Source organism: Peromyscus leucopus, chromosome 19 (assembly GCF_004664715.2).
Source record: "Peromyscus leucopus breed LL Stock chromosome 19, UCI_PerLeu_2.1, whole genome shotgun sequence".
Taxonomy (NCBI): Eukaryota; Metazoa; Chordata; class Mammalia; order Rodentia; family Cricetidae; genus Peromyscus; species Peromyscus leucopus.
The window spans coordinates 71,133,358-71,277,536 of NC_051079.1; the positions used below are offsets into that span (position 1 = coordinate 71,133,358).

General features: G+C 43.0%; 1 protein-coding gene across 1 annotated transcript; it reads right to left on the minus strand.

Moving 5' to 3' along the window:
• Nucleotides 1–17,689: 17,689 nt before the first annotated feature.
• LOC114696251 (S-antigen protein-like) lies at nucleotides 17,690–118,961 on the minus strand. The gene is made up of 4 exons (XM_037196925.1): nucleotides 118,947–118,961; nucleotides 115,946–116,078; nucleotides 22,655–23,551; nucleotides 17,690–17,883 (listed from the first exon to the last, which is right to left on the minus strand). The coding sequence occupies exons 1-4, from the start codon at nucleotides 118,959–118,961 to the stop codon at nucleotides 17,690–17,692; spliced, it is 1,239 nt and encodes a 412-aa protein (XP_037052820.1).
• Nucleotides 118,962–144,179: the final 25,218 nt, after the last annotated feature.

Genomic DNA, 144,179 nt, shown 5'->3' on the forward strand with positions numbered 1-144,179 from the left:
TTTCGTTATTTCAGGTGAGAAGATAAATCCAGTCTCTGTAACTTCATTGTAGCCTAAAGTGGAGTTGATATCAAGGAGCACATGCTGGCTGAGAGCTAAATGGCAGGAGGAGGGTGTAACAGTCCGTGGTGGTCAAGGGGAAGGCTTCCGGAAGGCTTGACCTCCCAAAGGAGCCTTGAGCTGCGATTCAGAAGCAGACCCAGGGACTCCAGGTCTGCGATCCTAGAGGGGAGGTTAGAGGAGTTGGGGGGAGGTGCTTAGGGTAAGAGAGCACACATTTCCTGATTGTTGTGTTAAAGAGCTGGAACTCGCTGAGATCTTAGATGGGGTGTACCCATCAGTGTACACCCCATCGTTAACACATTCATGGTGGCAGGTCGGCTGCTGGTCTGCTGGCCCCCACGTGAAGTGCAAGGGGCACGACTCCTGCTCTCTAGCCAGACTTGACCCTGACCTTGTTCCTGGTGCCGCAGGCCCAATGGCTCCATCTAGGCCCTTTGATGTACTTCCTAGATGCTTAGGCTCCCTCACCCTGCCTCTGTGTACTGCTCCTCCTTCCCAGATAACAAAAGCTTCTCTAGTACACAGGCATTACCGAACACAGAGAGTCCAGGCTATAACAGACCATAGGCCATGCTCACCCCCACACACCCAGATACACACTCTACACAGTGATGGAGTGGGCACACACATACACACCAGTAGAGTCCAGGCTATAACAAAACATCCTCCACACACATACTGGACACACACTATACACAGTGATGGGGTAGACACACAGATTCACACAAATACACTCTGGTGGGGACAATTTAACCTTAGAGAGGGTAGACTAAAGGCCAAACTAATCTAGGGAATCTTTGTTTATCCTCTCCAGAGGAACACTTCAATGGAGAAGCATAAATGCTGTGGTGATTGGAAGGTCCTAATGTGGACAGGTCTGCTTTCCTTCCAAGGACTTTCTATAGCTCCACTAGACGAAAAGGGGCATTTGGAAATTTAGAAAGGACTGAAAATATTTATAACCATAGGAATTATTATTATTGTTATTCTAATGCTTGCTTTCTATTACCTCTCCTGGGGAGAAAATTGGTAGGTACTTGGTATGTGGAGCAGAAAGGAACGTACCCTGACAAGGTGTTTTTGTGAGTTTGTTTTCTTTGGTGTGCAATCATGAGGACTGCTCCTTAATGGTCTCCTGATGGGTGACGAGATCTCCAGGCTGTAATTGTGCCGTTACTGCCTGGGAGATTTTACCCTTGTCGATTTTGCCCCTTTCGTTATATTTTACTAATAAAAATGTCGATACACGACACTCACTGTTGTCTTTCTTTTCTGTCCCAAGCTTGCGTCTCATCATTGTTCACAACAGTCTGCTGGAGCTTTGAGACTTGTAGGCCAAGCTCTGTTTCCTGTCTTCAGGTTGGAATAGTCACCAGTAAGGCAGGTCCTGCTGATTCACAATTTCCCAGGACCGACTGCAAGTCCAAGACAATAGAGATTCCATATTTTCCCTACAACGTAAAAACCACATCTAAATGCCTATCAATCTAGACATCATGAAGTACACAGTCCATCGTAAACTCAAGAACTCCTAAGTGCAACGTCACCTGCATTGGAAGTGTCCTGATAAAGACCATCAAGTGTACAACCTCCTCTTTCCAAGCACCGCATCCGCCCTGCTGCCGAGATTGGATGTACGATCCAGGGTCGCACAGACAGAAGCAGAGGATGTGGCTTGCGTGGCATGTCTGCTTCCACGAAACAGCTGTAAGAGGGGCAACGACAAGACACAAGAGGAGACAAGAAATGGAGAGAGGGGAAGGAAGGAAGGGGGAGCGACAGTGAGAGCAGAAAGTCATGTCAGCACCATGGAGTCCAGTGGCCTGTGTGCACCGAGAGCCTCCACTCTTGTCCCTCTGGCCGGGGGACGCTCTCTTCCACCTTGGAAAACAGGCTTCTCTCCATTCAATTTACCCAGGCTTGTCCCCGAGAATAACTAAGTTTATAAGGATCCTCCTGCCTCCCGGGCTCTTAATCACAGTAACTGGAATCACCACCCTCCCCTCCCTCCTCACCGCTATGGAATCCCATTTCTCTCTACCCCCCAGCAAAGAAGCAGTTTTACATGGCCATCTGTTATAATCCCGTCAATTTCCCTTGGCTGAGCTGAGGCCACTGGCTGTCCATCCTCAGAGGGGTTGATGGGCAAGATTTACTCCTGCGGAGCCTGAGATCCATGTCCACCTGTAACCCAGGCTGTGAGCCCTGTGGCCACCTGTTCACTGCTCTGCTCAGCTGCGTTCATTGACAACTTTGGCAGTGGGTGGGTGGTCCTTCTGTGTCCTTTATTTTGTCTCTGTCAATTTCCCGTCCTAACTCGTTTGAGTCTGAGAAACTAACGCAATTAACAATCAAAATACTCACAGGTCAACATGTCTGATGGAATCTTGGTCATCCCAATCATGCCACTACTGTGACCACTTAACTGAGAAGACAGCAGTTGCCTACAATGCACTTTGCTCGAGAGCCTTCTACATCTGGACATTTCTAGTCTTTCCTTCCTCAGGGACCACAAGAAGTCGTGGGCAATCATACAGCCACGAGTTAATTTGTTCATGTGGACCAAGTCTACATGAGGCCAGTAGGCACCTCTCATGTTGAGGAACAGATGTTAATCTTGCAGGGGTCAAGGCCATTCATGGAGTTGTTTAAGCATCTTCTAACAGGAGACTCTCTGGGGCCCCACCTGGCCTTGTCAGTCATGAAGCCCTGAACCTTCCTGCCCCCACCCCATACACTGATTCATCTATGAAGACTTCCTTCAGGCTGAGCAGACACACCCTATCATCTTCCTACTGGATGTCTGGAACTCAGCGCTTCGTGTGACATGGACCCATGTTCTCAGTATTGCCTGCCCACATCTCTTCACACCATTAGAACTATGCAAACTATGTCTGGCCAGGCTTTTCCTGGCAGTGCCTGCCATTTGTTCTCTTGGCTGTCATTCTGAAGTCATTTTATGGTACAATATGCTGGTCCATGTCCCCTACCCACCCAGTGACCAAATGCATTACTTTACTTGCACAAAGGGGACTCTGTAGATGTGCCAAGGACCACAAGATGGGGTGATTACTCTGGATTGTTTAAAGTGGCACCATCCAATCCATACGTGAGGCCCGTAGGACACAGGTCAGCTCAAAGGCCAGGTTCAAGTGAGTATGTAACAACGTAAATGGAGAAAGAAGGCACTGTGACAGCAGACAGGGAAGGAAGGGAGAAGGGAGAGAGAGGTGAGGATGTGGAGCTGCTGCTCTTGAAGATAAAGGTTTCCAAGCACCCCTGCTGACAGCCAGAGCTTTGGCCCGGGACTCCTGCTCCTCAGAACTCCCTTGCAATGCAACTGTGCATTTTTGTTCATGGTAATATTTACATTGGTCATAGGACACAAGTTCAAACTTCAAATGCTCTCGTCTTTCATCCTAAGGAAAACTCCCTAGTCTCCCTAGACCATGTATGTCAATTACAGCCTGGAGTGACTGACTTCTTGGAAGCAGGTATGTCAGGTACTGACTGCTTCTGAATGGTTAATTGAGAACTAAACCTGCCCCTTCTCTTCACCTGTCCCTGAGTATTCCTTAAACCAAGATCCACTCAACTTTTCCAACAAGCTCTGTGGTCTTCACCTGACTGTACCTCTGGGGATGAGAGGCCACAGGTACCTGTTCATTCTGTGAGGAAGACTACAGCAGACCCGGAGTACCAAGTCCTCATCTGTGTCCTCAGTCACATCCTTCTCACCCCCTCCCCAGACATGACATGAGGTAAGTCCCTTTGTCCCTTTACACGGTGGGAATACAGCTTGGCACTGAGGCTTTCTCTCTAAGACAGCTAAGCCAATGAGCGAGTGGGATTCCTCCTGCTTGGCACAGCATCCTCTGTGCACAGCATCAGCAGCAGGATCTTGAGGAGCCTGGTTCTGAGTGCAAGTTTCTTGGCCCTCATTTCGGTGACTAATATTAATAAATCCTTAGTTTCCTTCCTGAGATATCTTTAGCCCTTTATTTGAAAGAGAAAGGACATATTGTACTTGGAAGTCCAAAGTATCCAACTTTCCAAACTCTCTTCTTCATTAGAGCGATGTCAAAGTGAGAGAGGATGGAGAAAAATAGGCAAATACAATAAAATTGCCCTAATACCTCAAGCAGAATCAAAGAGCAAGAATCAAAGTCCTGTCTGGGTGCCCGTGAAAGTAGTAAGGGCTGTGTAGTTTAACTGACACGGGTGTTGAGTGGTGAACTTCCCACAGAAAGACCACAAAACCAGAACCACAGTTAGCCTAAAATAATTCAATTAAGTGAAACTCACTCTATAAATAAACATATTGGAATGTCCAATGGCACACCAGAGCTGTGATGAATTGAGTGTTTCCATATCAAAATTAACCCAGTTTTAACATGTGCATTATTACAGTATAGACATGTCTGGGGTTCATGCTGCTCATTTTTTTTAAAGCATATTAAATATATGTTCCATTAAACAAACTACTATGCATATGCATAGTCTCTGTAGTAATATAATTTATATAGGGGAGAGCATAAAAACATATGCCCTTTTTAGAGTATGTTGATTTAAAAAATGTGTATCACCGTCTCTACACTGAATACATTCATTTATGGACATATAAATTTTCTTTGCTGTTATGGATTTTGCAGGCTCTACAATCTGCACAGAGTTTTCTGGAAACGAAGGGGAAGGGTTTTTGTTTTGTTTTGCTTTAATTCTTTCTTTGGGGATGGAGGTGGGCAGCAATGTAGTTTAGACTCCTGTCTTTGACAAGTTGCCTCTCTTACTCTGCTGCAGCCCAGGCATCTCTTTTCTATCTTTCATGCCTTTTCTGAGGCTCCTCTCTGGCCTTCAATAAGGACACTGTGTGTTGCGGAGCAGCTGTGCAAGGCTTCACAAATGCTGGCTGACGAGAAGTGACAGCCCTGTATATCTCTCACTGGCATTGACAGCTGACAGATGGATACCACTCACACACAGAAGAAAAGCCCCCGGGACGATTCGCCAGCATTACTCTCTGTTCATAGGGCCACATGTGATTGAGTGCTGCTCGGAATAATAAACCCGGTGGATGGCTGCAGCGCGGGGCTCTCATACAATACACAGGGACTTCTCCCCGTCTAAAACACGAACAAATATATACACTGAAGCTCTGTCTTGTGGGTTATTTTCTGTCTGCTTTTGTTTAGAAAAGAAAACAAAAAGCAACGAGAGAGGCAGAAGAAAGGGCAGCGATGCCAGCATTTGTGGGGAGACTGTCCAGAAGAGGGACGTAATCCACATGGAGCCGCCCAAAGCCCCGTGTGGGCTTTGCTTGATATCGCCATCACCCCCTCCAATCTGCTTGTTATTATCTTTGCGTTGTTTTTATATCTTTCCATAAATCGGCCCATCTTCAAAAGTATGGCTGTTTGGTTTGCTGGAAGATGGCATCATAAAACCGGGTGGAGGCATGTGGATAGGACACACGGAGGAGGTGGGGAGAAGCGAGAGGCAGGGGGTGAGAAGCCGAAAGAAGGGTCCATCTCAGCAGAAAGGGGACGAGGGCCAAGGGAAGAGGGAAGGACAGTCTGGGCACGGAGCGGCAGACCTCAGAAGATATCGCCGTGACTTTCCTGGGTTTGGAGTGGGCGGTCGCTCAGTGTTGGCCATGGCTGTCTGCTGTCTGACCCGTAATGCCTCCACTCTGGAGCGTGGCTGTGCTGCGGGGCCATTTCTCCTGGGTGAGAGCTGTCCCTCCCGACTGCCAGAACAGATTGCCACCAGAAGAATGAGGAATCGGAGCAAAGCCCCAGGCACACAGCATCTGACCCACCTCTTGTCTGAGTGACTCTTAGCATGTCCCAGTGAGGAGGGTGCATTCGCACTTCGCTTCTTAGGTAAAGTGGGCAGAAGCCCCGAAGAGCATTCAAGTGGTTCACTCCCATGTACAACCTCATGTGGTAACCCATGGATTCCACGGAGGTTCGGAAATCATCCTAGCTCCCAGGGTCCTTGGCCGGCTTGACAGTGAGGTTGTGAGGCTCTCACAACCCTGTCTCCCCGCATGTTGTCCTTGGAGATTATACAGCTGCTCCGTCTGTATCATATGCGTTGGTAACCTGAAGGTTCTGATAGGGAATCAGTAGGGGTGCTGAAGATGACTTACAATCGAGCCTTCTGTGGTTGCCATGGAAACCTCAGGTTAGGCTCCTCATGACTCTGTCTTGCCCTAGTTCCTAGTTCCTGGGGATGAGGAAAAAGGATGAGAAACTGTCGGCGAGTAGAAAGAGGGAGGCTCGCACCATGCACCCGTGGGCTCCCAGCCACCAGTCTGGTCAGGGGTAACTGAACATGGCAGGCAGACTAGGGAGAGATGGCTGCTCAGGTCGGGGGAGGTGAGCAATCCCCACCCAGATGGGATTTCCATCTGCCTCTCCAGAGATAATCTCCCTGAAAGAGTAAGCGTGCAGAGGCGTGGCCCAGCAGGGCTGGCGCAAACCAAGGACAGAAGATCAGTGTCAGAAGGCAGGTCCTTAGTTGATACACTGGTTAGGGTGACCAAATTTGCAAAAAAAAAAAAAAAAAAAAAAAATGTTCATATTTTCAACCTTGAAAATCAGTTCAGCATATTCTATTTGTGCCTAACAGAAAGTCTCTGAAGTAATAAGTCTGATTGTGCATGTTATACACTGGGAGCACAATTTTCTCCCATAAAATACCGTTCCCTCTCCACTCTTACATCATGGAGTCTGGTGTCCCCATACAGGGTAGACCAGAGTGTAACCTGAGTGTGCATGTCTGCTCCCAGCTGCACGGTCCTCACCAGACTGCCTGTTCTAGAACGACCTCTTGATTAAGGATCTGCAAGTGTTTCACCAAACCCCTCCTAGGGAAGGTTCGCAGGGCTCACGAGTCGCAGCATTTATTACTTAAGGTCTGCGCTGTGCTCTTCAAAGCAGCAAATACAACATTCGCTTATTCAAATCACCTCATTTGTCTCTCAACTTCATAAACCGTTCCTGGAACGGAAATTTCCCAAGTGGGTCTTGGCCAGAGGAAGTTTCCAGCAGGGGTAAGCAAGGCAGACAAAGAAGGGGAGGCATACTCTCACTTTACGGCTTCTTTTCCTTTTAATTAAATAAAAGCAATGGCCTGTGCAGAGCTGGAGTTTTTCCATATTAATCAACCTGAGGAAAGAGTGACACAGAGCGGCAGCAATCTAAAAACAGGAAGGGTGGATCATTTAGAAGTGGGGACTGTTTCCTCCTACAGAGTGTATTTCCTTTCTATAATTCTTCTGAATCGAACTATGAAACCCACTCAGCCTTTGGGATGTGGACTCACACTGTAAATTCCTTCACGGGAGCTTGGCTGAGCTGGGCCCATTCAGCTAGCACTAACGCTTGCTCAGCGTTCTGTGTAGTGCCTCCAGAAGATTTTACCTACACAAATCCATGCCCAGGCTGAAGCGCAGTCATGACACTCTAGGACGATCGTGAAGACTCTGAGTCACTCTTCGGTCCCACAAAGCAATGGCTCCTGTGGTCCTCCAGCTTGGAAATGGAGAAACTGAAGCACAGAGAACCCACTTTCCCAGGATTAGTGGGAAATGGCGAAGCATAATATACAGTATTTGTTTCTGTATTAGGCCGGGTTCTTAGAGGAACTGAATCAACAAAAATGTTATTGGTAAGAAAGGATTTACTATAATGACTTACAACCTATAGGGATTGGGCCATCCCAAAATACTTGTAGGAGTATATGGATTTTCTGGAGTATAGGAAAGGGTAATAGAGTCTTAGGAGAAGATAGAACACAGAGTGGACAGGGCAGAAGAGTCAGTGGGGTCCCACTAGACAGAAGAGATGGAGTCAACTCCACAAGCCTGTTCTTCATACAGAGAAAGCTTTGAAGTAGAACAAGATGGCAATGAGGTGGAAATAAGCCCCTTATTGGAGGCAGGCTTGGGGAAAACCACAGCATCCTCTGGGGAGAGTGGCTCCTGGTCTCAGATGAGGCTCCAAGCTTGCCCCACGGCACTGGCTCCTCTTGTCTAATAGGGTGTCAGTAGCCATCTCTACTCACTCTGGAGGAGTCCTGGGTCTTCTGAAAATTGGTGTCACTGGGATACATCTTGGGAGAAGCAGAGGAAAGCCTTGTAGGTAAAACTTTCTGCATTAGTCAAGGACACCCTTGGGAAGAGTAGGTGTGGTCCTGGGGAGGGAGAGACCAAGACATCCCCTAACTCACGCCTTGCGGCATCTCACCACCTTCCTACTGCAACAGTTCTCATCTTCCCTGACAAACCCAGCAATGGACAGGCATCTCAGGCCCAGGGAAAGTGGGAATAATGCAAACTTCTTCGGGGAGGCAGCTGAGTTGAGAGGAGAACATATTGCTATGCATTGGGGACATCTAATTAAACAAATGGTTGCAGGGGACTGTCAGGCCTTCATCGTGTTTGCATGCCAGTCTCTGGGTACAAGAGAAAGCGCAGCTTCATGTTTATAAGAAACAAAGGGAGGGGATGCCAAGAAGGAGGGGAGTAGGAATCGCTTATGTTCATCAGAAACTGTTTTCCACCTAGTTCACCTTATATCCAATACTAGCAAAAATATTTTAAAAAATCATAGATCTTTTAAATGGTTGTATGCCCATTTTGCAGTTGGGATTAATCGATCTCAGAGAGAAAGATGGAAGCAATCAGCAAATCTGGGACTTCACCTGCTTTCCCCGAACGTGAGGACTGTGTTTCCCCCTCATGCACTGTGCAGTGCAACCAGGAGTGCTCTTTCCTCTAAGGATCCCAGTAGCCAGCTCTCCTTGACTTCCTCCAGTTGCCTTCTCCAGGAAAGACTTCTATGTCACCCAGTCAGAAGCACATGAGCAAACTTATTCTCTGTGGTACCTGCTATAGCAGACCGAGGGGTGAGATGCCAGCCTCTGAAATCCGTGGGAGCAAGGGGTCACCCGCTCTCCATCTGAAGCATGCTGAACCTACGGCTCTGAGCAGTGTGAGTGAGCAAGGACAGCTATCAAGGTGTTTCTGAAGGCAGGGTCTCAGAAGCCAAGATGCAACTTTTGAGTTTTATAGACTAAGGGCAGGAGAATGAAGTTGTGAGTGCCAAATGGGGACTGGTGTCTTGGTTTATTTTCCTTTTACTATGGTAAAAATACTGTGACAAAGGCAACCTGAAGGAGAAAGGCCTGCTCTGGCCCACAGCTCATGAGCACCATCCACGGTGGTGGGGAAGTAAAGGCGTCAGGAGCCTGAAGCCACTAGTCATGTGACATCCACAATCAGAAGCAGGGAGTGATGCATGCTGGTGCTCAGCTCCCTTTCTCCATTTACTAGTCCAGGTCCCAGCTAGGGAATGGTGCCGCCCACAGTGGGCATATCTTCTCAAGCCAATGCAATCAAGGCAATCCCTCACAGAAGCCCACATGATTCTAAGATTCTATCAGGTTGACAACTCTTGCTACCATAGTAAGTGGCCATAATACGTAGCTTATAAACCTACATTCTGTGAAATATTTTCCATTTTAAACTGAATGGCATGAAAGACTGAAATAAACTGGAATTTCGCATACATTTGTTCCTACTTAATGTGGATTGAAATGCTCAAAGCGGCTTCCAAAGTTAAAGATGCACTTGAGAAGGGCGACAGAATAGAGATACCCCGAGTCTCACACTGTGTGTGGCAGAGTGTGGCATTCCATCCAAACTAAGGACCACCCAGCTCTGCTGTTTCTTACTTCCTCATATTTCTTTCAAGGCCTCTGCTAGCAGGCAGGGGTGGCTTGAGAATTCTCCAAAAGTTGGCATGAAAATTTCAGTGATGAATTATGTGTTCAACTTCCTCTTTGAATGAAGCAGTGTCATTCATGAGAGGAGAGAGAGCAGAATCCTCAAGTTCTAACCTTCCATGTCTGTGGTGAGATTAAGTGAACTAAAATTAGTCTGTGTGTGGGAAAGTTCTTTGGAAATGGGAAGACTATGCAAATGCCATTATAAATGATATTCAGTGTATTTCTTAAAAAGAATGCTCCAGAAGGAAGGGCCCGTATTCTTTTCTTCGAGTTCCCTAAAGGCCAGGAGAGTGTTTGTAGATAATCATAGATTAATTGTAAACATAAAGAAAGATGTTTAAAAAATATATCAAAGCTGTTGCTTCAGGGCAAACTCAATGCCACCAAAGCTGCCATGTTTTCTTTTATCCGAGATCCTTTCCCGGCACCTGAATTATTTCTTTCATGTCTGAGACAGAAGAGTGAAGTGGCGGGGCTCCCTGGAGAGGAGCGGTTGCTGCTGTGGTCTTACAGCATATTGGCAGCCAACGTGGCGTCAGGATACACCTGTCACTCACACGCTGCTACCTGCAGATGCGATCGATCTTCCAGCGCAGGCTCCTTCTGCCCTGCCCACCTGGCTCGGGATTCATCCCTCCCTCCACCCCCAAAGAGCCACACCTGCTGGGAGGCGTCCCAGTTTACTACGTGGGCAAGGCAAGACGCAGATGGCGGCTTGGGAGAGAGGTAGCTGGTGTGTGCCTTTCCCATGGAACACTGCACTTCTGGCTGCATGCACATCCTTCTAGGCACAAGATGGAAGAACAGACCTCCATATTTGGGGAACACTTCCTTAGATCTAGTGCATGCTTACATCAAAGTTACCAGAGAGATTGAGAAACCCCCAAGGCTTTTTGTTACTACAAAAAGGCATGTCCAATGTATGTCAGTGACTGGATATCAGGAATAGAGTTCTCTGAGCAGCAGAGGGTGGACGCAGCAGGGAGCACTCAAGGAGGGTCTGATCCTTCACTAGCATGTGCTCCAGGGACTTCAGAGTCTGAAATGGATTTGAGTGTATAATGTTCCATTTTTTTAAAAGCATCATCATCGTCATGTAGTGTCAAGGATGGTAGTCAGGCTGTGCTAGGCAAGAGCTCTAGCACTGAGCTGTATACTCAGCCTTCCCTTATTATTGTTATGAAGTTATCCAAAATCAATTTTCAAGTTAACAAAATCACTCCACTCTGATACTTCTAAGATTTTTTTCCCACCCATATCCTCCCCATTATTCTACTTGAAATGTAGGTCTGAGTCCTAGTTAAAACATGCTCAAAGCTTAGAATCAGACCACACCTCTCCCTTACCCTTTCCCCAGGCCCCAGGGGCTGGAGGTTTATGTCCTCTATATGCCTGTGGAAAAATCCAGAAAGGCAGAATGAAAGCTACCTATGTTTACTATTTGTTCTGAGAACAAGGAACCCCTCCACTGTCTTCCTGGAGACTGAAACTTCAGGGACACCCAAAACACTGGTCTCTTCACTTATTTTGGACCCATAAAGAAGGATTTTCAGCGTGTAGTGAGTGCCATCCACAAACCTGGTGTGTGTGTGTGTGTGTGTGTGTGTGTGTGTGTGTGTGTGTGTGTGTTGGGAAAAATCCTGTGTAGATTCGAACAGTAGAGATAAAGATGAGGGGTAGAAGGAGAGAGAGATGGAGGAAGGATGGAAAAGACAGAAGAAGGAAGATAGGGAGGGAGGGGAGAAAGCACCTTCTAAAATAAATTTTTAATTACATCACTTTCCACCTCACCTTTCATCTCTCCAGCCCCTCCCAAGTTCCTCCCCTCCAACTCTTCGCATGCCTCCCCTCACTCTTAAATTGATAGCCTTCTTTGACTTGAACGTCATTGTTCCATTCATGTATGGCTATAAACATACAAATAGATAAACACAGCGTGCTGAGTGAAGTCTATTTTCTTTGTTTGTGTATGTATGGTTTTAGGGCTGACCACTGAGACTGCCTTTCTACATGACTAGCTGTATCAGCCGTTCGGTTTTCTTGTTGCTCACTTAAGCTCCATGCTGACCTTGGAAAGTGAGGCGTTATGACTCCCAATTCATAGAAGAAAAAAGTTAGTCATACCTCCAGTAAATAATAGAGTTAGTCTGGCAAAACGACGACCTCTAGCCACAAACTGAGATCCATTTGTACTGTCGCTGTTTAATGCAAGTCCAGCCCATCTGGCGAGAATACACTTTGAAAGCAGCACACATTTGCTACCCTGCTGGTTTGGGCTATGCACGAGAGTGACTCATAGGTACCTTTCTTCCGTGTCTCTTCCATCACCTTTGAACAATTGGTCTTTCAAAGACTGTGAGTCCCACACCATCACTTCTGCCAGGTTGTTAGGTTGGACAGATACTATTGATGTCTCTTCCCTCACTCCGATGAGCTCCTAGAACAGCAGGGCCTAGAGACCATGGCTTTGGGTGACCAGGATCCAGCTGGGAACTGTGTACCCAGATCCGAGCCAGGGATGTCTACTCCATCTCTTTCCACTGCACCAGAACTGTAGCTTTAGGCAGGTCAGACTTAGTGGGAAACAGAAAAGAATTGTGTGTTCTCTGACAAAACACCATGACCAAGGCAACGTAGAAAAGAAAGAATTTAATTGAGCTTCTAGTTTCAGAAGTTTAGAGTCCATGATGGCATGGCTGTAGGAACATCTTAAAACTAGGATCTTGATCTACAGGCAGGAGGCAGAGAGAGAGCCCACTGGGGATGGTGTGAATCTTTTTGGAAACCTTGAAGCCTGTCCCCAGTGACACATCTCCTTCAATATGGCCACACCTCCTAATCCTTCCCAAACAGTTCCACCTACTGGGGACTAGGTATTCAAACATACGAGCCTATGGGGGCCATTTTCATTCAAACCACCACAGAGGTGATCCCCCAATGACCTCAAAGAGATAGCTTTACCAACTCTAGTGCTTGCCTGGTGAATTTCACAGCAGACCCCCTTTTCCGCCTTTATAATCATGGTGATTGTGACTATACACAGGGTTCACCCTACATGGATGCGCATAATTTCCAAGGGACTGAAAAGATACTCATCATGTTTTGTATGATAGATACAGAACACGAACAAAAAAAAACAAACTAGAAGAACCCTGAGACCAGAGTAACTGTTGTCTCTGTCTGTCCCTGGTAGATAGGACATCACAGTGAACCTCAGTCTCCTCTGCAGGAGCCAAAGCCTAGAGCAGGTTTGCATGTGTAAAGTAGATCTGTGTCCACAGTTGTCCATGCAAGAAGGTTGAAGGTTGAGGTTCAGTCACTGAAAGATACCAATCAAATCCAGCATCCCTGGGCTAGAAAACATGAGGGATTTTAGAAAGCCAGGCATAAAGTTGAATTCCCGGGCTGATCTCAAAACAGTATTTTTTTATTAACAGTGTCTTACTTCATCTTTCAGTGTGCAAACGTATCGCTTTACTGAAGCATGTGTCCATTTTTATAAGCTGATTTATGGTGACTGTAATGGGATTCACCCTGTCACCCTGTAAATAAAGGTACCACTTCATTAAACAAGGTAATCAAGTTTAAGCAGCACCACTTCCCTATTAATAACAGGGACTTCCATGCCTATTGCTCCAGAGATCCACCTACTGTAATGAATAGGGATTCTGAGAGGGAAGTGGCCCACTACTGCAGAGGGCAAGGCGGAGGGAGGGGTGCTTGCTGCTTATGCACGCAATCAACATCAGCATTAATAACAAGCGGCCATTTGCTGTAATGAAGTGTTGTAATGTATGGACTTCTTTCTAAGGTGGGAGGAGAGTCCCTCAGCCCATCGGATTGGGGGTGCTGGGGCACCTTGGAGTATCAGTAACCAGGCTAACAGAACACTTCCAAAGGGTGCTTTCAAGAGGATTTTTTTTTTCATGTTGCTTTTTAATTTCCCATCTGGAGTGACACCACACACTGGCAGACACAAGATGACCATGAGATGGGTATTTCCATTATGTCGTGTTAGTTATGGGTTCATCTGGGAATGTGTGCCTTGGAACACCAGGCAGGTAGCTGTGATTATCCAAGCAATGACCTTCTGAGCTAGTTCAAACAATTGTTGACCTGTTGGAGTCAGTCGGCTTGAAGGTGGACCAAAGAAGTACCTCAGAGTAATGCCTGAAGGAGGTCTGTGCAGTGCACAGGCTGTGTCCAGGATTGAAGTGATGGAGGACTCTTCAGTGAACTAGGGCAGGTTCGGTGACAGGTTTTGATCTGAGGACTTGAGATCACATTTCCAGGGCCTCCTTCCTCCTCGCCACACAACCCGTGAGCACCTTCATGACTAAAACTCCAGGAGATCCAACACTCCCTCTGGCTCCTGGTTTATTGCAGGTAGCCTAGTGTATTTGACATGGCCTGCATGGTCTGTTGTACAGGGTCTAGTGTATTGGGTAGCCTACGTGTGGCCTGTTGCATATGACCTAGTGTATGTAATTATGGTTGTACAGATTCCTGAACATGAGCTCATATCTATCATTTGGTGTGTGTGCCTTATTGTACAGGGTAGCATCCTGGTGTTTCCTATGATACCTTCATAGACCTCTTGTCAAGCTCGTATGTCACCCACTCTGCTAGGCAGCTGTTCTGTCTAGGTGCTGTAACATTCAGTTTCTCCAAGAACATCTTCTCTAAGTCCCAGGCTCATACACATGGGGTGGGTTACTTTTAGCACTAAAAACCTCCCTTTCTGGAATCTGCATATTTAGAGTGATTAAGATGTCGTTTTAGGGAGTCTCTTCCCACATTAAGCAGATATTGGGAATATATTACGGTTCAGCACTACTCAGTCCAGATCCTTTAAAATGTGTCAGGGAAGACGTCAAACCAAACCAGAACAGGAAAATGCTGTCTCTACAGAGCTCGCTTTCTGTGGTGAGGGAAAGCAATACATTATACGCTAATGGTAAACAATAAGACATAGAGGACACAAGCATTTGAAGCTGGAGAGGTTTTTTTTTTTGTTGTTGTTTTTCTTTTTTAGAAAAGAGGCACAATAGGGATTGCATGCATCCAGGGGGCAGGGAGCAATTCAAGGGCTTTGAACATACAAATTTTGGGGAGGTATTATAATCTGGGGAGTCAGCAATGCAAAGGTCCTGAAAGCATGTGGGCAAACTCAGCAAAAACATGGAGCCAGAGTGAAGATGTATGGGACAGACACAGAATGAGAGGTGCAAACTGTTGTGGAATGTTATTTTAACTAGGCAAAGATGTGTTACCTTTGTTTATGCTGTAGGATGTTGCTTTAATTGTGTAAGGGTGTGTTACTTTTGTTTATGCTGTATTTGTTTCATTATGTAAAAGATGTGTTGCATTTGCTGTGCCTTGTCCGCCTAAGGCACCTGATTGGTCTAATAAAGAGTTGAATGGCTGATAGCTAGGCAGAGGGAGGATAGACAGGGGCTGGCAGGCAGAGAGAATAAATAGGAAGAGAAATCTAGGCTCGGGGAAAGAAAGGGAAGAACAAGAGAAGGAGGAGGAGAGAATGAGGGAGACACTTGGGGCCAGAAGCCAGGCAGCCCTCAGCCAGCCAGACATAGGGGCAGTGAGAAAGTAAGAAAAGTCAAAAGGCCCCAAGCAAAAGGTAGATAAACAGAAACGGGTTAATATCAGTTAAAGGAGCTAGTTGGAAATGGGCCTAAGCTTGGCCGAACACTCAAAACTAATAATAAGTCTCTGTGTCATGATTTGGGAGCTGGTCGGTGACCTAAGAGAAAAAGCCTGATACATCCAATCATGAGGACTATAGGGGCCATGACAAAGACCGATGCACATGTGTCGGGAGTCTCATAAAATGGAAGTGAAGAGAGAGGGGGACTCATGGTGGACACTGGTTCATTTCTAGCTGCAGGTTGAATTTGGAGGAGTGGTTTGCTGATGATTTGTCTGAGGAATCTTGGAGGAGGAGGAAAGGACTGGAGTGCCCAAGACAGAATGACTGCCTTTGTTGCTTGCTCCGAGGGAAAGTGGAGGACCCTGGCCTCTGGCTCATTACTTGTGAGACACTGTTTGGACATGCAAGCTATTTACGCTAGCATTCCCAGTTAATTGAGGCATTCGGGAGAAAGATGTGACAGGAGACATGTTGGGAACTCGGACATGCAGGCTGTGTTGGAAGCTCTACCATGCTGCAAGTTTAGAAAGAGAAAAGAATCAAGAACCGAGTCCTGGGGGCTGGAAAGGTGACTCCGTGGTAAAGAGGAATTGCTGTTCTTTCAGAGGATGGAGGCTAGGATCCCAGCACCCACATCAGGAGGCTCACAGCCACCTGTAACTAAGAATTGAGGAGAGTGGACACTCTCTTCTGGCTTCTGTGGGCACCTGTGCTCACTGTTCTCCTGCTGCGAAGAGACACCACCGCCACGGCAGCTCTTATAAATAAAAACATTCACTTGGGGACCGAGTTAGAGTTCCAGAGGTTTAGTCTATTAGGGTCACGGTGGAGAGCATGGAAGCATGCTGGAGAAGTTGCTGAGATCCATGCATTCTGATCTGCAGGCAGAAGAGAAAGACAGACAGATAGACAGAGAGAGGGGGGTGTGGGGCAGGCTAGGCCTGGCCTGGTGTAGGCTTCTGAAACCACAAAGTGCACACCACAAAGTGACACGTTTCCCCAACAAGGCCACATCTTCTAATCCTTGTAATCCTTTCAAACAGTTCCACTCTCTGGTGACCAAGAATTCGAATATATGAGCCTGTGGGGCCATTCTCATTCAAACCGCCACACCCATATGGATACATACATGCATAAACAAAAATAAAGTAATTTGTTCTTTTAAACATGAGACTTGAGCTCCATGGTTTTCCTTTAGAGAGTGGGTAAATGGGAAGAGATTAGCAAGGAAAAGATGCCTGTTCATGATTTTTTTCCTTAACAGTACATTGTACAGAAGTCCTCAACATATAACCGTAGAAATTATTACTTTTTGAACCCTTTCCATGGAGTCCCTGAGATACCAGTTGGGAATTTTCCCTTTGGGCCAGAAAGTGGCCCATTGAGGATAGGGAAGACTATATCTGGAAGTGACTAGATGTGTTGCTTGAAACTGATTGTGTTTGTGTGTGCTTGTATGTGTGTATGTGTGTGTATGCATAAGTGTGTTTGTGGGGGGCACATGTTTTTACGTGTTTTAATGTGCACATGTATGTGTGTGAGCATATGTGTGTTCGTGTGTGTGTGTGTGTGTGTGTGTGTGTGTGTGTGTGTATGTGTGTCTATGTGTGTCTGGGTGTTTTCCTTCAAGAAATCCTGGTTTGAGAGAGTGGAAGAACGTAGGAATCAAAATGATTTGTGGGTGAGAAAATATTAGCAAGCCATGCAAAGGAAGCCTGTCTTTCCCACACGGAGCCCCCAAACCTCGGTGATATCACATAGCGGCTTCTCAGAAGCGTTTCCACTGTTGAGAGTTCTCCACATGTGCTGCGGGTAAAGAATCTCAGCCATGTGGTGTGTCACTGTGTCTAAGAATTTGTCACAAGCCACCTTAGCATCTGAAGCTTCCATTCCTTCTTCGCTTTCATGTGGCTGCCACATGGCACTTCTTCCCGTCCCTTCCTGGACCAAGGGACGGATAACGCAAGGAGGCGTGCGGGCGGTTCAAGGACCACGGCAGACGCCGCGTTTAGGGCAACATTTCTACTACATCACGGCAGCCTCAGACGGGGAAGGAGCACAGCGGAGTGCTTCAGACCAGGCAGTTGCCAGGGAAGACACACTTGTCTTTCACACCCCTTCCCCTAGGAGTGTGGGCCTAGTAAGCACTGCACACAAAAGAACTCAGGGCACAGGGACCAGCTCAGTGGATACAATGATGGCTGCGCAAGCGTGAGGACCTGGGTTTAGATGTCCAGAACCCTCGGAAAGCTGGGCACAGCAGCACATGTCTGTAACCTCAGCAATGGCAGAGGTACAGATCAGCTGGCCCCAGGGCCTCACCAGGAGCCAGCCTGGTGCAAACGGTGTCAGCCAGTCTGATGGAAACAGTGAGGCTCGGGGGTTAGGGAGGGTCTCTGTCTCAAGTGAGGCTCAGGGTTAGGGAAGGTCTCTGTCTCAAATGAGGCTCAGGGTTTGAGAGGGTCTCTGTTGCAAGTGAGGCTCAGGGTTAGGGATGGTCTCTGTCTCAAATGAGGCTCAGGGTTTGAGAGGGTCTCTGTTGCAAGTGAGGCTCAGGGTTAGGGAGGGTCTCTGTCTCAAAGGACAGCAACAAAAAAGAAATGATCAAAAAGAGGAATGCCGACTTCAGCCTTTGCCTCTGTGACTGAGCATCCGCTCAACACACATATGTGAGCATTCACTCATCCACACTCCCCTCCACAAAGATTATATATATGTGTGTGTGTGTGTGTGTGTGTGTGTGTGTGTGTGTGTGTGTGTGTATAAGAGAGAGGGAAGGAGGGAAGGAGGGAGGGAGAGAGAATGGAGGTGTTTGGAATGCACATGAAATCCCTAATTAAAATAATTCCCTGCCACATGGCTTGGGGTGAGGAAGAAGCCCTAGATGGTAAACCAGGATTATTAATGACCCAGTGGTAGTGATGAGGTATGATGTGCATAAGGGAGTGGAACCCATTGCTACTTTTGGGAATTTGAGAAGTTATCACAGGGTACACAAGTTCTAACCTCAAATCTTCCTTCCATGATTACAGAGATGGTCACTTCATGAACAGATAAGTACATCAGGATTTTAACAAGCTTTTTTTTATTATAAATTTCATACATCATTTAGAATATTATACTAAAATGTGCTTTAAAAGAAGGAAAATAACTCCTGGGTCTGTCATCATGAGATATGCAGTTCCAGTTGTTTGGAGTTTTTCTTCTCCTTTTTTCTAGTGCACGTAGTATACATTAATACATTGTGTATAGCTACACACAATGCTTAACTTTATTATTGTCTTGATCCATGTTTTCTATGATTTTTATATTCAGGAGGATTTGAGTATAAAATATTTCTTTTAGTCAGGTTTTACCACCATTTTTTTTTCACATTTATCCCACTTCTGAAACATATTGCATGGGTAGACTTCTTGGACAACATCTTTCCCAATGGAGATCAAAGTTAGAATTTATCATCCACGTGCCTCTACAAGCTTTGACCTTTCCCCTTTACATTGGAAAAACAATAGGAACTAATTTTACTCACAGATACAAAGACATAAATGTTGGATATATTTTCAAACCATCAGCTCAGCATCCTCCCACACTAGACCAGAATACATCCCTGGACAGGTGATACAGTATCACGGTTAGCAATGAATGCAACAGACACTATTGGACATTTTTTTCTTTTTTAAATAAGATTTTCAACAGTTGCAATATCAACATGCCTATAATACAGTTAACTGATTCTCTCTGGCTGAACCTTTAATCTCATTAAGGAACACACTTTTGACATTTCCCAAGTAGACACTGCCACAGGGGGATTTCTGGTTTTGCCCAGAGCAAAAGAGGTTGATGTGTCACAACATAAGTAAAGAACATCACCCTCTCCCCAAAATCAATCCAGACTTGATGCTGAATGCGAACCATTGTGTCACATCCCTTCTTGAGCCCTTTTGATTAAGACCCCTCTTTGCTTATCCTTCCTGCTCCATCTTAGATAGATGGGGTAGGTAGCAGTCTAGTATGCCCAAAATAAGATAAAAAGAAATTGCCATTGTATGTAACAATGAAGCTTCTAATTTCCCCCTGGGTAAATTAATACAATGGATGGGGGCCCGTGATTCCGGCTGCACACACACACTCATACTCCTGGTGGTTGGATACTCTTCCCGTTTCACTAATTTGAGATGCTATTTTTATCACACCTCACTCTCCCTGTACCGTCGAGTGTAGAATTACTTGCATGGTTTCATCTACAGCCAGCTCTTAGAGCTGCTCTGAGTGCACAGTGACGCCCACATGGGAACACAAGAAGGTGGGGAACCCGACTTCCTGAAAGCTACTTACTATAAATGCCACTGATGGAAAGGTTCTCTAGAAAGCAGCAGAAGCCTTTTCTTGGCCATGGCAGCCATCTTCTAGTGATTTTTCAAAATGACAAGCACGAAGTAAAAGAGAAGCCCCTGGTACACATTCTCTAGGCCTCTCAGGAAACATGGAGTTGTTCCTTTGGTCACACACACAGATCTACAAGAAGGGTTCAATTGTAGACATTCAGGAAAAGACTCATCAAAAACGGGAAGAGGATGCAAGGTCGCTCAGCATGGGCATCATTGTAAACAAGCAAGTTAAGGGTAGGATCCTTGCCAAGAGTGTTAGTGTGCTGTGCTGGCTAGTTTTATGTCAACTTGACACAAACTGTGGTCATCTCTGGGAAGAGGGAAACTCAATTGAGAAAATGCATCTACAAGATTGGTCTGTGGGCAAGGCTGTGGTGCATTTTCTTAATTAGTAATTGATTAGAAAGGGCCAGCCCATTGTGGGTGGGGCCACCCCTGTCCTTGTGATCCTGGGTTCTATAAGAAAGCAAACTGAGCAAGCCACAAGGAGTGAGCCAGAAGCAGCACCCCTCCATGGGCCTCTGCATCAGCTCCTGCCTCCAGGTTCCTGCTGTTTGAGTTCCTGTCCTGATTTCCTTTGATGATGGACTGTGGTGTGAAACTGTAAGCAGAAATAAGCCCATCCCTTCCCAAGATGTTTATAGCCATGGTGTCTTTATCACTGTACTAGAAATGCTAAGATACACATGTTGAGCATTGTGAGCGCTCTGAGAGCCAAGATGGCTTCCTAAAACAGGTAAAGGAAAGGATGCCAAAGAGAAGGCACCTGGGTTCAACTGCAGCCCCTGATGCACCTAGAGAAGCATACTTCATTCTAGCCTGTGCTACTGGAGCACATTCACTATAAACTTATAGCCCATTGGAAAAAAATAGTAGTAAAAGATATAGACTGGACCTAAATAAACAAACAAACAAACAAACAAACAAATAATAGCCACACGAATCTTCATTTGGAGGAACCATAAATGCTAAACTCGAAACAAAAGGGGAATGTGATGTCATTTTTTCTCATCACTGAGACAAATACCTGACCAGGGAAACACAAGGAGGGAGCATTTATTTTATCTTACAGTTTGAGAATGTGGTCCATTGTGGTGAGGGATCTTGGGGTAGATGTCTCTTTGCAGCTGCAGTCAGGAGACAGAAAGAGATGAATGCTGGTACTCAACTCATACTTCTGTTCAGCCTGGGACCCCAGCCCCCAGCCCCTGGGACCCCAGCCCCCGGGACCCCAGCCACCAGGACCACAGCCCCTAGAATGGTGACTCCCACTTCAATTAACCAATCGAGAAATTTCCTCAAACACAGGCTCTGAGCTTTGTCACCTAGGTAATTCTAGACCCTGTCGAGCTGACAATCGGCATTAACCATCACAGAGAACTGATAGAGGATGCTGTCTGGGAAAGAGTAGGTCTGTCTGTCCAGCCGCCCAGCACAACTTGCTTCATATGATAATCTCTGAAGTTCAAGGACATCAGCAGCTGCCCCAACTCACCTACATGATGCTGATTTATCGCAAATCTGGTTTTTAAGTTTCCGCTTATTTCCATCGGTTGGGCGCCTTGACCAGAGCTTGAGAAACAGTGTCAGTTTGAGCCTTTAGGAATTTTAACTCATCTACTTGATTTCCCCATGTTGTTTGAACAAACCCTGCTTGGTGATGAGTCTTGGGGGGCTGAGTAGATGGCTCAGTTGGTAGGCTACTTGCCACACAGCATGAGGACCTGTGTTTGATCACAAAACCTATGTATGAAAGTTAGGCATGGAGGTGTGTGGCTGTAATCCCAGGCCTGTGCATAAAAGACAGGGGGTCAGTGGGACTTGTTGGTGGTCTAGCCCCACCAATCAGTGAGTTCCAGGGTCAGTGAGAGACTCTGGCTCAAAAACAAAAGTGAAGTAGCTACTGAGGATGATTGGCACCCACATACATTTACACACATATGCATGTACATGTGGGTACCCACATAAACATTACACACAGGCACATGCAAGAATGATTCTTATAAGTATTATTTATTTCATTTTTAAAGGCTTAAGTGAGACCTTCAGTCTATATTTACAAATGATTATGAAATTATTTCTTTCTGAGTTTTAGTTTTCAACTGAGTGATACAAATAACATTCTATATTTAGGAAAGAAATTGAGCATCTATCCTGTTTACTGCGGATTTATAGGTAAACATGCCTGGTTATTCATTTATTAATGGTGTAGAAGGCCTTACTGTTAGGCCTTTTACTTAAGGCTTGAGTTTGCTCAGCTGTTTTAGTTCATGTGTTTAAAAGTTTAAAAAAAATCCTTTTAAGATTATGATTCATTGAAATGACCGTGTTTCCTGAGTACACTGCTGGACTTGGGGGACGCTGGATGATTTTATCAGCACTTTTCTTGTTTGTCCTCACACTTGGTTAGTAGTCTAGTAGGTTTAGAGTCCTAGGTGGGAAGTAATTTGCTCCAGTAATATTTGCTCATTACTTTTGGTGGCACCAGATCCTGTGGCATGCCCAATGGTAATCCCGCTCTTAGCTTTTGTGTGACTTGCATTGTGATTTTCTGTGGTTGTGTGAAGTTTTCCCATTGTGCCCATTTCTCTGAAAGCTGCCATGCCATGTCTTGTAACACTATTTCCACTCATTGCGGTAGGACATGACATTCGATCACTGAACTTATTTTCCTTCTGGGTGTTTAAGTTCTTATTTTCTGGACCTCCATTGCATAACTCAGGAGGATTTCCTGGGGTACCAGTGCTTCTGGGGTACTGTGCTCCTGGGGTACCAGTGCTCCTGGAGTACTGGTGCTCCCGGGGTACTGATGCTCCCGGGGTACCAGTGCTCCTGGGGTACTGTGGCTCCTGGGGTACTGGGGCTCCTGGGGTACTGGTGCTCCTGGGGTACTGGTGCTCCTGGGGTACTGATGATCCTGGGGTACTGATGCTCCTGGGGTACCAGTGCTCCTGGGGTACTGATGATCCTGGGGTACTGGGGCTCATGGGGCACTGGGGCTCCTGGGGTACTATGGCTCTGGGGTACTGGATCTCCTGGGGTACTGGTGCTCCTGGGGTACTGTGCTCCTGGGGTACTGATGCTCCTGGGGTACCAGTGCTCCTGGGGTACCGGTGCTCCTGGGGTACCAGTGCTCCTGGGGTACCAGTGCTCCTGGGGTACCAGTGCTCCTGGGGTACCAGTGCTCCTGGGGTACCAGTGCTCCTGGGGTACCAGTGCTCCTGGGGTACCAGTGCTCCTGGGGTACCAGTGCTCCTGGGGTACCAGTGCTCCTGGGGTACTGTGGCTCTGGGGACTGTGCTCCTGGGGTACTGGAGCTCCTGGGGTACTGGAGCTCCTAGGGTACTGATGCTCCTGGGGTACTGATGCTCCTGGGGTACTGGGGCTCTGGGGTACTGGGGCTCATGGGGTCCTGGAGCTCCTGGGGTACTGATGCTCCTGGGGTACTGTGCTCCTGGGGTACTGTGCTCCTGGGGTACTGTGGCTCTGGGGTACCAGTGCTCCTGGGGTACCAGAGCTCCTGGGGTACTGATGCTCCTGGGGTACTGGGGCTCCTGGGGTACTGTGCTCCTGGGGTACTGATGCTCCCGGGGTACCAGTGCTCCTGGGGTACTGATGCTCCTGGGGTACTGTGGCCCTGGGGTACTGGAGCTCCTGGAACTGCCCTCTCATTCCCACTTCCTTAATTCTGGGACTGTGTGTTTGCTCTGCTCCTTTCAGAATTCTGCGGATACTGTTTCAATCTGGTGATAATTTCTGAATTATCACGGCCGTATTTTAGGTTTTCAGTGGGTGTTTCTGACCTCTTCACACCCTATCTTTACAGAGTCTGATTGAAGATACAGCATCTGACTCCACCTCCATGGCTATCAGTGGACATTTAAACTTCCTTCAAACTTAATCTGTTTTTTTCAAGATGACTTTAGCCTTTTGTTCATCTTGGATTTTGTCCTTCATACTGAATGATTTTTTTTTTTGAGTTTCTGCTAATTATTAGCTCAAATTGAAGAGTGGAGACCTGGTACCACCATGCTATTCTCAGCCCACAGGACCTCTCTGCTCAGCACAGTTTTCCCGGGGGTATCATTACTGGGTCTCCCCTCCTACTTATTTTATTTTGTTTTGTTCTTTTTTTTTTTTTATAAATAATTCTTTTCTGGTTCAGCTAGACATCTTATCACGTCTGAGAATTTTCCATTTCTTGATTCTCCCTTATGAATTCCCCTCTTGATCAGTGCCTCAAATCATTTCTGGCTGATGTCAACTCTGGCCTTTCCCATGCACTGTATAATTGTCATCCTTGCATTGTGGTTGGGATGCACAAGACACCAAAGCCCCTTACACTCATTTGTTTTCCTGGTGAAATAGACCTTAGCATCTGCTGTTTCTCTTCTAGTCATGCTATCCTCGTTCTCTTCTCCTGCAGGCAAGGGCACCCCACCCCACACACTTCCTCACCCACTTTTCACAAATGATCTCAATCTACATGCCCTATTTGTACCTGTGACCACTTGGGTGTGTGTCCTTGTCCTTAGCGCCACAGTGGGTCCCTGCAGAGTGACTTGAGATTCTATCAATTAAGTTTACCCATCAATGTGTCCTTTAACTGTTTCAATTCTAGTGCAGCCAACAAAATGTTACCCCAAAGCTTTTGTGTGCACTGTAGAGTCTTTGCTCTTGGGAAGAGTTTCAGTGTGCATGCTTTCCCCTTCTCCACAGGCATTTACTGGGAGTACAGGGCTGCTATGCCAGGACGTTTTAACAGATGCCATTCGCAAGGGAAGCTGAACAGGCCTTTCCCTGCCCCAAATCTGCTTCTCAATTTCCCAAAGTCCACTGTTTTGTAAAGTCTGCCACAGTGCATAGCAATTCTCAATTTCTTAAGAAAATAATGTGTGTGTATGTTTGCCCTTTCCACCGATTAAGCAAATTCACATACAACTTCTGCACTTGGCTTTTGTGCTCAGCAATCCAGTGATTGGCTCTGTTCCATGTCTCACTGACGATGAGAAATGTGGACCTAGGCTGACTGAATGTGCACGCTGCTGAGAGCCGCATGGCGGCATTGATATTGCCATTATTTATTATTTACATATTTAACAACCTTATTGATATTATGTGCTGTTAGCACTACTAATTATAACACAATAAACATAATTTATAAACACAGTGCACGGTGATATACATAATCAAGCATGAGCGACTCTACCTGGAGCAGCTGCACCCTCCCCGCCGGGGAGGCTATCCTGTGAGAGCAAGCTATCAGCCCACAGAGCCTTTAAAGTAAAATAAAAATATTTTAATGAATTAGAAACAGATTGTGGGTAACATGTGTGATGCTGCCTCAAAATAAATCCAAATGATCGTTTTATGAGAGTGGCGTGCTTTCCTGTCCTTGGAACGTCACAAGACATTCATAGAGATTCTCCAATCTAACTTCACAGTGAGATTTATTGTGCAGGTCACCTTAGGAGCATAGAGGATCCCAGGAAGATGGCATGGTCCCAAGGAAGAGAAGATGGTGTAACTGGGACCCCACTTGTCCTTGAAGCCTGGAAAATGTGGTACTAAGGCATGAGGACACTAGAGACAGAGAATTCAGAAGTAGGTGTACGAGAAAACACATAACCAGGCAAAGCACATTTCAGGTCATCCATCCAAAGGAGTAAAAAGAGTACTTTGACCTGCTCCTCCACAATCACTAGGAATTCAGAGGCGTGACAGAATTTGGCAACAGAAAGATGTCCTAACTCTCTTCATTACAGATGCTCATGATGTGTGAAACATATTCATAACTCACTAATATCACCAAGGTGTTGATGATGTCTATAAAATGCTATTCATGTTTTCATACTGGCAGGTTTTTAAATAATGTTGATTTCCAATTGCTAATCAAGACTTTAATATAACTCATATTATTTTGCATATTATAGATATCTTCTAGAATGATGTCTAGTGTTCAGTCAGTCACTCCATCTAATTAGACCTCTTAATGGTTTCACTTCAGGGCACCTGTGCATCAAGAAGACAAACAGCTATGCCCACTTTTCTCCAGCTATTGTGCTGGGAAATCATCATTGTCAGCTTGACTGGGTTTAGATCTCCCAGGAAATACTCTGAGTGTGTCTTCCAGGGTGCTTCCCGGTAGAACTAATACACTTCCCTGAGTGTGGGCGGCATCAGAGTCCTGGACTGAATGGAAAGGGAAAAAGGAGAAAGCCTTGAACACTAGCGTGCTCCTTTCTCTGGTTCCTGACACAGCGAGATGTGAGCAAGTGCCTGCTGCCACAGCCACAGCTGCTGCTGCTGCCACCTCCATGCCTTCCCTTCCGTGGGACGGCATCCTCAAACTGGGAGCAAAACCAGACTCTTCCTCCTCTCCTTCAGTAGAGGAAGGTTGAGTTCTGCATCTGTTCCGTGCTGTATCGTTCTGGTGGAGAACCTCCACCCTCTGTGCACACACACTAGAACATCTCAAGTGTCTTTCTCATTGCTCTCCCCCGGGTCAGGTCCTTACTTCTTTTCACCACAGTGCTCCTCAAACCTCTGCTCTTTCTGTATACAACTCTTTCACCTCCATTCCTCATAGGCTTGAAGGACAGCAGCTGCCTTCAAGTTTTAAATTAATGTGATTTCTAGCAGTAAGACACATTTCTCCCAGGAAACATTTTCTTGGTAGAAGAGTGTGAAATTTCCCTAAATGCGTATATACCAGTGTGTGCTGCTCCTTTGTCTATTAATCTTATTCCAAATGTCATTGTTATATTACTTTATTTTATAATTCCCCACTTGAAAATGCTTGCTCGGCTAAGTTGCATCTTTATTAATGGGAACTTTTGTTCTTTAAGGTTTTAAATCTTTAAAAATTTTATATGTGTTTATCCGCATGTGTGTATGTACATCTCATGAGTAGAGGTCTGGAGAGGCCAGAAGCGGGTTTCTGATCCTCTAGAACTAGAGTTACAGATAGTTGTGAGCTGTGATGTCTGTGCTGGGAACTAAAACCAGGTCCTTTGCAGGATCACCGGGTGCTCCTAATCACCACGCCAGCTCTCAAGGCCCAAAGTTTCTGAGTTCTTTAGGTACTCTAGATGTTGGTGCCCTACCTGAGATGAATGCCTGGAAGATCCCTTCTCCTTCTGTGGTCTTGGTCTTTATTGTGTCTTTTGCTATGCAGAGCTTTCTCTGATTCTCCTTCAGTAACGAGGTCTGAGCATCGGGCCTTGTGCACAATGAGCAAGCACTCTGTCACTGGGCTCCATCCTTGACCATCTTATTTCCACTCATCAGTTTTGAAACAAGAACTCACTAAGTCACCCATGTAGGTCTTGAACTTGCAATCTTCCTACCTTCCGACCTGAATGGCTAGGTTTTAGGTCTGTATACCCAGGCCCTGCTCAGAAGTTCTGACTTGATCCAATCTCATTTGTCTATTCATATTTCCTATGCTGGAAGAATCCTATCCAGAAAGTCAAATTATCCCTGTTAATAGACTATATGATCCTGTACAGCAAAGACCTGAAAGAATCTACCTTAGTTTGGTTTTTTATTGTTGTGAAGAGGCACCATGACCATGGCAACTCTTATAAAGAAAACATTTAATTAGGGTGGCTCACTTAAATTTTTGGAGGTTAGTCCATTATCATCATGGTGGAACATGGCAGCATGCAGGCAGACATGGTATTGGAGAGGTAGCTGAGAGTCCTACATCTTACAGGCAACAGGAAGTCAACTGAGACACTTGGAGGTATCCTGAGCATAGGAAACCTCAAAGCCCGCCTGCACAGTGACACATTTCCTCTAACAAGGCCATACCCACTCCAGCATAGCCTCATCTACTAATAGTGCCACTCCCTATGAGATTATGGGAGATTTATATTCAAACTACCACATTATCTATCTGAAGACTCTGTAATCTGATGAGCATTTTAAGCCAAGTAGCGGGGTAAAATATCAGCACACAAAAATCAATAGCCTTTCTCTATGCCCATAACAAACCTATTGAGAAATAAACCAGGGAGAAAAATCCCATTTCTAATAACTTCATTTTAAAAAAAACCTAAGTATGTAGTAATAAACATAATCTAACTGAGGAGAGGAAGACCTCTACAAAGAAAACCTTAAGATATCAAATGAAGAAATAATAGAAGACTCTAGGATATGAAATGACCTCCCGTGCTCATGGATTGGCAGAATAAATGCTATGAAATGGCCATGTCACTAAATAGGACACACCATTTTGATACAATTCCAGTCAACAGTCCAAATGACCTTCTTCACAGAAGTAGAAAAAACAACTCTAAAATTCACATGGGAGCATAAATATGCTGCATTAGCTAAATCGACGCTTGAGTGTAAGTACTAACACTGGAGGTATTACAATATCTAACCTCAAACTATACTACAGAGCTATAATGATGAAAACACCTTGGAACAGACAAAAACTAGATACAGATCCAACAGAATATACTAGAGAACCTAGGAACAAACCCATACAAGTACAGCTACCTAATCTTTGACAAAAGTATCAACGCCTTCAGTGGGGAACAGAGAGGACCTCTTCAAGTGTTACTGAATATCCAGTTGTAGAAAAGTAAAACTAGATTCTATCTCTCACCCTGTACCAAAGTCAACTCAAAGTGCATCATAGATCTTAATGTAAGAACTAAAACTTTGATGCTACTGTAGGAGAACAGATGTGTCCCCAAACGCCTAATTAACAGGTTTATTCCACTAGACTGAATGGTGCCCTGGAATTTCTAGGATTCTCCAAAAGAATGATAAACATGATTCCCCCGTGCAAACATTCTCACCCAACCTCCTCATGGGGGCAGTGATGAAGCCATGGCCCTTCCTGGAATCAGTACGCATATGCAATGCATGTGCTTAGCTTTCCTTCTACACTCCTTGTTCCTTAGACACAAGCAGAATGGAGCATGGAGAAGACTTCATTCACCATATTTCATCAGTATTCCTAATTTGAAAAGGGGGAAATTTTACTTTGCTTTCATGACGAAGTAGTCATGAGTTCATCTAGTAACTCTGAATGGATCTCTTAAGAAACATTTTCCAGCTAGAATGTTCAAAATGTAAGGTGACAGTCTATAAAATACACGGTCAGAGTGTGACTATCCTCTTACCAACAGGCATTGCATCCCCTATCTGTAGAAAGTTCCTGATGGGTAAGGTACCAGCACATCCACAACACCTTATAGAACTGCTAATACTGGGGAATATTGTTACATACAATTTTATATGGCTTAGTCTAATATCAAAACACCAGAGGGGCTTTCTAGACACAATAAATTTTATTCCACACACCTAAGCAAATAGGGAGTGCTGGGTGACCAGTTAAGTGGCTTAAATAGCAGACCAGCTTTTTATAGTTGTAGATTTATGAGTCTCTCAAAAAGCTTATTTGGCTCTCTGAAATACTGGTCCTCTTCCCCAGAGAAGGGAGTACAGTCCCTGGCAACAAGGCCAGGTATACTAAATAAGTTGCCGTCGAAGAGCCACAGCACTTGTCCTGTGCACCATTACTCACTGGCACCATCTCTACGCAGTGACCCCGAAGACATTTGCAAGTTAGAACACGGCTCAGGATGTACTTTACATGCCTTTACTTCAGGTCGCTTCCCCTAGCTAAAAGCAGAAATAGACAACTGCTGCAGGAACAGGAAATGGAACCAGCCAGATGTGCCTAAGATAGATTACTTCTTATGTACCCTAGAGAATTGCATTGGCAATGTATTAAAATGAAATTATCTTTAAAATGAGCATGATTAATAACAACATGTAAAGTGAGCCAGGATTTCTATGGTAGAAGAGAACCGCAAAGACTCTGCCTGTGGTGGAGTTAGTCTCGGGATACCCACATGGCCCATTTGCCAGCACCTGCGGGATCTAGTTAGGGAGAATAGGATTTTCCATGGGACTGGCTCAAGTACCTCCAGGATGGCTTAGAGAGTGGTGGGATAAAGAGTTGAAATATTCACAGAATAATATTTCCTGTTCCTCATCTTTAGGGATTGTCATGGTGGGTAATAATGACATTTTTCTTGGACCCAGAACAGGGGGTTTGTGGTTGGACATGTTACTGGGCATCTGCTAATATGGAAAGTCTCACTAACACCAATGCCTTCTGAGTCCTGGGTTTCCTTTAATAGATCAATGGTTTCTTTTTTCTTTCATTTTTTTTTTCTTTTTTTTTTTTTTTTTTTTTTTTTTTTGAGGCAGGGTTTCTCTGTGTAGTTTTGGTGCCTGTCCTGGATCTTGCTCTGTAGACCAGGCTGGCCTCCAACTCACAGAGATCCGCCTGGCTCTCCTGAGTGCTGGGATTAAAGGCGTGCGCCACCACCACCTGGCATGGTTTCTTAAACACAAAATTCCAATTAAGCCGTGCTTTGTCCAAATATGATCACAAAACACCACGTGACACTACCATCTAATTAAATTGTAAGAGCATGCAGACATGTGTCTTCATAGGTGGAAAGTGAAAGTTTGTGGGGTAATTACCTAATGACAAAGATCTACATAATGAGAAATTGGGTATCTTTTGGCATCATATGGACCTAGCATTTTGGTGAAACAAATTCGTGGCACAGCATCTTCATAGTTGTTTACATTTTAGTTGTAGAACGTTCATTTTCATTGTTTATATTCCACATAAACAATCTTTTGTGGGTCACCGCAAAAGCAGAGAGGGGAGGTTTCAGTGGAAAGAGACAGCACAAGGTATGACAGTGGGTAATCCAAGTGCTGGCCTCACAGCAGATTCCAATGTCTTAGTTCCTATACTCCAAAGAAAACTAGCTAGTATTATCTGTGATGAATTTATCAGATGACATGATTCCTAGAAAAGTAGACACTCAGAAACCCATTTCAGTATGAGAACTTCCACAAACACCCTAGGAGAGATGAAACAGAAAGATGCAGAAGCTGCGAGCAAACACATCGAAGAAGATGCAGAAATAGACTCATGCAAGATGCTCCCGTCAGTAATCATCAGGGAAACACAGACCAAAGCTGCTACACAGTATCACCCCTTAACCGCTAGGATGGCTGCTGCCGAAGGTGAGCAGGTAAATGCTGTCGAAGGTTTGGAGAAAAGACACCCAGCCCTTGCGTGCTTTCAATGTGAATGCAGATTGGAGCGGTCCTTTTGGAAAACTATGAGAAATTAAAAGTAGAGCTCTCCCCTGACTCAGCCATCCCACGAAAATAGTCTATTCACAGAGGAAATGAACTCACCACCCTCGCAAGGCATCTACGCGCCCCTGGGCGTTACAACACTATTCATGGCAGCCAAGACGCAAACGCAACCTCATGGTCTCTCGGGGCACAGATGGGTAAAGACACGCTTGCATTATACGATATAGTCAGTCTTCAGAGAATGAGCTCACACCGTTTACTACAGCGCAGAGGAAACTGGAGCGCTTCAGCCTGGACTGTGAGAAGACAGACACAGAAGAAAACATTGCGTGTGGTCTCTTCTGTGTAGAACCACAAACCCCAACTCAGATACACAGGGATACACGACAAAGCAATGGCCACCAGGGCAGGGGCTAGGGAGGCCTATGAAGGTGACAAATCAAGACACACGCCAGATAAAGATTACTGGTAGGAATAAGCCATACGCCACGGGATTTGTGATAAATAAGTAGATTTTAGCTATTCTTGTACAACTAAAAAGGTCAGCTGTTTGAGATGAATATGTTGATTTCCTTGAATGCTAGTAACCGCCTTGTCAGTAGGTATCCTACAAGATACACTGTAGATCTTGGAAATGTAGAAAAAGGGGGTATGGAGAAGTTCAATGGGTAAAAACCCTGCTGGACAAGGTCCTGAATTAAATCCCTAGAACCCACATAAAATGCCAGGTGTGGTCACTTGCTCATCCGTAACCCCAGAGCTGTGTGGAGTGGAGGGAGGATCACTGGAGCTCGTTGGCGGTCAGACTATGAGAAAATCAAGCCCCAGGTTCAAGGAGAGACCCCTTGTCAATGGGATAAGATTTATGCTGATGGAGCACCTGACATCCTCATCTGGTCTCCCTATCTGATACACTGTCATGGGCGTGTGCACCCACATTCCCACATGCACAGGTCCCGTGCACTGTGGACACACAAATTCAAAAATACAGAATAAAATTTAACTTAAAGGTACTAAACTAAGAAGCTCTATGCTTGATGTGAAATTATTTGTATAAAGATCAAATCCCCTTGTGCAGCCTCATAGGGGCAATTTTAACCTGTGTCTGATAAAATCAGTGAATAGGAAAGCAATTCTCTAGGCAGTTGTAAGAATAGTTACCTCAGCATGCTAGACACACAACGGTAATTCCTCACAGAATTGTGAACCCAAGGGACGAGGCTAGGGTGGGGAATGGGGTGGCATTGCAGCATGGCGAGTATGACGATGGGGAATGGTGTGGGGTCTGTGAGCCCCAACCATGACTCATCTCATCCTCTGGTCATGCACCAGGTGAGGAGGGCTGAGGAGCCGACAGGAGCACTCCTCAGAAGCTGACATGGCTCCCATTACTCAGAGTGGCATCAGATGTTTGGAAAGCAGTTCCGCGTTCTCACCCTGATAGCCCATTGAGCCTCCCTGACCCAAACAGTTCCAATCAACTTCCAGGGGAAGCATGGACAGCTGCGGTCCGGGTCCAGTGGGTGCACAGTCCAAGATGTGCATCAGCGTTAGAGTTAAAAAAAATTGGTGTTCATTGACATGGAATAAATGGGGACGAGAAAGCAGAGATGGGAAACAACCAAGTGAAAGTGCAGGGAAGGGAAGGGAACCCACAGAGAAAAGGAAATGAGTCAAAGGTCCTTTAAAGTGTGTTTGGAAAGGAAATTAGAGAGAAGATATGTAGATGAGAGGCAGACTGCTAACATCCAGGCCAAGCTGACACAGCTCAGGGATATCCCCCAGACTCAGGGGACCCACTCCTGCCCTTTCCTGGGTGGGGCAGCCCACGGAGTCCCTCCCCACCCAGCATAGCTGTTCCTGGCTCTACGTGGCCCTGACAGTTCCTGGCTCTACAGTGGCCCACAACTGTCACGCCAAGACTTATCTCAAGCCATCCACCTGAGCAAGGAAAATGAACTGTGTGGACTCTTCCCTCGAAAGTGGCTGCCATGTCCACCACTGTCTGTAGGGCTCTGGTCACTTTTCCCTCAGCTCCTTTTGTTAAGTCCCATATTTTGCCCTCCTCACCCTTTCAGACACATGGCTCATCGAGGAGGTACATGGAGCATCCTTCCTGGGACCACTCTGGATCTGGCATTGGTTCCTTGACATCCTTCATATAATCACTAAGTGTCCATCTCCATGTGATCCTGATATTATCAGAGACATTTTATTGCACAGACCTTACAGCCTGCTCAGTCTAGGCTGCAAACAAACCAGCGTAGGAGGTTCATTTCTGTGGCATAATGGTTCAAAGAATTACATCAAAAATTAATTGTCACAGACAAAAAATTACTAAAATGTGATGGAGTTAGAATCAGATGGTTTCTCTGAACTATTGTAGTTCCAGTATCCTAATTTTTCCCGGCATAATTTTAAAGATTAACACTCTTTCCCCTCCCCACCCCCAAGGAGAGCTGATCACTTACAGAGATTTATGTCCATCATCTTCAGGAGCAGCTCCGAGTCAGGGTGGATATTTTTTACATAAGTGTAATTATATGTAAGTGCTATAATTTAATTACCATGATTCCATCCCTATTGATTTCAGATACTCACTTAGAGCCCACAGACATGGCTGTGTGAGGCTGACAGACAGGATCATCTGTTCCAATGCCCACAGTTGCAGATGGGATATGGAAAAGACTACTGGTTAAAGAACCTTGGTGGGGGTGGGGTAGGGGAGAGTGTTCTCCTACAAGATGTTATGGCAGGGGATTTTCAATTAAGGGCTGATTTTCAGGTAGGGAGGACAAAATACAGCGTGGTTGTAGAAGGCTAAAAGGCAACATTGAGGAAAATACATGTAGAAGGTTAAATACACAGATAGAAATTAAATATCAAGATGCTAATAGATGCAAAAACCTTAGCACTGGAGAAAAGCGTGCTAGCAGCAGTGCCTCACAAATGTGGGTATCGGTGTGGAGGAAACAAAGATTCTGAATGTCAGGGTGAACACTAACATGCTCTTCCTGCCTCCAAAGGAAACTACTGGGCTAAGAATTTAACCTCACATTATCTTTCAGTTGGAAAAAGTGGTCCCGGGAGCAACTCTCTCAAGAGAAAGTCCCACCACACAACTGTGGGGTGTTCTTGAAACCTGGAGAGCACCTGAAACAGTATATTTCAGACCTGGTAAGCTTTGAGATCATTCTTTTAAGCTTGAAAAGCACCCCAGGCTGGTAGGGGCAAGGCAGGATTGTTCACAAGATACAAATGCTGCTACTGTGGGGTAGATGGCCTTTCACTGCCCGAACTGGGGCATCTGAGTACAAGGGGTCTTGTGCCCGCTGCTAAAGTCCCAAGGTCAAAATAAAATAAATACATTGCTAAATGCGGTAGTCATCCTTTAATCTCAGCACTTGCAAGGCAGAATTTGTAGATTTCAGGCCAGTGTGGTCTACATAGTGAGCTCCAGGACAGACAGGACTACATAGAGAGGTCCTAGCCCTCAATAGATAGATAGACAGACAGACAGACAGACAGATATTAGTACCAATACCTAATCACCTTCTGAAATAGAAGAAAAACAGGTAAAACTTATGTCAAAGACACAGATGGGGTGCTGTGGATATCACTCTATATAAATAAAGCCTGATGGCCAGTGACCAGACAGGAAGTATAGGCGGGACAAGGAGAGAGGAGAATTGGGGAGACAGGAAGAAGGAGGGAGAGACACTGCAGCCACCGCCAGGACAAGCAGCATGTAAAGACGCCGGTAAGCCACCAGTCACGTGGCAAGGCATAGATTTATAGAAATGGGTTAATTTAAGATATAAGAACAGTTAGCAAGAAGCCTGCCATGGCCATACAGTTTATAAGTAATATAAGTGTCTGAGTGATTATTTTATACGTGGATTGTGGGACTGCGGGGCTTGGTGGAACCTGGAGAGAAGCTCTCCAGCGACAATGGGGAAATCATTTTTAAAAATTGCTACAAATATCTTTATGTATTCTGTATTATAAAAAATTTTAATATAATAGGAATTTCATGTAGAAGAATTTACAAAATAAATTGATAAAACAAAGTACCATTAAAGACACAAAGTATAGCTTTTGGTTAGCTTCTGTTTCTATGCTGGAGTTGTAAATATGATACAAAATAGTTTTATATAAATGATCCACCAACTCACACAAATTCTATCCAGTCAACAGATGTGAGGCTTTGCATTGAGTAATAGCGATGAATTTTGGTGTGTGAGTTGGAAGATCTTCTCAAAAGTGTAATATTAATTAAAGTAGTAAAACTTTCATTCAAAATTGATGGCTTTATTGTTAGACTACTGGTGGGTTTTTAATTCATATTTATTAATTATATCTTGAACTCCCCCATGAGGTATCCTGGACCCTGGACAGATTTTTGATTAAATGTTTCATGTAAGTAATAAATGTGTTCAGTCTTCCTTTCCCTCTAGTGTTTACTGCCAGGATGATGTGATAGGAAGTCTTGGAGTCATTCCTACAAATAGTCCAATGTCCACAACGTGTGTGGTTCAGTGTTACGCACTGACTGGGCTACAGCATCATGTTGTTCAAACAATAATCTGAGTGCTGCAATGGCAGCTTTTGGTGGGTTTGGTGACACCTCTGAGCAGCTGAAGCCAATCATAAGAGCACCCCGTGGGATCCACGCAGGATCCACAGAATCAGCTGGAAGGCATAAAGTCAGAAATGAGGTTTTCAGTGGAAGAGGGAATTCCACATAAGTGATTTGCAGTTAGTGGTGCTCAATCCCTGCCTGTTCTAGGGGGCTCAGCCTTATCTAGTTTCATTGGTTTTTCTCTGTCTTGCAAAGTCATGCATGTACAGACACACACACACACACACACACACACACACACACACACACACACACACAGTGTTTTTCTAGCCTATCCCTGAGTGACTTGAATTCTGTCATTGAGCATGGGGTGATATGGTAACAAGCACCACAAGACATTAAGTAACTATAGAGCTGGGTGGCTGTAGACCCTAGAAGAATTATTAATAAGGAGCATACAGAAAAGCTGAGTTGATCTGGAGGCAATTTGTATAAAGGAGGTGTTAAGGACTCTTCTTTTGAAGGCTCAGGGAGAAATGAGGACATTGTCTTAGTCATTGTTCTATTTCCTTGAAGAGACACCATGACCAAGGCAATGATTAGAAAAGAAAACATTTAATTGTGGGCTTGATTACAGTTTGGGGGGTTAGTCCATGATCACCATGGCAGGAAGCAGACAGGTATGGTGCTGGAGTAGTAGCTGAGAGCTTTATATTCTAATCTTCAGGCAGCAGGCAGAGAGAGAGAGAATGGGTGGTGTGGGCTGTTGAAAACTCAAAGGCCACCTCCTCCAACAAGGACATACCTCCTAATCCTCCCCAAACAGTTCCACTGGGAATCAAGCATTCAAACATATGAGCCTATGGGGACATTGTCATTCAAACTACCATAGATGTATTACTGAAAAGGCCTCTGCTTTCTCTTCCAGTCTATTTTTGTACCTCCTTTCCTTTCTTCCTTCCCATCCTCCCCTCCCTCTCTTCCTCTCCCCTTCCCCCTTTCCTTTCTTCCCTTTTTCTTCCCCTTCCTTTCTTCATTACATTCTTCCATTCTTCTTTATTCTTTTCTTTTCTTCTATTCTCCCCATCTTGCTTTTATCCTCCCTTTCCCTCTTTCCTCCCCCCTCTCCTTCCCTCCCTCCTCCTCCCCCTTTCTTTCTTCTCTCCTTCCTTTCCTACTCATTCCTACCCACTCTTCTTCTTCCTTCCTTCCTTTCTTGCTTTGTGTCTGTGACAAGGTCTTGCCATGGGTGGTCCTCTGTTCTCTTTGGTCATGCTGGGGAATACTCCCACTCAGGGACTTGCTCTGAGATTCCTCTGCCCACCATGTTCTTCCCCAGGACTGTGCTCTCTCTGAGGGCCACAGAATACAATTCCTGTTGCCCTCTGGATATTGGAGCCACAAGCAATCTTCAGTATTCCTCATCAACAGATGCTTTACCCAGTCTCTTCATGGCCTCCTCTAGAGAAGGAAATACAGGACTTATGGATTATGAAGCCTGGCCCCAGCAGCAGTCTGCCCTCTTCTTGTGACAGCATCACAGTGTAGGCATCTGCCTCATGCTCCTTCAGCCACACCTTGTCCATCAGGACAGACCATACTCTGTCAAACTGTAAGTGAAAAAACCTCCTTCCATTCTTTAAGTTGCTTTTCCCCCTATATTTTAATCACAGCAACAAGAAATATCATCAATACTTCCAATCTCATAATGTATGTAATCACCTCTACAGGTACACTTTTTACACTGATGAGGTCTGAGTGTATTGGTCTAGGTAACTGGGAGGTAAGTTTGACACAAAATGAGAACAGATTCACTGAGAGGTGATTCAAAGATTGGAATCTTAGGACTTGTTAAAATTTAAATGTCTAGGAGAATTTTCTTCCCAAGAAGATGCCTTGGACTGGACTCTTAACCTTCCTACAATGTGAAGTTGACTTTATTTGGAAATAGTCTTTGTGAAGATAATTAAGTTAGGATAAGGCCATGATGGAGGGTTCTACCCAATAATGCTGGACTCAGAGGTCATGGTGCATAGAGACATAGGCAAGTGAATGGAGGACTGGTAGTGATGGAGAGTGAGTGGGGTGGCACACTGACAGCCCAAGGGCTTCCCTTGATGCTGAAGACAAGAGGAAGAACATGCCTGCTCACACCTTGATGTCAGAGTTCTAGCTTTGTGTTGTTTGAAGGCACCAAGTTTGTGATAGTTTGGAAATGGATACAGAGAAGAACCAGAATAGGAAAGTATTCTGTTTGTGATAGAAAACAAGGTACATGCTGCTAATCCTTTTAGTAAGGCCCCTGAACCCAGAAACAAATATTGGGAAAAGATTTGTCTAGGAGGCCACAAATCTTTGATTTCATGACCTACAGAGTTCTCAATATCCTAGGTGTTATTCATCCTTTCTAGATCCTGGAGCACCAATTCCTTCATTTCCTTGAAAGACAGTAGAGGCATTTTACTATTCCTTCATAGACAAAGCTCCTACTGAGTCAAATGCTTGCAGATCAGATGCTCCTGGTAGGTAAACAGTGTCAAAAATCCATTATTTACTTCTCTGAAATTACTAAAAACTCATATTGATAATAAAACAACATTAGGTAATTCTTATAGAACCGAAATTGTACAAAACATGTTCTCTGGTTACACTGAGTCAAATTGAAAAATTAATAACAACAGTTTACATGAAAATCCCTAAGCATTTGAAAATTAAGTAATCTATATCAGAATAATGTACAGACTAAAGAATAAGTTGTAAAGTAAATTAGTGAAACATTTTAACTAAGCTAAATAAAATCCAATTTCCAGAATGTGTGGGATGCATTCAAAATGGGGTTCTGAGGGAAAATTCTCTCATTAAATACCTACATTAATAAATAAAGTCTCAAATCAATTATCTAAGTTTCCGTGTTAAAAAATATGAAAGACTCAAAAAGAGATATCCCATTCCTGGTACTGGGAGTTTTATTTGCTAGCATACAATGTCAGATTGGGGCACTGTCTCCCCCATTTTATGGTAACTTCATTTAAATTCCTTTTATTTATCTATATATATTGGGAAGTTTCTACAGTAGTAGGTTTCTATATGGCTTTTCAAATGGCCTTAGTGTAGTTATTTCTCCCTCTCTTTACTCCTATACCTTGCACTTTCAGCCCCTTTCCCATTTAATCCCCCTGTCCTAATTTCCCCTTTATAATACCATATTCTATTTCTACTTCTATAAAAGACCCTCTCCTCCATCCTGATCTCTTACCAGCTACCTAACCCCTGTGGTTACTTGGCCGGAGGCACACATATGTAAAGCTTCTTTGTCTTTCTGGACATGGGTTACCTCACTCAGGATGACTGTTTCTAGCTCTGCCCACTAAGCTACAGACTTCATTATTTGATTTTTCTTAACAGCCAGATAATATTCCGTTGAGTAAATCCATCCCATTTTCATTGTCCATTCATCAGTTGATGGACATCTGGGCTATTTTTAATTTCTGGCTCTTATGATTAGAGAAATAACAAACATGGATCAGCAAGTGTCTGTAGTAAGATGACGACTGAAAGTTCTTTGAGCGCATGCTGGATTTTGTGGTAGATTTACTTCAGCTTTTTGAGGAACTGCCACAGTGATTTCAATAGTGGCTGCACCAGCTGGCACTCCATAAGCAAGGAGTAGTGTCCCCTTTCCTCACGTCCTTGCTAGAATCTGCTGTCATTGGTTGTATTAAGCTTGTCCACTCTGACTGGGTTAAGAAGAAATCTCAAAGTAGTTCCAGTTTGCATCTCCTAATGGCTGATATTGAGTATTTATTTTTTGAGGCATTAGCCAAAGGGGTCCTGTAGACCCTGTGCTTACCACCAAGCATTATAGGCTATTGCAGAAGCTATTGGATACCCTACATTGTCTGGCTGCTAAACAGGGAGTTATTTGCAATTGATAGGTGCTGAGAGATGCAAGATTAGTTTTCCTTGGTGGAGTAATACCAGGTATATCAACTGTACTCTGTGACAGGCCTTATATTCAGGAGTAGTAGGCCAACAAAATGGACTCCATGTCGTGTGTGTGTGTGTGTGTGTGTGTGTGTGTGTGTGTGAGAAAGAGAGAGAGAGAGAGAGAGAGAGAGAGAGAGAGAGAGAGAGAGAGAGAGAGAGAGAGAGACTGGGGCAGTTACTTTGTGTAATATCATCTGCATTTCTGGATTTATGGTTTAGTGTTTATATTAATTCTAGAAAATTCTTAGCCCCTACTGCTTCCTCATAGGTATTTTGTGTCAGCCTGACTAGAAGACTGTGTTGCATATATTTGAGTGTGTGGAGGCCAGGGAACAACCAGAGCAGGCCCTTGTCTTTCTCACCAGTTTCCACCTTACTACCTAGACATAGAGTGTCTTGCTGAATCCATAGCAGCCATTTCTCCCCGGCTCACTGGCAGTGAGAGTCAGGGATCTGCCTGTCCCTGACCTCAGACTGTGGTCACAGACATGTGGTAGACGTGGCCTCAGACTGTGGTCACAGACATGTGGCGGACGTGGCCTCAGACTGTGGTCACAGACATGTGGTAGACGTGGCCTCAGACTGTGGTCACAGACATGTGGTAGACGTGACCTCAGACTGTGGTCACAGACATGTGGTAGACGTGACCTCAGACTGTGGTCACAGACATGTGGTAGACGTGACCTCAGTCTGTGGTCACAGACATGTGGTAGACGTGGCCTCAGACTGTGGTCACAGACATGTGGTAGACGTGGCCTCAGACTGTGGTCACAGACATGTGGTAGACGTGGCCAGCTCTTGCATAGGTGTTCAGAATTCGAACTCATGTTTCTATCATGTTTCTATCGCAAGAGTACTCACTGAGCCTTCTTTTCTTGATTTTGGGGTGGGGGGTGCTTTGTTTCTGTTTTTTTGTTTGTTTGTTTGTTTTTGTTTTGTAGTTGATTAGTAGGTTTTTGTTCTTATTTTACAAGACAGAAGTCTGACTATGTAGCCCCGGCTAGCCTGAAACTAGTTATGCAGACCAAACTGACTTTAAACACACAGAGACCCACCTGCCTCTGCCTTCCAAGAGTTGTGATTAAACTATTAGCCATGACACCTGGCATGGTAGCTGGGTTGGGTGTTTTGTTTGTTTTCTTTTTACAAAGTCTCATTGGCTTACACTTGCTTCCATCTCTCAAGTGCCATGATTATAGAAATGAGCCACCATACCAAGCATATATAATTTTCGTGCAGTATATTTTGGTCAAATGTTCCCCTCCTGAAACTCCTCCCAATCCTTCCTCTAACTACTCAATTTCACGTTCTTCCTCTCTTAAAAAAAATGAAAACCAAACCTAAACATCATCAATAACACACACACACACACACACACACACACACACACACACACACAGAGAGAGAGAGAGAGAGAGAGAGAGAGAGAGAGAGAGAGAGAGAGATGTTGAAGTCTTGAGAATACTATTTACTATTGACAGGTGAAGATTTTATATCTAGTAAACAAATTTTTTTTTTAAAAAAAATTCTCCTACAAAAAATCTAATGAAATTTCAAGAACTTTTTTGGCAGAAGTCTCTCTCTCTCTCTCTCTCTCTCTCTCTCTCTCTCTCTCTCTCTCTCTCTCTCTCTCTCTCTCTCACACACACACACACACACACACACACACACACAAAATACATAAATACAAATAAGATAAATAAGAACAGAAATGTTAAGGGAAGTTTTTCTGGTTGAAGACATATATTTCATGAAAAAAAAACCTGGACCATAGGAAGGAGAGAACTATAAATGAAATTTTTCTATTAACTTATTTCTTATAATGGATTATTACTACACAAAGCAAAAACAATGAATTTATAGTATAAATAACAATCAGGAAGTATGACCAATACCACAAATATGGTGGGGGTGGCTTGAAACACACTCTTGTAAGGGTATCACACTTCAAGTGGAGTGATGTAACATTATCTGAAAATACACATTGATGAACCGACCACCTTCTAAGAAAAAAAAAATGAGATGTAAAATTACGTCAACAGGAAAAGCTAAGACTCCTCAGAATCGTGTAACCCAAGGGAAGGATGGTAGTGGACACCAAGAACTAAAGACTGAGCAGACAGCGGAGAGCAGACAGCTTCTAACCCACTCACTCTAAACCCTAGTGTTTCACTTCCAGTGCAGACAAGATGGCAGAGACGTGTCCTCCTCCCCTCCTCCCAGCAGAAACATGACACATCTGGAGACTGCAAGTTCCAGCCGCAGCAGCAGAAACCCATCTTGAGGTGGGGTGAGCAAATGCACCTGGCCCGGGACCTGGGGCTGTAGAAGCTGTAGCCAGCAGGGTCTCTTCAGGTCCTCCCACCTCTCGTTTCAAGCGTGGCAAATGAAGATACCCAAGGTAAGTTTTCCCCCTTTCTGCTCAAATGGGAGTCCTCAAGAGACTTTGGTCAGAAGGTTGAACTATAGACACATGTGTGTAGAAAAATGTCATATCCTACAAGACAGAGATGGGGAATACATAAAGGACTCCTAAAACTCAGCAGTCAAAAAACAAAACAAAACCACAATTAGAAAATGGGTAAAACATGTAAGGAGACATTTTATCGGAAAGGGTATACAGATGGTACATAAGCCCGTGAAAAGATGTTCAGCATCATTAGCCATTAGGGAAATGCAAATTAAAAGTACAGTGAGCTATCTCTCCACACCTATCAAAATGAGTTCCGTAAGAGATGGTGACATTACCAACTGTTGGCAAGGTTGCAAGGAGACTGAATTGCTCCCTGCAGTTGTGGTTGGTACATAAAACGATGTGACCACTGTGAGAAACAGTTTGGCCATTTCTCATAAAAACTCAAAGTTTTTGCCGCACAATACAGAACTTGCACTCTCAGTGATAGATGCCAGAAAATGAAAACCCACATTCCTACAAAAACATGCATAGGAGTGCACCTTAAAGCTGTGACATTCAGTGGTGAGTGTTAAACAGTCTGGTACACGAATAGCATTGAGTACTAGTCAGTAATCAAGTGGAATTTTGATCCACACAAATTAGATCCCAGAAGATTCTGCTTAGGGTAAAAAAGCCATGATATGTGATCTGTAAGTGCCTCTGTCTATGGGCTGCAATTCCCCCGGCTCCCAGCAACAGTCAGATAAGGGTTCATGTGTTAAGTCTTACAGCTTGTGGACAGCTCAGGCTTAGATTTAGATTCCTTTCCTCTGGAATCAATAAGAACTCACTGTGAGTTGGTCACCACTGACCCCTTAGAGGGTCATCACTCAGGAATTGTGGGTATTCCAGGGTTATCGCCACCCTGGCAAACATCTTGTAGTTCCAGGAAATTTCCTAGAAATGGATACAGACATCTGTTTTTAGGACAATCTGAAATTTTATTTATTCATTTCTCACATTTCAGGAGTTTTTCTCACTTTTTTATTTGTTCACTTATTTTCCCCTCCCCCCCCTTTGGTCTGTATCTTATTGTCAGCGAACTCAACAAAGATTAAAATAAGTTTCCTTAATTTCTCAAGGATCCTGATATCTTATAACAGAAAAGGACTTTAGAATGCGAAATCAACCATAATTATAGACAAGGAACAGCAGGTATCATTTTATAAAACGGTGTAGACATTTACTCAAAAGCAAAATACAATGATCTTTTGCACAGAAGTTTCAAATTTAGCTATGTCTACTTGTCTTTTCCAAAAGAAAATAATTACACTGTGCCCACAGTAAATGGCTTGCAATGGTTCACATGTGTGTGTTAGTTGAAGTGGATATTGGAAACATGATGGAAGCTCCTAATGTCATCACCAAAGAAAACCTTTCATCACTGACATCATCCTCACAACCATCATCATTGCTATTTTCAGACACCCTGTGAGACTGTTTAGATGAACGCACACGGAGTAGGTTGTATGATTATTAGATTTAAAAGCAAACATAATGTACTTGGTAAGTAAATTTAGACAAATAAGATAGTTGGTGGAAAGGGCTTGGAACTGAGATTCAAGACACTTGGATCTTGTTTCAAATGTGCCAGTAACCAACCAAGTAATAAATTGAAGTTATTAACTTCTGTCCCCTCCCTTGTAAAAATAAAGATATAAGTCATGATAAGGGAGGGTCTTCTGGCTATGTAATCAAATCCTGACTGCTTAGAGTTTCTTTCCCTTGGAGAAATAGATGAATGGAAATAAGGTGCTTGCTTCTGTAAATTTTTTGCTTACATCCTTTATTGCATGTGTCTGAGCATGGGGAGGTTAGAGCCAACATGCAAGAGTTGGTTCTCTCCTTCCACCATGCGGATTCCAGGGACCTAACTCATCTGTCAGTCTTCACCTGATGACCTTCTTCAGCTATCTCAACAGCCTCAATATGGCGGGGCTTTGTCTTTGGGTACTAACTGCCAAGGAGGGAGGCAACCCTGTGTGTGATGAACTATAAGATAACATAACCATACCATGGTGAGCTTTGTACAGCATTGCCTAGAAACAAAGAGAGGCAGGAGAACCAGAGACATCAGAGGACTTCTTCAGAGGTATCCTTTCAGATTGGCAATGAAAAAAGTTACAGCCCAGAAAAGTGAAATCAGATGATCATGGACACCCAGACCCTAACACTGAGCCTCCTACTCCATCAGACTGTGAACATGCTCCCTTCTGTGACCTCATGCATTATGGAGGAAGCTGCATAAATTGAACACCAACAGATCGAATAGGTGTAAAGACTGTAAGAGGCCCCAAGGTCAAGGAATCAAAACTGGGCAAAGGCCCCCCAAAGGCAAAGGCAGCTGATGGGTGGGGTGGGGGTGGGGAGCTGAGAATCCATACGAAGAGGTGGGAAAGAGTAGGCGACAAAAGACAACTTGGGTTAGAAGAAGAGGAAGCATTTTTGCTGTCTTGGTAAAAAAAAAGCCTCATGAAATCCTAGAGCAGTTCATTTGAGCAAACAGCTTAATCTAAATCTTCCAGACAGGTCTATTGCTGTACCAACTTAAACGCCTGCAATCAGGTCCAACTGTCCTGGCCAGAATCTCTAAAGCAGAGGTCAAAAGTGACTTGCAGTCTGGGTACTGGTGCCCTGGGTGTGCTTCCTCGGATTTTTGAGGGTTTCTAGTGCAACAGGCTGAAACTGTTTGCACTGGAGACCGTTTCCTTCTCTGCCTGTCTGAATCACACTACCGCCATCTTTTCACGGGAGTCTTCCGAGCCAGTTTCAGAAGGCAGAAATCATGGCTTTATTTTATGTTTTAAATTGCATCCAGCCCTTCAGAGTCCATCGAAGTGATAAAACTGAAATAGAATGGGCCCCACTGATGGACCTTTGTCACTAATGCAGTGGGAATGGCTGGGAAGAATAAGCCCCATCGGAGACAGATGCATTTGTGTTCCAAGGCAATAAAGTGTAGCCAAAACCGGAAATGGACACTCTGTAATAAAACCCGAGGGAATCCCAGCAATTTGGTCCTTTTCTTGTACTAAGAAATCACTTTAGCTCATGGGGGTTTTTTTTTGAAGATGTGTAGTTTTTTTTCCCCCCCACCTCCTTCAATTTGATTTGCTTGTAGCTACTCCAGTGTTTTACCACGTGAAGTATGGGCATTTCAAGAAATGACCCACCTTGGTATTATATTTATTACCTCATAATGTGGCTATTGAAGTTCTGATGTTTGTACTCTAAAGAGCTCACTGGGAAGATTTCTGCCTGCCCTAGAAATACGACCCAACCAGAGCTATCCACAGGAAAGCGGCCAAAGCAGGCTCCAATCAGCACACAGAACAACAGATGTCTTTGGATCTTATGAAAACCCTTCTTTATGTCCCCCTCTCCTAAGCCAGGTCTGGAACACTGTCATAAAGCGATGGGTTGTCCACAGACTTTCTTCAGCCCAATGCGGGTGGTGCTGGGAATGCCCTGGGCAGCTGAGCTTGCAAGTGCTGTGGTTGCCCAGGCGGCTGAAGTATTGCAGGCTGTCTCTCTGACTCCTTGCTAGAGATATCAGTTGGTTACTTGATTGCCAGTACCATTCTGCATTGAAGGTGTATTTCCTGCGGTGACCAGGGTGTGGATCTATGCACACGTGGGGACTTTGGAGTCTTTGACTTCGTCAAGGTCATTTTTAAGACCTACAATACGAACCTATTGCCATCCTGCTGCATGAGGCGACTGTTGATTGAGAATTGTGAACAAAAGTTTCCAATTGAGTTGTTGGGCAAAGGAGCCTCATGGGAACTGCCAAACAGCCCAGGCTGTTGCTAAGGCTATTGGTGTTCTCCACAAACTGATGATGAGGCCCTGTTGCTGAAGACAGCACCTCCACAACTCATTGAACTTGGGGAAGTCACACGAGTGCCTGCCTACCTACAGCCTTCACCCTGTTGACAGCTCGTGTTACTGGAAGGTACTCTGCACACCACTGAAAGAGAGAGGTGCAGACCAGACCAGCCATACACCCTTCAGTCTACAATGGTGATCTGCATTCAGCAGTGGCACACAGCTTGTGGGCCTGACCAACTGATATCTGACCGGATTTAAGGCCCACTCTATTCAATGGATCCCATCCCTGACATTGCTTAGGTGGCCAAGAACTTTAGACTAAATAGGTCAGGGATGTGGAGGGACACCAAATATTACTGTTATGCTAAACTAATGTAGTAGCAAAAAGACTTACAATGACATTCTGCTACACTCATAGATCATTATCTTGCTCAGCCATCACCAGAGAGAGAAGCTTCCTTCCACCGTAGATAGAAGTAAGTACAGAGACTCACAGCTGGACAATGTGCAGAGCGTGAGAGAGGTTGGAATACTCGGTCCTAAATAGGATGTCTCCATCAAAGCCCTCCCTTCACAGTTCAGGGAACCCTGCAGAGGAGGAGGCAGGAAGATTGTAAGAGCCAGAGGGGATGGAGGACATTGAGGAAACAAGGCCGTCTAAGCACAGCAGGACCAACACACACAGGAACCCACAGAGATTGCACAGCCTGATGGGATCCCAATGTTGAGAGCAGAAGTGGACACAGCCCACATCCTTAACTCAGAAGCTATCTCCAGTTAATAACCACTCACAAATGAAAAACAGATTTCTCCAAAGGAGTCTCATTAGGTATACAGACCATTCCTATGGCAGGCCCCACCCATATCCAGCAGTAGATTGCTAACACAAGAAAGAACTCAGTGGTATTTTTGGAGGTTTTTTTTGTCTCATACTGCTTTGTCTGAGATTTTTTCCCCCATATCCTACAAGTCTTTTGCTTGTGTATTATGCTTCCAAGTTTGTGTTTTAGGGGATTTCTGTGTGTCAGAAATGTGTGTGTTCCTATGCCTCTATGTGTTTCTTGTACTCTTTCTTTGGCTTGTTGTTTTTATGTTTGTTTGGTCCTATTTAGGATTGTCTGGTTTTATGTTATTTTATTCTTTTTTCCTTTCTATCTTTTTAGATGGCTGTTTGTTTTCTAATGCAAAAGATCAAGAGATGATGTGAATTTGGGAGAATGGGGAGGTGAGGAGGATCTGGGGGGAACTGGAGAACCATAATCAGAATATATTGTATGAAAATGAAATCTATTTTCAATGTAAAAAGAAAGGAAGGAAGAAGGAAAGGAGAGAGAGAGAGAGAGAGAGAGAGAGAGAGAGAGAGAGAGAGAGAGACAGAGACAGAGAGAGAGAGAGAAGCACAATCTGGAAGAAGAAAAAATAAGTTCCTGGAAAGAACTCCCTCCCACTGCACATTCTAGAAGGCTGCTAACTGATAGCATTTTAATGATTGTGGAGAGGTTGGAATGTTACAAGTCCAGAGCCAGATTCTTGGGTCAATTTTAAGCCCCTTTAATAGCCATTTATTATCCCCTCTGTATGTGAGCTAAGATCTCTGTGACCATTAGGTAAATCCTCTGGAATGTACAAACAGACCCCCTAGTTCCCATCACCCGAAAGACTAAGAATGCTGTCAGATAGCATCTGAGGTCTAGAGCTGAGATTTCCCAGGTTTTCTGTGCCTCATCTACTTCATGTTTCCACCAATGTGTTTGCAAAGTGCCTTGATTTATGGTTTTCTTTGTTCTGTTTTTATAAAAGTTCTTGTTGGAATACGGAATGTTGGGTAACCTGAGCCTGTGTCCCTGGGCCATGAATACCCATTTTGGCTCCATCTCCTTGAAGTGAGAATTCTATCTTTTTGTTGACCATACATACTATGGCATGGACAGATTGTAAGGCAGGCACCTGGAAATGGCTGTCACGGGTAGTTCAAGTTGGCTAAAAGTGATATTTTAAAATAATGGTCCTGGCAAGTAGATTCTGCCTGTATTCACATGAATGAAAGTTATAGCCCTTGTTGAACAGTCTTTGGCAGTCATTCCTACAGTCATTGGTTTTCTTCGTTATTCATTCTCCACTGTGCTGACTGAGAGGGAGAGAGAGCAAAAACTGAGGGGAAATGTCATTTGCAGCTCGGAGTCCTCAGCAGGAGTCGTGGGCCCTTGCAAATGTGCAGTTGAGAGAAGGTCCACGCAAGTGGTTTCTCCTCTTCTTTATTTCCATTACCCTCTCTGGCAACGTCTGACCTTGGCCTCCTTTCTCCTTATGCTTTTAAAGAAGTGCTCCTGTCTCCCCAGGAAGAGGCAGGACAGGAAGTTTTCTTGTTCAGACCGTTTAAAGATCTCCTGGCTTCAAGCACCAGCTGTATATGCATTGAATTATGAATTCCAGAATTAACTCACCCCAGAACCGACTGGTTGACAAAGTGGCCTCAAGACCCTAGAGCTCTCTCTCTCAAGCCCAAGTGCTTCCAGAAATAGGTGGCCATGTCAGTATCTGGGGCACAGGCATGCTGTTTTTCTCCACCGTGACAGCTTGCTTATTTCAGGTCTTGCAGGCACCTGACCTTGACCCTAAGTTGTCCTTGCAGTCTGGAAGTCAAAAAAGCTATTTACCCTACAAAGAAGTGGGGAGTTAGTGGCTTAAAAGCCAACAAATTATTTTTAAAGCTATGCGACCCATCATGGTTATTCAGATCCTCCTTCTAAACAGCTATCAGATTTCCCCCTTAGGAATCATAAAAAACAACCTCTGTGTTTGAAGTTTTGCTACACCTCAATTATGGTGATATTCTTATTTCTTTTTCATTGTAAAGACCGAAAGATTTTTCCAAAAGCTTTAAGATGAAAACACTTGTTTAGAGACAAATGAAAATAACTTTAAAGCTGCATTTCCCTGTGAAAAAGCATAAAGCCTTTGCCCCTTCTTCGAACCATCTAAGATGGATCTTAACAAGAGCTCAGCCATGTCCTGTCTTATTTCCCCCCGGTCTAAAGCAGAATGTGATCCTGGAGTGGAGGGGAAAACCTGCTCAGCACAGGCAGGGGCCATGAAACAAGGCCTTTAAGCTGCCTTTGTATAAAGCACGGGCTCCTTGCCTGGGCTCCCAAATCCATAAAAGCAGTGTGGACGCTGCCACCTCTCCCTCTATTGTGTTAATTCTCCACTAACCTACAGGCTGAGTCCTGGTCCCCAACCTTGAGTCATCTTGAATTCCAGGAACAGCTGACCCCAGCACCCTGCAGGTGGGGACAATCATCCAGGAGGATGAGAGGCCACATCCTGGAGCAGGAGTGACCATCTCCAGAGAACCACTCCATCTCCTCTAGAGATGCCCGAGATGAAGATTTATGACCATCTTGCAGAACCCAAACTGACAGCAGCCTCCAACAGAGCATACCTTGACCAGGACTTCTAACGCTGCGGAACCCTTGCCCTGCCCCCTGCCCTTTCTCTAAGACACACTAAGCATAGGTCAGTGACTCAGAGATGGACCGAGGGGTCACTGGACTCTAATTTGTTAATCTTCCCAATATGATCACGTTTAAACCTCTTTCAGGTTTTCACCATTACTTGTTTCTTTGATTGACATATTGGGGCCAGAGGCTGGACCCAGTTTGTCAGGGCTGTAGGAATCCTTACATGTGGATACTTGAACTAAAGCAGATCCCCTTCAGAGTAATATATGAACAGAGTAAAATGATTTCAACAACACATTAGTAATTTAATTTTAAAAATGGCTATCTTTTCTTTGCTATTTCCGATTCAAAACATTTTCTCTTCAGTTATGTTGGTTTTAATAGTACAATTTAAGTCAGATGTTGTCATAGCATAGTGTTTGGGTTCTACTCTTTTCTAATTTCTGCATCTATTACATGTGGAGAGGGGATCTTGGAGTATACATAAGGTCCAGAGCTCTGTTTATGATGTGATGGAGAAGATGACACACGATGTTCGTATACAGCATCATCTCTTCTGCCCTTCCTTCCATTTTGTTCATTCAACTTATTTCTACTTACTCTCCACTGGATGGAGTATAAGTTTTATATATATATATATATATATATATATATATATATATATATATATATATATATATATAACTTTTATATATATCACCATCTAGTCCTCACTCTTTCAGCAACAGGAATCACCAGCTTTTCACCAAGGGCCTGGGAAACGGAAGGTCTAAATCGCCCCATCCTTTCACCTCCGACACCGGCTCTCCACAGCCACGTGCCATTAACTGTTCTAAAACTAAGCCATCTCTCATTACATGGAAATACATCTGAGGCACTGAACTCCTCACTACTATTTTAACAAGTGCAAATATGTGAGCCGCTGGGTAACGCCATTGATGGTATTTACAAAGCAACAAGCAAACACGAGACAAGGAGAACAACTGATCTTTGCTCGCTCAGCTAAAAGGAGAGAGCTCACATCGGTGCACAAGCATATTGGCTTTAAACCTGTCCCTTTAAATATTTGGTAATATTGACGCCATTGTTTTCTTTTATAGTTCTATTCAAAAGGTCAAGTTGTTTTAGACATTTTGAACAAAAGTAATATAATGAATTCTCTATTACTTCAATAATATCTTTGCAGACTCTTTAATACATTGGGGGTGGGGATTCAAGACAGGGTTTCTCTATGAAACCTTGGCTATCCTGGAACTCACTCTGTAGGCTATGCTGGCCTTGAATTCACTGAGATCCTCCAGATTCTGTCTTTCAAGTGCTGAGATTAAAGGCATTTGCCACTGTCTTAGTTAGGGTTTCTATTGCTGTGAAGAGACACCATGACTACGGCAACTCTGACAAAGGGAAAACATTTTATTGGGATGGCTTACATTTTCATAGTTTAGTCCATTATTGTCATGGTGTAACATGGTGGCATGCAGGCAGACATGGTGCTGGCACAGGAGCTGAGAATCCTTACATCTTGACTCATAGGCGACAGGAAGTAGACTGAGACACTGGGCATGGCCTGAGCATATATGAGATCTCAAAGCCCACCTCCACAGTGACACATTCCCTTTGGGGGCAATTTTCTTTCCAACCGCCACAGCTACTTTTATGAATTTTTAGTAATTAAGTTTCTCCTTTGATATTTTCATGCCCCATGAATTGCATTCTAATTACCTTTGCTTTCTATCTCTGTCAACCCTCTCTCTTCCTTACAAACCCCTTTCCCACAGCCACATCTCGTTTTTGTTGTTGTTGTTATTGTTGTTGTTGTTTTTTGTCCACTGAGTTTAATCAAGCCTATGTGAACAAGGGTTTGGAACCATGCATTGGAGTTTAACATCTCACCAGAGAAGACAAAACTGAAGACAATAGCTCTCAGTATCTCTCAATAGTTCAGCAGGGAGGGGTAAGGTCCCTAAGTGCCTCCTCCATCCACACTTGACTGTTGACAAGCCTATTCTTGCACGAACCCAGTGTGGCCATCCATAGCTAGTGAGAGTTAGCAATTACATGGCTGTGTCTTGCCTAGAAGATGGCATTTCTAAGTCCTTCTTCCTATCTTTCCGCTCTTAACATTCTTTCAACTCTCTCACCCTTAATTTTCTCTTATCCTTATAATGGTTGATAAAATTTACTATTTAGAGCTCAGATCTCAACTGAGACATAGTCTCGACTTCTTGGGCAGCTTGTGGGTCTCTGCAGTTCACTGTAAAGAGAAGCTTCTCTTGTTAAGGCTGCGAGGAACATCATCTATGAATATAAGCACAGATATTTAGAAAGCAATTTGACATTATGTCAATTTAACTAAACAGTGTTAAGTTTTCCATGCAAGCCTATGACTTCCGCAGCCAGGTTTTGGACCCAGCTCACAGTACCATGCATGAGTTCCCTCCTGTGGAGAGGGCCTCAGATCCTATCAGAGAACAGTTGGAATCCTCATTGCAGTCAAGTCACTGGTGCAGGCACATCTTGCCTGGCAGATTGGTCTCGAAGTTCATAGGGTTCACAGCTGGGGGAGACTATTGATGTTTCGATGCTCCTTTTCTCTCCCACTAGCCTGAATAGCACCTTCTGGCACTGTGAAACCCAGGCAGCAGGGAAGAAGTTTCCGACTCAGTTCCAGCTAGGATGTTTTGGTTTGATTTCTGTAGCTTTGCAATCAAGATGTCTGGTCTCTTCAGCAACAATTCCTTATCATCTAGTTCTGGGGAAACTAAGAAGAATGTCAAGAGCCTTTATTGTTTTGGGAACCTCTGGGGTCTTCCTGGCCAACATCTTATTTCTACACCTCTACCTGACATCTGGTATTGGAATTTTGTTAATAATCCACAGCTTCTCGGAGCAGAGTTATCCAGCCACGGAGAGTACCTCCCTTCTAACTCTTCTTCAGAACAGCATTGTAAAATTGAGTTCCAAGATGTAAATTTTCATATGGCTGTTTCATAAACCCTTTGTGATTGTTAACCTTTCGCACCCTTGTCTTCTCTATTCCCACACTCCTCTCCTTACATAGACCTCCCTACTGTCAGCGTTCTCTCTCTACTTCCATTTTATCTCTGTCCTCCTCTCCCAGGGAAATCTCTTTTCTCCAGTGAACCCTCCCTAGTTCCTGGCTTCTACAGGAACTCTGTATTAAACACAAGTAACTGAAGATTTGAAGCTAGGATCCATGCCCAAGAAGGAGCATGTGATGTTTGTCTTTCTCTATCCAAGTTACCTCACTTGGTATAATTTTTTTCTACTTTCAGTCATTAAATTGCAAGTTTCCTAATTTCATTTTTCTTTACAGCTGTATAAAATTCCATTTTGTATATATCATATTTTCATTATCCATTCATCAGTTGACAGACATCTACACTGATCTCATTTCCTATATACTGTGAGTCAGAACAAAAATAATGATGGATGTGCACTACCTCTATAGGATATAGACCTTTGGATACCTGCCAAGGAGTGGGACAGTTGGGTCATATAGTAGTTCTATTTCTAATTTTTAGGGAAACCTCCAGCTTATTTTCTAAAGTAACTGAACTGGTTTACACTCCCATCAACCATGTAAAAAGGCTCTTCTCCCCACCCCCATGCCAGTGTTTATTGTCATGTGTTTTGATGATGGATGAAATGGAAATCTTAAAGTTCTTTCATAAAATTACTTAGACTTATGAACTTACTCTAGAGAACTTCCTATCAGCTCCAGAAGACTTCTTCCTATAGTTTGCAATGAAAGATAGCAAGGCTAAGGAACAGTGGAGGAACTACAGGTAGGCTAGATGGTTCAGGTGGAAGCATTTGCACACAGGCCTGCTGACATGAGTTCAATTCCCAGATCCCACAAGGCAACAGGAGAGAACCAGCTCTCTGACTCTGGTATGTGTGTGCCTTGGGATCCATTATTTGCTCCATTGAACCCTCTGCACTGGGAGGCCGGTCCTCTCGGTGAACCTCAACAAGCTTCCAGTCACATGACAGTCAGCCGGTTGATGGTGACTCCTGTAGGACACTGGGTCACAGGGCAGGGGAAAGTGCATGGAAGTTTGGCTGTTTCTTCTCTACATGCCCACTCTTATGGACTACAGTCTACTGCTGGAGAAGGAAGTCCATTCTAGCAGATGCTTCATGTTAAAGTATGTCTAAATCTACTGCTGCTGCATTTTTTGCACAGTGAATTTAAAACTTGAAATTTTCCCTTCCAATCAGCACTCCAGTGGATAATGTCATCACTTTCAGCCACCATCTTCCACCTAGGAATAAGGAGGTTGTACTTGTAGAAAGTGCAAAACAGTGCCGAGGTGGTAGAGAGAAACTGATATACATTTAAATGAAATACAAAGAAGTGTGGATAAGGAATCTCATCCATTTTAGGAATAATCCCTCTGCTTTGTTACAATTCTTTTTTTAATTAAAGCTAGAAATTGTATTTATTTCATTAACAACCTAGAAATGGGAGAAGACACAACCTGTTTGATGAACAAGATGTCTGACATTCCCTTATTTAGTGTATGGTCACGCTTGCTTTTTAAGTGACGCTAGGCTTATATCTAAGTTTTCAGTAGCAAAAGATACTGCTCATGGCTAGGAAGCATAGATAGAATGCATATCTGTTTGTCAACCTTACAGCTTGTGCCTATTAGTTTTAGTCACCATGGTAGCATGTGGCGAATGTCCCGGATAGGCTACCATACATTAATACAGGAGAACATTTATGCTGTCATTCCAAATGACATGCAGGGTTTAAATGTTTCTTTTCTCACTGAATTGCCTTAGCCTCAGGGTGACTCTGAATAAAGTGAAGATAGTGGCCACCCTCACTTGTGGACAGACTAAGGGGAAACCGTCTTTTCCATTCCTGCAGTTTCAGGTACTGCTTTTGTATATGACCTTCATCAAGCTATATTCCCTTTTCCGATGGGGACTGACCTTGTCACAAATGGGGTGCTGAAATTTAGTCACAATTCTGTGGTTATTTCTTCTTCATTCTGTTAATCTGGTAAACGGTATCAATTGGATTTTGATTGTTGCTGCTGTTAGATATTTCCAGGTTGGACCTTTACTAGTGGTGAGGTATAATCTTCTCTATTTTCTGCTGGACTCATGGTTTCTTAGTGAAGATCTTTCCATGTGTGCTCATGAGGTGTATTCAACTCTATTTTTAATTGCTTTTCTATCTTTGATACCAGGATAATGTGGGTCTCATGAGATAAATTGAAAAGTAATTCCTGATTTTTCTAGTTAGAATTTCTGGGGGATTTTTTTGTATAATTGCTATTTTTTTCTGAAGTGATTATTAGAATTTGACGATAAAGACACCTTTATTTGAGGTTTCCTTTATGAGTTTCTTTCTACATACAGTTTACTTAAGAGATACAGGGCTATTGGTTTACCAGTGATTTCCTGGCTGGGAGTGGCTGGTTTAAATCTTTGAAGGGATTCTGTTCCTTCTAAGTCATTAGGTCCTTGTCCTTTATGCATACTTACTAATATATATATATATTGTAGTTTATGTGTATGTATGAATGGTTTGCCTGCATGTATGTGTGTGCATTCTGGGCATCCTGTGCATACCTGGTTCCCACATTGCCCGGAAAAGGGGGTCAGATGTCCATAACTGGGTGACAGATGGTTGTTAGCCACCATGTGGGTGCTGAGAACAGATAGAACTCGGATTCTTGGCAAGAGCAGCACCACACAATTGCTGGCCAGGCCTCTCTCCAGTCCCCCACATTTATCATTTGGATGATAGTCTGTGTATAGCAAAATAATGCTTCTTCCTGATATTGAGGGTATTTTCCTTCCCACTTTTTTTTTATCATGATAAGTCTGTCACCTTTTGTGTTTTTTACTGTTTTTAAACTTTCAATTCAGTAATTTCTACTCTTATCTTTATAGTTTTCTTTCCCTGTGTTTAAGTAAAATGCCTGACTTAAATTTCTTTCTTCTTCTATTCTCTAAACTGTGACCATGATCTTTGAACAAGTGGTAGTTTCCTTATTTTTAAAAATTTTCTCCAGCTTTATTTATTGTGATTTTCCTGTGTTCTTTGGAAATTTGGTTTGACACATTTTATGAGCACTGGAAAATTCAAATATCAAGAGGCTGAAAAAATCCTGACTCCAGCCCCAGAGGTCTCTTGTCCTCACACAAACTGCTAGAAGCTTCCAGCCACTGGCCATGACTTTCCAGGGGTAACGTGTTCTTTCTATCCATGCCATCCAATGGCTTCTTCTACAGGCAGTCCAGTCCCGGGAGCTGTATCCACAGCCTTCCCAGGTCATGTGCTCAGATTCTGGAAGGAGAGTTGTCTTGCCACCTTTTTACATAATCAGTCCAGAAGAAGAAGGGAACTGTCGGTCTCTTTGTCTTTTTAATGCCGCATAGTTGGCGGTGATACTTGTGGAGTCCCTTAACCTGGAGTTGGAACAGAAGTCTAAATTATGATTTGGGGTTTTCTATTTCTTCTTTTGTACTTTGAATCCTAAACTTTAAAAAAAAATTTACTATGAAGCCCCCTTATTAGATGCATACACGTTCAAGATTACCTTGTCTTTGGGAATATGGCCTCCTTTATCGTGAAGTATTGTGCTTTGTCCCAGCTCTTCCTTATTTTGAAGTTTACTTAGTTTGATAATGGTATGGCCCTATTTCATTCACATCAGCATGGAATATTTTTCTTACATCATTTACACCAGCCTGTGTGCTTCTGTGTCAGACAGGGCGTCTTGGGGGCAGGTAGTTGATTATTTCTCTGTTTACCAACTTGAGAATCCCTATCTTTAATTGGTATGTTTATGTTGGTTCCACTTATGTTTTGTATGATAGTTAACCAATTTGCTTCTGCACACCACCTTTCCTATAATTTCTGCCTTCTACATCTTTGGCCTTGCTTTGGACATGAAAAATATTTTACCTTTATTTCCAACCATGTACCCATATTTTATACTTCTTAAAATGTTTCTGTGTTTGTCCTTGGCTTTTCAACGTATCTTTCCAATTCATATAATATATCTATTTTCAAATAATAACATCACTTTTATGCAAATATGCATTAGTCTATCAGTTTTTATACCTTTGTTTCTACATAATTCTATTATTCCCATCTGTATTCTGGATGGTTATCATCTATAGAAAGCCTTGCATGCATCCATGTATATACACATTTAACTCATTGATATTAAGGCAGAGAACACTCTAGCACCCTACATAGGTCCCTTATGTCCTGTTCCCATCAATATCCCCAAAGCTGACTTCTATCAGTATTTTTAGTGTCATAGGTTAGTTCTATCGGCTACTTAACTCCATCAAGTTCCCGCATTAATGTCCTACATTAATGACACCATGTAGTATATATTCTCTCATGTCTGCATCTATGCCCAGTCCTATATTTGCAGGCTTAGTTGTGTTGTCATCAATAGCAAAATTGTGCACATGATGGTTCTCTTTCTCTCTGTGGTTAGGCATTTGGGTTCTTTTGGTTTTGTTTTGTTTTTTTTTCTTGGTGATTTCTTGCTTACCGTGAATAGAACTGCTAGAAACCTTTGTGAACATATACTTATTAGACACTGGGCATGCATCTCTGAGATAGAGCCTCAGGAATGGACCTCCTGGGTGGGAGTGTAGGTCCATGTTTGATTTAGTGTATGCTGTCCAACAGCTTTCCAGAGTCACTGAAACAATTTATAGTCTCAGAAGAAATATATAAGAGCTTCACTCACTCACTTGTATCTTGGAGAACATGTTCGTTTCTCCAGTGGCAATCTCATTATGGCTTTATTTTGGATTTTCCAAGAGACTAATGACATTGTATAGCTTCTCACAGGCTTATGTTAATGATTCTATTGTGAAAGACTGTTTGACATTCTTTGCCTGGTTTTAAATTGTATCCATTCACATCTTACTACTAATGTGTGGCAGTTCTTCCTGTCTTCAGGATATGTACTATTTGTCAGATACACATATTACAAATTTGTTTCCTCAACCCATGTTTTGACTTTTGCCCAGGCAAACACACCTATTGTTCAGTAGGTGTACTAATGCCAAACTTCCATTTTAAACTTTACCTACAGTAACTGTTTATTGTGTCCCACAAGATTGTTGTTTTCCTCAAAACAGTAGAAGGATCCTCTTGTTTTCTTCTAGAAGGTGCATTTATATACTTCAGACCCTTAAGAGGCTTGCTCACTTTTATTTTAAGTTTCCTGATGTGCAGGCAGGATTGCGGTATTACTGAAAGTGTCCTTTGAATTGCATAATGTGTTGCTTTTGCAAAAAGGTATTTGCTTCGAGATTAGCTACATATTTTATGACAGGGAGTTCAGGCTACTGTTTTAGAAACATGGAAATTGCACTGCTTCACTCCACCACTAGCACTTTTTAGAGTCGTAGCTTATTTTCTAATTCAATGCACATTAATTGCTTTTAGAGACCAAATCTTTAAATTTTCACACTTCCAAATTATTGCAAACTACTGGGGAAACTAACATGACTAAATTTCTGAATCAAACAGAAAATTAATTTCACACATTTGTAAGATTTGAATATATGCTATTTAATACAGAATGTCTAAATGGCTTAAGTCTTTTCCTTTTCTAGTAGATATTGTATAGGTATCTTGTGTCACCATAAAGCAAACAAATGTGATCCAATGGTGTACCATGACTGAGGCTAAAAATAAATAAATAAACAAACCTAGAAGCAGCCTGTGAACTATAATCTAGATTTCACAAACAGAATAAACGATGAGGAGCCCAAGGTGGAAATTCAATGTGCATTTCTCTGTTGATCTGTCTCTACAGCATTGTGCTTCACTCTGGAAAGCTCTTTGTAGGAAGGACCCTGCTGGGCAGAACAGTTTCACTACCAGGAAGAAGATAAGAGACTAGATAAGTTGAGCCATCAGCACAGACTATGGCTGCTGAGTGGAATAGGCAGAGAAGATATACATGATTATCCACAATGGCAGAAAAACGTGGGTGGGACACAGGCTGTGGGAGGCAGGCTCAGGCTGTGGGAGGACTTCAAGGTGCATCCCTTTGATGCTTCTTCTCACTGAAGATGATGGGGGTGGACCAGTGACTCCATACAGCATGCTGGTAGAGAATTCCTATGTGGTATAAGTCCTTCCTTCCTTCTTCCAGAGCATATGCCAAGACGCAATGAAAATGCTTAAGATACTTTTCCAGAGGTGGGCCAAGGTGCCCAAGATAGTACAGATGGGGAGGGAGGAAGGAAATGAATGCATTTCGCAAAGCAGAAGTAACCTAGACCTCTCTGTGCTGTGAGCAGTTCCAGCCCTTTTCCTCCTCTCTGTGGAAAACGGGGCAGGAAGGCAGACCAGTTCTTCTCCTCATCACCAGCCTTAGAAGGATCTGTGCACAGAACAGAGCAGGGAAATGAGACCCAGAGCTGGAGATGGGGAAGTGTGGGTTCGGAACACTCCTTGACAGCTTCTGTGACATCCCCATTGTCTGAAATCCTTTAAAGCCACACAGGAAACTTCCAGTGAAGACTGGAATAAAAAAATGGCACCACAATTAAGCCTCACTAGACATCTAGTGCCTGGGCTCTGGGAAAACGAGGCCTTTCACCAGGCGATGAACAAGTGGGAGCAGCTTGCCAGCCTGCCACCCCCCGTGGTTAATGAAGGCACCGCAAGGCAGTGTGCTCAGAGGAGCGAGGCTCTTTCTTCATTCAGAGAGCTATGCTTTGGGCGATGTCAGACGAAGCAACTTGAGAATTGTGGATGGGAATATTCCTGAGAGTGATCTGAACTATATACCACATCTCAAGCTCCAAGAAGAGTACTTGTTCCACTAAAAAAATATACAAGTTAGCTCATCAATTAATTTTTAAGGATAAAGGAAGAACATGCAATTTTGACTAATGCTTCCGCCTAACCTCTCTGTCCTCCTAAGTTAAGAAAACAACAGGACAACTGTAGGCTTTTTATTTTCCCTTTTCTTCATCATGAATCAAATCCCGTGTATGAAACAAATCGTTACAACAACAAGGAGTGACAGCCTGACAGCCCGGTTGGTTATTAATGGGAGTGACAGCCAGCAAATCAGAAATCATGGCAGTGCGTGTGTGTGAACGACAATTTGTGCTTAGTTGAATAACGGGGAAACTCGGGATATCTGGGAGAAAGAGCAAGAGGAAAATCAAACAGAGACGTTTCTATCCATCCCACACTACCCTAACGTGATTGACAAGTTGGAGGACAGCGGCTTCCGGAACACTTCCAGTACTAACTTCGTTTTCAAGCTTGACACACCCAAGGGTTTAAAAATCAAACCAATAAAAATGCTTTCTACTTCCTTCTTACAAGACTTGGTACATGGTGTGCTGCCCAGCTAATTATGTTCTGCCTGATTTCCTGGGAATTTCTGACTGCATATTATCCGGAGGTTGAAAGAGAATTCACATCAACTAGAAACACCACTTCTTAAAGTTTCAGTACAATTCCTATAAAGGGGACATTCTGTTCACCATACCTCAAGGGCTTGTTATCAGTTCTCTTGTTCATTTTTATTATTTCAAAAAAAAAACAGCATACATATTCTAGAAGAGAGTTGTAAGAGTAGATATATCCCCCAAACTACCATGTTCCCACTCCCAGGATGAGAAGTGTTGATTGCCCAGTGATTGGTGTATGAGTACTTGTTCATCAGATGCAGAACTTGAGGTGGAGACTGCTGATGGCTTCTGAGCAAGCCTGGGTAAGGAAGCCCAGGCTCTGGGAATAGTCACTGGCTCATCCGTGTTGCTCTGGGGCTGAGTGGAACGCAAAGCTGTGTGGCCAGCATGGCTCTTGTGATTCTTCATGCCCGTGTGTTCCGCCCTGCAAATGACACGGAATGCAGTGAAGTACTAGAGGATCAGCTCAGCTCCAGCACAGGCCTCCTCGAAGCCAAGCATGTGCAGGAGGGAGAAGGGAGGGAGTTCGTGGGGAAAGAAGATGGGTCCCATTTCACCTTCAGAGTCCTCGCGGTGCTGTAGATAAGTTCCCATGCACCAGAGTCTGTGTGTGCACAGGTCCTGCTGATCCATCTCCCCAACGGCATCAGAGGACGATAGGAAGACTTGAGTCCTCTTCCTCTCCCCCAGCCTTGTCTGTTAGAGCTAAAAGAAAAGGCTTGATTTAGGTAGAGAAAAATGTCCAGGAAAAAAATTTAAAATAGCAACAAGTGTCAGGGAGGTGATTCCATTGATAAAGCGCTTGTTGCTCAGGCACAAGGACCCGTGTTCCGTCCCCAGAACTTGCTTTAAGTTTTCAAAAAGGAAGCAGGCATGGTAGCATCCAATTGTAATGCAAGCACCGAGGATGCAGAAACAAGCCAGTAAGACCCGGGGTTACTGGCCAACAGCCTGTCCTCTTGGACAAGCTCTAGGCCAGTGAGAGGCTGTCACAAAATAGTGAGGTGGGGCATTTAATGGGGAAGGTGCCTAAGGCACTGCTGTTATCTGCCTCCACATGTACCCACTCACACGTGCTTGCACACACACAAACGCAGACCTGCAGATTCGCGAACATCCGCACATTCATAGCAACAATGTGGATGCGGTAAGTATGTAATCCTCCCGCCAAAAGAGAAGTCAGAAGTCAACAGAAATGGTGCGTTCACCATTTTTGCAAGTTAGAGCAGATGTCGGTGAACCTACCATCTCACATACACAGGGTTTCTTTGAGGTCAGGGTTTCCGTTATTTATACCAGAGACAGGAAACATCCTCATGTTCCTTGAGGGGCTGAAGGCAGTCATACTGTGTCTTGATGTGGGAAAGGAGAACTTCCTTCCAGGGGTGATGCAAGTATCCATCAAACCCAGAACTACTACTCATTCCTGCGGATTGGCAGAAGGATAAATGTGAGGCCTTTAAAATCCCGAAACTTAGTTTTGTTGACACTGTAAGAGAAAAAAAGCACATGTCACTAGATTGAAAATGAAATCCAGAGCAGGTCGTTTTCTGTATCATTGTGGGCACATGTGAATGACAGGTTCATCGGCAGCTGGCACAGGTGTCTCAAAAAGACTTCAAGGAATATGGACTTGGTAAGAGACTGGGTAAAGGGCAGTAAAGGAGACTGTTCTGTGGAGACAGTAACAGTGAGGATGAGGCAGGGACAGCATACAACATAAAATGTAAGTTAAGCACACTTCAGCACTGGCTCCTTGGCATCTTGCAGGTTTTATATAAGAGCCGGTAAAGGACTCATGTTTGAGGAAAGCTGGTCACAGGAGAAGATCCAGTAGAACAGAGAGAGAAGGCTGCTAGCAGAAACTCAGAAATGTGAGAAGCAGATAGACTGATAGCCTCCCCAGGGTGACTCTCAGGGAAACACAGGTTAAGAGCAAGTTCTAGCTCTTCTAGACCCCTTGTACATCTAGAGGAAAGTTACTTCCTCTCTGTGAGGGCTTCACAGAACTGGAGTCCCTGAGTCCCAGAGATCTCATGAGAGGGTTGTGTATATTCATCTAACATGATGACTGGTGCACTGTACATGCCGCAGACGGTACCAGTGAGGAGTAGACTGAAACACAAAACAGAGTTTACCACAGAAAGAAGTCAGAACCTCAGTTCCCTCAGTGACGAACTGATCTGTGTCCAGCCCCAGCGAACTAAGCTTGTTCCAGATGGCTATGATGAGGCTATTGTTTCTTCTCCATGTGTTGAAGGAGGATTGCTATTCACAATATTACCAACAGTCTCCCTACCCAAACAGACAGCCTACATCACGAAACACATTGTTGCAGTCACTTAGAACCTGTACTGCCAAGGAGCCCTGTCTATCCTACCATGTCTAGCGTAGGGCCCCTGCAGTTCAACACTTAGGACTTCCTGTTCATGCTATAACACCCTCTTGTGTTCACCAGCAGACTGTAGGGAGCCAAGGAGGCCTTGAGTGAATGTGTAAAGAGAGGATGAAATTCTGAGTGAACGTGTATTGTTTGGCGTGGCTACTGCCATGGAGGACCCAACACTGCAAACCTGGGGGAAAGCGGCAAGGCCTTCCTCAGGTCAGACTCAGAACAGCAAAGCCTTTCTCTGGTCTGAATGATTGTTTCCCTAATTTCAATCTAGTTTGCTCAGGTCATTGGTTTAAACTCAAAAGATGGAAGGAATAATCCCCAGAGAGCCCAGTGGCGTCTGTGGGACCCTTATTTACAAGATCTGCCAGAGCACTAGGGTGGGATGTCCTGGGTCTGGTGACCATCGGTTTTGAATGATTCCCTATGTCTACCTGGAATGAGACCTTATTTGAATAAGGGGTCTTTTGTGATGTAATTGATGTGTGTAACAAAATGGGGTCACTCTGGACTAGGTGAGCTCTGATCTAGTAAGAATACTGGGAAAGCACAGAAAAGGACACTAGGGACAGAAAAGACAGTTCCATAACAACAGAGGCTATGAAACTCCCCTCTGGAGCCTTTAGAGCAAAGGTGGCCATGCTCACATCTTGGTTTTTTTGATTCTAGAGCAGCGAGAGTCCACATCTATTGTCTCAGCCACACAGTGTGTGGTGCTGGGTTGCTGCATTCCAAAAGCCAAGGGCGACTCTTCTCCAGCACCGTCAGAGCTGAGTAAGAAGGAAGGCAGCTGCAGCTGAAGAGTTAGGACACCATCACTCAGGGTGCCATCGAAGTTCTTCTCATGGCTTAGCAACACTGAGTGGTGTAGGAAGACCTCTGAGCGAATTCTGAACGTGTCTCCAAAGCACTAGCAGTGTCAGTCCCAGAAGCTATAGGAAACTCCAGAGCAGAAATGGCATCTCCCTTATGAGATGTCAAGCAGAGCCTAGACGTTTCTGAGTGGACACATGTTTTGTCCTCATCACAAACTGAGAGAAGTGAAACAGAGTTCACTTGCTCCAGTATAGGGGACACATTTTTAAGGAAATGATAGTTGGTCTGTATAATCAGACATGAAGGTCAAAGAATTTTGAGACAAGTTTAAGACAATGTGCTGTTCCTGACAGACAAAGATCATAGCTCCTGAGTACAGGGTTATCAGAAATGTCAAAAGGGGGCACACTGTGTGACTCTACAAAATGATGGAGATGAATGGGTTGGTGGTGCCTAGGACTTAGAATAGGGGTGAGCGAGAGAGACACATAAGGTTCCTCATCGCACGACAAGGAGTAGTGGACCATGTGTTGGGCACACAAATCTACACACAGAAACAAACTGCATAGGACTCAGTGCGTGCATGTGCACACACTCAAACTACCACAGCTAAACTAGTAAAACCTGACTCCAGCTGGTGGATTAGATGGATGTTAATTTCCTAGCGATATTGTGCTATAGATTTGCAGGATGTTAGCACTGGGAGAACAGAGGTGACTGTACGCAAACTCTCTCTGTTTTATTTCTTAAACTTGCATATGATTTCATAAATAATTCAAAGTAGAAAGTTTTTTAAATTAATTTTTAAAAACATGGTGCTTGGGAGAAGAAATTAAAAGAGGGTTGCCAGTGAAGAAGGCGAGGAGAGAGACTGAATCATAGTTCCCGAGACCATGAAGAGCAGCCAGCTGCCCACCCCAGAGTAATGTAGGCCAAGCCAAAGGGCAGCAAAGTACATGTCTGCGGTGGGTGTGACAAGGCCATTCTTCTGTCCAGAACTAAGATGAAAGAAAATCAGCCTGTTTACAAAGAAAACACATTTTACTCAGTAGGCTAACATTTGAGTACTCTCAAGGGAGAGAAATGAAGGAAGGCTTAAAGATTTAATTCTGCTTATAAATAAATAAGATACAAAAGTAGTTGGAACCTCAAGAAGTCCTAATTCAATTTGTCAATTAAAACAACATGGGAAGAGAAGGAAAACACCTTTACGTTTAGATCAAAACCTTAGAAAGATCCACATTTCTGCCATAAGAAGTAGAACTGAAATTCCAAATAATAAATTTTAAGGTAATTAGAAATAATAAAAAACACAGAATAAGCACTGGGCAATAATTTGTACTCACAACAACAGCAATTACAAATAAGAATTCGAAATTGAGGCTGGTGAGCCTGCACAGTGGTTAAGAACACCTACTGCTCTTTCAGAGGACCCAAGTTCAGTTCTCAGCATCCATATCAGGAAGCTGGAAACTACCTGTAACGCCAGCTCCGGGAGAGGTGACCCCCTCTCCAGGCTTCCATGGCACATACATCCACATGGTATGCACTCTGTGTCACACACACACACACACACACACACACACACACACACACTCCTTTTAAAATGCACTGTAAATTGAATGGCTTCCGAGTGGCTTTGCCACTGATATGCCTTTGTCTTCCGCAGCTCCTTCTCTCCGCCCTTATGCTCCAAGTAAATGTGGTCTCATCAACCAGAAATTCAGCCACTGAGCCTGGGAAAGATTTTTCCTTTGGCAATCTCAGTTTAGTAAGGAAAGTCCATCTCGCAAGGTTCATGTGTCTGCTTCTCAAGTGGACACAGTCACCTAAAAAGACGCTGTCTGAGTGTGGCCATGTGAGGATTCTTCTTTGGTTCCTTGCTAAGGAATATGTGGTTTTCTGTCTTGTTTTTAAGCACTTCTTCTCCTGGCAGTATCTAAAACCTCACTTGTAACTATCACTTTGGGCTTTTCTGAGGCTGATGAAATATGGCTCCCATCTCCCTCAGTCTGGGGCGCTTTGCATCCATTGCCAGACTGCATCATGGAGTTGCCTCAGGCACTGTTACCCTCCACTACTGAAGTGAAGGCATTCCTGTGCCTCTCAGGCATCTTGTGAAATACAACAAACACCTCCTTGTTTCCAAGAAATCTTTTCTTCCTTTTTTCCTTTTTTTAAAAATTCCTTTTTGTCAACATGAATTCTAGACAAAACAGACTAAAACTGTAGTTAACTGTGGTCCCATCTGTCACAATGAGAAGCTGCTTCCATCCTGCCCGCCAATCCTAGAGGAGACGGCATGGATCCCAAGCAATGTTTGCAAACAGTTGTTCTGAGACTAACTTTCTAAACACTGGGATTTTGACTGGGACGTGTGGTTTAAAGAAGTGCCTGGGTGCTGAGGTAGAAGAGGTTTCTTGGCTCCCTGATGACTACAGACAGACCCTCTGAGTACACAGGCACTTAGACCCCACTGAAGGGAGAGTGTGGCAGGTCTTTGCAGCTCCTCGTGACCCTGAAACCCTGTTTCAAAGAGGATTTGGCTACCACAGAACCAGGTCACTACCAACCATAGGCAGCCTTTCTATTACTGTAGCAAATACCTAAAATAAGTTGTTTGCATATAGAATGACTTATTTGGCTTGTGGTGTTCTGGGTTTCCATCCATGATGAACTGGCTCCATTATCTTTGGGTCTGTGGTGAGGTAGGAACCACGCTAGAAGCATGCTAGCAGAGCCAAAGAATACTCTTCATGGCCAGGAAGGAAAAAAAATAGAAAGATAGTGGCATTCACAACTTCCCTGGAAGTGTAAATCATCTGGAACTTCATCTATTAAACTTTCTGCCCCCCCCCCTTAGCAACACCAGACAGGGGTCAGGCTTCTAATATGTGGCTTTTGGGGGCATCCCAGACCCATACTAGATCAGTGGACCTGGAGAATGGCCCGAGGTGAAATTACATAAAGAGACCCCAAAGCTACCTCTTAAGTGTTGTTGGTGACAAATTACTAACTGACATACAGAGTTTCTTAGGCTAAGATACCAAGTCTGTCCAGAGATCCTGAGAATGTTAGGAAAGTATTCCTGGTCAGCTCTGGGTTCGCCCAATGTAACTTCTTAAGCCACTCCTCCATGTCTTGAGTAATGCATTTCTCACTCAGAGCTATGGGATACAACATCTCAAATACCAGATCACACACAAATGCCTTTGCTTGATGCCCCCACATTTCAGCGGGTATCTGGCCATTTAAATCTGGAAAGCATTTAGGAAAGTAGAGATGGATCCACTCCATCAATCTTGTCTTCTTCTCTTTGTATCCCACCAACCATTATTATTTCTACAATTATCCCTCCAAAGAGCAAGTCACAGAGTAAATGATCAGATCAGTTTGTAATTGATTATATTGCCAACTTTCCTATATATAAGCAACTTTATCAAGTAAGAAAAGGAGACAAGATGCCCAGATGAGAGACAGGTTCCTCCCAGTGAGTCAACGCTGTCAGCATTATGGCTCAGAATCCTTGTGGCTGGGGGCTGGATGGCAGATCAATGGGGCTGGTCCATGTGGAAGGAAATGACTGTAAGTTGTATTTTCTTGATGGACATTTCTGTAGATATGACTTGCTCGTGTAAGGGTCAGCTACTTGCTACGAATCCCAGACTTTGGGGAAGTTAAGACAGAAGTGCCTGTCTTACTGCATATATCATCTCTTAAAATCTGTGATCAGGAGTTTTGATGTAGAGAACTATACATCACAGTATTCACATTAAATGGATATCAAAGAATGAAAGGATAGAATCTGAGGCTGAGAGGGATTTTTTTGATTTAAAACAAATGAAGAAAATGGAACTTGGCATAGGACTAATTGTCTGGAAAATTAAAAGTCACTATGAAAGATTCCGAATGGGAAGATAAACCCTCCACACACCTGGATGATTAGAACACCACAAGTCTGTGTTTGACTACAGCCTTTTAGACACCACAATCGCAGCTAATAGGAAGTCATTGGAAAGACCGTTGGGAATTCATTCCCTTTAGGTGCTTCTAGCATCAGGGAAGGACTGCAGTTAAGTGCAGGCACCAAGATGGCCAGGACTGTAGCCTGGACACCTCCCCATCTGGTCAACACAGATTGTAGGATTTCCTGGAATGCTAGGAAAACACAATGAGGCAGAGTGTGGGAGAGCTGAGCTTGACTTAGCAGCCCCATTCGAACCAGATACTACAGACCAGGAATAGGACCTTTGCTCATTCCCAAGTGGAAGGCGAGACAGACTATGTATGAGGTGCTCATTGGTTGCCTGTGTGTTCCTGAACATGTCTAACATATTCAGAGACATTTAAATGGACAAAATTAGAGGAGGTGTCTGTCACACAGTGGATAGTGCAGTAGACTTAGAAAACAGATCTTACAAGAAAACAAAGAATTAGAGAATATGTGCTTGATACTATCTAAAGAAGCTCACACACCAAAAATAAAACTCCATAAGAAGAAGCAGGGAGGATAGACATAAAAGGGTTGTAAATGAAATAAAAAATGATACATCAAGGGGCCACAGAGTTGATCACCGATGAAGTAAAGGCAACCCAAGCCAAGTGTCACATTCATAAAATGAAATGAGTTATGGGGCACCACAGCAGAGGATGTAGAAAACAAGATAAGCCACACATGGTGGGGTTCACCTGTCTTCTTCATACTCACAAATGAGTTCCTGTGCTACTGGGTGAGACTGTGTCCCTACCTCCCCAAATCCAAGGAAATAAGATACAATAATGACAACATAATAAAAGAGAGAAAAGAGAGCAACTCAACACACCATCATAGGTTGAAGATCACCACTTACTTTGACACAAGAAAGATTATAATGCATGAAATCAATTGTGAATACCTACAATGAAATATAACCATCAATATCAAGATAAATACAAAAACTGAATTAATACCAGAACATGTACATCCATAGACTGAAAAGCATGTGTGACAGTAAAGTCTGTCAAAAAGCTGGGACTGTATCAGCATAAATGGAAAAGTTGTTGGGATTATGATAAGCATGAAAATAGTAAAGTCAATTGCAATTATCCATGTAATATCAAAGGCAAAATCTGATAACCAAGAAAAATATTTATCATTCATACAAGCATGAGAATATTGCTTAAATTGTACATGATAGCATTATATCAAATTATTTTTATAACATAAACATTAAAATTAATTTTCTGGCCAATGATGAATGATTAGCTTTTTATTGTAATAATATATTAGGTACTATGCTAGATGCTTTAACAGCATTGGTTGGATGACCATCCATAAAGTGTGATAGTACAGTTATCTCAAAAGAGCTGGCATTTGTGAAAAGTCTCATGATACAGGAGCTATGATTTTTGTGAATTTCTTTATCCCAAACCAGTAACTGAACTTGTCACATGGTAGTTAATTAATACTTGTTGAAGAAATTGATCAAAGAAGAGAAGTATGTGTGTGGTTCCATGGATGTGTGAATATGGATAGGGGCATGGATGGATGTAGATGGATAGATGGAATGAAAGATGAGTGTGGATCGAAAGATGGAGGAAGTGGATGATGCTTAGCTTTCAGCAACACCCATGGGGTTTCTATACTCACGAAAAGGGCTAAGACACCACAGTGCTCACACCTCTCTGGAGATACTGCAGCAACACCAATAAAATGGTACCTCAGCCAGTGTTATGGAAACAGAGCAGATACTGTCAACACTGTCAAGTCTTACATTGCTTATAATAACTAAAGATAATAATCCCGCTTTGGTAGACACTGAAAGACTCAGCAATATGCAATACTTCCTAAGATTGGGTCCCACTTAACCAGGTTTGAATTCAAAGCTTTGCATGTACAAAGAGGCATGGACTGATTACAACATTAGCTAACCCCATATGATAACGGTCTTCTCAGAAAATAACGCGTATGTTCATTAACATTGAAAGCTAAGGGAGCCGCGAGGATTGCTCTGTGGGTAACACAACTGCTATGCAAACGCAAGGACCTGAGTCTAGAACTCTGATATCCATGTAAAAAGCCAGGAGCGGTTGTGGAAGCATCTGACCCTAATCTTGAAGGAAGCTGGCAGCCAGTGTAGGCGATAATGGAGAGCTTTAGGTTCACTAAGAAACTTTGTATTAAGAAACAAGCTGGGAATCAATAGAGGAAGATATTGGACATCCTCCTGTGGCACACACACACACACACACACACACACACACACACACACACACACACATCGATCATACACAAAACCTAAAAGGAAGACTTCCCTGAAGTGGTGCCCTGTAAGAGAGAGCATGGAATGAAAAACTAATCCTCTTAGAATGAAGCGGAAGCCAATGCAAGGTCGCCTGCCCATTACATAAGCAGGGAGGCTCCCTCCACTAAAATCAAATGAAGATCTCTTTAAGTTGAACTAGGCAATACTTGGCAGTCATAGATGCATACCACCAAATGCCCAACAATAGAGGCCAGAGTGGCGATAAGAGCAGGAGCCAACGCCTCCCACTAAGAAACTCAGTCAACTCCAAGAGAAGCCGTGACGCCCATCACACCCAACTGGGTTCATCTCTAGAGCCTCGGCGCACTGGGTACCTCAGCTCCCAGAAACATAGAGATAAGGGTGACAGGGCATGTCACCAAGCACCTCCATCTACTGCACACACACACTATAGGCAGGATGGAGACACCAAAAGCAAAACATCCCAGGGCCTTGCAAAGAGACTAACCACATGCATCGTTTATTCATTCAGAAATACTCATCAAGCATGCATACATACAGTGCTGGTAGCTTTCTCAGCCACTGAGGACACAGAAGTAGACAAACTCTGCCTTGCTGGGATGCTCACCTGATTTGTTTTCTGAGATCAGGCTAGTGCCAGAGATGTACAAAGGAGTCGCGGAAGTAGAGCTGTCTTTGAGAAATACCTCTTCAAGCTATTAACAATTGCTTACTGACTTGAAAAATGAACCTGGGGGATATCTTCTGTCATCAGACCCAGAGCCCTGGATGGAGAATGAGTTTGTTGTGTTAAAAGCAAAAACAAAATAACAAGGTGGGTAGTGAGGCAGGCAGATGGGTGGGAAGTGGGAGGGGACAGCAAGAGTGAGCTTTGCTGTGTCTCCAGTTTCTGATGTCTCTGTAGATGTAACCAACCGTCTTATTAAATAAGAAACACAGAACCAATGTAAAAGAGAAAGCTGAGAGGTCAGAGCTCAGAGCTAAAATCTCACCCTTCCTCCTGCATGCTCCTAGCTTCCTGAAAGAGACCTATTTCCTGTCTGTCCGTCTTTTCATAGTCTTTTGTTCTGCCTTCTCATTGGTTGTAAACCCAAACATGTGACTGCCTCGTCACTGTTTGTATGTACAGCCCCCCAGGTCTTAAAGGCATATGTCTCCATTGCTGGCTGTATCCCTGAACACACAGAGATCAATGGGATTAAAGGTGTGTGCCACCACCGCCACACTCTGTCTATGGCTCTAATAGCTTTGACCCCCGGGCAACTTTATTTATTAACATACAATTAAAATCACATTTCAGTACAATTAGAATACCACCACATGTCTCACCTGAACTGAAATATTTACAATCTTCCTCTTTCCATAGGAATACATGAAGATAAAACATGAAGATTTTTTTTAATCATGAAGATAAAACATGAACCCTGGCTTCAGTTTTGAAAGATAGACCATAATTGTCCCTTCCACAAGGGACACAGAAGAGGATATGAGAAGAAGGTGCCCCTTGGGAATCCTTGGGTAGGAGATGATGAACTGTGCAGTGTGAGATGGCATGTTTGGACCTGAATCCAATGCCAACAGGAGTTGCTGACAGACAGGAGCTGACCCTGGAGAGAGGTGAGGCTGGCTCCCAGGATTCTGGCCTGGGCAATTGAGAGAACATTTAAATTTTTTTGGAAGAAGACTGTGGGGAAAGGATCCAGTTTGGAGGCAAAATCAGAGTTCGGATTTGGTTTAAAAGCTGTTGGACCGTCATGTTCTGGATAGGCCTAAAACTTTAAGCCAGAAATCACTGTTGAGAATCATTAGCTGCGAGAGTGTGTGGAATCCTCTCTGCTTGGTGCCCCTCTCCTGTCTAACCGATAATCAGATGTGAGTTGCTTATCAGTGCAGGCAAATGACAAACCGCGTCCATAATTGTATGTGGCATGCAGAGAGAGAAAAATTGGTCCTGCCACTTCCATGCTTTGATCTACAGCATGTAGAGGGTTCTCCGTGTCACTCTTGATTCATTGTGTATGGTCAGGAAGATTTGACATAATCTGAGAAAACAATGTAGAGTCACATAAAGTAATTTTTCCTCTTTTGGTTAAAAAGTCACCAAGATTAGAGAAAATATGAAGACTCTAAATGGAGTAAGGGCTTGGATATGTTGTTAAGGTAAAGGTAGACACAGCACTGTGTGTGTGTGTGTGTGTGTGTGTGTGTGTGTGTGTGTGTGTGTGTGTGTATGTGTGTGTGTGTGTGTATGTGTGTGTGTGTGCAGGTGCACAAGCCTATTGCACACCTGTGAAGGCCAGAGGAGGACATCAGATCTCTTCCTCTATTGCTTTTCATCTTATTTCTTGGTGCGAAATCTCTTCATTAACCTAAAACTCACCCTTTTTGCAATAGACTGTCTGCCAGCCAGCCCTAGTGATCTAGGCTGTGTGAGTGTGCGTGCGTGCGTGTGCATGTGTATGTCTGAAGAAACAATGTGAGCTTAGGGACTTGAGGTGACGTGCATACTCTGCCTTTGGACCTGAGCAGGCACTAAAGAGAGCACAGGAGATGTGGATCAAACCCTCATTAACACACAGTCCTGCTGAAGTGAGCCATTGTTTTGTTGTCATTTTTTTGGGGGCGGGGGTTCCCCAAAACTTAAGAATCCTTTAATTCCTGGAATATTCCATTTAATTCTTAACTTTTATTTTCATTCTTTGAAAATTCCATATATATATATACTTATATACAATACATATCCATATATATACATATATACAATACATCTTGATAATATCTCCTCTCACTCACTTCCAACTTACTTTCCCAAGGGTCCCCTCACATCCCCTCCCCAACTTTGTGTCCCCTTTAGTATTTTTAATGTCATGCAGTTATTCAGATTTCCCCACAGTTTGTTTTACATCCTGGGTGCAGGAAGAATGCTGAGGTGCAGTAAAAGAGGTCCCCACAGCGTGTGTGTTGCCTAAAGCACCATTGCCTCTGACCTAATGCAGAGAACTACACTGACTGAAGGACACATGAAGCCGAGCAAGTGGGATTCCATTCCAAATGCAACTTCCTTCCTGGGATTTGAATAGAGATTCTTGGATTTGTATTTTATTTGTACCTAAAGTGTAAACACACACACACACACACACACACACACACACACACACACACACACACACACGGAAGCTAAGTACAGTTCACAGATGGTTTCTGGTGGGTTAGCTCAGTGGCTAGTAAGGAAGCATCCAATATCAAGAAGTTTCAAAGTCTCTGGGCGTTCTGGAAACAGAACAGAGACAGCAGCTGTCTGTGTAGTTTGTGTTGGGCTCCCACAGAGAGACTGCCTTCCTTGGGACTGGGGGTGAAGGGAGCCACAGGCCCCAAGAAAAAACATCTCACTGGATACAGAGAGTTCTCTGCCAGTAACAAAGTATTAACTGAAATTAAAATAAAGATGGAGAAAACTATCACAGCCACTGGTTCATTCATTCCCACACAATTTTACCCAAAAATAGGGTGCATCTGGTAGAAGACAGAGTGTGAAATAAGCCCCAAAGTACAGAAAAGGGAGCAAAGGCAAGAAATGAAAACACCATGAGAACCTACTTGCTGGAAACGTAAGGATTTTGATGATGATGATGATGATGATGATGATGATGATGATGATGGGGGGGGATGCAAACATATGTGCACTTGTGTATGGAGGTCTGAGATCAAGAGAGTTCTTCACAATTGCTCTACATTTTGTGTTTGGAGAGAGGGTCTTTCATTGGACCTGGAGCTCACTCGTTCAGCAAGACCAGCTGGCCAAAGAGCCAAGAGATCCTTGCGTCTCCACCTCTCCTGCACAAGATTACAGGCATGGGCTAGCATGTCCGGCTTTATATATGGATCCTGGGATCTGAACTCAGGTCCCCACGCTTATGCACAGGCATTTCACCGGCAGTCATTCTCTGTCTTTAAAATGTCTTTCTCAGAGAAAGATCTGGTCATGTTGCTCAAGCTGGCGCCAAATTCCTGCCTCAATGGTCTTCCTGCCTCCTCAGCCTTTATTGTAGCTTGGCTTGTGCCAATATACCACCGTGACTTGCTAAAAGATTCCAATCTAACACACAAATAAGTAGCAGGAAATGGCTCCGACAGGAGACGTTTGCACATCGTTTCAGAAAATCACCTTTCCTGTATGGTTAGAGCCACAGAGCAGTTCAGAGTTTTTGACCCAATAATTGTTTTTCAGGGAACTTGAAGCGATGCCTGACAATCAGGGCAGTGTGAAAGGATTGGCCTGAAAAGAGACGAAACAGAAGAACACCATTAAGACGCTTGTTGCAAAACCTCCTATGCTTCTTAAAATGAGAAACAGCCTAGACACCGGAAACTGCTGGCGAGAGGAAGCCATCAGCTCCGGGGATGTGGCCACTGCAGAGTGGCTGTCGGTGGTAGATCCACACTAGCATACTCAAGTGACCCGTTAAACACAGTGGGTCACAAAGAAAAACCAAGACGAAAAGACATGAACGTGTGATGGGAACTTGGTGGAGAGCGAAAGGGGGAGAGAGGAGGTTGAATTCTAATTCTTCTTAGTGTTTCCTGTGTCATTGCCTGTACTTGAGGTATACATTCTTACAGAAAACACAAGTTATAGTATAAAAATTACTTCTTGCTGTCTCCTGGATTTAGTTTTGATTTGTTCTCCCCCCCGCAAAGTCTTAAGTTGCATCATTAAGTCATTTATTTGTGCTGTTTTTGATTTTTTTTTAATGTAGGAATTTAGGGCTATAAACTCTCCTCTTAGAGCTACCTTTACTATGTCTCAGAGGTTTCACTGTGTTGTGTTTTCATTCTCATTTAGTTCCAGGAATATTTTCATTTCTTCTTTGGACCATTCATCATCTGGTAATGAGTTATTCAGTCTTCATGGGTTTATACAAGTTTCTATATTCTAAATCTCAACCTGATACCCACAGGTAAGTGTATCTATCATCCATCATCAAAAAAGACTCTCTTTACAGCAAATGGAGACCATCTCTCTCTCTCTCTTCGGAGCTGAGGACCGAACCCAGTGCTTGCTAGGCAAATGCTCTACCACTGAGCTAAATCCCCAACCACGAAAAACATATTTTTAAATCTCTAAGGAAAACATTTCCAAAAATAAATGAAAATTAAAGATTAAAATCATTAATTAAAAAACAATAAAGAAAAAGATGAACATTACCATAAGCATATAGGAAGTTAAACTAAAAAATTCTCAACTCTGCTTCAATCATTCTATCTATAAAAAATATTTATAAAATATGAATTTTAAAAATTGGGAAATACAGCTCAAAACTTGAAACTATTGAAGAAATTAAACACAATCTCAAGGTTTGAACACCAATACACACTCAGAATGTCTACATTGATGAACTTTGGCAAATGTCTAAAAGACCATTCCTAAAGTACACACAAATTGAAAGGCAGTGTAGCTCAATCTATTAGTCTACATTGACTGAAACTGATTGAAAATATGAAAAGGACAGCTTAATCAGAAGAAATGTAAATCCATTCTTCTTTGTAAATATAAATGACAATAAATAAGATAATTTAAAACTGAATAAAGTGTACCCTAAAGCAAATAATTTAGCACAAGTAAGTAGGCTCTCCAACAAAATCTAAGGAAGTTTCAATAGTTAAAATATTTAGGAGTTTGTTACTAATGATGTATGCAAGGGAAATTTAAGAGATAAGCTTTCATTCACTCAAATATATACATACTGATATAGATATTTGTAACTTTAATTATTAATATACATAAACTTTTTAATAATGAATTAATTAAAAATTAATTATCCACACAAGCTTGAAGAGATCATCTTGTCATGGACATATGGTTCTGGGAACGAGCCTAGAGAAAGTGTAATCTCAGTGGAAACATTAGAAGCAATGGCATTGAGAAGCTGGAGATGAGGTAGCGATGTCCCAAAGACTCACCTTTCTACAATAGACTGTGGTTTAGACAGTGCAGTAAAACTGAAAACAAGACACAGTAAGAATAAGAAGTGAAGGGGTTATTCAGACTGTAATTTCCTCCAGCAATATCACACATAAGATGATCTGGCAGAAACCATCAGTTACCTAGTCTGCAAGATCAAAATGTAATGTGATGGGAAGTAAAAATAAACAAAACATCAATATTTGGTCTCTATAATAAAATAAATGGAACTTGTAAACATAGATAACCTTTGATCTTTAATAAACATTGATAAATAATTACAAAATTATATATATGAAAGATGTTTATGGAAAGAATATAATTTTTTTAAATATGGTGTTTTTATTAATTCTTTGAGAACCTTATACATGCATACAATGTGTTTTTATCATAGCCACACTCCCCATCCCCCTGAAACTTCTCCCCCATTAAAATTAAAATATTATTTTGAAACATTTTTAAGGACCAAAAAAAAAATAGAGATGTACCATATTTATTTCTAAGTATTTTAAAAATGTTTCTATAATTACTCCATAAGTTCAATGGAACTCTAATTAAAGAATCCAACATAATTGTTTTATTAAATTATATCAGAAAAGCTAAATTTAGGAATACAAAAAAAATCATTTTGAAAATAAATACTAAGTCTGTCAGAACAGGAAGCATGTTAATGACTAAAGTCTATTTTATATATACCAGTTCTGCAGAGCAAATAATTTCATTGACATTTCATGCATGTATACACTGTACTTTCATCAATATCACCTCTTCTTTAATACAGAAATATTCTACACAAATAGACAAAATGAGCAGTATGTCTATCCATCGAAAATCTTTTAAAGGAATACAGTATTTTACAAGTCCAGTCATATAACAGACACACCAGACTCTGAGTTAAGAAGACTAAGTATGTCTGACCTAGTATATGCTTGACATCAGGATAGAAAAGGAAACATAAAAAATCAAGACAAGAAGAAACAGCAAAATAAAGCTGCAGAAATATATCAGCAACAGCAATAAATATCATTGGTCTAAATTTTCCAATGAAGACAAACACTACATGTAATGATGATTGTGTGTGTATGTACATGATTATTTAAAAAACACATAAAACATGAAGTCAGAGAAGCAGAGAGCAAAAATATGGGAAAGACTGTTAAAAAAAATTAGCTGAAGTAGCTTTATAACAATAGCAAGAAAAAACCACTTTGGGACACAACGCATCACTGAAGGGAAACAAAGGTCCTAGGGAATGATGAAAGAAACGTCAGTGAGCCTGAAGTACAGAGATGGAGGTCATGCAGAGTCAGGTAAAGACAATTGTGACAGTTAAAGAGGCTTTGGAAAGCCATCGTAACAATCATGATAGAAGCATTAGTACAACTTTCCTATTACTATTGTCTAAAACAACACACAATTGATAATAGCACAGCAGAATAAAAATGTTAAAGTATAATATGATGAATAGATATAGATTCTCTCACTCAACATTGAGACAGTATCCTCTCAAACCTGTGTAGTGTTTGCAATATTAAACACTAGGCCATAAAGGAATCCTTAACATTTTTGCAGAATGACCAGTTTATAGAAAGTGTTCTTTGATAAACAGAAATTAAGTTGTAAGTTAGTCATTAAATATTAAATTTTATTATTTCTTCTTTTTCAAGACAAGACTTCCTTTGTGTATCAAGATTGGCCTTGAACCCCATCTGTCACCAAGGGTGACCTCAAACTTCTGATGTTCCTGCCTCTAGCTTTGAAGTACCAGAATTATTAACATACACTGTAGCCAGTATATATGATGCTGGGGAGCAAACTCAGGGCTTTATGTAGACAAACACTCTACCAACAGAGCTGACCTCCGGCCCACAAGTATTGAAGTTTTTCAAAAAAATTAATAAAGTTAAACAATAGTTACTAAGTGGTGGTAACAAGAGATAAAATGTTATATACTAAAAGTTAGGAGGCTCTGCTTAGTGACCTGAATGTCAATTTAATTCCATTTTAAAAGATCCTGATGTACTAACAAGATACATCATAATATGAAATAAATAATATATATCAAATAAATCAAATAAAAGAAACTCATAAATGAGCTAATAAAAAACAAAAATCGATGACAGAGGAAACGACAGCAAAGCTGAAATTCAGCTCCGTTGGAAAGTTGGAAGTGGTCTGGGTGTGAAGTGTTCTGAGTGTGAACTGGTCTGAGTATGAAGTGGTCTGAGTGTGAAGCATGTGTTGGAGTTCTCACTTCCAGCAGCCTGAGCCAGGAGGGACCCTGAGTTCAGGAGCAGCCTGGGCTCTACAGTGAGTCTGTCTTGAAAATTTGTTTGAAAACTGTGAAACACAGAAATATTAAGCTTCATGGGAACACAGGAGACAATAACATTATATGTGAAAAATAACAGGTATTGACAATACAGAAAATATTATGACCATCTTTAGAGTAATATTTTTGAAGGTTAGACAAAAATCCTAGAAAACAAATAAATCCCGTAAAATGTAAATAGTCTTTATAGAACATAAATTAGAAACCTATACTAAAAATCCTGTAATATTCTTAGTTAATACAATACATTAAAACCCCCTTTGAAGAAGGCACTTCCCTGGACAGTCATCTCAAACATTTTAGAAACCCCAGTCTCACATAGAACTCCTGTAGGTATCAGGGTGAATGTTCTCCAGCTGTTTTGTGAGGGTGGTCCAACTCTAATGCTAAGCACATGCACAGTGGAAAAGAAAGAACATGCTAGACCCATATTACTTCATTTATAAATATTCTAAACATGTTTTAAACAAACTGAGTGCAGCACACATAAAAATCATTTTTAAAGATACATTTGTATTTATATGTATGTGTGTTTATGTACACCATGTGAATGCTGGTGCCTGGAGAAGCCAGAAGAGGTCATCAGATCCCCTGGAGCAGGAGTTACATGGTGGATTGTCAGCTGCCCCCCATGTAGGTTCTGGGAGCCAAACTCAGGTTCTCTGGAAGAGCAGCAGCAAAGGCTTTTCATCTCTGACCCATCTCCCCCATCCCCATGTCAAAATATTTCATGAGGGGGTTTTTTTGTTGTTTTTTTTTTTTTTTTTTTGTTTTGTTTTTTTTTTGTAAATGTTCAATTCTTTATCATCAAGAAATCTATTGAGATGGTTAAGGCTGCCAACTTGAAAGGCCCTGGAATTGCAGAAGAGACAAGCCTCTGACAGCTAGATTGATTGAATTGAGGTGGAAAAATCTAAATATGGGTGGCACCATTTGCTGTGTTGGGGGCTGGGTCTGAGTAAAAAGGAGAAAGGGAGCTGAGCACAGTGATTCCTCTCTTCACTTTTTCATGTGGATGAAATGTGAGCAGCTGCCTCCCCCTCCTGCCACTGTGTCTCCCCATCATGATGGAATGCACCTTGGAACTGTGAGCCAAAGATACCATTCCTTCCCCAAGCTTTCTTGACAGATATAGAGAAAAGTAAGTGATACATCTATTCAATAGTTGCTGCAACTGTTATGTCTTTCATTTATAACTGGAGACATGGGCACACAATTCTGAAGTTCTTTACTCGGGATCAAAAGTCCTAAATGATAGTTTTGAGCATGAATTCTGACCCTGCAATCTACATACAACACATTAGCTATTTCAGTGTTTATATGCAGGCATGTTAGTAATATTCTCCAAATTTGCTTTAAAATTTCTCTTGTAATTTGGTCAATAAACACATTTTCTTATACATAGCTTGTTGATCATTCCATACATTTTTCCTGAATGAACACATTTCTACGTCAGTCTGTTTTCCTTTTTTATAATGAGTGCAGGACAATTAGAAAGATAAAGGTTCATTTTGGCTTATGTTTGGAGGGCTCAATCCGTGCTATGTGAATACTACTGCTTTTATCAGTGATGAGAGGCAGGCTATGGCAGGCAGTGTCGTAGCAAGAGGCAATGAGTTAGGAGTAAAAGTATTGCCCCCACGTTAACAAATAATTTACGTCAAACTACTCCAGATGCCATGATTGACGCTTGTAAGTTTCCCTCCAAGATATAAGCCTCCACTATCCTGCTCCTTCCTCATCACCACCGCCATCTTTAGATGTCTCATTTATATCTAATTATTGAATTTCCTTTAAAATCCAAGTATCAGTTTAGCACGTTTATAGTTACAATGTCACTGATTAACCATTTGACACTGTTTGGAGATGTCGCAATTTGAGGCCTGAGCCTTCCCTTTGCCGCTCAGACCCTCCTGAATGCCGGTCAGTGCTTCCAGTGGCGACACTTCCTGGCTGATGCCCACTTCATGGTCCTGAGTCCCTGTCCCCCCCCCACTGCCTTCTCCTGTTTGCTTTCACTCTGTGTTATCTTTGTTTTCTTTATACCTCCCAAATCCTTTTTCTCTACCCCACTCTTCACATTCACAAGTAGAGATAAAGCATACACCTGCAAGCAGGTCCCGGGCCCCTGTCAGCACACAGGGTCAGACTGTGCTTTGTCCATACCACCCCAACAGCCATCAATAACTTGAAGAACAAGGCCCTGGTTTAGCATCTCTGTGAATATAACATAGTCCAATGTTTATATTGTTTATGCCACATTGTCGGGGAGCTGACTCATTTATCGTTCCCTAGTGGACAGGGCAGAGTGGAGTTTCCAGGCTAGAGGCATGGTGGGTACAGTCCTATTCTGGTCACTTGAGCATGTCCCAAATGATCCATTTTTTTCTTTTTGTGTAGCATTCATATTATTATGCAAGTATCTCCATTCATCAAATGAGGCCATTAACATCTAGCAATGCTGAGCCCTCCCTCAGCATGGCTGCTCACTGAGAAGCTGTTGGGGACAGCTGGATAAAACACAGCTGAGTCCAGGAGTAGTGACCACTCTCCAAAGAAAGTCCAACACGTTGGCATTACCCAAGCAGAAATGCATTTGGATGGCCATGAACAAACCAGAGGCGAGCAATGCCCAGACATCAGAAGGAGTCAGGAAGGGTGGCCTGGGCAGAACTCATAATGCGGGACAAGGGTTATGCCCAAGGAAACCAACACTTCCTAACTTCTGAGGTAGAGTCAGTCCTGAAAGACAGGGCAACACATTCAAAAGCACTCAACTAAGAAACCAGAGGATGTGGAGTGTCGCCTTTTAAAGAATGCTTTGTCTGGAAGCCACAGGTTTCCTGTGTACACAGACTCATGCCCATAGCTCCACGTGTATCCTTGCCTTACCTACACACATGCACAGAAAGCAGAAGCTAAAAGGTGTTCTAAAAGATAAATGTAGAATGAGCTTCTCAGAGATCATGCTCTATGAGACTTTGTAATACATTATATAGGAGCAGATAAAAAAAGGACACAGACTGACCCTATGGGACTCAGATGCAAGGAAATGTGACCCAAATACTACTTAAGCCAAGTCTCAGAACAAGTGTGTTCACCACCCTCTTCCTCTCTCATGCAGTCTTTGTTCTTTATGGACAATGAGTGCAAACCAGAAGAACACAACACAGAAGAAATCTGTCTAACTGGAGATGCAAGGAAATCCACATATTTTTAATCATGACCACATGTTTCCAGAAACACCACCCCCAGGGTGATCATAGGCTACTTCTTCTCTCGTCCTGACCTACCACTTGCCAGTAACCTGGACTTGTCTGAAATTAGCTCATTATTTCCTGAAGTGTTCCCGAGGGACTCTGGTGAGCACACAGCTTGGACTCTGGAAGTCTGATTCCCCACTTTTTGTTCAGCACAGGGTACTCTGGGTCTCTAACAGAGCCATGATAGCTGTATTATACAACAAGGTGCTTGCTTTGTCTACATAGGTGATGAGTAGGTAGGTAGATGAATTAGATAGGTAGATGATAGATGTTAAACAGGTAGGTGGTAGGTTAAGTAGATAGATAGATAATAATAGGTAGATTAGATAGACCGATGCAAATGATAGACAGATATATAGATGATAGGTAGATATGGAAGATAGAGTATATACAGATCATAAATATGCAATGGACAGGTATATGTATACACAGACATACACAGATACATAGATTATAGATGTAAATAGGTCTGTAGAGCAGGGCATGGTGACACACACCTAGTACCTCCACATTTGGAGGCCATGGTAGGAAAAAGGTTGGTTCAAGACCTAGTCGTATCTGTCTTTCCCCTGTAGCACATTAATTCTTTATCCTCTGAATTGCACAAGTCATATATGATCCATGTCAGCACAAAACTAATGAGTTAGCAACAAGGACTAGGAAATGTTCTCCACCTCCCTCCACTTCTCCAGCCCCTGACCCCTCACATCCAGCATCTAGCACCTGTTCCCCACCCATTTCAAAACAGGAAGGAAGACACTCACAATGCACCTCAACTCACTGCACCCACATCAAACTACATCCGTGGCACAGTGTGGATAGTGGGCAGGTGCACAGGGTATCCTGGTACTTTTGGCTGTGTATGTTCTCTGTCCATCTGATACCCTGGCACAGAGTCTAGCCAGTGGATCATCATCTTGAATGAGCTGAGGATGTAGAAATCACGTCCTTAGACACTGGTGCCATTTTTACGTCTGTGGGACAGCTTCCTGAGTGCAATGGCATTTGATTTTCAGAGATACTACCCAATCGACTGTGAGAGTCTGTGACATGTCTGTCACACCAACAGTGCCAGGGAATGCCTTCTTACTGGATGCCGTGGATTGTTATCATTTTTTGTGTTCTTGTTTGTTTGTTTGTTTGCCAGTCTGAAGCTCATGTAGTTTCCATGTCCTCTTCCCTCACTCTGAGTATAACCTAGCCCTTTCCTATCTCCTCCTTGATGACTGCAGTGTCCCAGGTTATTCATGATGTTTCAGTCCATTTCAGGAGACGTTTCCATACAACAGGAGGTAACCTTTTGTCATGTGTGCTAATACTGATTTTTACATCGTTTGGATTCTCTTTTGATTTCTGTTTATGAATTCTTTGCCACACAAAAATGTTTAATCTTTGTGCAGTAGAAAATGTCTAGGATTTTCCCCTCCACCCATATTAAGGGCTTGATTTACATGTGTTTTCCAGCCCAGTTAGTTTGCCAAAGGCTTGCTGGTGTTTGAAAAACTCTAAACTTGTCATTCTCACTCATAGCCTCTCGTAGATTCAGCCGGCACAGGAACACTCTCATCTATTCGAGTTGGCTTTGTTTTTCCTTTTCTCATTTAACAACCTTTATGTATCAAATCTGGCAAGTCTATTAAGACTGTTATTGGGGAGGGGGGTTCATTGGGAAAGGGAAAATAGGCCAGAAAACACTGAGTGTAAATTTCGCACTTTCCCACTGAGTTGAAGAATTTTAACTTTGAATGAGTTTCACCTGCCTTGTATTCCCACTACTGGAATAAAAAGTTACGTTATCTATGGACCCAATTTTCCCTATACCTGGCAGCAATATATTCTATTTCACCTCCCACTTCGCATCTCAGAAATATTGGCCCATAGACCAGAAATAGGAGAGAGAGGTTGTGATTGACGTGCTTAGCTGAAGAATGGCAAGATGTCAAGGGAGAAAACGAGATGGCATTATGTATACTAGGAGAACATGTGAGAGTCTGTTGAGTGCAAGGTATATTTAACACTGATAGAGCTAAATAATTCAAATGCAATTGGGGTTTGAATAATAACAGGAAACATAATGATAGCTAATTATAAAGACACAATTGAATTGTTTTATTCTCCCCTCTAGTTACCCAGGAATCACATTAAAAGATAACATGAGGGACAGATGGTAATCTGGCTATCTAGAGTAGATAAACAGATAGATGATAAATATGCATAGAGAGATAATAGCTGATAAATAGGCACAGAGTTAGTAGATTAGATAGGTGATAAATCATAAATATATAGACAATACATAGATAATAAATAGGTAGATAATAGATTAGCTAGATGATAGATACATGTGGGTTAGATAAATAGAGAAATAGCTTTCAGGTGAAACAAATAATCACTAGTCAATAGTTGGATAAGTGCATGTAAACATACAGATAGACATAACAAGCCATTGTTGAGACATACTTGTGATGCTAGAATCTAAAGACAGATGCATGAGGATAATGAGTTCAAGACCTTGTCACAAAAAAAAGTAACACATGCACATAGACACAGGCAGAATACAGCATTCAAGAGAGAGATTCTTAAAACATTATGGTTGGTGTTAGGATTTTGAATAATACAGTGGTTTATAAAGAGAAGTTTTCACTAATGGTTCTGATGGAAATGGAAGAGTACAGTTTCATCCAAGAGTCAGGACATTGAACTGAGTGCCACGTGTGTGAATCTGGGTTTGTTTCAGTCCTTTGTCACACACTGAACATGGCATGGAGATGGCTGTAGGAACACCATGGAGCACTCACAAACTCCCCACCTCTCCTCTAAGGACTCAGCAAGTCTACAGGGACCTCCTTTCCCCCCATCTTAGACAATGTCCTTAGCATCCTATGCCAGTAGGCATGAATATTTCTATACTGACAAGTGGGATCTCTACTTAAAGAGCAGTTTAAATGGAAGACCTTTATCTCTATCAAAAATAAAATGCTATAGATAGGCATAAAACAGGTGAAGGGAGACGGCGGCTCATCGCAGTCACTGCGTGCTTGCATCCTTGCTCCCAGAGATTTCTTCCTTCCTACTCTCACTATGATTATTTATGTTTATTTGCATTGTTTTTGCTTAATTACATGTTGTATTGCATGTATCATGCTATTTCTGAAAAAAAATAGCACTTAATGAAGTGAAAGTAAACAGGTAGCTGTCAGGAAATGACAGCCTGTTGATTTATGCAAAATATAACCAACCAGATGTTCTAGAAAATACTTCAGTGAGAAATAAAGAAGCTAGGAACACAACACTGCTCATAACAGGCAGGTAACGGCTCTATGTAGCCTTAGGGATACTTTTATCCAGGAACATTTCTGGATCTCATCCCTCACCCAAGAGCTCAGAACCCAGAAAATTGCCAGGTGGGGCCAGCTCACCTTCACTGCTGCCCAAACTGGCTAGGTGAAGAAGCAAAGAACATTTCCCAGGGGTGGTTGCCTCCCAAGAAAGCTGAGCTTTTGGCATGGAAGTCTTAGAAGTCAAGAGTGGTGCCTGTTATTCCCAGGGGATGCTGTCTGTCTGCTTTTGGTTCTGTGAGTGTCACAGGCAAGGGCAGAGTGCAGATCTGAGCATTTGCCTTTACTTCCTCGTGAATTGCGTGTATCACATGCACACTGTTTTCTTTACTATGATGAAGTTAACAGCCATCATGTTCATTGCATCTTGGTCTGTTGCTTTTGGTGAACTGCCATTCATATTCTTCAGATCAGCTCATTGCAGAAGTCCAGAGCATACAAGCTGAGTCTCAAAAGCTACAGTTCCAGTTGTAGGATTTAGGTGAGCTAATGCTCACACCCTTGGAGAGCTTTGAACCATTCATTCATAGCTAGAGTATGTTCTGTGGAAACACATAAATATAGCAAAATCAAGTCAAGCTTTCATCTTTGGCAAGATAGTAGCTGCAAGCTGGATGTTCACTGGTAAAGATGTAGTCCCTGCTAAATTGCTGAGTCTATCGGTGTTTAATGGCTGGCTGCACCTGTTCTTGTGATAATCCAGCATGCTATGGTCAAGGTGACTGGTAGAGGGCTGGAAAGTGCACCCACTCTCATTGGTAGGAAGTGCACAGCCATGTACAATGGTGTTCATATTTTTCTTCACATGCTTCCTTTTTTTTTTTTTCAAATCCTCTGCTCAGAAGCACAAATGCCACTTTCTTTGTAGACCATTTGGACTCCAGTGCCAGAGCAGAGCCTTGTTGTGCTGATACACCTGGGGCCTCCATGTGGGGCCCAGAGCAAATTGTGGGAAGAGAGGGCGCTGAGCATCGGTATGCAAATGAACATATCAGCAGTCTGTCTTGTCAAAATCTATTGTGTCACAATTATTACCACAAGTCCCACTTTGCTGCCAGGGATTTTACATCCATGACAGCTACAAGAAGATGAGATCTTTCCCTCTCCCCGCAGCCCCCCCTTTTTTTCCTTACGGGCATATGGCGTACCAGCCCAGCAGGGTGAATCAATATACAGGGAGTCTCACCATTAGATGCTGGCCCAAGGAGCCACACCACACAGCAGTGAGAATTTTAAAAGGAAATACTGTCCCAAAAGTGAGTCAGGCTGCTTCCCCCACCTGGCTTGGGACCGTTTCACTGTGGAAGCCTTTTTCTCTTGACCTGGAAATGGTGTTCCAAACCTTGTTCCTTCTAAATGCCGTGTCTGTCCTAGACATTGCTGCCCCTTGCAGCCTGAATAAACCAGAGCTGAACTTTATTCCAGGAACTGCCAACAGGGAACAGGACAGAGGTAGCTTGTGATATTTATTTACCCCAGCTGTTTGTACAGATATAGACATCTTCCAGTGAACTCCAGTATGATCTGATCTTCCACTTGTCCAGTTTCACATTCCATGAGAGAATACGAGTAACATGCAATGTAAATTTTAAACATGCACATATTTAAGTCATGGGTATTTTACTCGTGTAAAATTGTTTAATTAAGCTATCATTTCATGTTTAAAGAATTCTTCTGAAGACCTCTAGCTCCCTGCTTTCTTTTTCCAATGTTTTCCTGAGCACAAATACTGTGGTCAATCATTTTCTTCTCTTTAACACACATTGTTAGCTTTTTGCTACCATAGGCAAGTATCTGAGACACTGATAGCTAACTCAGAGAGAAAGAGCCCACTTTGAGATGTTCTGGTCCACCATGAGTTGGCCTCATTGCCTTGGGCCTGTGCTGAGGAGACACATCACAGGGACATACCTGGGGAGGCAATGTCATCATGCTGTGAACCAGGGATCAAAGGAAAGAAGAGCAACCTGGAGTTTCTAGTCAACTACAGTGACTTAAGAAACTTCTCAGCAGACCCCCATCATGAAGGCCCCACCACCTTCCAATAGCAGTAGGGGCTGGAGACAATGCATTTAATACAGTGGCAGTTAGAGGTGTCTCATGTATGCACCAAACATGCTTACTATTTGATTTCCATCTCTTGTCTGAGAGGCTACTCTGAATTTCTGATCTTGCTTTCCAAGTACAATGCACAGTTGGAAAAACAGTTAATGTCATGGACCATTCTGTACTGTTATGTATAACCACACAAAATTCAATTTTGTTTTTCTTTTTTATGGTTTGATAGTCTTTATAATAGTCTGCCATGCTCATCACTGGTCTCTATTATTTATCTTGTTAACTGAGAAAGTGTTAGTCTCAAGCCTAACAGTTGTCTTTACAGGCCATGGTATGTGAGATTCCTTATCTGAAGGTCAGGGACAGGATGTGGCCATATCACCCAGAACCTGGTACCTGAAAGGCCAGTCACACAACAGCCTTTGAAGGGCATTTGGGGTATCAAACTTTCAAGGCCAGACTCAGAGAATTAGGCTATCTTAGAACGGCCTGAAAGAATGGATGTCTCCACTCCACTATTAGAATTGATATTAACAGGCTATAAATAATGGGAATGATAGAAGAAGAATGATAGCAGAACCACGGGGCAGGTGATCTTTCAGTGTGCTGAAATATATCTGCCTTGAGAGTGTGTCATAGCTATGGCATTTGTCACTATGACCTGGGGAAGAATGTTCTAGACTGACTAAGAACAGAGTCAGGACTTGAGTCTGGCATTGGCACAGGCTAGACGTGCAATGTGGCAAATTTTTCAGCTTCATTGAAAGAAACAGATTAAGATTAAATGACTTCCCCATCTGAAAGTCCCATTTCAACCTTGATGCCCTCAGTTCAAGCATGTATATTGATTAATTTTTTTAAGGGGTGGAGTGGGGTCAGACTGGAGAGATGGCTCAATGGTTAAGAGTATTTGCTATTATTCTTCCAGAGGTTGCTAGTTTGATTCCCACCACCCGTATCAGACAACTGACAACCAGCTGTAACTCCAGCTCCTGGAAGACCCACCATACCTGCACTCACACATACATACCAACATACAGACATATGATAAAAATAAATCTTTTTTAAAAAGCTAAGTGTTGAATTATTCACTGAATCCCAAGGTAATTCGGCAGCTATGGTGGCCCAATCCATTTGGCCATGCTATTGTGTGCATTTTCATTTCAATGTTTGCAAACTTAACTTATGACTTCTGGCTCGGTACTACCACAAACATGTCTGCTTGCATCTTATTCATTAATCTAGGTTAAAGATATTTCTGAAATGATTCACAGAAGTTTACCATGCAATTATTGTGGTGGTGGGGAGTCAAAGAAGGTAGTATAGTTATTGAAAAGGAAGTTACATAAAATTGAACTCATGCTGATGCATCTTCTAAGTATCTGAGAAACACCATCAATATCTAAATACCTTTCTTGTACTATTTAATGGGAGATTGATCCACCACATCATGTATTCAGTTGAATGAATCTCTATGCTCTTCAATACCAGGGTCTAGTATATTTGGTTTGAGTATGGGGTTTGTACTGGCTAGTTTTATGTCAACTTGATACAAACTAGAATCATCAGAGAAGAGGGAGTTTAAACTGAGAAAATGCATCCACCAGATTGGCCAGTGCCAAGTGTATAGGGTATTTTCTTAATTAGTGATTGATGGGGGAGGGCACAGACTCTGGGCTGTAAGGTCCACCAGGTCTGTAAGAAAGCAGGCTGAGCAAGTCACAAGGAGCAAGCCAAGAAGCAGCACTCCTCTACAGCCTCTGGTTCAGGTCCTGCCTCCAGGTTCCTGCTTTGCTTAAGTTCCTATCCTGACTTCCTTCAATAATGAACAGTGATAGTAAGGTATAAGCCAAATAAACCCTCCCCCCCCCAAGTTGCTTTTGGTCATGGTGTTTCCTCACAGGAATTGTCACCCTAACAAAGAATGTACCTCATGTAGCTCAGGCTAACCTCAAATTCACTAGGTAGCTGAGGATAATGAACGTCTGACCCTCCTGCTTCTGCCTTCAGAGTCCTGGGATCATAGCTATTCACTACTATACACATTTTAGGCCATGCTGTGGCTTAAACCAGAGTGTCTTCCAGGTTAAAGTATGCTAGGTTGTTGCTTGAGTTTTCCTGCCTTGCCCACAGTCAGGACAAACCTCTGTCACCCCCCAGTCCCACAGTCACTCAGACCCAACCAAGTAAACACAGAGACTTATATTGCTTACAAACTGTATGGCCGTGGCAGGCTTCTTGTTAACTGTTCTTATATCTTAAAGTAACCCATTTCTACAAATCTATACCTTGCCACGTGGCTCGTGGCTTACCAGCATCTTCACATGCTGCTTGTCCTGGCAGTGGCTGGTAGTGACTCCTGCCTTCCTGTTCTTTTATTTCTCCTCTCTGTTAGTCCCGCCTATACTTCCTGCCTAGCCACGACCAATCAGGTTTTATTTATTGACCAATCAGAGCAACTTGACATACAGACCATCCCCCAGTACAGCCAAGTGCAGACCATCTCAGACATCTGCACTCAGGCCCATGGTCCTAATCATCCTTTATGCAGACCTACTGGGTAACGCCACAAGGAACCCAAGAAGGGCTCCCACAGGACATACATTAACATCCCACAGCACTAGGTAAGCACTCTACAGACTGAATTTCATCTGTGGCCCACAAATATGCACACGGACACAGATACAGATACACACACACACACACACACACACACACACACACACACACACACACAGAGTGAATGAGTATTTGCCTGCATGTATGTCTGTGCACTTTGTATGCACAATGCCCACAGAAGCCAGAAGGCACAGTTCCCCTGGAACTGGAGTCACAGACAGTTCTGAACCACCTTGTGAGTGAGTCAAGCTGAGGTTCTTTGAAAGAACAGCCAAAGCTCTTAATCTCGGAGTCATCTCTCCAGCCCCAACCAAGATATATTTTTATAAGCTTCAACAACTCCCCCGAGGATAGACTCTGATCTCCTTCTAGAACACTTTATGCTGCGTGTTTGTGAGTGGAGAGTATTCTAGGTTCATAAAGCTGAAGGTCAAGTGTAATGAACACTGAAACAGTCGTGGAATGCCCATCAAATGGAAAATGAAGGCTGTTCCCTTCTTATGCCAACGTAAAACAGGCTCCCTGCAAGAACAGCCCGAGTCCCTGTCAGAGCATCTTGCCAGCAGGGCAATCAGTTTGTTACAGTGTTCAGAGACATCCGCACACATCCCCAAACCAGATCAACAAATTCAGCTCACAAACAGGATGATGCTGGCTGGAAGGGGACCTTCCAGAATTTTATCCTGGCTCTTCTTTTTTCTTAACCCTGAATTTCTTTGTGTATGTTGATAACACAGTAGCTTTCTTTCATCTTCCTTTTGCTTGGGCCCATTAGTCATTTCTACATGGACACAGGCATGGCTATCATTGGTTATGATGCTCTAATCTGGGGTGGACTTGGGTTTTCTTAGATTGTGCTGGAGATGATAAGATCTGGAGCTTCATGGAGTTTTACTATTTTTGCTTTAATTCTTTCCTTCCTGAATCTGAAATGGAAACAGTGAATTTACCATTTTAAATATTCCCAGGTGAAGTGCTTCTTGCTGGTCTTAGTCACTGCTCTGTTGCTGTGAAGAGACACCAGGACCAAGGAAACTTATAAGAGAAAGCATTTCACTGGGGGCTTGCTTATGGTTCCAGAGGGTGAGTCCAGGGTCATCATGGTGGCTGGTGGGCAGGTATAGCATTGGAACAATAGCTGAGAACTTACATCCTGATCTGAAGGAAGGAGGCAGGGAGAGAAGTTGGGGGGAGACTAGACCTGGCATGGACTTCTGAAACTTCAAAGCCCACCCCTAGTGACACACCTCCTCTAACAAGGCCACATCTCCTAATCCTTCCTAAACTGTCCACCAACTGGGAATCAAGCATTCAAATATATGAGCCTATGGGGTCTTCTCATTCTAACCACTGCACTGCTCAAGCATGAAGGGCTGAGTTCTATCCCAGCACACATCGGCCAGCATCTAGTACTCCAGGCACTAAGGTGCAGAGACAAGAGGTTCCCTGGAACCCACTGTCTGGTCTAGACAAATCATTCATCTCCATGTTTAATGAGAAACCTATGTCAAAAAATAAGGAAGGGAGCAGCTAAGGAAGACAACCATTGTCCCATCCAGCCTCCACACATGTGTGAGCATTTGCATATACATGTGCACATGACCATGAGCGCACACACACATCACCACCACCTCCACCACCACCATCTGATGTGCCCGGGAATGAACCTTCAAGTCAACTACATTTTCTTAGTTAGCCAGAATTCCAACCTCACCAATCCCCTAGCACTTGACAATTCAGTTATCTTCACTCCAAATGTTAATTGTCTTTAAGAAGCAATGTTTTATTTGTTAACTAGAGAGTAGGAGGTGTGGAGACGGCGGAGAATAAATCAGACTTCGGCTCCTCAAGTTTACACAGAACAAACCCCCCAGAGATGCTGCCCAGCTCATCGGGCTTGTGTTTGTTTGCGTTTGAGGATGTGTTTGCATAAATTCCGTTTGTAGCCACAAATCACACTGAAAGGACACTCTGATAGGATCTGCTTATCTAATTCTTGATACAGGTCTCTGGAAAACATCTACAATTCTGGAGTTTCCTCTGGAAACCCTGCACGGAGCTAAGCTGATGCCAACTAACAGCCTGGTTGACTCGGCACAGGTCTTCTGGTTTTCTCCGGCCCTGCAGGACTCCACTTTCTTTTGCGCTGTCTGTGTCAGCTAAGGTTTTTTTATTTGATGTAAATAGGCTGCATGGTTGTGTTTGTTTTAATAAAACACTTAGTCACTCAGCCTCTGAGAGCTGTTGCCTTTGCTGCTAGACCTCCTCTTTAGTCAAATCCATCTATTTACCAAGTGATTGAGAGCGCAAACCATAGTCTCAGTGTGGCCAACCCTAACTCTTCATGTGTCAGCACCCCATAAACCACTGTCAATATTTGCATCCGACACGTATTGACTAAGGTTTACCCATGGCCTCAACACACCGATGAGGCCTGGTGCCAGCGGGAATGGAGACTGTTCAAAGGATGGCAATCTTCAGACAGAAATGTGGTTATTTATCAGCCCAGAAAGAATCGGGGGCTACTGCTAAGTAGCCGCACAAAGACAACTGAGGAAATATTATGTTAGGACATTTTAAGTCACTTTTTGCATAAATGAATGGGTGAAAGGGGGAATGAGTCTGGCAAACAGACATGGCTGCTCTCTGGGTCCACCAATGATTCCTGGTAACTGATGGAGATACATCCAAACACTTGAGATTTTTGTGTTGACCTACTTATGAAAATCTCACCTTAGCTACAGACACAGAGTTAGAGAGTGAGGGGACAGAGTAACTTCCTATGGTTTTTGTCATTAATGCAGACATTACTCATGAGACCACCCTTCTTGAAAACAATGTAGCAGTCATAGAACATGCTGTGTGTGTAGTAGCCCATAAAGCTTTCTGCTGGCTGCCTGACAACTGAGTGAATGAAAACCTAAGAGACAGGAGAAGTACCAATGTTGTTCCTTTTTTACTTAATCTTTCCATTTTTCACAGGCAATAAACCTTCAAACAATTTTTTCAGAAGATTAATATTAGGAAAATCTTCTGATGTTTTCTTCTGATGGGATTTGCCTATATTCAGGGGCCACCCTCAAGTCTGATCAAAGCAATCCACTTGGACAGGTGTATCCTATAGAGATCTGATTAGATCTCACTGGTTTCCCAAAGGAACTAAGAGCTGTTCAACTAAGACGGTCAATAGTCAATGTATAAGTAACTGTGAACACTGATGCTCATATTCAACTCACCTTTAGATCTGCAATAAGCTTTTCCATAGAAACGTTGGTCCTCAGCTCTTTTCCTTCCAAGGATCTACATGTTTGAACAGAGAATGGGAGGAACCTTGCCAATGGACACATCAGACTGTTCTTAAAGGTGGCTATAGTACAACAGAACATAGTGCTATCGGGTTCTTCCATCAAGACCCTTTGCCAGGTTGAGAAGACGGCTCCATCAGTATATGTTTGCTGCACAGGCATGAAAACCTGCGGCCAGGTCCCCAGCACCCACATAAAAGCCAATCATAGCAACACATACCTCCAACGCTACCACTGGGGGACAAAGTCAGGCAGATCCATAGAGCTTATTGGTCAGTTAGCCAATAAATTAATAAGGTCCAGGTTCAGTGAGAGAACCTGTCTTAAAAATAAACAAGGTGGAGGGCAACTCTGCCCCCACACACCACATACACCCTCTTTACCAGGATACAACCTATATACCCAGTGAAGCTTTGCATTTGAAAGGGGCCCTTGTTCCTCATAACTTATAAAGGGGTGTTGGTGGTGATATCTGTTCTTGAGTTTCATACCTCACACCAACATTCACAGCTTAATTTTGTTTAACTATAAAATGAAGAGCTTGAACCAATCATTCCTGGATCCCATTGGAGAGTTTGGAAAGCTTACATTCTAGAATTTGGGGGAAAATTCTTAGAGGGAAATGACTCTCTGACCCCTTCTTGTGCATACTACCCAAAGCTCTGTGGGAAAAGAACCTGCTGGGTAAAATTAATCTCTGGTTAATGCTGTTTTGGTGCCATGGCAGTCAGTACGGGACAGAGTCCTTCTTGTTCTGCCATTTTGTATCTATCCGATGCCCTTGAGGGCCACACTGGCCTCCTCTTCAGATTTCCTGCTTTTCCAATGCACTGAAAGCTCCATGTTCTGGGCTTTTGCTGGATGGCATGTTCCCACTGACTCTGCTTCTCAAGCTGCACCCTTCCCTGTCCTCGTTACTTACCTGTTACAATAATAATCGCCATGAACCCAAAGCAACTTGGAGAGGAAAGGGTTTATTTCATCTTACAGGTTATAGCCCCTCATGGAGGAAAGTCACAGCAGGAACTCAGGCAGGAGCTTGAAAAACAAACAAACAAAAAACCATGAAGCCATTCTGTGTAATGGCTTGCTCTACCTAGCTTCTGCTTAGCTGGCTTTCATGTATATATACAGCTCAGGATCCCCTGCGTAGGGATAGAACTGCCCACAGTGGGGTGAGTCCTTGTGTTAATGAGTAACCAAGAAAATGCCCCTCAGACATGCCCACAGGCCAACCTGCTCAAGGCACTCCTCCAATCGAGTCTCCCTCAGATAACTTTGGGCTGTGTCAAGTTGACAGCTCAAGCTAACTAGGAGACTCCCCACATCCTCACCACTTTCTTTCATAGCTCAGGGATCCTGGAAGCGCTCCCACTCCCTGGAACAAAACTGCTACTGTTATTTCTCAAAGAGCCTTCTCTATTGTGTAGAGGAATCTACATCTACTGAGTCTGCTGGTGGCCAAAGCTGGATCTGTTAGAAAGGTTAAGAACAGAAGTATCCAAGGTGAAGGTCATCAGGTATTGTGGGAAAAGCTCCCCTAAGACCTTTGTGGTTTAAACTCCCCCAGATGAGGCCTGGAATCAGTCCCATCTCCCTCAAATTTCGAGATAGGATGGAAATGTGAGCCTCTTAGAGGCTGTGTCCAGTAGACTAGCTCCTGCTGGGCTTTTCATTGCTGACAAAGAGAGCGCTCCTTTCTTCATTATTCCTGACTATCACGTAGGTGTCCTCATAGTCACTGGACTGGCCGAGGGCTCCTCCTGCTCTATTCTGGTGGATGATAAGAGGCAGCGTGCTCGGTGTTGGCAATCCTGAACTCATGAGTGACAAAGGTTTGATGGATGGCCACCACTCACAGGCTTACACTGAGAAACAGACTTGTAACTAAGTTTGCAAAACAAGAGACTTATTGTACGTGATCAGGTCCGGGAATGCCCTCAAGGTTGGCAGCTCTGTATCCAGAGCTAGTTTTGTAGCCCTTTAAGCTGTAGGTGTTGGGGTCCTAGGCTCTTTTCTCTTAGTAGCTCTCTGGAACTCTTTCAGTGACTATTACTCACCATTTGGGGAGCCTTTTGCCTTCACTGGCTTATCTCCCCAATCATCGGCTTATCTTCTTAGTGTCTTTGCCTCCTTCGGAGCCTCCATAGCTTCTGCCCATAGTTACTCTCTGAACTCTTCAGCCCCCTCTTAGCTTCAGAGTGAGTCAAGGGCCCACAGGCACAGACATCACACTCAGCTGCTTCCAAGCTGTTGCAGCCAGGAGCCGGAAGCTCGGGCTCTCAGCTGCTCCTAATATTACCAGCTCAGTCTGCTCCACAGGTGATGAAGACCACAGGAAGTCAGCCATGACTGCTCATCCAGAGAAGCTTTAAATGGGCCCGATGTTGTGATAACAGGGCACCAGTGTACAGGTGTCTGGGACTGGGTCAATAAGACTGGGAAATAGTGGGCTTAGCAGGATGGAAAAGGTTCAAGTCATATTTGTACTTAGACTGTAATTTCACCAATCACAGCCTTACATGGGTGGTACTACTTGATTCACCAATCACAGCCTTGCATGGGTGTTACCACTTCTTGATCCACCAATCACAGCCTTGCATGGGTGATACTACTCGTTCCACCAATCCCAATGAGCCCACCACTGACTTTCCTCGGAGTCACTGGGAGGTGCTCCCCCTTCTTTCCGGTGAGAATCCTGGCCATCAAGAATTGAGTTCATAGAGGCCGGTCTCAGCCAGAGTGGAATCTCCCAGAGCCGGGGCAGGTTGCAGGGAATGATTGTGACTGGAACAAGGCCTCCCCTGAAGCAGGAATTCTGGCCTCAGGAGCTGTCGGGCTTGCAGTATTCCTTATCAACTATAGGCAGCTCGAGTGGAGTTTCCTTGGCGTGATTGATGGTGGAATGTTCACAATATCTGAACTTCCCTGAGAGCGTCTGTTCGCATACAGTAAGGACCTAGAAAACAACATTCTTCATGGTATTTAGTAATGCTCTGCCCTTAACCACCTGCCCTTGGGGATGGATCTGTCTTAGCACTAGACTCAGCCAGGAAATCACTCCAGATTCCACACAGTTGAACACAGCTGCTGGTGGTCTTGTTCCCCAGTGTTCTTAGCACCAAACCCAAAGCTGGCCGTGTGCACTAATGGTACCAGATATCCAACTGATGCGCTGGGGAAGAGCTTACATTTTAAAGCAGTTATGCAGGACACTAACATAAGAGCAGCAATTCAGCAGACATACACGCACAGGTTGTTGCCCTCTGGGTTATTCCCCCAAATAATATGTTCCTAATCTTCTCCTATAATGGCTGGCGCTACACATGATACAATGACCTGACAAAAATGGAGCTGAGTGAAGGGACACTAGCAAAGCTGCCTTTGTGCCCCCTCCCTCTGCTTTAAATACAAACTCAAAGACTTAGAAAAAAATAGATAAAAGGATGGGAGATATCTATCAAGAGCAAACTCATTCACCAGAAATGAAACAGGTAGAACCAGGACTGACAAAGAACATGGACAGCTCACCAGTAAGTGTTTGAGTGTCTTCCCAAAGCCCTCCAGTCTTATTCCTGAAACACAGGTGAGTCTGAATGACCATCTTCTCAAGTGTATCCATTGTGAAACATGTATTAGTGGGCAACTGGCATAAATTACTTAGCTTGGGTCTGAATTCTTATTCTGTTAATGTTGTTTTAAATTGACTCAGGGGTTAAGAATGCTTCCCGTTCTACCACACGTCCTAAGTCAATCTCCAGCACTCACATCACAGAGGGTAAATTATAAATCTCTGTGAGTCCAGCTCTAGGGAATACAATGGATGACGTCTTCTGGCCTCCCTGGGTATCTATCTGTGCGCTTGCATGCTCGTGAACACACATACTAACAAAAGTGAATATATATATATATATATATATATATATATATATATATGTATATATATATATATATATACATTCTTTTCTTCCAAAATGATGCCAACTGGACTCCATACCAAACATCTCATGGGACTTTATCTTTTGATTATTGTCCTTCATGGACAGCTCTAATGTCAGGAAGTCAGCTAATTGTCACCCACCAGTCCACAAAGACAGATTTGGAGAATAAATTTTGTTAACTGAATGAAAAATTTATCTGGCAGAGGCCTCATATGAGAAAACATAACATAAACATCAAGAAAAGGGATTGGAAACACCTGACAAAATGGTGTGTCTGTTATTTATGGCGTATAAAGCAATCTACACTGAGAGCTTGCCACTTTCAGCACATTAAATACACAACAGCATTCAAGAGCAAGATCATTATCTATAAAAATGAAAGACTAACTCTGTCCAAATGAGTATCTATAGGGGAATAAGTTTGAATAAATAATGATATTGTCACAAAGTAGAATATCAGACAGCCACTAAAAATGAAGAAGGGTTTTGTGAACAAACCGTTAAAGAAAACAAAATATAGAGCAGTGTGTCAGGGGCTGGAGAGATCGCTCAGTGGTTAAGAGCACTAGCTTTCCTATTTCTAGCACCACATGGTAGTTCAAAACCATCCATAACTTTAGTTCCAGGGCCTCTGGAACCTTCTTCTGACTTCTGAGAGCACCAGAAATGTGAGTGGGACACATACATACATGCAGACAAAATACTCAGATGCATAAAAATAAATACGTCTTTAAAAAACAACAGTGCACGTAGGTCACAACACAAGCAAGATGAGGAACGAGGCAGCAGACACATCACACAAGTGTGTTTATGTTGCCTTCTGTAAGAAAGAGTGCAAAAGCAGAATATATATATATATATATATATATATATATATATATATATATACACACACACACATATATGTACAATTTTATTTAAAAAAAAAAAAAAACAAAACTACAAACCAGAAATGGATTAAAGTGATTGCCTATGAGTGGAGATGGGTGGGTGGAAGTCCTGGGAACACAATGAGCAGTTTGAATGTCTATTTTCACATATTTCATTTTCTAACCCTGTAAAATAATTTGCATCTTCAAACAAAATTGAAAAGGGGTTTCAAAGAGTCAGTGTGTGTTTGGTGGAGTTGTTCCACTTCGAGCAACTGAGTCCGTGGAGCTGCTAGACACCGCCACAGTGCTGGCTCGTTTTCTGTCAGCAACACAAGCTGGGGTCACCTGAGGGAAGGGACTGTCAGCTGGGAGACTGACTCCACAAGACTGTCTCGCAGGCAAGCCTTTGGGGCAGACTTGATTAATAACTGATGTGGGGAGACAGAGCCCACTGAGGGCAGGGCGGTCCTTGGGCAGATGATCCTAAGTTGTATAAGAAAGCTTTCTTCCATGGCTTTTGCTTCAGTTCCTGTCTCCAGGTTCCTGCCCTGCTTCAGTTCCTGCCCTGACTTCCTTCTGTGCTAGCCAAATACTTGGAAGCATATGATGAAATGAACTCTTTCCTCCTTAAGTTGTTTTTGGTCATGGTGTTTTATCATGGCAATAGAAAAGTAACTGAGATCGACACTGGCTGTGAGCAAAGATGTTCTCTGCAATGCTCTTTCCCCCAAAGTACTGGGTGCCATGCTTCCCTCCCCACCAGCACCACCAGTCCTGGGGAGCCACAGGGAAAGCTTTAACGTTTCCTTTCTCTCCATGAAGGGGCCAGCTCTGCTCTACCTAGAATCAGGTGCAGCGTGGTGGATAAGAGATGTCCCTCATGGTCGTAGGCATTTGAATACTCAGTCGCCCACTGGTGGTGGTGTTTGACAAAGTATAGAAGGCGCAGCCTGGGTGGAGGAAGTATGTCACTAGAGGCAGACTTCAACAGTAAAAAGCCTTGCCTACTTCCTGTTTGTTCTCTTCACTCATGATTATGGTAAGTATGAGTGTGAGTTCTCAGCATTCTGCTCCAGCTGCCATTTCTGCTGCTCACGGTCATGCCTCCTCACCGTGACAGACTCTTATCTCTCTGGAACCATGAGCCCAAATAAACCCTGTCTTCTATAAGCTGCCTTGGTCAGCAAGGACATTGGCAATAGGTAAGCCAGCTCAACACCCTGAGTAGAGGGCTAGCTAAAGGAGCCCACAACACATGCTGTTTACAGAGTTTGTAGCCCAGCCTGTGTTTAGTACCCACTCAAGGGTGAGTTCATCCTTCCACCTGGGGTGGCTCTTGCAAGCAATCCCAAGTTGAGGCAAACAGGTTGGCCTTTCTTCTTCATGGCATTCAAGCCTTTGGTGTGATAAGCTTTGGACAAAGTCCTCTCCAGCTGAAGGCTATTGCTGGAGATGACTGTCAACTGTTTGTAGTGGCACTCCAGGCCACTCAAGAAATCAACATTTCCACCTGTGGGTGTTCTGAGGCACATACCACAGTAGGTGACCATGTATAGACTTCTAGACTGGACAACTGGAGCTGAACCTATCAGGCACTCTACAAGGTACTCGGGAAATGTGAACACTGCAACTTCCACTGAAGTTGAACTCAATGAGTTCCATACACCTATGATACTAGCTTATCTTGAGATGCCACCAAGAAGGTGTGTCTAACTTTAACAGTCTGATTCAAGGCAGAGGAATACCAGCCTGGGATCTTCAGAATCTGTAGCCTCACTATGGTGTCAGAAGTCGACTTGTGTCCCATAAAAACTTGTGCAAGTCAAACCTCCAGGGCCTCAGAACAGGAGATCAGAAGATACTAGTAAAAATGAGACATCCTGGGAAAATGGGGCTGATAGATTCTTTATAGCCTATCTGAAAGGGTAATCAGAAAGTCGATAGTTATCCTTCAAGGAGTGGCAGGGACTGGCCCGGAGCTGGCTTGTTTCTCTCCATCCCAGAGCGCAGGCTCTTGTTTGTGATGCAACAGGCGGTCTGACATCCATTTCCTCTCCTTTTAAAATGTAGCATATATCTGTTTAAAACAATATTAGTCTTGGCATGGGTTAGCTCTTGTGTACGCGCCTGTCAAAGACATGAAAGAGAAGGAAGAGGGGAAAATGTCCTTGGCTCAGACTATCCCTGATTTATGTGACAAAAATTCGCATCTGCCAATGTTTGCTGAGGAACGAGGCAAGCTTGGATCGCATCGTGCAATTTGTAAACATATTTAAATGGAAAGAAAATGTTTTACTTATGCTCTGCTTCATGAGTGCTCTTGAGTCTCGATCGGAAGTCAGGAAATAGCATAGAGTCTTAAGTGTATCACAGGATCCCCAGGGGGAAGAAAGCAAGCAGGCGCCTTTTGGTCAGTGTGTGTGTGTGCCCCTGTGAGCATGTATGAGTGTGAGCATGTGTGTGTGCCTGTGTGGGCATGTGTGAGTATGTGTGTGTGTGTGTGTGTGTGTGTGTGTGTGTGCATGTGTGCCTCTGTGTGTGTGCCTCTGTGTATGTGTGTGCATGTGTGCCTGTGTGTGTGTGCCTGTGTGTATGTGTGTGCCCCTGTGGGCATGGGTGAATGTGTGCATATGTGTGTGTGTGTGCCTGTGTGTATGTGTGTGTGCATGTGTGCCTCTGTGTGTGTATGTATGTGCCTGTGTGGGCATGTGTGAGTGTGTGTGTGTGTTCCTGTGTGTATGCATGTGTACATGTGTGCGTGCGTGCGTGCGTGCGTGCGTGTGTGTGTGTGTGTGTGTGTGTGTGCATGCCTGTGTGGGCATGTGTGAGTGTGTGAATGTGTTGTGACTGTATGGACATGCATGTGAGTGTGTATGTGTGTGCATGTGTGTGTATCTGCACACATGCTTTCATGGGGGACAGAGGGAGTGTCTACTTGTGTGCACATGAGCCTCCCTCAGGTGTGGCTCTTCTGCGGGAGCTGTCTACTTTATGTTTCTTGGCATTCCATGAAACTTGGGAATATTCAGATTGATCACTCTTTCAGGAATATTTGTGGTCTGGAAAAACAATGTCAACCTGGCTAGTTCTCCACACCACTAATTCACATCACGGTGTTCTAAAGGACCCAGGTACAGACAGGGTAAACACAGCTCTAAAATGCTCAAGTTCAGTACTGTATGCAGACAGGGCACCCCAAACACAACTTCAAAATAGGTTCAGGGTCGTTTGTCTGTACACACACTCTTAATTAAATGTCACTGAAACTTTAATGTTCTAATACAGTTACAAGGCCAAAACTCATCATTGGCTTCCTGTGTCCTACCCTAATAAATCTGTGCTGTTCTGGGGGAGAACCCAGTATTCTTCAGTGACTGTTTATCCCATGTTTTCTGTGACTTCCTCTTCTGCAGATTCACTGTACTGTGATAACTCTGTGCTATACTATGTGGTGTGTGCATAGCGTGGGGCTGAATTCTAGAAATCCATTTGTTCTTGGCTTCTGTCCCAGGATCTTATGTGTGCATTCTGCTTGTGAATTTACATCTTCTGAGCCCCTTTCCAGAATGACACAGACTGCTTAGGGTAGGACCAAGGAAGAGGTTTGCACTGTGAATCCCAGAAATCCAGGAAGCCAATTGCTGTGGGATGGTCTGTATGTCAAATTGCTCTGATTGGTCAATAAATAAAACACTGATTGGCCAGTGGCTAGGCAGGAAGTATAGGCGGGACTAACAGAGAGGAGAGAAGAAAGAACATGAAGGCAGAAGGAGTCACTGCCTTCCACCACCATGACAAACAGCATGTGAAGATGCTGGTAAGCCATGAGCCACATGGCAAGGTATAGATTTATGGAAATAGATTAATTTAAGCTATAAGAACAGTTAGCAAGAATCCTGCCACGGCCATACAGTTTGTAAGCAATATAAGTCTCTGTGTTTACTTGGTTGGGTCTGAGTGGCTGAGGGACTGGCAGGTGACAAAGATTTGTCCTGACTGTGGGCAAGGCAGAAAAACTCTAGCTACAGCCAATGATGAGTTTCATCCCTGAGTCTGTATCAAAGGTCAGCTGGAACCTTCCTTAGTCTGGTACAAACTTCATCATTTAGAACAAAAGTAAGCAGAGACACTATTTTCCAATGTGTCCTGAAAGGCTGGGTGTCTGGAAAGCACAATGTTAAACTAGCTGGTTCTCCATCTTACACCTTCTCCACACTTGACCCTGCTCTCCTCCCTCCCTCCCTCTGTCTCCCCCTGTGTGTGTGTGTGTGTGTGTGTGTGTGTGTGTGTGTGTGTGTGTGTGTGTTATAAGTACACAGATCAGTGTGGAGGTCAGACATTAACATTGTGGGGGTCTTCCTCCATCATTCTTCTCTTTATTTTTATGAACAGGTTCTCTGTTTGAACCAGAGCTTACCAATTGGCTAGATGAGCTGCCCAGAAAGCTCTGGGGTCCTCTGTCTCCACCTTTCCACTACTGGGATTACAGGCACACATATCTACCTTTTTATGTGGAAGCAGGAGGTCCTTATGTGAACATGACACTCACCTCTCCAAATGAGCCATCTCCCAGTTTGTGAATACATTGTAGGTAATTCCCCAATTGAGCCATCTACCCAGCCTTGGCAAGGTTTTATATGAATACTGTTAAATTATTATATTTGTCCACAAACAAGTCATTATTTCTTGAAACAATGATGTGAAGGAAAATTCTTGTTTTTAGTTTCTTGAATGTGCTTATAGATGTTAGGTAACTACCTAGAGACACACAACCAAGCCTGGAACTATTTATTTTTGCACTGTGGGACACACTGGCTGCTTTGTAATATGAATCCTAATGCCTGAACCTCACCATAGGCCAATTAAGTCAGAACCCAAACCTCTGAGCAGCGAGATTTGAGACGTCCCCACATGGTCAATATGACTTTAGGGTTGAGAATATCGCTCTGGTAGAAGGAATTGCTTTCTGCCCAGTTCCATATTCTTGTCTAGCAAAAATCAATTCGCTGGTTCTTACCCTCTCACTCATGGGTGATCTTGAAGATTAAGTGAATTCACACACATAACGGGCTTACATCAGTGGCCAGCACAGTGCCTGTTTCATGGAAGCAGCCATCTACACTACCGTTATCTTGGTTACCATCAGGAAAGCCATTTTGACCAACTTGACCATCTATAAGATGCTCCAGTTTGGTCCATGAAACTTCCTGATAGTGTCATCCTTGCTGGTGTCAACAGAAATTTATACAGAACTATAAAAGAAGAAGACCAGGGGGTGTGGGATAATCAAAGTCCAGCTTTGTGGGGGTTCTTTAGTTACCCTTTTGGCCACAGAGTAACCTATAGCAGTACAGAACTCTCAGTTCTGAATGCAATCAGGTGGCCAAGAGAAGTGTTAATTTACCCGAGAAGAAGAAAATGAGATGCATTATAGGAACCACAAAATGTTTTAGTTCATGGAAAATTAATTTACTAAGTCTACACACTTTCTACATAACACAAGACATCTCTTTAACCAAACTTTCTCAGTCAATTAATATATTACTAGGTGAGTTTTGTTGACAGAATTTTTTCATAAGACTATAAAATCTTGTGTGCCAAAAGTTATAAAATCTGAAAATTAAATCAACATTTAGATCTATTTCCAGTGGCTATTTCATTTAATATGCTTTTTTTAGACTCTATTAATTGAATTGGATGGCTATTCCTTATTAACATACTCTCTATATCCTCCTGAGAATTAATATGTAAATGAAGAATCTGAAACCCTTTACACAGGGAGTGAACTGTGGGACTGGTGTGAGGTCCTTTTCCCCTAAGGCCAGATGTTCTGGAAATTGGAGCAGCCTAGAGATACCTGTGTTCTGAACAGGACACTTTGGGAAAAGGTAAAATATGCAGTGACTAACACTGTGGGTCTCAATTTCTCTGATACTGCAGCTCTATGGGATCCTGGCTCAGAAAAAATGCTAAATTGGACCTCATCAACACTGAAAGTTTCCACTTCAAGTAGGATACCATTAAGATATTAATTGGATAAGTCACAAATTGATATAAAGAAAAGAAAAAAAACCTTGTTATATACACAGAACTGACAAGTTTACTTGGATTCAGAACATAAGAAAGAAGTCATGAAAATCACAGTAAAAACTGAAGGCCTTGAATAGTAAAGGTATATAGGAAACAAATACATACAATGTTAAAAGCCAGCAGATGAACAAAACACAATGTTACACTGAGTTGAAAGAAAGAAGCTCCACACAGAAGGACAGATGCTGATGTTCCTTCTCATAAGTGGGAAGTAGAAGGGGACCCAAGAGAAGGAAAGAGGACCCAAAGGCTCAGGGAGCGAGAGGATGTGGTGGTTGAGTGGGAATGGCCCTGGAGGCACATATGTTTGGATGCTTGGTCCCCAGCTGGTGGAACTATGTGGGAAGGAAAGATTGTCCTTGTTGGCGGAGGTATGTCCCTGAGGCTCAGCTCTGAGGCTAGAAAAACCCCAGGCCATTCCCAGCTAGCTCTCCCTGCCTCCAACTTTTCAATCGGGACGTGAGCTCTCAAATGTTCCCACTGTGATGCCCTTGCTCGTCCATCGTGGACTCTAACCCTCTGAAACCATAAGCCCCAAATAAGCTCTTTCTTTTATAAGTTGCCTTGGACATGGTGTCTTATCACAATGATATAAAAGTGTCTAATGCATGGGGGTAATGGTGGAAGAAAGGAAACTTCTAGATATAAATAAACATACACACACAATATGAAAGAAGAACCAGGAGGAGGGAACCTAGTGAGAGGTGGGAGTGATGGAGGACAGTGGTGAGGGAGAAAATATGACAAGGTGCAACAATATATCTGTATGAAACAGTGAAGTTACTATTTTATATACAAATTAATTTAAAAACACAAAGGAAAGAAAACATTTACCTAATTATGAATGCAAGTGCGTAGAGACCAGGATTCTTAGCAAAGTAAAAATGATTCAAAGATATGACACTTCAGTTCAATATTGGTATGAATTCAGGATTTCTCTTACTAAATTTGGAAATAAATTAAAGGAACAAGGTTAATAGTTCACTCCTGCTGTTTGGTAGTTATACTAGCTGTATAGGTGTTAAAATTCAGTGAACTGAACCTTTTATTTTCGGGCAAAGTATATGTTTATTTTTAAATTGATGCCTATGTTTGTGTATCTCTCTGTGTATATATGCCTCCTGTGTGTGCAGGCAGAGGCCAGAATCGGGTGCTGGAGATCCCTAGGGCTGAAGTTACAGGCAATTTTGAGCACATGTTGGGAATTGAACTTGGGTCCTCTGGAAGAGAGGCAAGCATTCTTAGCCACTGAGTCATCTCTGAAAACACATAACGTTCATATTAAAATTTGCTCAAAAGATCATTAAAGTCACATGAGACCTTCTCCTTTCCAGATGCCCCTGCAGTGGCTTGCAGACCTGTTGGGCACCCATTAGTCAGGGCCTCCTCTGCACCCTCCTCACAGTAGACACGCAGACTGAGCAGCCACTAGACACATTCCAAGTTTTCTCACGTGTAAAAGCTCATTTGTTTGCTCAGTGTGTGCCATTTGCTGTGTGCAGGACACAGTAATGAAGAAGGCTAGCAAATGGTCCTGTTCTCCATTCACTACACTAACCCCGTGAGTGGGGGTGAGTGAGGAGATCTGGTGAGGCTTCCTGTCCTCCTCAGCAGGCAGGAATAGCAGGTCTGTCTCCAGGACCGACAGCTTGGCACTTCTGTTAAGTTTGAAAGATTCCACTAAGTTGCTGGGTAAATACACTCAGATCCATCTTCTGAATTATCTTTCCAGAAGGCTTTCACATACAAATGCCTACATCATTCAGATTATGCATAAAAATTACAATTGAGACAGATGCATTAAAGATAAAATATTATAAAAATTATTTCAGATTTTTGCCTATCAGACTTTCATTATGAGAATGTATTTTAACACTGTTTTATTTATTTTTCCACTTATTCCTATAAGTTTATTTTAAGAAGTGGGGTGTGTGTGATTTATGCTTTTATGCTTAAATTGATTAATTAGAAGCTTTGAATTCCTCTCACAAAATTCTGCTCACTCTAGTTTTTTTTTTTTCCTTTACCTTTGTAAATGATTGTAACTAAAATTAGGGAACACCATGTGTCAAAAGAACTACTATTTTCTCCCTTCTTTTGTCTTGGTTTGGTGAATAGCAATGATGACCTTGCAAAACCAAGCATTGGTACCAGGAAGAGAAGAGGTGTGAATTTGCAAAGCACACATCACGTAAAAATCATACTGCCCCCACTGCATCCTTTAATGCCTTTAAATCCCCTTGAGCCTCATGGGTCAAATTTAAATTTCAACGTGGAATGAGATTGAATAAAGAGTCCAACTCCTTGGGAAATCCATCTTCCTTATTTGGCTCTACACTGCTTCCTCTAATCATGTTTAAAACACCACTTTCTGCCCATTTTTCAAAGAACATTTAACATATAGAGTCATAGAAAAAATGGAAAAGTGACAGGGTTTCTGGATAAAATCTTGTGATAATATATTTACTGAAGAACATCAACAATCAAATCAGATTACATTAAGGAAATTGGTTGAAGAAAACAAAATTCACTTGGAGGTACGGATACCATGACATCCTTGGAGGTGACCTTAAGACATAGAGAGCATCCTCCATAGGTGCTAAGATGCCTCACAGATAGAGACAGCCCTCCTGTAGATGCTTCTATAGGCCTTGTGGCCAGTCAAGGGCTTGGACTGACAAAAGTTCAGTGAATGCTGGTTAAAGATTTGTCCCATGAACTATTGCTTTTCCTAGAAACATTAAACCAGCCCTTCAATCACCATAGCAGCCTCTTCTAACTATCTGCTCACACAATAGGCTTTCACAGGAGTAAGATAGTAGCCATGTGACAACGAATCTTGGTTGTCAACTTGACACACCCAGGAAAGGGAACCTCTGCCTCCATCAGATTGGCCTGTGAGCATGACTGTGAGGCATTTTCTTGATTGCTTTGATGTAGGAGGACCCAGTCCACTGTGGGCAGTACCATCTCTAGGCAGGTGAGCCTGGGATGTATAAAAAAAGGTAGCTAACTATGAGCCTGGAAACAAGCCAGTAAGCATCATTCCACAGTGGTCTCTGCTTCAGTTCCTGCCTTCGGGTTCCTTCCTGAGTTCCTGCCCTCACTTCCGTCAATGATGGGCTATAACCTATAAAGCAAATAAGCCCTTTCTCCCCAAGTTGCTTTTGGTCAGTGTTTTATCACAGCAAAGAGAAACAAACTAAGAAAGCACACTCTCCCCTGGTCTCCTTGTTTTTGAGGACACATGTCCCTCTCAACTGTTATTGACATGGCATCTTAAAATAGCCAACAATTCTGTTTGCCCACCCCTCACCACCGTCACAGATGACCTATAACACCTACACAGAGAAAATTCTACACTGGGATAAAATCAGTCTCCTAGAAGAACCACCTGTTAGTGTTTGTTTTGTTAAGATAAATTCTCAGCAGCCCAGGCTGGCCTCAATCTCCTAATGATTCTCCTGCCTCAGCTTTCCAAATGCTGGGGTTAAAGGTGTATACCTCTTATTTCTTGAAAAAGGAAAAAGGCTACTGGGAATACAACTGTAGAATGTATTGAAATAATGAATACACATGTCTGAGTGCAGACAAGGCTACACTGTTCCAGATTACTTTCTGTTTCTGTAACACTCTGACCAAGCAGCTTAGGAAATGAAAGAGTTTATTTGGTTTATACTTCCATATCATATTCCATAATCTAGATAATCTAGGGAAGCCAAGGCAAGAACTCAAGCAGCAACTGAAGCAGAAACTATGGAGGAATGCTGGTGCTTCCTGGCTTGCTCAGCTAGCTTTCCTAGACAGGCAGACCCACCTGCATGGGAACGGCGCCACCCGCGGTGGTCTTTGCCCTCCCTCATCAATCACCAATCTCTCACATACACATGGCTACAGGTCTGATCTGGGCAGACAGTCCCTTAATTGAGACTCTCTCAGACTAGGCTATGTCAAGGTGACAGCTGAATACTAACTAGAAACTAAATGTGCTAATTCAATGCACTAAAATCTTTCATTTTTAAACAAAATTATATACACATAAAAATGAAACAGTTAAATCGATAAGTTAAAGGAAAACAAAATAAACCTGACATTGTAAAGGAAAACATATAGGCTGAATATAAAACAACTTATAATTGAACAATAGCTCAATTAATATAAAAGTATAGACAGCCTTTTAAGATGTGTTCCTTTTAAAATTCCAGGCATGGTAGTATGTACCTGCAAGCCTAGCTCAGGATGTGGAACCAGGGGAATCAGGAGTTCAAGGCCAGCCTTGACTACATAGTGAGTTTGAAACCAGACTGTGCTACATAAGACCTTGTTTCGACACATGAAAATAATAAAATAGCGTTCATTTTTTCCTGTATAATAAATAAATATTTTCAAAGTTGCCTGAAATTGATTAAGAATACATTTAAAGCAAGTAGAGGTGAGATTTTGAAACACTTATGGATTTATAATTCTGTTAATTAGAATTCTCCAATAAATATTAGTTACCAAAAACCAAATAAAGAAAATACAACAGACGTAGATGGGGCTCAGGTGAGTGAAGAGAGAAAATACAGTTAAGTCAGAAGTCTCCAGTCATTACCTCAGCAACTACCTTGAGTCTTCCCAGAGAGCTTTCAGAAGACTAGCAAAAGGAAAGGTTGTGAGTAATATGGAGTCCAGAAGTGTTTGAAATCTGTGGGGCCTCCTGACTCATCTCAGGTGAAAGAAGACACAGCAGAGAACAAATAGCATCTTTGTGCAGTTTAATACCTCCCCTCAGTAAACTCGGGGTGCACCTCTGCTTCCTAACCTACCCTCTGTAAACTCGGGGTGCACCTCTGCTTCCTAAACCACGCTCAGTAAACTCGGGGTGCACCGCCGCTTCCTAACCTACCCTCAGTAAACTCGGGGTGCACCGCCGCTTCCTAAACCACCCTCAGTAAACTCGGGGTGCACCTCTGCTTCCTAACCTACCCTCAATAAACTTGGTGTGCACCTGTGGTGGTACTGTGTCCCCCAAAATATTGTGCACTCTAATAAACTTATCTGGAGTCAGAGAACAGAACAGCCACAATATTAAACATAGAGGTTAGGCAGTGGTAGCACACGCCTTTAATCCTATCACTTGGGAGGCAGAGATCTATCGGGATCTCTATGAGTTTAAAGCCACATTGGAAACAGCCAGGCATGGTGACACACGCCTTTAATCCCAGGAACTGAGCTTTTAATCCCAGAGAGTGATGGCAGAAAGCAGAAAGGTATATAAGGCGTGAGGACCAGGAACTAGAGCTGGTTAAGCTTTCAGGCTTTTGAGAAGCAGTTCAGCTGAGATCCATTTGGATGAGGACTCAGAAGCTTCCAGTCTAAGGAAACAGGACCATATGAGGAATTGGTGAGGTGAGGAAGCTGTGGCTTGTTCTGCTTCTCTGACCTTTCAGCGTTCACCCCATACCTGGCTCCAGGTTTGATTTTATTAATAAGACTCTTTAAGATTCATGCTACATGCACTGCTGCTTCCTAACATATCTCAATAAACTCAGAATGCACAGGTGCTTTCCAATCTGACAAAGGAGGGATTTCAAACCAACAATATGGTATTTCCTGAGATACCATGATAAGAGTTTACTGAAATTACAAATAGTCAGGTAATGCTGATTTTATTGTCAACATTTTATATTTGTGATTGATTTTCTTTTTTAAAAAAATATTTTTAATTTGGTATTTGAGAATTTTACAATTATACAACCTGTTATTTGTCACATTTATCTCTCCCTATAATTCTTTCTAACACCCCCCTACACACACTGGCTCCCTCCAAACTTTATGTCCTCCATGTTTCAGTGTTCATTATCCAATTAGTACTGCCCAAATGCACACAGGTGATGAGTCCTCTGTATTAACTCCCTTTGAATCTAAGACTCAGGAAACATCTCAAGAGAGTGGTCTGAATAAATGTAAGACCAGGAACAAGAGAAGAGTGTGAAGCAGTGTTGCACACATCAACTCTCAGAAAACTGTTATCTGCACAGTATCAAGTGTGCTTGACAGTCTGACCAATGCAATAAAACAGGAAAAACCAAAATGGTGTACGAATTGAAGAACAGAACAACACAATCATTTCCTCATGGATATGGCAGTCTGTGAAAAGCAAGAGTGTTCACTGAAATTAGCTAAAAGTATTTAAAAGAATAAAAATATTATTATTAATAATAATGATAACAATAAGTAATATAATAACATACAGGGAATATAACCATTACAAAACAGATAATATGCATTTACATGCAAAGAAAGGTGAAACTACAGGTCCTTTCTTTTTTTAATTTAAAATTTTTATTCATTTTGCATACTAACCACAGATCCACCTCCCTCTCTCCTCCTGTTCCCCCCACAGCCTTTCCCCCAACTCTCCAAACCATTCTCCAAAAGGGTAAGGCCTCCCATGGGGAGTCAGCAAAGCCTGGTACATTCAGGTGAGGCAGGACCAAGCCCCTCCACACACATCAAGGGAGAGCAAGGCGTTCCACCATAGGTAATGGGCTCCAGCAAGCCAGCTCATGCACCAGGGATAAATCGGATCCCACTGTCAGGGGCCTCTCAAACAGACCAAGCTACACAACTGCAGAGGAATTAATCTGGTCCCATGCAGGTTCCACAGCTGTCAGTCTAAAGTTCATGAGTTCCTTGGTTCAGTTGTCTCTGTAGTTTTCCCCATCATGATCTTGAACTCCCTTGCTGATATAATCCCTCTTCCTTTTCTTTGACTGGACTCCCAGAGTTCAGCCTGGTGCTTGGCTGTGGATCTCTGCATCTGCTTCCATCAGTTACTAGATGAAGGCTCTATGATGACAGTTAGGGTATTCACCAATCTGATTACTGGGATAGGCCAGTTCAGGCATCCTCTCCACTATTGCTAGTAGTCTAAACTGGGGTCATCCTTGTGGATTCCTGGGAATTTCCCTAGCACCAGGTTTCTCCCTTACCCCCCTGATATCTCCCTCTGTCAAGTTATCTCGTTCACTGCTCTCCCACTCAGTCCCTCCTCCAGCTCAACTACCCCGTTCCCTCATGGTCTCATTCCTCATCCCCTCCCCTCTATTGCCCCCATCCCGTCCCCATTTACTCATGGAGATCTCATTTGTTTCCCCTTCCCAAGGCGGTCCATTCTAAGTAGAAAGAAAATAATGAGAAAGTTTAAGTATCGATAGATTTCATTGTGACATAAAGCACTGTAAATACAATTCAGGAAAAAAAATGTATAAAATATTTTTGAGATAGGCTCTTGCTCTGTAGCCCTGGATGGCCCAGAATTTGCCATGTTGACCAGACTGGCCTTCCCTCTCAAGTGCTGGTATGTTGTCTTGTTTTACTCTTTTACTCTTTCGGGAGTCTGCCACCCAGCTCCCAAATAAATCACACATGGAGGCTCATTCCTAATCATAAATGCCCTGCCTTAGCTTGACTTGTTTCTTGCCAGCTTTTCCTAACTTTATATTTTCCCAGCTACTTTTTACCTCTGGACTTTTACCTTTTTTTTTTAACTTCTGTAACCTTACTTTGTTTCTTACTCCATGGCTGGCTAGGTGGCTGACCCCTGATGTCCTCCTCCTTTTCTTGTTCCTCCTTCTTCCTCCTAGATTTCTCCTTCTATTTATCCTTTCTGACTTCCAGACCCACCTATCCTTTCTCCTGCCTCACTATTGGCCATTCAGCTCTTTATTAGACCATTGGGTGTTTTAGGTAGGCAAAGTAACACAGCTTCACAGAGTTAAACAAAATGCAACATAAACACAAGTAGCACACTTTGAAATAATATTCTATGACACTGGTATTAAAGGTATGTGCCACCACTCACAGCTTAAATATTTTTTAATGCATGACAAAGGATTACTAGTTGTAACATATGAACAGATCCTGTGTTAATACAAAATATAAATGCTTCAGTTTAAAGTGGAAAATAATACCAAAAAAAGAGGAACCAACAATGGTCTACAAATACGTAATCATCAAAACTTTTGGAAATAAGCCTTCATTTTCACTTTGAAAATCTCTTTCGAATAACTAATTTCTAGGAGCTAATTATGAAGGTGCTAAAATTTGGCCATCAGAATGTCCTAGATTCTTAGCTTTTTGTAAAACTGAAAAAGTAGTAATAACCAAATTTCTAATATTAGAAGACTGAATAAGATAAAGACTAATGTCTTGCTCCAGAACAGTACACCATACATGGTTTTCTAGATTGAATTGAGTAAAAGAACATGCTACTAAACGCCATGTCCAGTATTAGCCCGTCTTTGTGAAATATTTACACATGCTTTTTGAGTCAGTACAAAATATCAACAATGGTTATTTTTTTACTTGAATTAGCTTTTTAAAACATTAACATTTAATTTTTAAGATTTTTTCTTTTTATGTGAGTGTGTGTTTTCATGAGCAAATGAGTGTAGGTTCTCAGTACAGCCAGAAGAGGGCATTGTATCTGCCTGGAGCAGTAATTACAAGCTGTTGTGAGCTGCCCAGTGTGGGTGGTGGCAACCACACTCAGGTCCTCTGCAAGAACAATACATTATTTTAACTGCTGACTCATCTTTCCAGCCCCCTTGAATGGGCTTTATCATCTTAAAATTTGCTTTCAGTCTACATTTTAATTTTTATGCAGAGAACATGTTATACTGTTATTTGTAGCTATAATGTATATACAATCCATCAACTTCTGTTTCATATCATTACTATCAATATTAATAATAATATCACTACTGATTTATACTAGTGAATATTGCTTAATATTACACAGTAAAGTCAAACTTTAATTCAGCTTTTAAAACAGCCGTTCTTCCTATGCTTAGCAAATAAACATGCATGTTAACAATAAAATAAACATGGTACAACTAGCATTGACTTGGGATAAATTACAGTTACCAAAAGCAGATTAGAAATTTTTAAAAGTTAGAGAAGAACACAAATGTTCTTACAAAGAACAAGTGCTGGCACATTGAACAAGATAAGAAAAAATGTTTATTGTTATCTGGAATAATTAATCTTGTTTCCCTAGGAAGAAAACTCAATTTTGAAAACTCAAACTGTATTTTCCAGTCTAAATAAATTCAGTCTCTCAATGAATTTCTCATAATAAAGGAGCTATAATGCCCCATCTCCTGGTTTTCTCAACTGTATTCTTTTTGAATACACATCTAAAAGAACATTTTCAAATAGAGTGCTTAATCTTACATGAATGGTTTCCCTGAGTGCAGTCCTCAAGTGTCCCTTCATCAAGCTGTGACATGACATCCTGTGAAATTACCCATGATTTTTCTTGACCTACTGGACCTGGACTCTAGAATAGCCTTGGCTCTATCCCTCTTAGCTGAATGCCTTGGTCCTCAGCTTTACTCCATCTTACTTCCCCTGGGTTTAAAGCTTTGTGAGCCACACTTAGTACATCACAGTGCTCCCAGCACACAGCACATCTTAGTGCTCCCACACTCAGCACATCTTAGTGCTCCCTGCACTCAATACATCACTGTGCTCCCACACTTAGTACATCACAGTGCTCCCTCACTTAGTACATCCTAGTGCTCCCTGGACTCAGCACATCCCAGTGCTCCCACACTCAACACATCACTGTGCTCCCACACTTAGTACATCACAGTGCTCCCTCACTTAGTACATCCTAGTGCTCCCTGGACTCAGCACATCCCAGTGCTCCCACACTCAACACATCACTGTGCTCCCTCACTTAGTACATCCTAGTGCTTCCACACTTAGCACATCACTGTGCTCCCACACTCAGCACATCACTGTGCTCCCATACTTAGTACATCACAGTGCTCCCTCACTTAGTACATCCCAGTGCTCCCTCACTTAGTACATCCCAGTGCTCCCACACTCAGCACATCACTGTGCTCCCACACTTAGCACATCACTGTGCTCCCACACTTAGCACATCCCAGTGCTCCCACACTCAGCACATCCCAGTGCTCCCACACTCAGCACATCACTGTGCTCCCACACTCAGCACATCACTGTGCTCCCACACTTAGCACATCACTGTGCTCCCACACTCAGCACATCCCAGTGCTCCCACACTCAGCACATCACTGTGCTCCCACACTCAGCACATCACTGTGCTCCACACTCAGCACATCACTGTGCTCCCACACTCAGCACATCCCAGTGCTCCCACACTCAGCACATCACTGTGCTCCCACACTCAGCACATCCCAGTGCTCCCACACTCAGCACATCACTGTGCTCCCACACTCAGCACATCACTGTGCTCCCACACTCAGCACATCACTGTGCTCCCACACTCAACACGTCCCAGTGCTCCCACACTCAGCACATCCCAGTGCTCCCACACTTAGTACATCCCAGTGCTTCCTCACTTAGTACATCCTAGTGCTCCCTGGACTCAGCACATCCCAGTGCTCCCACACTCAACACATCCCAGTGCTCCCACACTCAGCACATCCCAGTGCTCCCACACTTAGTACATCCCAGTGCTCCCACACTTAGTACATCCCAGTGCTCCCTGGACTCAGCACATCCCAGTGCTCCCACACTCAGCACATCCCAGTGCTCCCACACTCAGCACATCCCAGTGCTCCCACACTCAGCACATCCCAGTGCTCCCACACTCAGCACATCCCAGTGCTCCCACACTCAGCACATCACTGTGCTCCCACACTCAGCACATCACTGTGCTCCCACACTTAGCACATCACTGTGCTCCCACACTCAGCACATCCCAGTGCTCTCCTCTCACCACCTCTGCTGCACTCTGTAGCAGTGACTTTTCATGAGTATGAGTATCAATAAAAGAAAATTGATGTCTTAAGAAACATGTCATTTTCGGGGAAATCACCATAAAAATCAAATTTTTTTCTTTTTAACTATTTAGTTTTCTATGATTGTATGTATTATTCATATGTATACATACAAACACACTGATATATAAATATGTACATGTCTACTATACTATTATGTATGATATGTAATAGACATGTTTGTTTTTATATAACTTATATGTATAAAATATTGAAACATACATTTAAAAATCGATTCATGCACTAGGGAGGCAGAGGCAGGCGGATCTTTGTGAGTTCGAGGCCAACCTGGGCTACCAAGTGAGTTCCAGGAAAGGCGCAAAGCTACACAGAGAAACCCTGTCTCGAAAAACCAAAAAAAAAAAAAAAAAAAAAAAAAATCGATTCATATCAGTTTAATGGTATTAAAATAAGACCAGGGTAAGCTGTGTGGTGGTGGTGGTAGTGCACACCTTTGATTCCAGCACTCAGGAGGCAGAGGCAGGTGGATCTTTGTGATTTCAAGGCCAACCTGGTCTACAAAAGTGAGTTCCAGGACAACCAAAACTGTTACACGGTCTTGTCATGAAAAAACAAACAAAAAAGACCAGTGAATAAAATCGTTTATAGGGCTCCTCCTCCACAGAAAAAGAGATTGGGATACTTGACGATCTCCACAAATTCTTTAATCACAACTGGGATGTGGCAGATGAAGAAGTTTCCACTCTACATATCTCATCAATCAGTGCTTTGTAAAGCCAGGGTTCTGTTTCTATTTGTTCTAATTTGACTTCTGTTATTATAATAAAACAATGACCACAAAACTAACATGGGGGAAGAAAAGGGTTTATTGGGCTTACACATCCATGTCACTGTCCCTCACTAAGTGAAACCAGGGCCAGAACTGGACACAGGAACCCCATGGGGGTACACTGCTTACAGGCTTGCTGGCCTTGGCTTGCCCAGCTTGCTTTCTTATGCAACCTAGGAACAGTTGCCTAGGAATGGCACCACCCACAGTGATCACTCATTAACCAAGGACATTCCCATAGACCAAGATGAGGAAGGCAACTCTTCAATTGAGGTTCCCCCTTCTCAGATGACTCCAGTCTGTGTCAAATTGACAAAAACCAACCCGCACACCATGCTAAAGTTTCCACTTCCCTCATGAAAAGAGTTTCACCCTCAAAATTTATATTAAATAGACATTAAGGGTAACAGTTGAGAATGTTAAGAAATTTAAAACCAGAATGGTAAAATTATTTAGAGCAGTATCAAATGCTTATCAACTCAATATCTATATAGTTCCTATACACAAATTCAAAATTTGTAATAGCTTTTAATGAACTCATGATACTGGAGTAAGCACGAGAAATATAAGAATTTATGATACACTAATACATTAAGAAATATCCTTTGAGATATTAAACTCACCCTGAACTTTTCTATACAAGATATATGTCCTTCTTAATGGGATCCTTCTTTATATATGAGTCTCCAGGTTGAGAAATGGATCAAAACTGAAAAGTAAAAATGAAAACGAACTGGGCATTACTTCAGGCCTGGATTCTCAGAACCCAGAAGCTCACTCAGGCAGGATGCCCTGAGTTCAAGGCTGGCTAGATAGAAAGATTCAGTCACATAAAAGAATAAAATGAAATAAAAGAAAGAGGAGAAAAGGTAGGAAAGAAGAGGAGTATTTTTAAAGTAAAAACTAAAATAAGAGGCTGGAGAGCTGGCTACGAGCTCACACGGCTATTGCAGAGAGCCCAGGTTTGGTTCCCAGGACTCCAGGTCTCCAGGACTCGTGTGAGGCAGCTCACCTGTAATTTCGGTTCCGGAGGACTGGACACACTCTTTCGGCCTCTGGAGGCTCTGTATGCACATGCTGCATATACAGATAAGCAGGCACACACATATTTACATTTTTTAAGTCCATGGAATAGATTTTGTTTAAATCTCCAAAGCAAAGTAACTGCATAATGGCTCTTTAAATTCATCTGCTGCTTCCGAGTTTACAGGGTTTCTAGTCCTCTAGCAGTGACGCCCATCTCACCCTGAACGAGTGAAGGAGAGCCATGCTGCACTCTACCCAGCGTCTCCTCAGGCCCCACCTTGTCCTCTACGGCTGTCCTCTCATACACAGCCTCAGCAGGTGCTCCTCCCAGGAGAATCTCACCGAGGACACACTGGTGGCAGAAGGAAAATGTGTCATCTTTCAGAGAGGAGTCTCTGTAGGTCTCTGTCCCCGAGGCTCCTGACACACCTCGAATCTTAGAAGCCCCGGGTTTAACCAGGATCCCTCTGCATCACTCACAGTCAGTACAGAAACTCACCTTCTAGAAACTGCTTGAATGATTGGTTGGGAGATATTTTTTGACACAAATTGGCTTTTCTTTAAGGTAAAGTCACCAATTCACAGCCGTCAATCCTGCATTAAACCTGGCTGATCAATTTTAATGAAATGCCTTCAGTCATAATAATATGTTAAAAATAAAACCCTCTTTCATATTAAAACAACAAGGAAGTACTCATTTGGCCCCAGGCCCCAGCTCCACCTGCTCCGGAGTAAAGAAGGCATCCTGCAATAATAGTGACATTTTTAATTATGCCGCTGTGCTTGAAATCCCGGGTAGGGTGTCATGATTGGATGAGGCCATGGGGAGATTCCCTGTGAAGTGTACTGACCTCAGAACCCAGGGCCTCACAGGAACTGAACAAAGGGTGAGGAAAAAGACCAGTGTGTGTGTGTGTGTGTGTGTGTGTGTGTGTGTGTGTGTGTGTGTGTGAAGGTGACCACAGCCTACAGCCAAGAGCTGCAGTCCTAAAATTCATTATCGTTCATTTAAAATAAACACATGTGACTCTTTCCTGTGCCCTGTTTTACCCTGGATATGCTCAGCCTGCTTTTTCCCTACTTCTGGAAAAAGCAACTCTGAACCGCTCTCTTGATCTCCTCACCCTTCCAGGGTGAAGTTAAACATCCCATCCCTTCCCTCCCTCCTTGAGAGCTATCAGTCATCATCTAGTCACCAGAGCCAGGCATCCCCATCTAACCTGCATGCCACTTTGGCGCTCTGAGGACTCTGGTCCTGGTCTGCCCCTTAGCCCTACATGTAAAGGAAGTTTTAAAATTGTCCTACTAGGGCTGTGTAAAGCATCCTTCTTCCAAGGCTGTGTTTGCTGTCTTTAGAGGATGCCAATGTTTAATGCTCCAGTGTGTGAACAGCCCTTGTCATTGCTCAGAAAAGGGAGCAGGGGTTGGTAGTAAGTGTTTAAAGATCCAAAGAACAAATCCCAGTTCTAGTGAGTCTGCATGCACTGCGGCAGGGCCCAGAGAGCAGGGGGAGGCTGGCGCATCTCAGGCAAAGATGCATATGAAGGTTGTGGATTACTCCACTCAGAAACTGGAAGGGAGAGCTAGTGGTCCTAACTGGTAAAGTGCTTGCCTCAAAAGCACAAATATCTGAGTCTGGTACCCAGAACCCATAAGAGAAACACAGGAGTGATGTGGCATCCCTGTGACCCAACACTTGAGAGAGAGGCAGAAGGATGTCAGGGCCCACTGACCAGTCACCCAAGCTGAACTGGTGAACTCTGGGACAATGACAGACACTACAGATGGCTGATTCTGAGAAAGAATGCCTAAGGTTGGCCTCTGGCCTCTATGGGCACATGCACACACATGCTTGAGTACCCACATACACTTGTTCACATGTACACACATTCTTTTCAAATAAATTGCATGTTGTGCTTTGAATACTAAAGACTTCAGTGATGGAGTTTAACACGGATGAGAAACAGGCAGCAGTGAGAGCCACGATGAAGGATATCCCAGGAACTACTGTGAGATAGGGGGACACGGGGGGGGGGGGGGGGAGGAGAAAGAAGCACCCGGAATTTCTGCTGCGCTCCTTGGAGCACTTACACTGAGCAGTCGTATAAGGAAGAACATTTCGGATGACGCGTAAGCTGAGGCTAGCTGAGTCTCCCAGAGAACACCTCTGCACTCCTGTGGTTGCCTAGCTCATCTTCCTGTCTGCTCTCCAGCCCTGCTCTGAACACTGGGATGTGAAAAAAAGAAAACACCAGGGCAATTCACTGTGGTGATTAAACTCTGAGTCTGGCTTATGGAGGTTAGGGAAAGGCCTCCCCTGGCAGATGTAGAAATGTATTCAGGTCCTCAAGAGGTGAAAGTGGTTAGGGTTCCAGAGGAATCATGAGAAATAATTGAAAACATGAACATGGAGCTTTGGGGGATGAGGGAGAGGCTGTTATTGGAGACCGCTTAGAGAAGCCTTCCGTGGTCCTGTGAGAAGTGAGTCTTTTAATGTGGTCGTGTTGCTCAGCATCCCCCTGCTTGGCTTACACCAAGTACTGTGTAGGGAGCTTCTCCAGTCTGTCCGGTAGCAGACTTGGCCCTCTGCTATCAGCTCCAACTGTGTCCACTTAAAAGACTCTTGAAGCCACTTAGATCTCCACCAAGTTCTGGCTGTCGTCTGGAACTCTCTTGATAGTTGAGTCACCCTTTGAAATGTAAGCAGCACTTGAGAATCCAGTGGGAGCCTTTCAGACCTGGGAAAGCCAGGTGATCAATAGATCATACGTATTCTTAATTACTTCCTGTGTCTGTGTGTATGTGCACATGTATGTGTGCACATGAATGTGTTGGTGCTCAAACACGCATGAGCATATTCTTGTAGAAATCAGAGGTCACTGTGAAGTGTCTTCCTCAGTTCCTAGCCATTTATTTTTCTTCAATCCTTGAGATAGTGTCTCTCAGGGAACCGGAGCTTATCTATAGGACCAGCTGATCCTCAGGCCCCAGGGATGGGCCTGTCTCCACGACCATCTCAGCACCAGGATTACAGGGATGAGCTGACACACTTGGCGCTTTGTGTGAGCGGAGGGGATTCCCAACTCACATCCTCAGGTTTGCCCTGCAAGTGCCTTACAGCCCGAGCTACCTCGGCAGCCTGCTAATTTCCACACTTTTTAAAGTAAGTGACCAGTGTGGTCAGATGCTTTTCTCTTTGTTCCCTATTCCTTTAACTTACCAGAATCACATTCATGTTCATCTTCAGAATGTCATTCAAGTTTTAAACTCTAGTGACAGGGACCCTGGTCATAAGGGCTGCAATCTGCAGTTTTAATTTCGTTTGCACCTAATCAATGATACTGCTGGCCGTGTTCGGTGGGTTCTGGAATCTAAGCCTTGGGTCAGAGTTAGGTTGTGGGTGTCCAGTGTTGGGATGTGGGGTTCAGGTGGAGTCTTGTAAGATTTATGTCAGCGTTCTTCTTCTTTCCCCTCAGGGCAGTGAGCTGCTCTGGAATACAAAATAACAAAGATTGATCCTGAACTCATTTCCATAAATATGTTGGGCAAATAGAAAAGCACACTGCCCGTGCTGGTTGAAATGTGGCGGCCAAGTCCAAGGAGCAGTGGCACTAGCTGTGAAATTTCCCATGAATACTTAAGCTTCAACAGGGGCAGTTTCTTCAAAAAGACTTTGGTCAACAGATTTGTACTGAAATAAACTTCAGGAGTTGACATGAGCTTAATTAAAAAGTGATAAATCTCGTTGCCCCATCTATCAGCTATTTTAGAAAGAGAAATGCTAGACTCTCGTAGTCACTAAGTCACACTGGCTAGCAAATACACACATAATTTCCATGGTGTGGTTTATGTCTGAGGCATAAGGAACTGTGCATTCCTCCTTCAAAATGTTAGCTGGTTTTTCATCTGTTATTTTTTCATCGTTTTTATTGTGTGTCATTTCCAGGAAACATCTTCCCAAAGAGTCAAGGTTGGGTATACGTAATTTTGTGTGCTTTTGTACCTAAAATCCGTGATGCAATATGTGTTGAAGAACTTACATCCCAAAGCCCCACATGCATAGCAGTGTGAGTGCTTCAGTTGGAAGACTGACATGCTTGATGCCTTTTATGGCTGAGATGGACTCAAACCATTTGTAATAGGTCTTTGCATGCAGGAAGAATTTCACACCCAACGCCTCTTGGCTGCACACTTACAAACGCAGGAAAGGCAATGGTCAGTGAAGTTGTTCACTTTTCTTTCTACACATATGGGTGTCATTAGAGAGGATGGATAGAGTGGTGAAGAGAGTTCACACCTTTAGGGACAATGGAACTTGTTCTGGGCTTGTGCTAGGTGTTGTCATGAAATGCCAGATTGTGGGTAGGTGTGAGCTCTAGCAATTCTCTCTCCACCCTTCTACATCCCAGTCTCTGAGGTGTGCAAGCCTGGCAAGGGGAAATTCTCACTCAGGACTTCTGTAGAGTCTCTCATTTCTGTCTTCTGAGCATTGAGTGAACACAGGGAATTTTTCTCCTTTTCACTGGGAGGTTCCTAGATCAGGTCAACCATCCACAAGGACCACTGGAGATAGTGTTTTCCTCTTGGAGTTAAGAAGAGTTTTTTAGTGAAGGAACTTTGAAAATTCTTCATCACAGGCTGGCGGTGGTGACACACGCCTTTAATCCCAGCACTTAGGAGGCAGAGGCAGGCAGATCTTCGTGAGCTTGAGGCCAGCCTGATGTACAGAGCAAGATCCAGGAAAGGCACAAAGCTACACAGAGAAACCTTGTCTCAAAAAACCAAAAAAAAAGAAAAGAAAATTCTTCATTACTCTCAAATACTACCTCTTTGATCCTTAGATATCAAGACCTGCTTTAGGACCTCAAAACTGAAAACTCAAATATTAGTTCTCTGAATCTTTGCTGAGCCCCATTTTCTGAAAACATGCTTTAATAGAAGAAAGGGTATGAATAAATTGCTTCTAAGAAGTAATTATAAAAGGATTAAGAAACAATTATATATTTCAAAATATTCTAACAAGGAAATTTGAGTTTTAAAAAATTGAGTTTTTAGTAAATATGGACTCAGAAAACCCACAGCAGCCAAGTGAAAGCCAAGTGAGGAAGAGCTTAGACATGCTATTCCCTAGATTCCATACAATTATTTCAATTATTAACTCACAACAAGTTACCTACATTGAGCCAACAAGACTAGCTCTATCAAGTCAAAGAAGTGGTAGGCGGGGGAGGGGCGGTCCAGGGACCTGCTCTTGAGTTCTTCATTTCTGGCTAATGATAGATTTCGGGAGAGCGGGACCATTGCCTTTAACTGTGCACCCTGGCTCCAAGTGATAGATCCGAACCCATGGTGACAAGGGGCAGCAACAACCCAGGTTAACCTCAAGGGGTAACAAAACAATAGGAACAGACAAGGATGTGGGAGAGAGGAGTGTATGCATAAGATAGACAGAGGTGGTAGGGTAAGGGTAGGAGGCAAGCGTTGTGCACGTGTGGGAAATTATTTAGAAACAAATCTGATTAATAAAGAAATGAATTTAAAAGAAGAAATTAAAAAATAAAAAATTAACATGAATTCATTTAAAGGGTCTTCTCTGTCATCTCCTACATAGAAATTAACTGAGACCTATTTACTTTACAAATTTACAAAAAGTTCAATTATTCTTATCTCACTTTGACATTTCAAGGAAAGAAAAAAAATGAAGACCCCGCAATGCCAGCTCCCAATTTCTCTGAGTGCTTGTCTTTCTGAGGTTTTATCTATAGTTATATTTACCATATATCTGAATATAAAATCAAGATACATAGTCTAACTAGACATTTTTCTCTCATTTGTCAGCTTGCTCATATGAAAATCTAATGTGGAAGGTTATAAAAGTTTAGTTGCTTTTAATGGTAAGCAGATGAATTATACTTATTGAGAATTAATTTGTCAATAAATAAAATCTTGTGATGTATGGCTGTTTTCTCTGCAGGAGCATTTCATCATGTCTAAGGGTATAACTCTTCTCCATCGTCATTTCTGCCTTTCTTGCCAGTTCGCCATCAAGGAATGCACCCTGGTGTAATAGTCTACGGAGCAATTTTTAAATCTTTGCATATCCACTGAATTTTAAAAAGAAAACATGCAGGAAGATAAAACTTCCATGTAAGACAGTAGGTGATACAGTTTCTTAAGATGACATAATTTATGGTTTCTCTATATGTATGGAAAAAAAATATTGGCTCATTTTATCTTCCCGTGTTGTGGGCGGGGCTAAGTGAAAGGCACTTTCAATCTTCCAACCACGGCTGATAGGGAGTGAAAAATGATTTTTCCTGAGGAATGAATTCCTAGGGTGCCAACAAGGTATTAGGACTCCACAACATTATGACACACAAAGAAAATAATTAAGCTGTTGTGCAGATACAGAACCTGGAACAGACCACCAGGAAAGAAACAGACGAGAGCTGCGGGTGAGGAGCATTCAAGCCCTTCCTTCCCTTACTCCATGTCATGAAAGTCTCTGGATTCCATTTCGCTAGAGGGGATTCTGACATGGCTATGTAGAGAGGTCAGCATCTCACATGTGGGCAAACATGATCACAGCGACCATAGATGAAGCAACTGTTTCAGGTGTCTGGAGACAGAGCAAGTATAAAAACTGAATTGCAATGTTGAAATGGATCTAATCGTGAGAACACTTTTAAAATCTAGGCTATCTGCTTCCTTGCCTGGGGCTGGCTCAGTCCGCCCCCTACCCAGTTCATCCAGTCCATGCCCATTCGTTTCTTAAAGGGCAGCACTAACTAAAAGCAACAGCTATGCCACTGAGATGGAGGAGGGCAGCAGGGAGGAAAGAAAGCTCACAGCCCTTCTACCCCAGCGCTGCAGACCCAGGGAGGGCAGAAAGTCAGCATAAGCACAGTGAGAGGCTCTGGAATGAGAAGTCACCGAGGGCCAAAGCCACGCCCTCCACCCAGCTGCCTGACAGTGAGTTGGTTGTGACTCTGGGACCTTGTGCACAGCAGAGGTGCCTGAGAGGAGCACTTTGTGCTCTTTCTCTGATCTCCAGGACAGGCAGAAAGAGTGGTCAGGACACCAATGCAGTGTTTGGGCACGACTTCTGCCAGTGCTCTGATTCATTATTAAGCTGTGCAGACACAAGAGTGATCCCACAGGATCTGAACTTTTTTAAAAAATGACTCAAATGAATAGAAACACCAGAAAACAGAAATACCAGTGGCCACACATCACAGGGAAATGGACTTCACAGTTGAAGACAATGGAAATTACTAAGAAGGGGAAACCCATCATGGGAAAAAACAAACCAACAAAAAACCAGAACCCAGATCTATACAATTAGTTTTAGCATCCTAGAGAAACTATCATTGGGCACGATGAATTATATCTATAATCTCAGAACTCGGGAGTTTGGAGCTGATCTAGAATAAGTGATGAGACCCTGCCTCTAAAATATCAACTGGGTATAATCTGCTCAGAAAAGAATATGACCCATACTTTGAGGGGAAAATGTAACCATCTGTAATTAATGTTAAATAAACCTAGGTGTTGTGTTTTATAGCCAAATATTCAAAGCATCTGATTCTATCTGTTCACTGAATTATGGGTAACTGTGTCTAAAGAAGCAAAGGGAAATACAACAGTGAAGACTGACGAAAGAAGATATTTCAGCTAGAGAAACAGGCAAAGCAAGGGAGAATTCTCCAGTCAGAAAACCCAGTGACTGAGCTGGAGAGTTCACTGAATGCTCCCAGCAGATGGTGCTGAGAAGGCAGAAGGACCAGTAGGCTCTGAAGAGAATCCACAGAAACTAGAGTTCAAAGACCACAAAGCACACAACTTAAGAGATGTGGGCACAGCCTCCAAGGCTTGTGGAACATGGTGAACAACACAGACAGGCACTGCTTATGGAGCGGTACATGCAGAGAGATGGGTCTCTAGGCAATTATACTGTTGTATGAACATTATAATAGTGTCATTGTGTGAACTGAGATGTCTACAGAGTCACTTTTCAACAGAACCCTATGGACGGTCCATTGTTCCATCGTTATGCCCTGTAATTACTATGCATGTGTAAAGAAATATCCAGAATGTGAGCAATGAGAGACAGAGACTGACAGAGAACATAAAATCAAAAATCTATATTCTGTTTCACCAAAATATGAAAGCAAATAGAGACATTACAGATAATTAAAGTCTTAATTTCGTTCTACCGCACTAACCTACATGAAATACAAAAAAGATCCTACAGGATTAAACAGAATAACACACAAAGTAGTAACCTGAATCAAAAAGGAAATAAAATTACCAGAAATGATAAAAATAAGAGTGAAAACAAAAAAATGGAACAAACTTATTTTTATCTTTTTAAGAATTTGTTTTTAAAAGCATAAGATTATATAAAATAACCTATAACTGTAATGATTCATTGTTTGGGTTTATAACCTATATACACACAATATATACAAAAATACCTTAAAGAAAGGCAAGTAAGTGAAACCATACTGAAGGAAATAATAATAATAATGAGTAAATGTTTAAAAAACAGCAGAGAAACTAATTTTAAAGATAAAACCATAAAATACAATAATCACAAAAGATACAAAATGTAAAAATAAAGAGAAATGAGTGATATATATCTAGTCGCAGCAAAATTACATTACATGTGAATGAACTAACAACCTCATTTAAAAGGTGTAGACTGTCAGACAATAGGCTTTTAAAAGAGTTCTCCCAACTCAAGGCTATTTGAATCCAAATTTGGCCTCTTTTCAAGGTAAAAATTAAAAGCTAATAGCATGAAGATACTACACTTTCCTGGAAGGGTGAAAGGTTGCTGTAAAACTTCACTGAGTACATCTAGGCTAAAGCATCCATGTACCAATGAAGAAAGATCTACTTAAAGACATATATTCATAGTTCTTCTCACATTCATTCATGTCATATTTTGAATGAAAATCAAAGAAGTCAAGTTCTCAGAATTGCCAGAAATGATAAATTTGTTTAATAGTCAGTCACATTCCAACATTCTGCTACCTTCTTGATGTTGATTTCAGTAGTTTGATGATATTAACTAAGGGTTGTTTTTTTTTTTTTTTGGTCATTTTTCACATGATATATGCACATGAGCTAGAAATGGCAGGATGAACTCTAGCTATCTTAAGTACATGCAGCCATTCTGTTGTTGACCTGAAGCTTCTCATGTATAATTTATATAAAGAACAAACAATGCAATAAGCATTTTCTGCAACTATTTAATTTCTTTTCCACATTCCCCCAAATCATAGTGTAGACTAAAGCATGCCCATAAGATTTTATTAACTTTTAGTATTTCCATATGCTTTTCTTTTTAATATTAAACATACACAACTCATTAATATTCCAGGATAATTTTCTTTAAATGATGACTAATGCAAGCTTTTAATCTCATACCCATTTTCCATATGAGGAAAGGATGAGAAAACATTATGTGAGCAACTTTACAATTTCCATGTATCTATTTACTGACTAGGTTGATTCTTAAAAGCTTCTGACCCAGTCCTTCTAAGTATAACCCCCTAAACATCCTAAAATCACTCTACCTTTAATTATGATTGAAGGAATTGGCTATAAATCATACACTAAAGCCAAAGAAGGTACTAATGGAGCCAGGCATGATGGCACACTCCTGATGTTTCCCCATCTGGGAGCTGGAGACAAGAGGATTAGTGTTTCAAGATCACCTGTGGCTACACCAAAGGTTCAAGGCCAGAGTGTGTTATGTAAGACTTGTCGCAAACGCAACAACAACCAAAAGCTATAGAACTTGACTGCTTCCACTAGAGACATGTTTTGTTAAAATTTACAATAAATAAACAGTGAAATTCACTGACTCTCAACTACCTTCTGCGTGTGTGTAGACATGCGCACATGCACAGGTATTCATGTGCGTGGTATCCATGTTTGTGAGTGTGACTGTGGAGGACAGAAGCCGTCCTCAGGCGTTATTCCTCAGGTACTGCCTTGTCAGCTCGGTCAACTTGCCACAGCCTAGACTGACAGGAGAAGGGAGGTCTCACTGAGGAAGGATCCACATCAGATTTCCCTGTAGGCATGTCTTCCAGAGAGAGTCTTGATTATTAATTGATGAGTAGGCCCTGTCTACTGTGGGTAGACATTCCCTGGTGCAGAGGATTCTGGATCATATAGAAAAGACAACCAGACAACTAAATAAGAACTGAGCCATCCAGCAAGCAGTGTTCCTCCACGGTTTCTGACTTCCTACAATAGTGGCCTGTGAACTGAAAAAGAAAAACAAAAAACCTTTTCTCCCCTGCACTGCTTTTGACCAAAGTGTTCTATTACAGTAACAGAAATGTAAGGAAAGTAGGAGCACTTCATTTTCTTCTTTTTTTTAGCTTATCTCTCATTTGCCTAGAATTCCACCAAGATGACCAGGCTAGCTGTCCGTCAAGGGTCTAAGGTCTGCCTCCTATCTCATGATCACTGGGATATAGGCATGTGTCACCTCACTTGACTTTTTCCTGTGTTCTGGGGATCTGAACTCAGGTCCTCATGCTATGGAGGCAAGCACTTTCCCATGACTGTGTCATCTCCCTAGCCCCAACCACTAGTTTTAGTAGAATATGGTGGGATTAAATATAAATGGTCAGAACATGTCCTGAATGTTAAAATGACTGGTGCATCTGTATTTTGGGTTATACTGCGTATTATCTCCTTATTATAAGCTGAAGTGGATTTTTGAGAAACAGCAGCCTAGAATGCCATTGCCTGTAGAGTGTGTGTGTGTGTGTGTGTGTGTGTGTGTGTGTGTGTGTGTTCCAACTCCTCATTAAACTCTTTGGATCCCTCGAAGTAACTGATTTCACGCTGTCAAAAAGAAGGGAAGAAGTTCAGCCATTGCTCCTTAATTATATGTGTATCTGCTAGATCATTAAGATGATTCAGTAAGGCTGTTTTGAGCTAACATAATTACATTGATAAGGTACAAAACTAAGAGTAGTATGCGATTAAAAAACCTTGTTAAAATTAATACATTATTTATACTTCTCTCTTATAGTCATACCTTAGATAACCAAATACTTTGATGGGTTTGCTTTATTTTAATTCTAGCAGTGACATGTGCCACACCCACGTGACTCAAGTCAGAATCCAGGCAGTTAGAAGAAACAGACTGTTTTCATTTGGGCTGTTGGCCACCACCTTACAGTGTCTATGGCTGGCCAGCTTCTCAGGGCACACCAGGAAAGAGTGCATTGACACCTTTTTTTTTTTTTTCATGAAGACTTTTTTCTGAGTGAGTGTGGACATGCATGTCTGTGAGAGATTTTCAAGGAGAGAGAAATTGACAGGCATACCAACAGAGGAGTCTCAACCACTACACCGGATAAACCAATCCATCAAACACACACACACACACACACACACACACACACACACACACACAAATTCTGCCATGAAACTTAATCATTAAAGGTCATGTCGGGGAGTAAGGAACAGATTAAATTAGCATAGTATTAGATATGGAAAATGATTTCTGTCAAAATCATCTTTACTACAATTATAATATGTTAATTATGTATTTCATTAAGGAAGTTGATTATGGCTCAGGGATGAAGTAGAACTGGCGTCGACACCCGGAAAGAGCTGCAGAGCCCCGAGTCCTGCCCTCCTCTCAGTCTTCCCCACCCAGGTCTCTGCCTCCCACTTCCTGCCTCCCCCCCTCCCCGCCCCCCTCCCCTCCGCCCCGCCCCGCCCCCAACACACAGTTCGATGTCATCCTCAGGCACCAAACATTTCCATTCTGTCCACTGATCTTGTTCAGGAGGCTGAGGGCCGCTCCCCTAAGGAAGCCCTCTGCTGGGCTGGGGTGTTCTTCTGGGCGCAGCGTGGCTGGAAGGATTGAACGTTTGCCAGCCCAAGCCAGCTGGACGGCCCTCTGCTTTGTTTCTTTTTAATACTCACAATCCAATATTTGCTCAAGAAGATGTCTTTTCGTCCCGTGCAGGTCACTGACCTCCTCCTTGGCCTTTCCCCTCCCAGCCCAGGGGTCCTAGCAGCCCTGATGTCTTCCTCCATCCTTGCAGGAGTCTTGGCAGTAACCGACTGATGGAGCCATGCTGTCTCTCACACGGTGGCCGCCGATGGCCTGCAGGGTTTATGTGGGACATTTACAAGAGGCATGGCCAATCATCCAGACACTGTACTGAGGCTAATGTTAACGGCACATCGTAATCCTGTCCTGGAAAGGAACCACAAAGAAGACAGCCATGAGGAGGGTCAGAGGTGAAAAGGGGCTTCATGAAATCTGCGAGCCAATTATCTTAGTCAATATCCCGGAGCCTTTTCCTCGGGATCATCCCCTGGTTTCTTTATGACAGCCCAGCATTAATTCATGGGAAATGTGCGAGTGTTTAGAATTCCAGAGTTTTATTATGTGTCTCCTGTGGCCCTCCTCCATATATCTGACAGAATCAGGGAGCACAGAGGGATCCATCTGGGTCCTCTCTTCAGGGACATCTTTAGAAGATATATACATCCAAGACACATGAGAGTGTATGGGAGCAAGCAGGAAGATTCATGCACATGTTTCCATTGACATGGGTTAGCCCAGAGCTAGCCCAGGCCAGCCGGTGAAGCGGAAAACAAGGGGAGGTGGCAGCCAGAGGGGCTTACGCCCTCCCATCAGACAGAAGTCCAGGTGGTTCTCTGGGAATGGGGGCTGCTGCAGGCAGTCAGATATAATTACCTCATTCTAATGGCTCCTTGTGAGGGAGGACACACCGACGCCCGAGTGCCCTTGTGCGGGTCGACTTTGCCACACGGAATAATCATTGTTGGAATTAAGCGTAATTGTCAAGAAAGACTTGGTCATCACAAGAAAGACCGTCTTATCCAACTGTCCCTTTGCTTCCCAACAGTAATTACTTCAGTAATTAATCTCTGTCATTTAACTGTATTACATTTTGAAAAGGGAGAATGGAAGAAAGACCAGTTTCAAACTAATTTACATCACAGTTTAAAATCCTAGAAGAGGGTGAATCAAATGTCAAATTTAGTCCCTTTGCATGTTCTGAAACAGCCTTGTTCTAACAGCCCATCTACAGCATCAAAAGCAGAGGGCTCAAGTTGCTTCTTCCTAAAATCCCTGGCTGCAAAGGCTTCACACTCTTCGTGGAAATCCTCTGGGCTGCGCCAAGGTGCTCAGAAGCGCAATTAATAAGGCCATGGAGGAGAGCAAAGGAAATCTCTCCTGTCCAAAGACCGTTTATGCTGCTGGTAATGTCAATTGCCCATAATGCAGCACGGGCATTTGTTAATGACATCATCATACAGTCAGTGAATAAATCTGTTCCAGCAATCTCCTTTAATTCCTTCTCACCTCATTTCATCGTTTCAAATTAACTTGTTTGACCTTGTTTATTGTACACCTCATTATACTTAATTTTCAAAGAAGTGCTTTTAATATACTGAAATTTTCTTCAATTTCTTATTAGTTTTTTAATATTAGTAAGAGCCCATATATTATTTTTTCTTTTCGTGGCAACCCTTATTAATAAAATGTTTCTCATAATATGCCATGGAAAAATTTAAATTTATGGCATTTCTTTAAAAAATTGATTTATTCCCCTAATAACCAAGGATACCCTGTCAGCCTGTTTAAACAAAATAAAATAATCCATAATAAACTTGAAGCAAAATATCCTCCTTTGAAAACCATATGGAAGATGAGAATGACTGTCCTAAGAGATCTGTGGTAGGACCTGGCATGGCCAGTCACTTCCGGGAGACACTGGGGTGGTACTTTCATTTCGCTGCCGTGAGTGACTGCATCTTGTTTGTCTCAGATGCAATTTCTCTAAAAAGGGACTTTTTTTTCCTTTCGCACAAAAGTAGAATTCAGATGCTAAGCACAGTTCCAGCATTCAACACGCAGCTCACTTTCCCCTCCACTAATTCAAAATGTGATTTCAATGGCTACGTAAAGATGGAGAGAGATAAAAGAAACAGCTGAAGTCTGTGAAGTGGGAACCAGCTTCAAATGCCTGTGTGTGGCTTGAGAGCTTCTCGGTGAAGCAGGAAGGACTTGAGGAGGGAGCAGGGATGGTGTGTGTGTGTGTGTGTGTGTGTGTGTGTGTGTGTGTGTGCTTGTGCGCGCTCACACACTCAAGCCTGTGCACAAGCATGTGAAGGATGATGATGATGATGATGATGATGCTTGGGCATTTTCTTCAGCAGCACCCGTTCACACACTCTAACCAGCAGGACATCCATCTGTGGGACCAGCCTAAGATCTGCTAGTGAATGTCTCTGTGACCCAAGGATGTACAAACAAGTGCAGGACAGATGTGCTGGGTTTACCTGATACGTTGACAGTGTCTGGTTCATGTAGTGAAGAGAAAACTCTGTGAGTGATTTAGACATTCATTTCACATGTGCCTCTTTGGGTTTGGAGTTTTGTTTGGGGAGGGAGCTGATAAAGAGAAAAATAGACGTTATTAAAATCCTCCGCATACTTTGTTCTCTACTCCCCTGCATGGTCTTAAAGCTCAGAAAGGGCTTTGCAGATTCATTAAAAAGTCTTCACTGTTTTCTGGTCAGAGAGAAAAACAACAGCAGAGCAGGTGTTTATGTAGGCCCAGGAACTTCTGGTTCCAAGAGGCTTATTACGGCCCACGTACATAAATAGATGGAAAACGGAAGGAGGGAAGCCTCTTGGCAATTGACCTGTTAAGTGAATAGATACTAGAAAGCGGTAAATAAAAGGGCTGTGGGGTTTTGGTTAACGAGAACTGACTGATCCTTAAAAGCTGTGTTCTTCCTCCCATCCTCCTCTGCGCCGGCTTGTTATCCTTGCAAGCTGGACAATACACCAGCAGGTCTGTCTCCCCCTCCACTCCCCAAATCAGAGATCAAAGTCTGCATTTGTAAAGCAAATAGTTGGAGAGTTACTGCCGGGTCTGATGAAAACCCACTCCAGGCCTCGTGGGAGATATTACCTTCCTCATTATTGCACTGATTGGCCTTATTTCATCCAAGGATTACTGCACATTCTCCTGACGGCTGATGAGGGCCTTCATGAATATACAAAATAATCCGGCGGCACCGGGCCAGCACTGATTGTTATTGTACAACTCGGAGGAGCCGCGTGGAATGAGCTGCTGGAGATGCGACTCTGCCTCCCCGTTTTCCATCTGATTTTACCACAAGGATCCTTATTAGGCTATTTTTCACATGTCTGTAAGAGAAAGAGAAAGAGAGAGAGATTGCATCTAGTTAAAAATGATCGGGGAATTCTGGGTACCAGATGTTTTTTGCTTAATATTGCAAAATGCCTTTTATTAGATTACACTGCGCACTTACTAACTACAGTTAAACTGCTTTGCAGAGAAACCCACTGGGAATGGTGCCCTAAATAGCTTTCCTGGGTTTTGCTTTTATTTTTTCCCCTTCCTTTTTTTGTGCAAAATCTCTTTGTATAGGCTTCTTCATGACGTGTGTACAGATGTGTGTGTGTGTGTGTGTGTGTGTGTCCGTGTTGTGTATATGTGTGTGACTACATATGTGTGATGTGGTGTATTTGTGCCTGCATGTTTCTGCGAGTGTGTGTGTGTGTGTGTGTGTGTGTGTGTGTGTGTGTGTGTGTGTATCTATGTGTCTATGTAGCAGCATTCGTCAATTGGGAGAGAGAGATGGTGAATATGAAATTATCAAGGGCTGTTACACATACCGGCTTGGAATAATTTAGCATCACACTGAAATCCGGTCTCTTTGGCCAAAGAACTTGGCCGAGGTGTTAATGAAACAGTGGGACAGAGAGCAAAGGTGTTTATTTTCAGATTCAGTCAGGCAGAAACAGCTTTGACACAAAGTACTTGCGATGGCTCCAGTCTCCTCGGATGCATTCAGACTTGGACAGAAGCTGCTTGATGGTACAGAATCTTTCTCTTATGCTCATGGCAAAAAGCCTGTCGAATGCATTGCAGAGAACCCCAGAGTACCGCTTCTCCAGGGGGGCCAGATTGGAACAGAGCCAGAACCCCCTATCTCACTTCTGAAGATGTATTTCACCCCATTACACTCAATAGGAAGGTGTGCTTTGGTTGGCTTCTACTGCCCTTTAAACCAATCAGATCCCTTGATTTACAGGCCTGCTAATTTAATGTCTGATAAATAGAGCCCCACATTGTCATTTATAGCTGGACACACTTGTTTTTACTGAACGTGAACTGCTGGACAATAAATGTCTTCTCCTGCACTGCGCAATATGTCACAATGAAATAAATGACCCGGACGAGTGGCTCTTGGTCTCTTCCTACACATTAGCCAACACATTGTTCAGCCAGATGTATTTGGTGAGCAAAAAGGACGAGTCTACCCCACCGTCTTAGATGGTGACAAGCCCTTCGCCCTGTGCTCTCGACAAGGGAGCTGCCGTTCACACAGACACCACTTGTTAATGAGAAGAAAGAGAGCCGGCTCTGGTGAGTATGCAGTTGGCACAAACTTATTTCAGGAGGGCTATTTATTCTCTTCACATGGTTGCATCCTTCGTGATGCATCCAACACTGAAGATCCAGCTATTCAGAGGACTCATGTGAAGGCATGTTTAAACACACAGAGCTCCACACACATGCAAAGTTTGCCACTGTTTCATCACTGAGAATAAATACCCATTGTGCCTTTGCTTAAGGAACAAATTCCTGTGCATGCTAGAACAGTCTTGTCTCCTCTTGAGTCTATAAGGCGTGCAGGTAACTTCAGAGTCCTGGACACTTCCCAGGCTAGTCATAAGCACATTTGTTCTGTAGAGAAATTCCTTTCAAGGTGGTATTGGGAGGCTCCTGTCAGGCGACGGCCTTGGAAGCTTGCGGGTGACAGGGCTGAGCTACACCTTCAATCACGCTGCTCTGGGAACCACCCAGCACAGTAATTTAATGAATCTACATTTCACGACTGAAGTGATAAGGATGAGACGTTTTTAAATAACCAAAAGGTAGATACACCCAAGAAGCCCGACGAAACATTAAATGAATGTAGTGTAACACATTATCTTTGCTTCCGCACATCCAAAAAGCGCAATGAACTAAGACATTGCATTAGGATGAGAATAAAGCTAAAAATTAAATTGGCTCAGAAAGATCGAGGGTAGTGGTTTATGCACTAAGAATGCAGTAAATTTGGTCATTTAATCTCATCCGCTCTACCTCCAGTCTGCACGTGTAAAAGGAACGGAGAGCACCCAGACGGAAGAGAAGGGGGAAAACCAGCTAGGATTCCGCCTTTTTCTCTTTACCTGATACCTGAAATTGAGGCCTGAGTCTTATTAATGTTGATTTTTTTCTTATCATCAAATTGCTTTCATTTCCCAACATTTAAGTGCAGCAAATGTCAATAAATATAAAATATGAGCAACTTTATAAAAGATGGAAAGCGGGACCGATAAAGAAGACACTCAAAAATGCAGTATTGCTCCTTCCGATCAATCAATAGGGACAAGCATTTCACACACTAATGCATTTATCTATGACCATTATAAATTAGCTGCTTGCCAGAAAATACACTTCTTAGCACAAGTGCCATTATTTAAAGTTGTCTATTTAATGCGCACTTAGTATATCCCTCACCCAGCGCTCCTCCGTATAATTAGACAACATCCATTCTTAAAAACTACAACAGATGCCAGACAAGCCACAGAGAAGGCTCTACAGATTTATGTCTTCAAAAGTCATGTGTGACTTCAGGTAAAGAACATGCAAACAACAACAAAAACGGTTGTATGATGCCCGCCCTGGTTTCCACGCATGCCACTCCAGAGGGAGCTGGCAGAAATGCGAGTTGGCGGACGTATTTTGAGGATCACATAACAGACCTCACAGAGTGCATCTTGGTAACAACACTGGGTTGTCCTAATCTAGCCATCCCAGGTTTCAGGGGCGCTGATGTCCCAAGGTGGCATGCTGTGCACTCAGGTGTCACCCAGGCCTCCATCACCATCACTACCTTTACCTCACTTAGATGAATCACTCACCCCAATCCTCCTATGTGCAGAGCCAGAGTTGTGCCTAAAGTCTGAGGACCAGTTCCTAAGTCTCCACATGGGGTCAGCTCTGTCAGTTTCCTGCCCTATCATCCCCCCATCTTTTTTTCATGTTGTTATTCCTCCTCCTCCAAAGATGATCCACATGGCCCAAGCTGTTGTCTGTACCATTAACAAGAGGACTCAGTAATATGTCACTCACTCATAGGATTTTGGAACAGGACCAGAGAGCTATTTGGAGTGAGCTGGACTATTTTAACGTGCGGTCCCAAAACCAGGTCAAGTGGTAGATGTTTGCCTTACGTGGAAACCAAAGTACTTGGTCCTACAGTCATCAAAACTTCAGGCACTCAAGGTCACCTTTGAAGAACAACTCTTCTTGCTTTCACATGTTCCCCTTGGCTATCATGCCACCTGCATCTCCAAGGGAGACCTTTGACCTACCCAGAGAGGTAGGTGGGGAAAGCCAGAAATAGAACTGACATGCATAAATGTGTATGGTTGTGGTTTTATAGTACCATGTACAATAATAACTTACTTAAAAGCTAAGAGATTTGACCAAAAGGATTTTCTTTTTCACTTTTGTTTTTCAATAGCCAAACAAAATGAATGCATAATTGTCTAAGAACTCCCTGATCTTTCTTGTAGATGGCATTAGAAGGCTGGGAGCTAGGAGAGCTTGTGATATCACTGAATCTTAGGAAGAAGGTGAAGACAGCCTCCACTATACTCAACAGAATGGTCATGTCTATGTGCTGATGGGGGCCCTGGCACATAGAACTAGCCATGCTCAGTTTCTAGCCATTCCTCCCGCTATGGTTTTAGTCTGAAATGCCCCCCACAGGTCATGCATTTGAACACTTGGTCTCCAGCTGCTAGGCATGGCTGGAACCTCTGGGATGTGAGGGCTGACTGATGGAAACGAATTCTGAGAAAGGACTCTGGAGAGTACATCTGTTGTTGCTTGACTACCTTCTTGAACCCCTGGTTCTCACTGTGTGAGAGCACTACCACCTTACCCTCCAACCACCACAGCTTCCCCTCCGTGGGGCATTGAAACTGTTCTGAAACAGTGATGCAAAATAAACTGTCCTTCATTATGTTATTCCTGTCATTTGTTTTGTCCCTTACTAATTCAACATAAGCTGATTTAATCAATTACACGTGATTTATTATATCTATATATTTCATTTCCCTATTCTGTTTCTCTAGAGAACCCTTACTAAAACAGCATGCGAGCCAGCCTAACCACTGCAGGTGTGCTGGGGTGATGGGAAAGATGCATCCTACCGCTACACAAATACCCTCCCTTCTTACTCTTGGGGCAGCTTTTATGCATGTATATTGCCTTTTCTGCAAGAACGATCCAGGAGTCACATTTAGCGGCCAGGAAGTCAGAGCAGGTAAAGGTGAAAAGGCTTGCACACTGAATGAGGTCCTGAAACCATCTTTCCGTGACCTTCTTATGGTGTATATTAGCAGATATTGCTCAGAACAGTTTGTTTTGTAGCCAAAAGTATCCTAGAAGTTGCAGGTTTAGAATAGAAACAGGAAATGTGGGAGGCAGGGGTAGAGACAGAGGGGAAAGACACCAAGTTAGAGAGGACAGTTGACAGATTTTCATTTACTGCAGCGCCAGAGAACTACACACCCAGCTCTGACAGAAGGAAGCTCCACAGGGCTTACAGTAATTGATGGGAGGATGAAGATGGATGCAGAGGACCCCCGGTCACTAGACCTCCATGTGGCACACTGAGCATGTCCCCTGGATGTGCTGGAACTCCACGAAGTTCTGAACTCCTACCAGAACTTCCAGGTATTCTATGACTAGCCTTATGTAGGCAATACAAGGACATGCCAGAAGGCCTCTCCTCCCGAGTCTTCTTTTCTGCTTAGTGACCACAACTTGACCCAAACACCAAAGACTTTCTCACCGTGTTCTGCCAATGACCTGCTGCTCCGCTACAGGCTGAACAATGAGCAGTGACTTCAGGGTGAGTGTCCGATAGCCCCTGCAGAGCTGTGTGCTGGGATGGGTTTCTTGCACTAAACTATCTTGCTCTAAAACTGATAGTGTTTAGTGAGGAAAACACTGGGCTTCCCAGGAGGCACAGGCAAGAAGAACTCATCCGAGGCAGAGATGAGGTCCTTCCAGCTCATCTGGAAAGTGTGAAGCAAAAAAGAATTCACAAGTGAAGTTTCACCTGGTGGAAGAAGCCAGTGCAGAAGAAAAGAAGGCTTTAGCAGGCAGGGCATATGAAAGATCGTTTGAACGTCAGATCCACCACTACGGGGAAAGAAACTGCTGCCTTACAGGTCACCTTGAACATTGTCACACACTTTTCCTGTGTGTGTATGTGTGTGTGTTCATGTGCGTGTGTGTGTTCATATGTGAACTTGGAAGCCATAGGTCAACCTCTGGTATCATTTCTCAGGAGCCACCACCTCACGTTTTGAAACAGGGTCCTCACTGGACCTGGAGCTCACCAAAGAGTCTAGTTTGGCTGACTAGCAAGCCCGAGGTAGATGCTGACATGATAAACACATGCCCCTGTGTCCAGCCTTTTCTATTACATGTGTTGTGTGGATCAAGCTCTGCTCCTTAAGTGTGCACAGCAAGCTCTTTATTGGCTGAGCCATCCTTCCAGTCCCAGGAAACCCTTTACTCATAGCTGGGTACCAATACTCTAGTTCATAATTGTGTGCACAGGAATGTAGTGGCGTAGCAGAGGTTTCCAGTCACTGATTTTCTTTTAAAACACAGGAAATTCAACAAAATAAAGGGCATTCTCCTCTTATCCTGTGACAACCACATGACAAGTGTAAGAGGAACCTGGACAACTGTCCCTGGGACAGAGAGCAGTGACTTAGAGAGGCAGAACTGCAGTTGCATTGTGGAATTGGACAGTCTGAGCCAATACTAAAATCCTATTGCTTCCATATGCTGTTGGAGTTTCCAAAACCCTCTGTGACCCCTAAGATGGTACTGCAGAGACAAATGTGTTGTCCAGGACTAAGCAAATGTTGCTTGTCAAGAACACCTCTGACTTGTCCCAGATGTGTGACCCTTGAACAAGTCTTTAACCTCTCAGTGTCACATGAATTCCCAATCTCAACTCTGTCAGTCTCACAGTTACCGCATGTGAATATTTTATTGTTTTCGTTGTTATTGTTTTAAATCAAATCAAATTTAGTACAAAAGAAGATACAGGAAGGAAGTCCATGCCTGAGCTTTTCCTGGCTACTGGTTGTCGGGAATCCATGAGAATCTGTTAAAGGATCTCAGGAATTTATTAACACATAAAATGGGGATAATACACTCACAGACACTGAACGAAATAAACACGGCCGATTAACCAGTTGTTGTTAACCTCCATTCCACCCAACGGTGATGGGAACCCACCGTCTGGTCTCTGTCCACCTAAGAGAGCGAGTGTGCCCTCCTCCCTAGTTTTAATTAGGCACATACCCAGGAAGGTCCACACCCATTGGGCCAGATAGCCCAAAGGCCATTGGTTGAATGGAACAAGTTCCCACAACACTTTCCCTTTTAGTCTAAATAAAAGGGTTCTAAACCTAATACAAAACTACATACAATAAAAACAATTATCAAGCATTGTTAAGGAGAAAGAAACGGTAATAACATAAACAAAAGTAGAACTACAACCAACAAGAACAGCATCAAGCAAGAAACATACTAAATGTGCAGACCATAGGTAAATGGCAAATTACAGAGATTAATCCAATAGCTGTCCTATCCTGAAAGATCTAAATCTTGTACCTGATATGTTCTTAACTAAGATACAAGAGTATTGTAACTATAACTATCTAGTCTTCAACCTCATCAAAGACCTGAGCAGGAAAATGATATTACCTGAGTAAGCAGGAAGTGCAAGCAATTGATTTCTGAAGTATGCAAGAAATGACAGAGAGAGATGGCTGCCTGAACAGTCACCCAATGTTTCTCTGCAGTGCTGGGGCATCCATTTTTGGCTACAGGCCTAGAATATCTGACAGACCATTTTCAGAAGCAGAAGAAATTAAAAGACTGTCCCATTCTGTCTTGGCAAGGTTCAGCAGTCTCTTTTCTTTGTGTCCTGCTTGTGCGGACTGGACAGCATGCTTATTGTCAGCAGTCGAGGCAAGGCCAGTTCTTTGCCCAACAGGCCATTTTTGCCAAAAAGAAGACAAATTCCATATGGAGTGTCTTCGATGCTCAGCATCCTCTCAGGAATAGATTAGTGCTTCCAGGAGCATTCGTGTCTCACATCAACAGATATTTAAGTTATTAAAACATTTAAATGCCATGTTCTCTAGGTCTATGAAATGTTTGAAGATTACCTATCCATCTGAAATATATCTATGTTCATCTAGAAAACCTAACTAGCATGAATTAAGTTTGACAAACAAGGCTAACTATTAACCTGTAACTCTTATCAACGTATATAACTTAAAGACTAAGGCTTCACATTATAAAAATAAACAATCTGTAAACAGAGGTACAATATAAGGACAATGACCTCAAATTTGTGATAATATACAAAAATATCTAAATCAGAGGTAAAAAGGTATAGTGCAATATGACAAAAATATTAATTTGTATTTATACACAAAATATTCTAAACAGAAGTAGAACTTACATACAGTATGCCAAATGTCATTTTACATTTGTATCTGTATACAAAAATGTTTTAAACAGAAGTAGGAGCATATGTACAATATGACAAATATAGTTTTGAATTTATATCAATACACAAATTATCTTAAACAGGAATTGAAAAATAATTTTACATTAGTATCAATATGCAAGAATCCATACCAATGCAAAGTATCTAAAGCTGATAGTTGCTAAATTAGTTTACAAGTAGATACAATAATCTACCTTATAATCCTATCCTATCTATCCCCCTATTTTCTTTTCCAGAAGAGATTCCTGAGTCTAAACTTTATCGTTCCACCCCCAACCCTATAACAACTTACAACCAACCCCTTACAGATGACAATTATCTATAACCCTGAAAGGGGGGATCTATCAGGAGAGAGAGCATCATTTCCTTCGAACTGCTTCCTGTTGTCTAGGGGGTGACGGTATCTCTGTGGGATCCTCTGAAAAACTAGAACAATGGTTAAGTCTCATGGAGACTGGCTGTAACATTTGTAGCCAGTCTCAGATTGAGGGATAAAGCTTATCTGAGGATCTCGCTGGAGGTGTAAGATAGTGGACCATCTCAGCTAACCACCTTGGAACTGTCCTGAACAGTTTTCAGTCCAAGCTGATCTTTGTGTGGTGTTTATCAGCTCAACGGTATCATTGTGAACCAGGTAGAATCGTCCTTTGGGGCTCCATCATCCTTCTGGAGACTTCAGAGATCATGGTTAGGAAAATGTATTGTTCACGAGTGTCTGCTGGAGTCAGGCTCCTGGTCTTCTTATGAGGAGAATGCTGATCACCTGACACATTCCTTTAGATACTTTTACTCCATTGCTTTTCAGCACAGCAGGAGCACAAGCATGTAAGGAGTTGTGAGGAACCCCATGTCCAGAGTCATGAACCATAACCATCAGGGTTCTTATCAGCTGGCCCAGTGATACCAGAACCTCAAGAGGAGCCAAATCTGAGGATCCGGAGCCATGCCAGGACCTGCCTCCTTGCTGCCAAGACTCTGCTGCCCTCAGGCTTCAAGCAAAGGCTCCCTTGGGAAGGCCACTCGAGTGTTCTCACGCACTCTAGCCTCCTATTCTCCTCAGCCTTCTCCACTAGAAAATACCATCAGTGCTGGGATGTTTTTCTCTGGCTAGAATAATGTCTATCCTATAATAATTTCAATCGATAGATGCTAAGAAAAGTATAACAAATGAACAAAAAACCTGGGTACCATGCCCAAAGGGGTCCAGGATGCTTATGAGGGGTCAAGGCACTATAGTGATCTTCTCCATGCAGCCCTGCACCAAATCGGATCTCTCGGCACATGCAAATTCACTAGGCTTAAGTAACTGTTCAGCCATCTTCCTCTACTAGTATTTGGTCCTAACTAATTACGTGCGAGGCAGGTATCAAAATGCAGTGTTTCAGATGAACTTTGCAAAGTGTGAGGCATTCTTGAGCACATCGTGATGTACTCATAACAATAAAACCTGCAGAAGTCATCTTTATTTTGATTTGTTTTGTTTTCTTTTAAGATGGGGTCTCCAGCATCTTGCTATGTAGCAGGGGTTGGCCTTGAACTCATGCTGTCCTGCCCCAGCCTCCCTTCTCCAGTGTCAGGATTACAGACATGAGCCACTATGCCAGGCTCTGTGAAATGTTATAAATGTGCAAGCCGAGCTCAGCAATGCTTGCTCACTCACCAGTACGGGCTTACCATACTTGATGTGGTCGGGGCAGAGAGCAAACTGACTCTGGGTTCCTTCTGCTGCTGTACAGCCTATTAGAAAACAAAGAAGCAGCCCAGGAGTCCTCCTTTTTAGAGGAGCTAGAGAATCATGCCAGACTTTTCAGCTGATCAAGAAGCCAGGAAAGTACGTGAAATACAGTATGGAAAAATTCAAATTTTCTCCAAATCCTGCTCTGACAACAACTACATGGGTAAATATGATGTGCTTAATGGAATTTAAAATGTGTTTCTCCCATTTCAATACCAAGTCCAGGGGAGTTGAGATTATGTATGAACATAAATATTTGTAGCCTCTTTACTCTCTGTATTTCCAAGTATGATTTTCATTGTTTGTTATGTATTAAACTTTTGAATACCCAAGTGGCTTGTAAAAAGCTTTTATTAAAAATCCCAACTTTTGGATGGATAGTCAAATTGGATCTGAACCCTGAAACAGCTGAGCCACACGATGAGTTATTTCTCAAACAATCTCAGTGAATACATAGGAGTTCTGTTTTGTAGAAGGCGATTTTACTGAAATACTCAGGAACCAGCATCTTTTAATTATCGTGACACTGCCCTACCAAAGGAAAGCGATTAGGGGAGTGGGGAGGAGAGTGGGAAGTTCAGTAAGAATCCGCTCCTGTTTCCTTTCGGGAATGGGCTATGCAGGAAGAGTCAATGAACGAATGGCCGAGGAAGAGTGAGAGAGAAAAGAGGTAGAGGGAAAGCCAGGAAAGGAGGTTGGCTGTGGCTCATCAAGGGGGCTGAGAGAAAGGAGCCCGTGGTTGAAAAAGCAGAGCTTAGGCCGAGGCAAAGACAGGACAAATTCCCTTCTTTCCCCCCAGTCCAGGGGACATGTTCTAGGAAACGAAAACAAAGAGAGGATGGAAGAACAGGAGAGATGAGAAGGACAGAGATAAATAAATTAGAATGATCGAGGGAGGGAGGGAGAAAGGAAGGAAGGGAAGGAGGGATGGAGGGAGGGAGGGAGGGAGGAAGGAAGGAAGGAAGGAAGGAAGGAAGGAAGGAAGGAAGGAAGGAAGGAAGGAAGGAAGGAAGGAAGGAAATAGGATAATGCTCCAGAGGGAGGGAGGACTGTCTGGGGAGTGCCAGAGTCCCCTGTACTTTCCATGTAGATAAAAAGACAAGGCTCCTTGTTGCATTGAGTGTGAACGCATTGAATGAAGTTAGTCTCCAAACTCCAGCACACTTGGTTTGGGCTAAAATCCAGAGAAGTTTCCCATCACAGACTCACTGCTTCCTGTGGAGAAATGAGTCAAGATGTTAAATGCTTGTGGTTCTCTGGACATGGCTCCAAGAGGTGGATGTAATTAATTGCCTGGGAATTGAAACACTCTCCCTGCCCCCCTCCCCACCCCACCCCCGAAGGGATGGGAGAGACTCATGAGACTCAAGAAGCAAACAAATCTCACATGTTTGGGAGAGGTAAAACGAGCAAGATTCAGGAGGATCCATCTGGAAGGTGATGGGAGCAAAAACAACTGCAAAGCAGGGAGGTTCTGGCCAGCTGAGCTACAAAGAGGAGATGCTTAGGCCTGGTGAACAGCCTGCAAGTCAAGCAGAGGGGTTCAGGGTTCAGGGGTGCAGCTTCCCTGAGTCATAACCCAGGTTCGGGGGCAGCTTTATGGTGATGCAGTTGCTTTTGAATTATCGCTGATCCTGTAAGTAAAACCTTACCCACACAGTCCTGAAAGTAACCCCTGTGGTGATATTTGTGCTGAAATGTGGTGATATTTTATTTGTATATTAATACATAAAGTCTGCCTGGAGATCGGAGGAAATAGCAAGCCATTAAGTAAACACAAAAGTCAGTCAATGGTAGCACACACCCTTAATCTGATCACTTGGCAGGCAGGGTCTCTGTGTGTTCAAGCTCACACTAGGGAACAAAGCCAAGAGTGGTGACCTTTAATCCCAGTACCAACCATAGAGACCTGGAGGTCTGTACAGACAGGCAGTGACAAGGAAGTGAGGTAGCTAGGCTAAGAGCCAATGAGAAGGCAGAACAGCAAGGCAATAAAGGCTCAGGTAGACAGGAAGTAGGCACCTTTTGGTAGCTGCAGAGCTGTAGAGGTAAAGTTGGTTGGAGGCTATCACTATTTCCTTGATCTCTAAGGCTTTCATCCCTGTATTTGGCTCTGTGTTTTTTATTTAATAAGATGGTTTAGAAATCCCATTGGGATTCGCTACAAATCCCAATAAAAACTCATTGGTCCACCAAGTTGGGCTTTGGGAGAGTCATCACTTCTGTCTGTCATGGGTTCCTGATCTGAGCTAAATAGACAGGTGTGTGCTCTGTCTCCACAGAAAAAGGCTTAAAAAACAGAGGTTTCTAGCAGATATCCCTGATCCTCCTCAGACTGGAGCCCTGTTCATCTTCCAGGTATCCCCACTCTGCCTACACACCCACATCCCTAATTAATGGGCAGAACCTAATTCATTTCTTTCTATTCTGTCCTTGTTCTCCTCTTCAGTTGCATGAATACCATGTAAATGAAGCATGTATGTTTCTCTTTCTCACATGAAGTTGAAAATTTACAAGATTAAAAATGTGTTTGTCTCATGTGTTACCTTGACAACATGACCAGCACAATGTCTGGCGCTGATCAGCCCTCTCTCAAATATCCGTAACAGTGACATTGAGATCTGTCCACTGATATAAGTGACACGTGTCTAGAAGAATTCTTTCTTCTTTCTGTGTTAATTACTGTCACCATTATTAGTGGGGCACATAATTGAAAGAAGGATGAAGCGTGTCTTTCTTTTTCCTTTCCTATGCCCTTCTCAGAAGGCACTCAATCTTTGTTAGGAAAAAGAAGAAAAAAGGGGAAAAAATTATGAGAATGTTTCAGAAGACAAAGAAGAAGAAAGGATACCGGAGAGGAAGGAAAGAAATATAAAGACAGATCAAGTTTATAGTCATTGGTTGATCATCAAAGCAAATCAAATATAGAAAGTATGTTAAGTTGCAGAAGGCACCAGAAGAAGATGGAAAATTTTAAGTGCTAATAAAATACGTCCCCAAACTTGAAATTCTATACCCACCTAAAGTACCATATACACTTCAGGACATTTCACTGACAAAGGCTTCCAAGATACCAGCATTCATCAACTTGCTGAAAGAATAGTTGTGGGATAAATAGCAAGCAGGATGAAGTTGAACAGAAGCAACAAAGAGCTGCACACACAGGAAGTGAGTTGGGCAGCCTCTAAGAAAATCTAAACAAGTATTGACCATGGGAAATAAGAATACCTGAACTAACCCCAAATCCATACAACTCAATGAGCGGGGTTGGCATTTGGAAAGGAAGTTGTGGAGTTTCATATTACATTTTACACCTCAGTACTGAATATGTTTTATGTACACATCCACCACTAAAACCAAAATATCCATGATAGAATTAGAACTAGAAAGACAATTAGTTCTATATTCCCTTTAATAAAAGGGTCTAGCTAATTGTGATGTCTGATATTTTTATTTGAATATTTTATGCAATAAAGTTTATAAAATTAAAAAATAAAAATACTAAAGCTGACAAAGTAGCACACAAGATTTGACTGAAACATTGAGATGTGGAAAACAGAAAGATTAGAGACTGAAGGAGGCAGTTAAGAGTTAAAGCTTCCTGAGAGTCCTGATCTGGTTCAGAGGTTGGATAGAGAAGTAATTAACATTGAATTCTGATAACTCAATTTCATTTCTAATGTTTAAAATACTGCTTAAAATAGATCAGACAAACACGACAAAGTTTTAGCATTTGTTAATGCTTATTATATAGCAGGAGTGTTTATTAAAATGCTTGTATACTTTTCTCTATTTTCAATTTCATATAATTAAAAAAATCTTTTGCACATGAACTAAAAGGCAAATTAAGTCTTCCAGACACTTATTTCACACCTTCCTCATCCCACAAACTTTCAACACCTCCTCCCCCATTCTCCCCATATCGGAGCTGCTGACCTTGTTTCTCATTCCGCTGAGAACACCAAAGCCATGGAAGAACTTGCACAG

Excerpts from the sequence above, each read along its gene's own strand:
- LOC114696251 (XM_037196925.1), bottom strand. Across the intron at positions 23,552-115,945 it reads CTCTCCTTCACTCGTTCAGG|GGCCACAGTACCCCAGGAGC; the intron begins GTGAGATGGGCG and ends CCAGTACCCCAG. Across the intron at positions 17,884-22,654 it reads ACAGTACCCCAGAAGCACTG|ACTGGCTGACACCGTTTGCA; the intron begins GTACCCCAGGAA and ends TGTTTCCATCAG.